General features: G+C 51.3%; 4 protein-coding genes across 9 annotated transcripts in view; 3 read left to right on the top strand and 1 right to left on the bottom strand.

Annotated features, from left to right (window-relative positions):
- Positions 1 to 6,342: 6,342 nt before the first annotated feature.
- Positions 6,343 to 52,134, bottom strand: SLC9A1 (solute carrier family 9 member A1). Of its 2 annotated transcripts, none has more exons than XM_019547971.1 (13): positions 52,038 to 52,134; positions 51,370 to 51,878; positions 20,127 to 20,587; positions 16,416 to 16,666; positions 14,729 to 14,946; positions 13,753 to 13,955; positions 12,956 to 13,045; positions 12,492 to 12,562; positions 11,633 to 11,806; positions 11,385 to 11,499; positions 10,523 to 10,624; positions 10,063 to 10,135; positions 6,343 to 8,930 (listed from the first exon to the last, which is right to left on the bottom strand). In XM_019547971.1, exons 2-13 carry the CDS (start codon positions 51,737 to 51,739, stop codon positions 8,608 to 8,610), a joined length of 2,451 nt encoding a protein of 816 aa, XP_019403516.1. In that variant the 5' UTR covers positions 51,740 to 51,878; positions 52,038 to 52,134; the 3' UTR covers positions 6,343 to 8,607. The 2 variants fall into 2 exon arrangements, with proteins under 2 accessions (XP_019403516.1, XP_019403515.1); XM_019547970.1 differs by having other exon boundaries at positions 51,962 to 52,051.
- Positions 52,135 to 58,503: 6,369 nt separating this feature from the next.
- WDTC1 (WD and tetratricopeptide repeats 1) lies at positions 58,504 to 87,211 on the top strand. Its single transcript, XM_019547969.1, has 16 exons — positions 58,504 to 58,670; positions 65,702 to 65,849; positions 68,622 to 68,705; positions 70,678 to 70,724; positions 71,613 to 71,724; positions 72,304 to 72,491; positions 73,345 to 73,527; positions 73,860 to 73,954; positions 75,533 to 75,648; positions 76,910 to 76,985; positions 78,776 to 78,872; positions 80,002 to 80,175; positions 81,214 to 81,449; positions 82,068 to 82,236; positions 82,952 to 83,144; positions 83,951 to 87,211. Exons 2-16 carry the CDS (start codon positions 65,742 to 65,744, stop codon positions 84,146 to 84,148), a joined length of 2,076 nt encoding a protein of 691 aa, XP_019403514.1. The 5' UTR covers positions 58,504 to 58,670; positions 65,702 to 65,741; the 3' UTR covers positions 84,149 to 87,211.
- A 7,728-nt stretch (positions 87,212 to 94,939) lies between these two features.
- TMEM222 (transmembrane protein 222) lies at positions 94,940 to 105,403 on the top strand. Of its 5 annotated transcripts, none has more exons than XM_019547963.1 (7): positions 94,940 to 95,078; positions 98,179 to 98,263; positions 98,743 to 98,824; positions 99,004 to 99,035; positions 99,793 to 99,889; positions 100,771 to 100,901; positions 101,803 to 105,403. In XM_019547963.1, the coding sequence occupies exons 1-7, from the start codon at positions 95,021 to 95,023 to the stop codon at positions 101,981 to 101,983; spliced, it is 666 nt and encodes a 221-aa protein (XP_019403508.1). In that variant the 5' UTR covers positions 94,940 to 95,020; the 3' UTR covers positions 101,984 to 105,403. The 5 variants fall into 5 exon arrangements, with proteins under 5 accessions (XP_019403508.1, XP_019403511.1, XP_019403510.1 ...); XM_019547966.1 differs by having other exon boundaries at positions 101,798 to 101,980; XM_019547965.1 differs by lacking the exon at positions 98,743 to 98,824.
- A 3,368-nt stretch (positions 105,404 to 108,771) lies between these two features.
- Positions 108,772 to 109,599, top strand: part of LOC109318539 (trophoblast glycoprotein-like) — a 6,625-nt gene continuing 5,797 nt past the window's right edge. Inside the window, exon 1 of the mRNA XM_019547863.1 lies at positions 108,772 to 108,838. Within this exon, the coding sequence (XP_019403408.1) occupies positions 108,772 to 108,838 (67 nt within the window). The remainder of the gene's footprint in view (positions 108,839 to 109,599) is intronic.

Raw genomic sequence — 109,599 nt, 5'->3', positions numbered from 1 at the left:
AGCTCAGAGTCAGCAACAGAACCCAGGAGCCCTGACTCGGCTCTCCAGCCTTCCCCGCCAAGGCCAGCAACCGGCCAGCGGAGCCTGGGCTCGTCTCAGCCCCTCCACCGGGCCATGCTCAGCCCAGCACCACTTTGCAATCCTCCTCCCTGGATGCCGCGCTCCTGGCTCCAAGTCACCAGAAGGCTGCTCCTCTCGTGGGAGGAATGGCACGGCTAGACCCTGTGGCCTCCAGCGTGGAGCGCGGTGGAGCCCCTCGTGCCAGAGCTGGGGTCCCCAGTCGGGCAGGGGCCGTGGAAGAAGCCTGCACCCTGGAGCACTGGTCTCAGGCTGCTCCAGCTCCTCGCGTGTGTCACGGATTTCCTCCACGTGTCTGAGAGCCACGGACAGGCGCGCGTGCTTGTCCCGATGAGCGTGGCGCACGGCTAAGGGAGCCTATGCGCCCACGCGAGTGTGCATGTAACACAGTGGGTCTGCGTGCGTGCTCGAGTGTCCCTGTGTACGCACAACTGCACGTGCATCCACACGTGTGCATGCATGTGCACGCACACACAACTGTGCACGTGCACGCAAGCACACGCATGCACACAGACGCGCATGCATCCACACAACTGCGCGTGCACATGTGCGCGCGTGTATACGCAAGGTACACATGCAGCTGGGCATGCACGCGCACACCTGCGTGCGTGTCCACAAGTATGTGGAGTGTAGGCTGTGCCGGAGAGGTCCACGAGCCCAGGCCCTCTCCTCTTTAAGTCAGCGGGAAACCTCGGGCGGGACGAGCCGGCCCCGCACGGCTGCGCCGGGACGTGCCAGCCCGGGCCGCGTCCCCGCAGCCACCCAGGGCCGCACTGCGCCCGGCCGAGGGAGCAGCCCCAGCCGTCTGCACGCTCCCCTGTGTGCCTCCCCATGGCAACTGATCCAGGCCCCGGGAAACACGCAGGCTGCCTGGAAAGTCACACCCCTCCGCCTGCCGGCTGTTTGCCGTGAGGTTGGTGCCAAGACGGTGCGGTGACATAAGACACTTGCGTCACTCGCTGCCCTTCCTCTCCCCGCTCCCCTGCGCTCGGGCCGGCGGCCTCAGGGTCGGCCTTGGAGCAGGGTGAACAGCCCGGCTGGGACCTGGCGCCCGGTCAGCAAGACGTCCCGCGCCGAGGCTCCCCGGTCACGCAAGGACACGGCCCCCCCGCGCTCAGGGAGCAGCCGCAAGCAGGGTCCCCGCTCAGAGCCCACCCAAGCACCCCAGAGCTGTGCCAGCCCCCAGGGCCCGATTCCTGGCTTCCCCCAGCTAAGCCGGCCGCCGTGTGCCCCTCGGACAGGCCTGCCTGACAGTGCTGCCACGCACGGTCACGAGCGTCACACACGTGTGTTTCCCGTCACCTACACCCTGCAGCCCTACCATGCATCCTCCAGGTGGGGAAACTGAGGCACGGCAAAAAGGCACTGCAAGGTCGCCGAGGAAGTCAGTGGCAGAGCTGGGAACGGACCCCAAGGCCTCCAGGCGCCTGCTCCAACCCTACCTGGCGGCCCTCGCTATCTGGCCTCTCCTGCAGACTTGCCCGCAGCGCGCCTCCTCTGCCAGGCAGGTGGAGGGCGCACCTCTGCCCTCTCACAGGGGCACGATTCCCACTCCCTTTCGCAGCGTCCATCTCGCGCTGGAGCCCCCAGCTTCCTTCCCGTACACCGCTGCCCAGGTCGAATCCGTATCCCCCGGCCCCCACAGAGCATTCGGCGCAGGACCCCGAACGGGAGACTTGAGACACCGGGTCCTACTTTCACCTCTCCGTGCCTCAGGTTCCCTTCCAGGCCTGCATCAGCCTTGCCCATTCAGACCGCCGTTGCTTCATGGCAAGCACGAACGCACCCTGCGCTCGCGCAGCGCCCAGCCCAGAGGGACCCCGCTTGCGGCCGGCATCGACCAAGTAATCGAACGACCTCTTTGCCGCAGACTTTCTTTGGCCCTTCCCTGCTCAGCAATGGATTTTCCATCCCCTGACGTTTGGCAGCTCTGCCTTTCTGGGAGAGAAGCGCTAGTCAAACAAGCTTGTCCGCTTAGCTGGACGGCGTTCAACGACGCGTGTTAGCCAGGAAGCCAGACTCCAGGATCAGACGGTCCCCCTGGCCCTGAAACAATCCCCGAGCAGGGCGGGCAGGTTGGCCCTTGCTTGCTGCTGTCTTCCAGCTCCTTACAGCCCAGCACTGGCTTGGAAACCCCCGATGCACCCGGCTCTTTGAAATCCAAAGCAGCCTCCCAGACGCGCTGCCTCCTCCCGGGGTTTGGGAACCTCTGCAATCCCGGGCGCCGGGGGCCAACCTCGCCTGGCCAGCCTGCGCCAGGCTACCACCCAGGCCAGGCCGTAGGCGGGCAGAGCCGACGGCACCGAGCTCCCAGAACCGGGCAGACCGCGGTGCGGACGGCAACGGGTCCCTCATTTGTATTGCACTGACCCGTCGTTACTGGCTCCGTTAGGACGGGCTCTGGCCGCCGGCAGCGCGGACGCTTTGCTTCACCGAGCGCTCGGGCCCGCGTGCAAGGCGTGCAAGCCGGCCCAGCTAGTTCAAGTCCACCCGGCGCCCCGTGGCAGCACCCCCGCGCTTCCCCGCACGGCGACGGCTGCACACGACAGGCAAAGCCGGCCACGAAAGGGCTCCCAGATGCCCAGCCTGGGCCTGTCCGCGGGCCCTGGGACGTAGGCGCGGGCAGCACGCTGGGTTTCCTGAGCAAGGGGGATGGTGCCCCAACTCCGCTCGGCAGAGGGGCGAGGAACGCGGGCAGCCTTTGACAAGCCCCACGTTTCTGCCCCAGGCAGGAGGATGCTTCTGGAGCTTAGCGTCACATGCTGCCGGTTTCCCACCCTGCGCCAGCGCCGCTCCTCTCTCCTGCCCCTGCACGGGCCACCTGCCCGCTCTCGCAAGCACCTGCCGGCCGTGCTGGCTACCCGCGAGCGCCGTCGCCCCGAGCCTCCCCCGGCGGCCCTGCCCCAGATCCCGGTGGCACCCGGCCCGGCGCTTTGCTTCAGAGCCTGGCTACGGGTAGCAAGCCGCCCGAGCCCTGGCTGCACGTTGCAAGCCCCGCGGCCGGGCAGCGCTTGGCCCTTTAAAGTGCAAGGGGTGGAAAGAGTTTAGAAGTGCCAGGGAGTAATCTCAGCCAAGTGGGTGCAGAGCAAACAGCCCGGGCGAGGGCCCGTGTGTGAGTTTCCACCGCGCCAGGCCTGCGAGGAGCATTTCCATGGAGATTAAACCCGAGCCCCAGCACAGCACAAACAAACCCGCTCACCTTGACCCGCGGTGGCAGGACCTGCTGGTACGGGCACCGGGAGGCCGGGGATCCTTTGGCGCCGAGACAGACCGTGCCCCGGAGATGCAGACAGGAGGGCTGGCACGTACGGCACAGCAGCCGCCCCGCTGCGGGGCGCACAGCGTCCCCATGGTCCGCTCGCCCCGGCGGCCGGGGTGCGGGTGCAGGTGCAGGGCATGTGCATAGCTGGCACGTCCTCGTCTCCGGCTCGGTGCTCCTGCCGGTGACACCGGGGCAGTCATGCTGGGATCAGATACGGAGCCCTTCTAGGAATCAGCCCGCAGGCCATTTGTCTCTCCTCTGTGCTCGTTTCCAAACAGGGGCAATAGAGGCAGGAGGCAGATGGGCTGGAAGTCGGGGCGGGGGGTTGTGCCGGCACGTCCCAGGGGAGCTAGGGGCACATGGCCCCAGAGCATCCCATGTCTGCGTCTCCTGAAGCAGGGGTCATGACCCCAAATGGGGAGTCAGCATCTGAGGAGCGGGGTCACAAGCCCCAGGGAAATTCTGCAGTAGGCTGGGCCAAGGCGGGTGGCTCACCGGAGGCACAGATCAGGAAACCCCGATGGAGGTGCTCGGGAGTTTCGGATGAGGGGGTGACCCTACGTAGCCCCCTAGACATACCTGGGAGCATCTTGGATGAGACGCGCCTCGGAGCAGGCTCTTGGGAAGGTCTCCCTTGTCTGTGCGTACAGCCCCGTGCACTTTGAGGCGCCCATCTGGCACCCGGAGCCGTTCCAGTTCCCTGCAGTGGAGGCCGGTGGTGTGTGCGCAGACAGATGCACGCTGGGTTGATGAGACTGGAAGGGGCGCGGGGGCTCCGGGGGCCAGGAGCTGATGGTTTATTGCAAGGAGCCATTCTGCCCCACGAGTGCCCCCCGGGGGGGCAACAAACGTGACACTTGGGGGTAACAAACAGGGACGGGGATAAAGATCCCTGGAACACACCTGCCAGGAAAGCCCTCGCACCCAGCCACGTGGCCCGAGGCTGCAGCCTGTCGGGGTCAGTCCCCACCCGAGACCTCCTCCGCCCCGGGCTCCGATGCCAGCCGCCGCACACGGGGAAGCAGCCTCGTACAGCTAGCTAGCTTCATAAACACGCACCCCATGCCAAACGCGCCCGTGGCTCCGGCTCGGTTGTTGGAGCGTTTGTGCCTGCAGCTCCGCCGAGCTCGGGCAGGACACTGTTGGAGCCAGGGAGCCAAGCAGGGACACGGGACCTCCCTCCTTGGTTGGGGGCCACGGGCTACAATGCTCCCCACCCCAACCCCCCTGGCAGAGACCATGTAGACGAAGCCGACTGCTCCCATGCGCCTGCGCGCAGGCCAGGGCTGGGTGATGGTGCACGGGGGGAACGATTGCAGGAGCACGCTGCCACTGCTTGCCCGTTCTCTCCCTGCCTCCCGTAGCATCTCTTTAAGAGCCATTTGCTCCCTGATCCGTGACTGCTGCACACGTGCTCCTCTGCCAGGGACGGCGCATGGGGGGGCTGGGAAGGGCCTTGGCACTTGACGGTAAGGAAGAGCGAGTGTCCACGGACCGATGCCCAGGGCAGCCGACACTTCTGCGCAGCTCAGCCCCGCGGGAGGGTAACGACATGCACTGCCGCTCTGCGGGCAGCCGCCAGAACCGTGCCCCTTTGCAAAGGCCTCGTGCAAGAGTCCTCAGCACGCTCCTCTCTTCATCGCAGTCCCTGGCAAGCACCGAGCTGGGGGCAGGACTCCTGATGCAAGGGTGGGGGGAGCCCCATCGTTTCACCCTGGGACTCAGTTTTCCCCTCCTGTAGCAGAGAGAGAAGTAGGACCGACCTGAGATGCCCCTGAGGCTTTGACCAATGAGCTCCCAAGCGGGCAGGGCTGGGGGAGGTACCTACCCCCACGATAGCTCCAGAAGAGACTTGCAACTGCCCCAGACCATTGCTCCGAGCTCTCTGGTACCAGCCCCTGCTTTATTATAAAGCATATATAGACCCATGGGCCCGAGGCCAGGCATCAATGCAGGGGCAACCAATGTCAGCAACCCTGGTGCCAGAGGAGGGCAAACGGATCAGTGCGGTGCCGTGGAGAGGATGTGGGATCCAGACCGAGCCCTGGGTGCTGTGTCTGGCTTTGCCCCTACCTCCTGCATGGGCTCTGAAGGGGCCAGGAAGCGCTGGCGCCCGACGGGGCTGAGCCCCCAGCAGATGCTGCGGGCCAGCAGATCTGGGTGAGGCCAGGGGGGTCCTTGAGGGACATGGGAGAGTCACACCACAGGCTCCTCCGCTCCAGGGAAGCCTGGCGGCGACACGGCTAAGCCAGACGCTGACCCGGGACGCAGCAGTCCTGGCTCTTCTGCAGCCTGGCCGAGCCTTTGGGCAAGTACGTGAAATTCCCTCCTGTGCGCAAAACCCAAGACCTCTCTTCCCGCCTCGCCACCGCTGCCGTCTCCCGCCCTCCCCTGGCTAGTCGGCCCGGGGTCAGAGACCACCTGCCACGTGGGGACCCTGCCCTTGCTCGAGCGCTTTCGGGGCTGCTGACACAAATCGTTCAGGGCCCAATCTGCCCGGTCTTCCCTGCAACTGCCGTCACCTCTTTCTGCCCACAGACCCAGCTCAGGCAGCCAGGACTGACCTAGGGCTGCCCCAGGACGCGCGGAGGACAATACTTTTCACCCAGACTGTGAGCAGCAGAGCTGGGCAGGGGCTTCAGCCGCTCAGGCGCGAGTCCCACGTTGGCTGTCACGAAGGCAGGGCTTGGGAAACGGCAGTACCTGGACCCTGACTAGCTTGGGGCTGGCCCTGCAGAGCTCGGCTGCCTGCGAGGAGGGAGAGACCGGCGCGCCTGGTTCTCGGCTGCCCGGCTGCATCAGCGCTGCGGGGGTGGTGAAGGACGCGCTCCCCGTTCCCAGCTGCAGACACCAGGCCCAGCCACCTTCCCATGGACCAGGGGGACGAAGCGGCCTGCCGTGGCCTGGCTGACAGCCCCAGTGCTCCATCCGGTAGGTGACAGAGAGCAGCTCGTGCCCCAGTCGGGGGTGGAGGGGGGGGTCCAAGGCCAACGAAAACTGGCTAAAAATTAACATTAATTTATTAGAATATTCATGAAAAAAGATTCTCTTTACATGTGTTTTTTATACAAGAGAGAATTTTCATTGCTTGATTATTCCTCCCGGAAACAGAGCGTCATACGCAGGCACACGCACACACGGACAGCCAGGGGACCGCAGGCTCTCGGCCTCTGCTCGCGCCGGCAGCTGCAAAGAGCCCTGGGGTGAACAGAGATATTGCACGATTTGAGTCGGGGGCCGGCTGCCCCCGGCCCCTCTGCCCTGTCCCTGTGGACGGCTTGGGCTGCGACGGGCATGTGGGAGGGTGGCTATTCAGAGGGCAGGGTGGATTCGCACACAGAGCGGGCCCGGGTCCGGGCCCGGGCCCGGGCAGAGGCACCAGGCGGGCCGACAACGTCACAGGCACGCACAGAGCGCTTGCGAAAGGCAGAGAGGCTCAGACAACGCTAGTCACGCAAGCAGACACTGCATGGCAGAAAGGCACAGCATGGGGCAGGGTGGGGGGCACTCTTCAGCGGAGGCCACAGGGGCAGGGAGGGTCCCTGACCCACGGGAGCAGCTGGCTAGGCGACGCACACCCTGTAGATCACAACAGCCTCGTGCCTGCACAGCCCTCCCCTCCACCCCCAGGCCTCCCCCATCCCGCACGCAGGCACCCTGCGGAGCAGCCCCATGCAGGGCAGCCCATGGGACCCCTCCTAGCCCAGAGGACCTGGAGCCCGTCTTTGATTAAAAAGGGAGGGGGTGGGGGGCAGGAGGAGCAAAGCTTGGCAGCCCAAGAGAACAGCAAGTGCCGGAGATCCAGGCACCCCGTGCAAGAAGAGCGGGCCTCGGGTGAGCCCAAGGCGGGGGGTAGGACGGAGTCTAGCAGGGGTGGGGAGCAGGGCCAAGGGCAGGAGGCAGCACTGGAGGTCTGAGTGTGATCAGGATGCCCAGAGGGGAAGGCTGGACAGCACAGTCACCACTGCAGCGAGAGCCTAAGGCCCCGATTCTGCTCCTCCTGAACTCAAACCTACCTGTTTTGGAGTTAAAGGCCATTAAAGCTTAGCATTGAGGACTGTGTAGTGCAGGACAAGGCGGGGGCAGTGCCACAGCAGGCAGGGTGCCAGGCTGGCCACCCCCAAGGCTCCCCCATGCCCACAAAGCCCCCGTTCAAGGAAAGATATGAAGTATGCAGTATAAAGACAAAGCCAGAAGCAGTCCCAGCCTCTGCAATCTCCTCCCTGTGATATACCGTGACCCTCACAGCTGTCTTTGGTTAAGAAATGTTCGTGGATTTACCTGGTATGTGGAGATCCATCTGTGGGTGGGTGATTAAAAGAAGGTAGGGAGCATGAGTCCAGAAAAATCCCCGCCCTGCCGTGACCATGCTGGGACAGGGCCCCAACGTGGCCCGCAGGGGCTGGGGTCCTGCAGCAGGCTCCCTGCTCACGCGCCTATCCCTACAGGGTCTGAGCAAGGACAAAGTGCACAGAGACCTCCAAAAGCCACAAGAGAAGCAGAGCACCACCCCCCGGCTATGGCTATACTGCACCCAATCCATCCCCAACCCCAGCAAGAGCCCCACACGCTGCGTTTGCTCCAACACTGAACAAGGAGACACTTAAAAACCTGGCTGTCTGGGCGGGAGCTGGGAGGACCCCAACAGCACAGCATGACGACGCAGAGCTGAGCCAGGCCAGGGTGGAGGGATGTCCGGGTGCTGCTGAGGCTGCTGGAGGGTGGCAGCCTGGCGAACCTTGTTGCGGGGTTTCAGTCCCTGTGCTGGGGGCAGCGCCAGCCTCGGTGGCCAGACAGAGAGCAGGGATGCTGTAGCTTGTGGCGGGGAAGAGCAAAGCTTGGCGGAGGAGAAGCTGCACTGTGCTGGGAGCAGAGGGCGCTGCGAGGGACCAGGCCAGAGCCCGTCTTCCTGTCCGCCAGCGCCGTGAGGGGGTGCCCCAAGCACACGCGCTGCCACCGCAGGTCCTGAGTTGGCGAGGGCCGGGGCTGCAGCTGAGGCAGGGTGAACAGACACGGAGCTGCCCTCGGGCAGGAGGTGCCTGCAGACTACGCAGGCTCCTGCAGCGCAGGACGCAGCCCAGGGAAGCTGTAGAACCAGGCTACAATGGAGGGGCCCCCTCCCACGGGGGTCTCCTCTTCCTCCTTGTCCACAGTGCCCCCCTCCAGCCTGAAACCCAGCACCCAGGGGCAGGGGAACCCGGGGAAAGAGACAATCCACACGTATGCAACGGCACCCCTCCAGGCCGGAGCCGGCTGCATGCCCACTGCTACTGCCCCTTGGGGATGAAGGGCTCCCCTTCCTCCGGCTCCGGCCGAGGCCCCGGGTCGCTCAGGCACCGCAGCATCCGCTGGTTGCTGGGGCTGTCGCTGGTCCCTGGGGTGAAGACATCGTCCGTGCCCGGGGAGGACGGCTCCTTGACCCGCATCACAAGCCCCTCCTCATCCTCCTCGGGTGATGGCGGCAGGCGGCTCATGCCCTTCATCTCCTCGTTCACCAGGTCGACTGACTCCGGGGACTGGGGCGATGCAGGGTCGATGGTGATGATGGGGAGGTTCTCCGAGTCCGGCTTGGGCTCGTAGGCCAGTGGGTCTGCAGGGACAGGCACAGACAGCTGCCTCAGCACAGCGTGGAGCTGCGCCCAGGGGCTCTGCTCACAGAGTGCCCTGGGGAGCTGGGGGGGTTTCCACCCACACATGAACAGGGAAGTGACCTGAAGGGTGATGACGGGGTCTAGTGGCTACAGGGGGAAATTATGGAAAAGGGCAGTCAGGAGTCTTGGGTTCTCCTCCCAGCTCTAGAAGACAATATACCCCTGCCCAGTGCTTCTCAACCCTTTATAGGCTCAAGGTTCCCCTTGCCGGACTCCAGGCCCCCCCTCGGAAAACGCCAGCTCTCTACTGGCACTCATTTTTTGACTATGGAAAAGAGACTGGAGCAGTTCTTCTGTTGCAAAGATCACAGGGAGCCCACGACAGGGCAGTGTGTCAGTGACCCTCGGGATTCCTGCTTGAAATGACTGGGATGATCTTGTGAATCACGTGTTGGTGTCTGCACACCTGACATCACCCTGCGACACCCTTGAAAGGATCCTGTGGCAGGCGCAGGAGAGGCACTTGGTGCTCAGATTTTCATGCTCACAACTTCACACCCATGCCAGGACAATTTGCTTGCAGGAAAAACTTCTCCACAGTAAGGGTGGCCAAAATTTGGAATGGGCTTCCAAGGGAAGTGGTGCTCTCGGGGGTCTTTAAGAAAAGGCTGGATAGGCATCTGGCTGGGGTCATCTGACCCCAGCGCTCTTTCCTGCCCTTGGGGGCAGCCTGAGCTGCAGCAGCAGGGGCAGCTACAGCCTGGGGGGCTGGATTTCTGAGGAGCTGGACAAGAAAAATCAGCAAGGGCTTGAGCCAAGGTGGCAGATTCGATCTCTAGCTGGATTAGATGGTCTCTTGAGGCCCCTTCCAGCCTTTCTCCTCTATGAAGTGGCCCTACATATCTGTGGGCGGGGGTGGAGGAGACAACCCCCCTCCCAGCCAGGCCCAGCTCAGCCCAGGCAGCTGGTGCAGGCAGGCAGCAGCACCTGGCTGTGTTGTGTGGAGGTGCTGCCCCCTGGTGGCCACATGTGGCACCCCACAGCTCCCAGTAGTGCCTTGGTATGCCACCACCAAGGGATGAGGATACTCCAAAAGATGCCCGTTTCCCACGCCACCTGGCCCGCACGTACCTGAGCCAATGCGAGCCCTGGACATAGTGGGCGAGTCGACCTTGTGAGCCGGGACCGTCAGGTAATTGTTCATCTGGAAGAAGAAAGGAGGCAGTGCTGGGGCGTGAGCTCTAGTGGGCTGAGGCCCAGGGGATGGGGCAATGTCCCACGGGTGCCTGGAAGGGGTCAGGGGAATCAAGGATGCTCCTCAGAGAGGCTTCTGTGGGTGGCAGCTTGCTGAGGGCTTCCCCGGGGTGTGGCAGACAACCATCCCAAACCTACCTGTCCTCTGAAAGGAGAGCCTGCCTCCCTTGTCAGGCAGCACCAGAATACCCAGAGCATCAGGACCCACTGCTGCTGGCTCCAGCTTGTCAGATCCCCTTCAGTGGGCATGAGCCTCAGCACAAAATGTGCCCTGCTGCCCCCACCAGCCCCTGTCCCCGCTGCCAGTGCCTGTCCATCTCTCTCCATGCCCACGCACCTTCTTCTCCAGCTGCCGGACTTTCTGCCTTCGCAGCAGCATCTGGTTCCAGGCTTCCTCATAGGGGTCGGCCACCAGTGTGTGCCGGTTGTAGGATCGCAGCTGTGAAGAGCCCAGGACAGCAGACAGGGTAAGAAGGTGAAGCAGAGCCACAATCTGCCAGGTCCCACACACAGAGCTCCAGGGAAGGGGGTGAGGGTGAAAGGCCCAAGCAGGGACAGTGCCAGCTGCTGGGACACGGCCGCATGTTCAGGGGACAGCCAGGAGGGGCCCTCAGGAGTTTGTGGCTGAGCTCAGAGAACAAGCCCCGTGTGTCACCAGGTGTGTGCCTGGCTCCCTAGGGTTTCCTGGCAGCCCACCTTTGTATCTGGCTTCTGTAGCAAAGCCCCTCTCAGCAGCCCCCTTCTCCACCCAAGGCCATCCTCCTCAGCAGGAGGATGACTGCTCCCAGAGGCCTCCACAGAGACCAGGTCTGTGCTGTCCTATGCAGCCCCTGCCCCCCAGAGCTTACAGTGCAGCAAAGGAAGGCTGTTCTCCCTCATAGCGCAGACATGGGTGACCTGGAGAGACCGAGAGACTAGCCCAAAGAGATACAGGGAGCCCACAGCACAGCTGGGAACAGACTCCGAGCCTCACTCCAGCCGTGGCACAGTCTCGCTCTTGTCTCTGTGCCAGTGTGGCCATTAGCCCAGCTGCCAGACCCGTGGGCTGCTTAGAACTGGCTGGGGCAGGCTGAAGAGCAGAGCTGGGAATAATGGAGGCAGCAGGCACTGGGAACATGAAAGTGGGGCAGGGAGCAGACACATGTCCCAGGCTTCCTCCTGAGCCATGAGCAGGGGCCAGGGGAGGTCAGAGTCCTCACCCTCTGCCTGGTTTTCTGCAGGTTGTTACGCAGGATCTTCCTGATCTCCTCCTCCTTGTCCTTGGACAGGGCCGGGAGGATACGCTCCACAGGCAAGGTCTTGGGATGGATGTTTCTGCAAGAGAAAGAGGCAGCAAGCCTGAGCGCCAGGCACCACGGTAGTGAGGGGAGAGGCTTAGGCCGTGGTGCCAGGAGTCATCTCTGTAAGACCCCTGCCTGCAGGCCATGCTGGGCAGGGCAGTACTCACTGCATGGAGACTGTGGAGACCGCTGAGGGGATCTTGCCTATGCCCCCGCTTTCCACCAGCTCGATGGCCTGCTTCATCTCCATCTTATGGTAGAAGGCAATGAGCTGGGGCTCCTTGGAGCGCTCGCCCGCGATCAGGCACTTCTTCACGTACTTCTTGTTGAAGCGATTCAGCCTTCCCAGGGGGTCAGAGGAGCAAGGGACACATCAGGTGGGGGCAGCACAGCCCCTGTTCCACAGGAGGAGCGCACCACCCATGAGCTCCCTCGGCTTCTCCTACAGCCAAGGGCCCAACAGATGGATCTCTTGGCACCTCTGAGTGTCAAGGACCCCAGACCCCGACCCCCAGATCCTCAGTGCAGCACTCGCAGACACAAAGGACGGTTGCAAGGAGCCAACTAATGGCTTCTTTCTCCTGTGGGTCCTTCCAGGCCTGAACACGGGGCAGAGGGGAGAGAATCCTGGCTCAGTTCAGGGACAGATAATACCCTGATCCCATTCAACCCAGCTCCCAGGGCTCGACCAACCCTTCCTCACATGCTTGGGGAACATGGTGATTCTCCAGCACAAGAAGCCAGAACCTGGAGCCAGAGCGGGGTAACGATAGGGGAAGACATTTGGCTGGTGGAGAGGAAAATGCCCTCACACATCTGGAGCAGCAGAGTCCCCTGCATAATGCTCCTTCGCCCCTGACACTGGGGCTCTGCAGGTACTTACTGATGAATGGGGCAGGGGGAAGCTGTGAGGTGTTGTATGTGCACATGGGACATGGCATTTAAAATCCCTTCCTTCTTCTCCCTTAGATTTGCCATCAGAGACCAGTGGAGACTCTGCCAGCATGAACAATGAATGGTACTCACTTGTCTTTCCAGTGGTGATGGCCATAGTGACCACAGATATCCTCAATCCCAGTCAGGAGGTGGTCCAGAAACTGGAAAGAAGGCAAAGCACATGACCACCTCTTTAGCCTGACACTAGCAGGCCTCGGCCACATGCTTCCCCTCTCCCCACCAAACTACTCCCAACATGGAGTTTGCATGGGGCTGCATGGGCCTCGATGCCAGTCTGGTGACACTGGGTGCAGCTCTGGGCGGGGCCTCTGGGTGGCAGCACAGACCTGTACCAGGTGGCGGCAGGTCCTGGTTAGAGAACTGACAAAGAGGAGCCAGGCTGGGGCAGTGCTTCACCCGTGGCCCTTACCTTGGAGACCAACCCACAGGCCTCCCGTCCTGAGACCCTGCCTGGTTGCAGTGCAAGGGGAAGCAGAAAGAGGTCTGAGGTTGGGCAACTTGAGGGAGAGGTGCCGTGTGTGGGGAGCGGTTACCTGGGTGTGGATCTCCTCATTGATGGAGCGTTTTGTCTCCTGCTTCTTCTTCACGGCCAGCAGGTCCACCAGCGGGCGGATGGTCATGCCCTGCAAAAGAGGGCCGGGTCACACCTCGCTCAGAGCCTTTGCTCACCTCTGAGGCCAGGAAGGAGAGTGGGCCCGGCATCCTCTGGGGCTGGCCTCATCTTGAGGCTGGAGCAAACCTTGCCGTCCCAGAGTCAGCCAGCCCGGTCCACGTTCCCATACAGGACAACGAGGAGCAGGTGCCTCGGGGATGTCATGAAGACTCCCTAGTTTTCCTGCCACACCTATGGCCTAGGAGAGTTCCAGCTGGGTCCCAGCACTGTGAGAAGCCCATTGCCCCCTGTGCCACAGGAGTCCAAGGACTGTCCCCTCAGCCTATCTGGGGACATCTTCTTTCCAGACACATTAAAGCAACGCCAGCTGGTAGCTGGAGCTGCTCTGGACCTCCCTGATCAGAGCCAGCAGAGCTGCGGAGCTCTTTGTCACTAGCAACCCCAGAGAGAGGTGTCACTCTCCCCCTTGGAAGGGCAGGCCAGCTGGGACAGGGTCCTCCGACTGCCACGCCAGTGTACTCCCCACAGGACCAGCCTTGTAAACACCCCACATACTCTCCCACCCCCCAAACGAGCTTGTTAACAACGGCCGTGCCCCTACCCAACTCTCGCTCAGTTGGCTGCAGTCAGGAGCTGCAGGAAGCAGACCCACATCCCTCACCTTGACACCCGGGCACCTGGTGACAGGCCCAGGGGGAAAGGTGGAGTGCTGCCTACCTGCACGAAGACAGTGAAGAAGATGACGGTGATGATGGCTGTGAGGAACATGTCCCTCATGTTGAAGTGCGAATAATCCAGGAGGTAGCAGAGCGAGAAGGCGATGGCCCCTCTCAGGCCCCCGTAGGCGATGATGAACTGGTCCTTGGGGGTCAGCTTCACAATGCGGAACTTGTTAATGAACCAGGTGAGGCCCAAGACACCTGCAGAGAGGTTGGGGGGAGAGGGCAGGGTGGCTCCAGGTTATACAGGCCTGGCCTTAGTGAGACACACCCTGAGGCCCCAGGGATGAGGGCAGCTCCTTCTAGACACCCAGCCACACTGCTCCATCAGTCCCCAGCAGCACTGGCTCCTTCCACGGGGACTGCACCCACGGAGGAGTAGAATGAAGAGACTTCCAGGGGCAAAGCAGATGGTTAACGCTAGGCGCCGTGGGCTCCTCCATCCCCGCCCACCATTGAATTCTGCCTCCCCACACAACTTACAGCCCCCTCTCACCTCCACGACCCCAGCCCCAGGCCTCCCTCACAACACAGAGGGCTGATCACAGAGCAGAGCCTACAGGGAAACTTCTTGTTGGTCTAGCACTGGACTCTGTCCCTACCAGAAGGCTACATGCAGGCTCCTGAGAAGCCAGCCAGGGAGGTCCCAAGGATACAGGCCCCAAAAGCATGGGTCAGTTCTCCCTAGCCTGTTGAGAAGACACTGGCCGCACACAAGCGGAGCTGTTTCTCACAGCCAGGCCCCAGATCCAAGGGAGCTGCAAAAAGTCTCTGTGTTCTGGGGCCGAACTGGAGATACCTGTCCCTGCCCATACTGTCTCTAAAACCAGCACTTCACCTGGAGCTCCCAAACCCACTCAGGTCCAGGCAGGCTGGACCCAGGCTTTCTGGGTGTGAATGCATCTCAGACCATCCAGAAGCCAAGACCAGGGCTGCTCCCAGCCCCTTGTTCAACCAAGGCCCCAGACCCTCACCTAACACCCTGGCAATGAGGCAGAAGAGCAGAGTGCTGATGACAAAGGTCCAGTTCCAGTAGTGCTTGCCGGCCACAGTGGAGACGCCGAGGAAGATGAAGATGAGCGTCTCGCTGACACTGCTCCACATCTTCAAGAAGTACTTGATGGTGGTATGGGACTTGTGGGAGATATTGGCCTCTACATACGGGCGCATGACCACGCCGGCAGCAATGAGCCTGCAGGGGAAGGCAAGGAACAGCTCTCGGGGGCAGCCAGGGGAACTGGTATCTGGCAGGACTGGAAAACACTAGCCCCCTGTCCTGGAGCTTCCCCAACTCCAGCTGTACCTCAGAGCTTTATCACAGCTCCCAGTCATTTCTTAAACTGGTTAAAGAAGAGGCAAGGCACCAGCAAGGCACCAGGGAGTGGAAATCCTGCAGCAAAATTCGGGGAGAACCATTTTAATTTGGCCACCTGCTCCAGGGCCCCTGTCTAGCTCTCATGGGCAGGAGGCAACATGTTCTCTGGAGCATCAGGTCGGGGAATCCCTCTGTACCACATGTGGATTCTGTCCAAGGTGCGGAGCTCTGTGCAGCTCCAACTGCAGCCTCTGTTTTTACTGCCTGGGGTTTGCTGTCCCCCCTGCTCTTCCTCTCCCTGGGGACCACAATTCCCCAGGGAGGCTAGTGCCAGGCTACAATCCATCCTGGACTTTAGCATACGACTGCATCAGCAATGTGCCACGAGATCGCTTAGAGCGCATGTGCCTCTGCAGTCAGTGCCAAGATGCGCATGCTTCCCCTGCAGCACCCGGCGGGTTCTCACCCTATACTCAAAGGGATGCACTCCCTCATGCTCCCTACCGGGTAAGAGCAGACACGCGGGAGCTACTGTAAAGAATGATGGGGGCTGCATCCTCCCATGCCTGGGGGCACTAACACAGACAGCAGCTCTGAGCATGCCTTGGGTGTGGTGCCTCCGCTAGCAGACTGGCATGGGAGTCCCCTAAGAGAGGAGCAGAGCTGAGCACTGAGTTTGCTCTCAGCCAACTTCAGTCCCTGCAGCAGGGAAAATCCCGTCAGGGCTCCAGAGGGCAGGGTGGGCTAGCAGGGCAGTGCTCCTAGGTAGGCTGTGGGATCCACAGCCTCTTGTGCACCTAGAAACTCCAGGGCAAACCCCTCGTGTCCACCTGTTTATTTGCTTACAGCTGTCAGGCACCTCCTGAAGGGTTACAGTTTGTACCAGAAGGCTCCAGCCTCTGGCCAGGTTCTAGGAAAGGGCACGTCTAAGCTCAAAGAGTCAGGACAGGATGCTGGGGACAGACAGGTAGCTGGAGGCGTCCAGCTCCCCGGCTGAGGAACAGGCAGGTGGGCTACAACCTGGGTACGTGCTGAGAGACCCCTGGCCTGGAAGACAGTGCTTAGATTTTGGCTTAGACTCCAGATGCTTAAGAACAGCTTGAGGGATTCAGCAGCAAGGCCCCCTGGCAGCGATCATGTGAATGGCCAGCAAGGGACGTGCCAGCAGGCACCACTATGGCCGACAGCAGGGTTTCTTGCATCTCTCTCTGAAGTCAGAGGCTACAAACTGGCCTAGCTGGATAGCAGGTCAGCCCCATCTTGGATGTGGCCCTAGCACAGCTTCATGCCCTAACCAAGCCAGGGCAGCATGCCCATGCCAGGGGTTGGTACTGGGTGCTACTCACGCCATGATGCCAGAGAGGTGGAAGAGCTCAGCCGACAGGTAAGCCATGTAGCTGTAGAGGAAGACGAAGAGGGGCTCGATGACCCGGATATGGGAGGTGAAGCGGGAGGTGAAGGCTGCAACGATCCCGTAGATGATGCCAATGAAGACACCACCCAGGGACACCACGAAGAAGCTGATGAAGCCCAGGAGGATGTCGATGATGGTCACCTGTTCGTTGTTAGCAAACTCCTCAAAGAGATGATAGAGCACCTGGAGGGGTGAGGAGAGAGACAGGGCTGAGGGGTCATTTCAGTGAGGCAGCTGCACTCCCATACCACATGAGGAAAGCAGGATCTTGCCTGAGAAGCCTTTGTAAGACCCACATCAAAGGACCTGAGCCTTTGTATCCAACATGCCACAGGCCATATCCATGCCCCCGGCTCCCTGCCCAAGGGTGCACACCCTGTGGGGATTGCAGCCTAGAGCATTTGCTTAATCAAACCTCATGCAAAAATGTTAGCAGCTGCTCTGTGGGACAAGACATCACCCTTCAGGACAGAGTTGGGGAGGGGCAAGGGGCCAGCCCTTGGGGGCACACTCCCATCTGGTTTTCTGGTGCTCTGCTTGACCTCAGCACCCTGTGAGCCGGGGGACTGTGCACAGCTGGAAATCTAAATGGGATTCTGGTCAGGGCTTCCCTGTGCTTGGGGCTGTACAGGCCCAGTGAGGCACGGCTTCTGATCCCAGGAGCTTACAATCTAGGTAGACAAGATAGAGGAATGCTGGGGGGACTTGCCAAGTGCCAGCTGGAGGTACACATGGACTGGAGAACTGGGAGCAGCCCTGGGTCGCACAGCTGACCTGAGACCAGATGCCATCTCATAGCTAAAAAGGCAGCTCCACAGCTGGAACTGCAGCACGGCAGTGGCTGCTTCCAGCCGGAGCACCAGCCAGCCAGCTAGGTGCCAAGGGACGTTTTCAAATGGTGGCTGAGACCCCAGGTGCAGGATCCCAATGCTTGGCTAAAGCCTCTTCATGAGAGGCAGCTCTTGCGAGCCACAGGCTTGGTTTTATGCACGTTTGGGATCTTACCAACATGAGAGAAGGCAGCCAGGTATTCCCGCAGGCTGGCAGGGTGGGGAGTCCAGGGCAGAGTAGAGCACATGTCACTTTTCACTTCCCCACCAGGTCCTGGCTGCTCTTTGTGGAGTGCAAACAGCTGACAGGACATTTGGTAATAACTGGGGAAGCCACAAGGCACAAGAAAACTGGGGTTTAAAGGCTGTAGAGAGGGACTAGAAAGGAGTCATCATCCCGCAGAAACCCCACGGCCAGAGTCACATGCGAGGATGTGGGAAGCTGCTGCCCGGCTCCGCAGGGCTGCGCTATTTCTGCCCTGCCAGGAGCTCTTCATGGCCACATTCCCTGTGCCTCGCCTGGTGGAAAAGTCTGTTACCCCAAGTATCACATTAAACTCCAGTCTCCTTTTCTGTTAGGGGCTCAGCTACTGCAGCACCCTGAGCCAGGACACAGCTTCAGCATGACTTGAACTCGGGCCCTGGTCAGAACCGGTGGATGGTGCAATAAGCCAAGTAATGGGAGCAGCAGAATGAGTCCCTGCAGAGGGCCCACCTGCCTTGCAGAGATGGGGTGAGCGAGCCATGATCCTATCCTGCACATGCTCCAAGAGAAACCCGCTGGGCCCCAGGACCCAGGGAAGGGCTGGACATGTACGTGCAGCACATGTCCAGGTGTAGGCAGAGCGTCAGAGTGGTCACCTAGGGCATGGCATAACGAAGGGCTGAAGCTGGAGGCTGAATATGACAATCCAGGCTCTGGTATGAGGCCTCATGCCAGCTCATCGCAGAGGCCTCCCAGAGAGGATGTGGTGGGGTGATTTCCTTCTGGTGCAGAGCTCTCTTGCTTGGGCTCTCATAAGCCCTGTGTGAAGCGGTGCTCGCAGCATCTTCATGGGCTGACTGACTGCCTCAAGCCCAGACCACAGCTCGGCAACACAACGCTTCCTCCAGATAAGCAGAGGGCTTGTCATCTTCCTCAGCGTGTGATCCGTCTCCAAGAGGAACACGTTGCATGGGCAGTGCTTGCCAGGCTTTCTACTGTGTAGAGAGCTAACAGGTCACTGCAGTTTATTCTTAGCAGCTCTACGTGGGACTGCCCCGTGCAGCACTGCAGCAGCACAGCTTTGGTCCCGGGAGGGGGAGACCCACGGGATGTGTCTACAAGGCTATGGGATGCTTGAGGACAGTGGACCTGAGAGATCCCTGCAGCCAAGATCTCCTGGCCCTGGGATCTAGCGACAGCAGGAGGGACCTGTTTGGAGAGACTTGCAGGGACCCTGGATCAGCTGCCTGCCTTCTGCTGCAGGCGCCTGTATCAGTCCATTATTATACCTGGACCTGGTGATGGGACTGTCATGCCTCCAAGACCAATACCAAGTCCTAGGCAAGGCCTGCAAACTTCTGGGCATTCCCAAACCTACACATTCCCTTTGGTCTGTATCTGATCAAATTTCTCCACACCCTTCCCAAAACAATCAGCGCTCAGCCCCCTGCCACGGCCAACATGCCTGCTGGTGAGCCCTGTATACCAGGAATCACTACTGCTGCTCCAAGCCAGACACAGGACATTCAAGAGCACTGAACTCAGTTCAGAAATGGACCCTGCACCAGCTGGGCAGATCATCCAAGCCCCTGGCGAGCTCTGCCCTGGAGGGTTGGTACTGGGGTGTGGGTTGCCGGATCCAGGCAGCAGCACCAAGCAAAGTAATTGCTCCCATTTCCTTCCCATGTCCTTGTGGGAGGCTTTAGCTAGGCTGGCAGTTCTGCCCTCCATCTGACAGCTCAGCATTTCTATACAGCTCCTACAAGAAATCCCCCAGCCTGCTGGTGGTGGGGACACTCAGAGGTGCTCTACAGCATGTATGTCTGCTCTGGTGTTTAAATTGATATAAAGAGCTGGTGTACCCAGATAGCAGAGATCTTAGCAATAGAGAGGGGGAGAAATGAGAGATCCCTGTCCCGGGTGGCATGTGCCAGGCCCTGCCGAGACCCAGGGAAGGGGAGGAACTGCATGCAAAGAAACACAGCGCTCCAGAGGGTTGGACTCCAGCCGGAGAGTGCCGGGAGGTGGAGCGGAGCCTGCTGCTTTGGTGCCAAGTGACACCCAGCAAGGCTCTGCTTCCTGTTGGGCTCCGCTCCCTCCTATCTGGCTGCAACAGCGGAGGGAGATCAGCGAGGTCCCTCCTTGCAGGGCAGGGCTCTGACCGACACAGCAAGCTGTCTTGCCCTGCATGCTTGCCTCACCTGGAGGGTATCAGTGCTCCAGGAGAGCGAACACTGCATGAGTATTACTGCTGTTGGCACCTCACATCTCAGCCCTGACTGCAGCCGTGCCCTACCAGTGGAGACCTGAGTTTAGTGGCTATGGACAGAGGCTCTTTGCCTAAGTGCTTCCCCCTCTGTGTGACAAAGAGGAGACGGCTTTCTCTCCCACCCCTTAGCAAAAAGACCTATGAAGCTCTGGAGGAGTCCATGGGGCTTGAGGTAATACAACACTTCTGCCCCAGGGCTGGAAAGGAGAGTCAGGGTCAGCAGAGGATCCACCCCACGTTGCAGAGACTTTACAGCCTCCCAGCTTGCTCCCACCAGCCCGGCACCATCGGGGCTCCACGGGTCTCAGGACCTTGCCCACGCGTGAGCACTTTACTTACAACGGTGACAGCATCGTTGAGCAGGGACTCCCCAAACACCAGGATGTGCAGGAGCTCGTTGATGTGGATCTCCTCAAAGACAGCGAGCACCGCGACGGGATCCACGGCCGAGATGATGCTGCCGAAGAGCAGGTTGGCTAGCAGGCCAATGTGATTGAGGCCGGTGCCGCCGATTTGGCACACCGCGTACATCAGCCCGCCGAGGAAGAAGGCGTTCCACAGCGTCCCCACCACAGCGAAGATGAGGATGGTGCCCAGGTTCTCCATGAACTGGCGCAGGGGCAGGAAGTAGCCGGCATCCAAAATGATGGGTGGGAGGAGAAAGAGGAAGAAGATTTCGGAGTTCAGGATGGGGGGGCTCTCCCCTACACCTTTGATGAGCCCCCCAACCAGGAGGCCCACCACAATGAGCAGGCAGCTTTCCGGCACGATGTTGGACACAGAGGGAATGACGTGGAAACCTGGGGAGAAGAGCACATGGCATCCATGTCACAGCAGGCAGCCCTTCCTCTCCCTGGGGTGTCAGCAACCACCAGCTGCAAGATGTGCGTTTGGTGTGTTAAGGAAAGATCACCTCGCAGCAAAGGCACCGGACGGGGATTTGGGGAGCTGGGGGCCATCCCTGGCACTGCTGCTCTCTCTGGGCAAACCTCCCCAAACCTTCTCTGTGCCTCAGTTTCCCCTTGCTGTGAAACGAGCAACGGGACTAACATGACCTGGCACAGAAAGTGCAGAGAAACATGGCCAGAAGGGGCAGGATCAGCCCTATCCAAGCCAACCCCATACACATCCATCATCTAACCTCTTCGTAAAACTACCGTCAACCCTGACACAACACAAGATGTGACGCCAGAACCTGCCGCAGGTCACTGCCTCGGAGCAGGGGAACCGCGGCAGCCAATGTAAAGGTCTTTAATATACGCTCAAGAGATCCCCGGCCACGCCTCTGCTACAGAGGAAGGCAAACCCTCCACAGTCTGTATCAGCCTGACCGCGGGGGAAATTCCTTCCTGCCCCCAGCGCAGCATCGGTCTGACCCTGAGCAAAGGGGCAAGACCCTCTGGCTTTGAGTCCCAGCAGGAGCACTGGCACAGCCCAGGTCCTCCATGCTTGCTCCTAGGCTAGGAAACAGCAGAAGCTGGGAATTTCTACAGGCAGGAGCTACTTTGCAGCCACGGCAAGACAAGGCCACCCCAGCATGGGGTTAAACCCCAGTCCAGTGCAAGAACAGCCCCAGTGGCTGGCTGCAGCCACTCCGCTAATGAGAGCAATCGAGCCTGTACCCGCGTGTGCAACCGTCTTCCTCTTGCGGTGCTGGGCACCGCCCATGCTACACAGGGACAAAAGGAACTAGGCCAAGTGCTAGCAACACCTGCTTATTAACCTCCCCGGATGCCAGTCTCCCAGCACCTCTAGCGCTCACGCTTATAGCAGCCCTTGGCACTAGGGAGCACAGCAAAAAAAGCAGCCATCCCCTGCATCCCCTCTGGTAGGGGGAAAGCAGCTGAACCTGTATTCAAACAGGGGGACCTGTATTAGTCCCTCCTGTGCCTGACAGGAGGGGCTGGGGCACAGAAGTGGGTCTGCGTCCCCAACGCCCACCTTCTCCAGCCACCCCCGCTCCCCCCCCATTCCCTCCAGCACTGTGGGGGTCTGGAGACAGGATTAGACCGGCGCTCCAGTTAAAAGACATTTTACCGTGCTATCATGTCAGCCACTTTCCCTCGATGCTGACAGAAGGATTTCAAATCTGTAATTCCCTGGATAATACCCAGGACTTCTCTTTTTGTCACAGTGAGGCAGCTTTGCTGCCCTCCCGTTGCCTGGCACAGGAGCTGATTTTAAATGAGAGATCGCAGAGCTGCGTTAGCATCTTGGCCACTTTGTTCTCAACTCCCTTCCGAGCTTGCGGAGGCACCATCTGCTCCCAGCAATGTGGCAAAGAAAGAAAACCTTCCTAGCGAGGGAAGGTGTCTAAATGTTCAGTCTCTGTGGAGCCTCGGAAGCAAATGGACTTTTTGCTCCAAGTCTGTACAGCACCGTGCGCGGCAGAGCTCCCAGCCGGGGGCTCCTGGCTGCTACTGCAATCACAGAAACAGAAAAGACAGGCCCTTGAGTTCAACGCCCTGCTCAAGGCAGGACCAGCCCCAGCTAAACCATCCCAGCCAAATGTCTTTCATTTCTCATATCCCAGAGCCGCTCAGCTGCTTTTCCCAGGGGAGGGCTCCTTCCCAGCCTACCCACTGGAGAGCCAGCCACCGTGGAGCACCAGGGACACTGGTGGGAGTGGGGGCCGAGGTGGCCCAGCAGAGGGGCAGTCATATGGGCTAGGCACTGACTTCAAGGCAGGTGAGCTTGCACGCAGGGGTGTTGGGTATGGAGGAGAGCGCAGTCACTTTGCACACTGCCCACCCTGTGCTGGGGCCAGCCAGGGCTGGGGGCAAGCTTTCTGCCAGGTGGAGAGCTCAGGCTACTCGGCTTCTGCCAAGAGACCACCCGGTCCCAGTTTATGCCCAGATTCTGTCATGCCCTCAGGTCCCTCCAGCCCCCCGATCCAGGGACCTGGAAGGCCAGCGTTTCTGTGCCCCGTGTCTAATGCGGTCTCCCCCAGCACCACCCCTCGAGGGGCACCTTTGCCAGAACAGCTTCCAGGCGGCGGCGGTTCACCTCCGCACACCTGCCCTGCCGTTGCCAGTGGCAGCCTGGGAGGGAGGGAGGAGGAGGCCGAAGGACTCCCCCTCCCTCTCTGCATCCGCTGGGGGCACTGGAAGGAGCTGCGTGGGAACGGATCCGGCTTCTCCAGCAGACACGCTGAGCTGGAACAGATTGCAGCGCCGGGGCTGTGAGAACTGACCCGGCTTCAACCTGCAGCCGGAGGAGGGGGTGAGCTTCTGCCGGGGCTGGCTTTAGGACAGAGGCCAGCAACCCCGGTTCCTGCCCACCATGCTAGGCACGCGGCTGGAGCCCACGCAGGCCCTACTCCCATGACGGTGCCCAGGCCCTAGACGCTGATAGCGCCTGGTGCAGGACCCCAGGCAGCATCTCTCAGCTCTACCTGAGCCACCCACGGCAGCACGTCCCACTCGCTGCACAGCCCCTCAGTCGACACTGGCTAAATACACCCAAGCACAGATAAAACCCGGTGCCAGTCATCCAGCACCTCCTGCTAGGTCCCCGGGGACTTGGATAGACAGGAACATTCGTGAGCAAATGCAAATGAAACATTTACAGGCTTTTGTGAGGCCTTAAAAATAAACTCACAGGGGCTATGTCTTCATTATGCCTCTGATCCTACTGAATCTTTGCACATCTCTCCCCTCCCCTCTTCTCTCTCCAGTATTTTTAGAGCATTTGAAAGTTTATTTCTATCTGTCTACTGCTGCGATGCCATCATCACGATTTCCCATATCAGCCAGCCAGCCAGCCATGGGGAGCAAGGAGCCTCAGCCCATCTCACTGTGGCTCCAGGGGTATGGAACAGGAACGAGCAGATGCAAAACGCTGCACAGAGGCGAGTGGGTGGGAGCGGTCCCTGCAGTGCAGCAATACGGTGCGGGGACGTGTTACCAAGCTCTGAGAACAAACAGCACCTGCCATCTAATCTCAGCCCTGATGCTGACTGCCCATGGGACCATGAGGAAGTCATTTTACCTCCATGCCTCAGCTTTCCCATCCATAAAGTGGGGATAAGATTCCCCCCACTGCTTCGCCTCCGAGAGGGACTTGGTGAAGGTTGAGAGCTGATTTCAAAGGAATGTGGAAGATGAAGGTTGGTACCCGACAGCCGGGGAGCTATGTAAGCTGGTCCAACGTGCCACGATGAAGCTGGGTCAGGACACCAGAGCTCCCCAGCACCCCCTCCATATCATGTCATCCTATTACCAAGGGAATGCCCCCTTGCTGGGAGCTCCCAGCCCCGCTGGCTCTTGGTGTGTGCTGTATGTCAGAGGGGAGCGTAATGCATCCATCCCTCACTGAGAGGAAGGCACTAGCCCAGCTGCTTCATCCAGGGGACCCCCTCCTCCAAGCCCCTTTGCTCTGGACCCAGCATCTGCTCTGCTCACAGCAGCTCCTCTTGGGAACGTACAGGGCAGGGGCATCAACCACAGCTACTTTCCCATCTCTTCCATAGCTTAACCCAGAGGGGATTTGCCTGGTGTCTGCTATGCTCCCTTCTTTCTGCACCTTGTGCCCTTCTCTTCCTGCCAGGGGTGGTTGTCACATTGCTCTTCAAACACCTTGGGGAACAGGGTGACAAAACAGTGGGCACAGTGGCTTGAAGAGCATGTTGTGCATATGTGGTCCAGGGAAAGTATTCAGATTGCAGGCGGGGGCTGACGCCCTTCCTTCATGGTAAGCATTGTACAGATCCGGGACAACAAAACAGTCCAAGCCCCAAAGCCCTTCCAATCTACCAGCCTCTTCTGCACGGACGCAAGTGCCACAGGAGCCCATTGCTGCTACCTGTTAAATGCCAAAGCCTCTTGTCCCAAGCAGTGCTTCATTACCATCTGCAGCAAAAGGCTCGAGGCTGATGTTTGGAAGGTCCCTTACTAAAAGCCCCAGCTGGGAAGGATGTGCATGTAAGCATGTAAGGATGTGCATACCACGTGACTCGTGCTGGATGCACGGGGAAGAATAAACAGCCTTCCTGTGCTAACGAGCTAGGAGCAGGAACAGAGGGAGCCAGCTCGCACAGAAATGCTCCAGCCTAATTTCAGCTGCTGATGGAACGCTGCGGAGAAGTCCCTGGGGCCGGCGACGTTTGCAAGCAGCCACCGTGAATGCCATAAAAACTATTACATACAAGAAAGCTTAAGTCAACAAGGATGCCGAAAATCAGCCAAACAAAGCAAGGAAATCCAGACGTTAAAAGTTTCTATGAATACACTGCCCCTGTCCGCGTCAGGCATCCTGCATGCGCAGACAAAGCAGCTGTCTATGGAAGACAGAGGCAGAGAAACTATTACCCACACACAACAGGACCAGGCTTAGGAGAAGCCAGAAGCTGGCTTTCTTAAATAGGCTTCTCCATCTCAGCTTCAGGGGAATTAAATGCACCGTCAGCTTTTAAAGGCAAGGAGAAAGTTACAGCACCTCAAACTAAAGAAGCTTTTAACAATTCAGGATTGTACCAAGGATGCATCTTCTCTGGAGGAAAAAAAAAGTGCTTTTGTATCCAGACTGCAGCCTCTATATAGTTTCCAAATGGAGACCAGACACGCAGAGATTTAATTTTTTTTTTTTTTTTGTTTACTAGGGTGGAGCTCAAACAGAAAACCCACCATCTGGGTTTCCCTTCACTAGCCATATCAAATTGAAAACACTAAGTTTTTTCCACTGGGATATTGCATTGAGATCATTAACTTAGGGTAGAAATAAGCAGGCTTTTTTTCTCTCTCTTTTTTTTTTTTTTTTTTACAGCACAAGTCAGCAAGCATCTGCAGATGCCCAATGTGCTCAGCGGTCTTAGCTCCAGATACCACTTAAAGACAAACAGAAGTTGCTCTGTTCGACTCTGGCAAAAGTTCCCTTTCAAGCTGTTTGTGACAGAGATCCAGATGCTACCGCTGATGGCGTGTGTAGGGCGCCGTGTCCCTGGGGAGCTCCCCGGACAGTTCTGTTGTGTGCTACCAGGGGCAGGATCAGGGCCTCGGTAAAGCACTTTGATAGCTGCAGATGAGATATTGCGTAACGATTTATTACTAAGAGAGTAACTTTGAAGAGATACAGATCTGCTTTCCTTCAGACCTGCCTGCTTTTTGTCTTCATTACAGAGAACGAGGCTAAACCAGCTGTATCCAGCGGCCGCAGATACAAATATTGACATTACACGAGTGATCGTTTCCAGCCAGCGTGCAATCAGAAAGGCATTTTGTTTCTCGGCTCTAATGACTCTAAGAACTGGGATGCAAATTTTCTTTTTTTTTTTTTCCTGAGGAAAAACACGGACCAGGTCTCTTTCAGGATGAGTCTCAGGCCTAAGACAGGGGATGTCTAAGGCGACAGGAGCAGGGAAAAAAAGCGTGTTAACACTGAAAGCTCCAGTTTCATGCTTTGTGGTCACGTTCAAAACCAGCGAGTGCGCTAATGCGCTCCTGATGAAAAACGCAGCATGGGAGGGGTGATCTTGCAACCAGAGTTAACGCTTGCAGCAGTGCAGCCAAGACACAGGCAGTCCTATTTTATAGCCTTGCCTGGGGGCAGTTTGGGGGCATTCTCCCCTGCCCCAACCCATTCATGACCTTCGGGTAGCTGGCTGTTTGGGTCACTTATTTCCCCCCACAACCACACACAGACGTAAGAACAAGATGCTGGCCACGGCCAGCTGAACCAGATGCATCGGGACTCCTGATCCGTGCTGGGGGTGCTGGTGGCGACAGCCCAGGTTATAGATAGTTGCAAAGCCTGAAAGCATCCAGCCACACTTAGGAGACAGGATGGATTAGCAATGCTGAGCAGGAAAGGGGCTGGAAAGGAAAGGGAAGCCAAGCATGAGAATGGGAGCAGGAAAGAGACTCAGAGAGGGGCCTGCATTTCCTCCCCTCCTATTCCAAACCCCTGCCTTGCAGGAGGCAGGGCAGGCTGTCTAGTGCCCATAGTTTGCAATCTCTCGTTAATACCAGTGCTCTGCTAGCTGTCTCAGAGACAGAAATTGTTCACCCAGCAGCAAAAGGGAGCCACCTCCGGGCAGAAACGTGGCAGCTGATGAAATGGGAACAGCAGTTGCACACCGGCTACGGAGAAGGGAGTCCGTGTTCTCGTCCCCCTCTTCAAGTGTGGCACAGGAATAAAAGCACACCAGCAAAACTGGGTGGTGATATATTCGGAGACTTCAGGAGGGTCTAATGCAGGGCACGGCTGCGCTGTGGAACTCAAGAGCACACGAGATCACGCGGCGGCAATGCGCATAGGGCGGTTTGGAAAGGGATCTCCTGCAGAAAGTGTTCAGAAGCTGCTCGGTCACACACGAGCACGTGGAAATGCCCCTAGGCCAGCCCTTGCATTTCAGCAGCACCATCCAGCCATGTCCCTGCCTGCAGCCAGGAAGAAATCTCCTCCTCTGCCACGGCTGTTATGGGCTTCCTCTGCCTGCCTTGGAGCCCTCTGCTACTCGCCGATGGCCAAGGCAGGACGCTGTGCTAGGAAGACCCCGCGCTAGTCCCTATGCACGTTACCATGATGCTTAAAAGCCATGCAGTTGGAGCTGCTCTGTTAACTTCTGCCTGCCAGTTTATCAGGACCAGCGAGTTCCTGCCACTCCTCAAAGGGGAGAAGCCAGGCTTCAGGTGGCTTATCGTGATTTCAAGTCCAATAAAATGAGCAGGAAAGTCAAATAACCAGGAAAAGGGGAGGAGAAAGAGAATGAGGAAGTGGCTAGCGAGAACAGAGTTTGCACAGGCAGGGAGTGCTGCCTAGCAGCCCTTGGATGGGACAGACTCATTTATAACACAGGCCACAGCTCCAGGCAAAGCAGAGATAAGGCCAGGCCTCCAAAGTCCTAGGCTGTTTCTACAACCGTTCAGCCATCTCTCCAAAGGCAACCACCAGTGGTGGGTAAGTGTCCAACAACAGGCCCTGCCATCTGCAGCCAGCCACTTCCATGACTGGGTTCTCTGAACAGCGAGTCCTGCATCAGTCTTCATGCATCTCTGATGGGTTAGCCCACATTCAAGAGAGAGAAGCTGAGGCAAAGAGAGGCAGTCTGATGCCTAAAGCAACACTTCCACCCTGCTAGAGTGAGCGGGGGGATAGAGGAAAAGCATCCAAGAGTCCCCATTGTCTGACCCGTCTACCAGCCACACTGCTTTTGCAATGATCAGATATTTTACAGCAATCACCCTTTTCAAAGAGGGCTGAAGAGCAAGGACAGGTAGATGGGATCCTCCGGCGTTACTAACTGGAGGTCCTAGACATCAGACCTGTTGCAGAATAAAACTCCCAAAGTTTCAAGTTTATTACAGCCTCTGTGGACTCCAGCATGCAAGTGGACAGCTCCAGACAGACCGCACAGCCCAAAAAAGGAACAAGCACCGCAAAGTGAAATCACGCGTCCTCCCTCGCCCTGCAAGCATCACTCCAAAGGGGGGTGTTAATGAGATGTTAGCCTGAACGTAGGCTGGAAGAACACGCACTCGGAGACTTCTTCCACCTCCAGACTCTGCAAAGCCAGCTGGTACAGACAGCAGAGGACAGGGAGCAAAAAAAAAAAGTTTGTCTGCAGCAAAACAGCAGCGAGCCGAGTAGTTCAGCTCCTGCGAACGTGGCCATGCTACCAAAGCAGGCCTGTGGCTCTGCCTCTGGGTGGGGGAGGCATCGTGGAGCTTGTCCCATCCATGCTCCAGGTACGGCACAGGGCAAAGGCACCAGATGCTGGGAAACGAAGTCATGCAGACAGGGAGCGGAGCATGCTCAGAAGAGCTGCCCTTCTGAAGGACACTGCAGATAGCTCACTCCAGCAAGGCAAAGCTGCGTGCACACCTCGGGGCTTCGTGCAACACGCACCCTATTAGCAATGCTAGCTTAACCCTTGAGGGAGCTGGGGTTAGCATGCAGAGCCCCTCCAGCCAACCAGGCATGAGGCTGCTGCTTTCCTTGGACTTTAGAAAGCACCAACATTCACCGGGGACCACTCTGCATGCTCTCACGTCTCGGGTCCCCGATGACATCCCATGCTGCTGTCATAAGGAGGTCTGGAAGGTTCTTTCTTTCCTATATGAAGGGGACAGGGAGGTGGCCACTTTGGTCATGGAGAACCACGATCCAGTCCCAGGCCCAGAGAACATCACACATGGGAGCTAGTGCAATCATCGGATAAAGAAGTTACCCTGACCCACTGCACGTACCGACACCACATGGCCTCTATTACCTGGTGAACCACGAGCCCACTCCAGCTGCCGTCCTGCACCCCCACATGATCCCCCTTTTCCTGCACCTGGTCAGCTGGAGACTCTGACAGTCCACATCCATTTCCACGCACAAGGTCACTTCCCTACTGCCAACCCCTTCCCCTCCAGCCTGATGCACTAACACATCGCTCACATGCGCTGCCGGGGCTCACCAGCCTACGCTAGATGCTACCGGCCACCCGGGCAAAGGTGCCACCTTGCACAAAGTGATGGTTGCACACTTTGGAGCTGCCGGTGGATGCCTTAGGACAGCACAGGGTCTAACTCTGGCACACAAGCATCAGAGAGGACAGAGGAAAATGCAAGTGAAGCAAAGCGCCGTCTCGCATCACACACTCCTGACTGAGCCATCTGTAGTAGTACAGGAGCGAGGAAGGCTCCTTGGCACGTGGAGGGAGGCCTGGGCCTCAGGACTCCTCCGTTCTATTCCCAGCTCCAACGCTGCTGACTCACAGTTTCCAAGAGCCAGTGACTTCACCCTTGTCATCCCCATTTAAACGTAAGCAAGAGCTCTGAGGAGGCTTCATTAGTGTTTGCAAGCGTCCAGAGACCCTGCAGAACCGCAAGAGATTACTCTTAATTGGCACCCAGCCTTTCTGTGCACTTGGGAGCCAGCACCAGGCTCCACTAATGAGATGTGGATGGTGGGGGGGGGGAGCAGGAGCAGAGCGCTCCCATCCCCAGGATGCCTGCTACCTGAATTCCTATTCCAGCCTCCCCGTTATGATGTAGAGCCCTCCCTGGTAAGGTAGAGAACTTGGAAACCCCCATTATTCATTTATATAGGAGGGGGGGTTCTTAAATCCAGAGGGAGTTTGGGGCTTCTCTTCCTGCTGACAAGGTGTAGGGAGAAGATCCCAAACCAATCTGTCCAGGCCTGGGTGAACTACAAGCCCAGAAAGCCTGCTCATGGTACTTGCAGCCCTCCTAACCCAAGCCAGGAGTTGCTAGTTGGGGCCTTACAGAGTGCATCTCTTGCCAGAGAGATGGATGATGCCTGGCCGCGCATCCCTGGTTATTGACACAGCAGCTGCCCAAAGTCCTGCTCCCCAAAACCCAGCAGGAAGGGAGGCTGCTTCCTGACTCGCAATCCCAAGCTTGCCTTTCCAGCCAGTGCTTTGCCCAACAGCAACTCTTCCTCCCTCTGGCAAAACAGCCAGCATTTCTCTTGGTTATGGCTGCCTGGGTTGGACACACGCCTGCAGTCCAACCAGTGCCTCAGTCCAGGCCTGCAAGCACTTCCCCAGAGGGAACCTAGCAATTCTCCCTGAGCTATTTCAAGCCTTCCACGTAGCCAGGGCTGCTGATGGGGTTGCAAACACCTTACTCCAGAAAGCAATGCAATGGCCTCTTCCGAGGGGCCAGCACAGCCACCTGCTTACAAGTTGCAGATCCCATAAATCAAACACGGGCTTTGCTGACAGCTACCAAGGGCCTCCAGCATTACAATCTGGTGGGATGTTACAAACTGATGTTTCAACTCACAAATCACCTCCATAGAAAGGAGGGCAGGCAGAACAATCCAGTACACTTCAACTGAAAAAAAAGAAGCAAAGATGCAACCCCGGCACCTTGACCTAGTCAAGAGTGATGTGGATGCCTTTACCTACACAGGCAGAGATTGGGTTTGGCCTGTGGGAATTAAACAGCTAGTGATTTCCACCTAAAAATAGACCAAAACCGCAGCTCAGCTCATCTGGGAAGGAGATTCAGGCAAGGCTGAAATTATATTCATCAAAGCACATAATCACCTATCCCACCCCCCAACCCCTTATTTAAAGAGGGACCAACCCAAACCTGCAACATCCTGGGAACCTACTAAGCAGGTTTCTTCCCCTATGCCTTAGCTTTCCCCCCTGCAGGCTTTGCTCCCCAGGGCAGCACGTGTGCTCGCGGGAGCCAAGCCAAGCACCAATGTTCATCATAGCTGGACCCCGGGGAGTGGGGGATGGTTGCATGAAGCCTTTTTCCACCAAAAGAATGCACATTTAAGTTGATGGGAGCATTGTGCAACTTCACGGATCAGTGCCAGTTTCAACCCATTTATTCCTGCTGCTGGGAGGGGAAGGAATCTACACAATGTTCTGAAATAATCCAATAACTTTGATTTCCAGTGGCTTTGACTTCTCTGTCTGAAACGACAGGATGCCTAGAAATTGGCTTCCAATTAAACGTTACACTTTTGAGTTCCTTTCCAAACACTTTTTGTTTTGGATCTAACAAAATATTTCACTCAGGCCCCCCTCCCGACCCCTCTTTTTTTTTTGCATTACCCTCAGCAGCCAGCAAAATGGAAAGCTATGTATTTGCACAGCTCTCCTGAGTTAGTTGAATGGCAAGATAAAAGCACTAATCAATGTCTGCAGATCCCATGTCTCCTCTGGAGGAGGAGAGAAAGGTGTGTGGGTGGCAGAGAAGGGAAAGGAAAAAAAAAAGTCTATAGGCTACATCAGTCACAAGGAAACCAGTTGTCTGAACTCCTGACGTCCTCAACTTTGACCTAGGCTGTTAAGCAGCAAATCATTGTTATTCCAGCCACGTTCAACCAGTTTAATGGACTGGGGACTGTTTAAACAATCCCATGCGTGGGCCCATTCACTCAGAAGGTAGATAAGATCTATTAGCATCCACACGCTATTCTGTATTTTCCATTCGGCTCCTGCTATCTGGAGACAGCAAATGGCTGGATCAGCTGCATTTTGGTGTAAGCAAGGCAGGGCAACGTGCAATCCAGAAGGGTAAAGAGACGGGTCTGCACTTCATGAAGAAGCTCTTCAGTCCACTGCCCCTTTGAGGCCAGTTCATCCATGGAGTTTAGACATGGACAGAGCCCTGGAGGAGAGACCTCCTCCCTAAGCTGGTCCTACTAGCTCCTGTTCACCTTGGCCTGTTTGCATGGAGGGAAGTTCCCCAGATGATGGAATCTGCCATTGCACCACCAACATCACTGCAGTTACACAGACTGAGCGTTTGGCCCATAGTGCTGAATACAGCAGAGAAAATCCATCTGGATTAACGGCAGGTGCCCATCAGTGGCCTTGCAGCGATCCAAAGTACCAAGCCTGCCTGGACTCTGCAGTGAATATTAGGGATGCCCATGGAAGGCAGCAGGACAGGATGCAACTGCATTTCACTCAGGAGTCAGGGAGATCCCTTGTTAGCTTTCCTGCCTCTACCTGCCTGCAAAAAGAATAACCCGCTCACGAATTCAAGCCTTGCTCATACAGTGACCCGCCTTCCAACAACAGAAATGCTTCTTGGTCTTTTGATGCTATCCTCTTCTATGGCAAACAAACCCACTAGTGAACTGCTGGGGAGAGAGCTTCCCCATGGTCCCAGGTCAATGGGTACCTGGTACAGCTGGCTGTTCAACTAAGCTTCACATCGCCTGGCACGAAACAACCTCAGTGCATACAGGAGCCGAACGTGCCTGAGAAAGCAGCCTGCCCAGGGCCCTTCTGCAGAAGATGATGACAATGCTGATTTTAGCTGGCTGGCCATAAATGGGGCCAACCCCCGTAGGGCTGTGATACAGTCAATCCCCTCGAGTACACCAAGCCAGTTTAGCAAACCCTGTTCCCTCAGGCAGAAGTATCATCCCTAAACCATCACACTCTACTAGTTACAAAATAGCACAGGTGTCAGGATTAATAAGTTTGATAGTTTCATCAGATGCCCTAACCTACCACATTCACCCCCTCCTTTCCCAAGTAGGAGGTCATATTCTCATTCTTTACCTAGAAGGCAGGACCGAGTTGCACCTTATCAACTAATTCAGAGATGCATGAGCTTTGGTAAGCAACAGATCACCAGATATTCTCTGCACCTACCCTGGAGATCTTCAAAATGAGACTGAACGCACACCTTGCTGGGGTTATTTGACCCCAGCAGTCTTTCCTTCCAGCCCTAAACTTCTGTGAATCTGTGATTTTGCTGTACCCAAGCACACAGCAGAGACCAGATCCACAGGCAGGAGCTATCAGCAGGACATGGACAGACACAAAATGGCTCATTTTGCAGGGTTCAGGGGGCAGGAAAAGTTTGAGGATGTTTTAATGCAAGAGCTGGAAGGGAACAGAGTGTATCTTGAAATCAGATGAGTTGCACAGTGAAATCATCTAGACAGGAAGAAAATGTCATATTGGCTGCAGTTCCTTCCCCACCACAGCAACAGGAACTACATGGGACAAGTGCCACTTCCTCGCTACCTGGGACCAGGGGCTAAACTAAGATAAGGAGAGTTTCTGTTCTACATATAATTGCTCACATAGCAGTGCGAGGAGTCACAGAAAAAGGAATACCTGTGGCAGTGAGTCAGTCTCTCTGGCACTTCAGGCAGGGTCCCTCTACCCCGCATGGAAGTGAGGAAGGCTTTGCCTTCTTCACTAGTGAAGCTCTGCTCTGATAGTTACCACCAGCCCAGCTCCAGACGGGTGTAGAGCCTGAAAAGTGCTGCTGGCATGGGAAGTACCAGGTCATCTTCCCCTTCTGGGGGCATTTCTTTAAGAGAGAGCACAGCTGCCAGACTCCAAGCACCAAGAGCCTCATCTGTTACTATATTCTCAACAGGTAGATGTAACGATGGATGATTTGAGCAGAAACATCTTAGCATAAGGGGATGGAAAATCCTGATGTGTTTACAAACAGGGCTATAATAATACAGTCACCTGCAACTGGAAGAAACTGGACTGGATGGCTACAAAGGTCCCTTCCAGTCCTACAAGGAAGGCCAGGGCTTTTCCAGCAATTGTCCTTCCCAGGGGCCCTCTGTCGCGGGTATCCATGCCACAGGGCCCTCCCCTGCCCAGACCTACTTGTAAAATATACAAGCTCAGAAGTTTGAGTCACAAGACCTATAAATGCCTGTGCATACATATTCATATGCAATGCCAGGACCTATGCTGGCACATGAAATATTGTGAAATATTGTCTATGTTCTGGCATGCATGGGACTGTGTGTTGGGTGGATAAGATGCAGCCCCACAGCTGAACAAAATGCCAGCAGCATACTACTTTCCCCCAACCCACCCACCATTAGATCAGCCTTGCTCAGAGCAAGAAAAACAGCAATCATGTGCTGTGCCCTGCTGCAGATGCTTGGGGGAGGCAGGGTGTGTTACAAGCAGTGTGGGTTCTTGCAACACCCACTCCGCAGCACTGATCAGCCTGCGCAGCTCTCACCTCTCTGCAGCGACAACTCCACCGATTGTCCTACAAGTGATTTCTGCTTGCAAGCCTATCGGCCAAGACATTTGTGTCCATGACAGTTAAGGCATAGGACTGGGGATCAGGAGATCGCAGCTCAGCTGCCAATGTTCGGTGTAACTGAGAATCTGTGAAATGTAGGGGGCACTTGCCAGTCTCCAGGGCTGAATTTGTTTGCATCTGTAAAGCCTGTCCCAGTCCACAGACCAAAAGGGTGAAAGCGTCTCGGCATTAAGCACATGTTAATGCAATCAAACGGTACTGATTACATCCATGGTGAACAATGTAGTTGAAGCACTAAGTGTGGAGAAGCGATTTATCCGGGGGCATGGAGTGTATTGGTAGCAGACAGATTCAGGAGAAAAAGGCCTCCAAGTCCTCTGCTCTGAAGATGCCAGAGGCTGATGGCATTGCAGGAAGAAGTCTGTTAATATACAGCACAGCTAGTCCTGTGCTTTCCACCCCCCTGAAGCTCACATCTAGCAACCACTAATTCAACGGGAAGCCCACACAAGGAGATTTCCTGTTTGAAAGAGAAATGCAAATACTGTTCCTCTGCCTGATTGCAGTCTCAACCACAGGTCTCTGAAAGGACCTCAGATACCCTCCGCACTTAGCAGACAATTAAACACCAGACAGCAAATCTTACTTGTGGCTTGTTCTTATAAGATTACAGATGAGTCCTGAACAGACAATAGCAGTTTTTCCCCACTTTATTACTCTCACCCAAACAGTCTGCTCATTTAGCTCAGTAACTGTCTTTGGACCAATCCAAACCCTTCCTCACTTGTCTACCCACAAAATAATGACTGAATTTGGGGTGATCTCAGTTATTCCAGCACTTCTCAGCAATGCCCAGAAATGAGAGGCGCCGAAGACAGCCGTCCTTGGTGGACTGGCTTCCTACAGCACACAAGGTGTCCAATTTGCTTGCGGGTGAGACTGCAAACAAACAATTTTTGCATCAATTCAGCTAAATCAATTTAATAGCGTTAAATTGGAATCAATCTGGAATGAGCATCAGTTAAACCCGGGCCACGCTCAGGCAGCTACACTGATCTAGGACCATGCAACCAAGAGCTATGTTTAGAACAGGCTGGTGCTGTGGGCATTATTACAGCGGTAGCTAAACTGAGGACTCCCTTCTCCCAGACAGGACAGGCCCATCTTGATTAAACCATTAAATCCTCCCTAAATTCTCCTGTTACGATTGAGTGAAGAGCATGTGTCTGTGCAGTTCAAGCTGGCCTCTTTCTTTTGCCCCCCTCACTTCTCAGAACACAGGACAGGCCTGAGTGCATCACCCTGCAGTGGGCAGATAAGGGCAAGAAAAGAGAGAAATGTTAGCAAGCCAAAACACATGACTGTCATCTGATACAGAGACAGACGTACACACGGGACAACCAGTGCTTCTGCCCCAAGCCAGAGGAACAGCCGCTCTCGGCTCCAGGAAGAGACAGCTTCGCTGACCTAGCTGGACAGCTGCGGGTTGGCATACAGCTCCCATGAGCCAGGCCTGTGAAGCTGAACTCCAGAAGCTGATACACTACCACTGTCTATGCAGCTGGCGTACTCCACACCCTGACACGTGCCAAGCAAGCCCCTGGCACTGCTGCAATGGCACCTTTGTCTCCACAGCGCTCTGCTGCAACCTCAAGTCATCCCCACGCCGAGCACTGGGTCGGTTTTGCAAAGAGAAGAAATCTCCCCACTTACTGTAAACCAGCACAAGACAATCTGCAAACTAGAGAAACAAGGAGACTTTTCTGTTCTTCTTCTAGGGCTGGAAATACTAGAGCAACAAAAAGGCAGTTGCACTGCTCTTATGTTCAAACCACTTGACGGTGGTTAGCAAATCAATCTCACTCTTTGTGCACCACATTTTCCTTCCCTTTCCACAGAGGAGAGAGAAAGAGGCTCACCCAAAGCCCCAGACTGAGTTGGTGTCAGAGCTTGTACAAGAAGCCAGCAGCTCCTGATTCCCAGTTCTGCATTTAGATCACTCTTATACCTCAATAGGGGTCCTGGGAAGGGAAGTGAGAGGAAGAAAGCGTCAAGGAGCATCCATTTGCTATTACACAGCCCAACAGTTATCATAAAACCTTCAGTTGTAACCCAATGAGATACTGTAGCCCAGTACAGAGAACACCTTTTCCATCTAATCTGGAGAGGACCAGGGCAGCTGGTGAGAAAGGACAATAGAGATGCTTCAGGAAATACACCCATCATGGACTGCCTGGTGCTCAGGAGATGCTTCTCCCATAGCTATTTTCTTGTAGCGTTGTCCGCAGTCTTCTGGATACCAGCCTAGTCCTCCTAGCTCCAGGATCTGAGGCCCCCAATTCTGAAGAGAAACTGTAATGCAATGAATCTCGCTAAAATATTATCAGGGAAATAACACAAATTCAGGTGGGGACCTCACAAAATTGAGTCCAAGCACCTTACATTTGGGTAGGATCCAGCATGCCTAGGGACCACCCCTAGCAAACATTTGTGTAACCCATTCTTCACCTCCAGCAATGGAGATCCTGCATCGTCTCTAGACAGCCTGAAGCGCTGGAACAGGCTAATTCCACAATTTGTTTCCTATTACGGACACCTTCCCCAGGACCGGAGCTGAGATCAGCTCAACGGCTTCAAACCCCAAGGCCACCCTATCTACAGTTGTTACTGGCATATCTATAATAGTGAGAGGTGCCATTCTTTTTTGCTACTATAATTATATTGGCATAAATCAGAGTCTATAGGCAGCTATGCTTGGATAAAAAAAAACCCCACTCAAGGCTAGTTCTACACCAGAACTGTCAAATCAGGACTGAGATTAGATAGGGGCCTTGAACCACAGCGCTGCGACAATGCAAGTCCGTAGTGTGAACAGTCACGTGTGCAAAGCTGTGTTCTTATCAGTGTTGCTTGTTTTGCTTGGGGGTGGATTTACTATCGCAATACAAGGCACAGCTTTGCGGGCACAGCTGTGTCCACACGATGGTTGCTTTGTGGATGCAGCATGCCAGCCGGGTTGTATTGCTAAAGCATTCCTGGCTCAAGATCTGGGGTGAGACTGGCAGGGCCTGCCTGCCTTGACATCTCAGAAAGAGCTACACTGGTATAAGCCCCTTTACGCTGATAAACTGCATCCCTAGTCAGAGACTGTATCACTTCAAGGGTATCTGAAGAGCAGGACAGCTTGTGTGTTTGGATAAAGCCTAATTAAAAAAAAAATCCCACTGGTAAAATACTGCTCAAACCTGAATAACTAAGCGTAACTCTACTGCAAATATCTTAGCCGTGACCCTCACATTTCCCCCACATTTCAGGAGCGCACACTGGATGCCACAAACAACTAGATGAAGAGGGGCCATGCAGCATATCTGCTTGTGATTGTGGAAATTTAATTTGTGCTGCTTTCCTAGACGTCACAACAATGCAGCTTTCCATCCCACTATTGGACAGAGTTGGAAGCCTGGATCCCGATGATTTCCTGGAGTTAGGACTGCAACACACAGGTCACGATGGAACAAGATGGACTAATTATTCCCCATTCGGAGGAATTATCCCATGTCCTGGCCCCCTGCCTTCTATCCCATGATGCAAGTTGTCATCCTGCCTGCTGGGCCTTTGCAAAGCCTCTGGAGTGGTTAAATGTAAGCGGTCTTAAAACCTCCCTCAGTCATGTTAATGGGCCATAAATAAACTCACTGAATGAGGCAGCCTCATGGCTCTCTTCAGGAAAGGGAGATTTCCCCACGTTAGCCAGTGCAGGAAAAAACCAGCAAAGCTTTTAGGGACGTGGTCTACCAGCGACTCACTGAGAGGGGAAGGTGATGAGTATTGCACTGGGACCACTCCTGTGGCTTCCCAAGCAACTACTAAATAGCACAGTCGGCAACGCAGGTTTCCTGGAGAGCCAAGTGCCAACCCAAGCTCAGTTATAACCCCGCATCTCTGCTGGCTGGTACTTGCCAGTCCTCGAGCTCTTTCCAGCGACAGCAACACACACACAGTGTCAGGCTGCAGCTACGTGCACGACTCCCAGGTCCCGCTCCCATCCATCTGCAGAACAGATGTCAGCCAGCGGTACCCAAACCCGCCCTCCAGAGAGCTTTCCCCAGCCGCAGCATCTTGGGATTCAGCCCGCTTGGCTTCCCAGGGTGGTGCCAGCAATGCTCCCTTCTCTCAGCGGTTCAGACATGGGAGATATTTACATTTCAAACCCCAACCGGATTTGTGACTGCAGTGGAAAAAGGGCTTCCAAATGGGAATTGAGCCACTGACACGCCTCTGTACACCATTATCTCTATGCACAAGCTTAGATACGTGCAAATGTGGGCTGGTGGGGTTTGCGCTGATGAACCCTCATCCATAATGATTAACCACCACGCACCACCCTCCTTCCCTGATCCCTCAGGACTCTCAAGGCAGAGTACTTCCAAAAACTGCAGATCCAAAGGAAGGATTTTGCTTCCGCAGACTTGCTTCTCACAGGCTGGGTGGAAACAGGGAGATTGTTCCCTCCTCCCCACTTTTAAACCGAGTTTAAGAGCTGTCTCTAGAAAATTGCATGGCAACATTTGATACTGAAAACAAAGAACAGTGGATGTTGCAAGGCTGAGTCACTCTTAACCCAGGAAGTTATTCTAGTTACGAACGACACGTTGCAGTCACTGAACTTTCCACACTAGGATCTCCAAGCATTTTACTGGGATCACAACCCCTGTGCACGTTATATTTTATGGAGGAGGAAGCTGGGGCAGGTGATGAGAGCTTTCTTGGAACCCGGCCCACAAATGTGGAGCAAACTCTCACAGGCACTAAGGACTATCATAAGCCTTGCTGTGGGTGCATTTCTGTGGCAGAAGGCAAGGTCGAACATCCAGCAATGCACTTGTGTGCAGTTTGGGTCATAAACATATTCCAAAATAAAAATCCCCACGCACTTTTCTTCCCCTAAGGAAGGGGATGACAAAGCAAGTGTGATGGATACCAGTCTCCTGCTTAATTGCTATGTAGAAGGCGCTCAGATAATATGGTGATAACTAAGCATAACCTAAGAATCTATAGAGAAGAAAAGTTCCAGAGAAAAGAAACAGTAGGCCTGTGCGAATAGGGAACTATTCGATCCAGGTTTGGATTTGGCCAATTCAGATGCCAGCGATTTGATTCAGAGCTCCAAACTAGTTTTCCGCTTCGATTCGGCCAAATCGGCTCTGAAGCTTTGGAGCCAATTCAGAGATCCGGCCATAGGGTCTAATGGGGAATCAATGAAGTATCTATAACTTTGTTGTTTTCTGTCTGATTAGAATGAAACTTTCAGGGGTGGTAGCCTCTGCTGAGAGCATGAACCCTACTGAGTTTCACAGAGATAGGTGCAGGGGTTTGGCAAACTGCACCCCAAATTCTTGAAAGCAAAACTCATGTCACATGTGTGTCAAGCCACAGAGGGGTCAAAACTGCAGGGATGGTGGACCCTGCAGAGGCCACAAAGCCTGCCAAGTTTCAAGGAGATAGGTGCAGCGGTTTGGGGGAAACTGTACCTCTAGCTATGGACAAGCAGAACTCGTGACATGGGTGACACTGTGTGTGTTAAGGCGCAGCAGAGTGAAAGCTGCAGGGATGATAGCCCCTGCTGTGGCCACAACACCTGCCAGCTGCCGAGGAGATCAGTGCAGGGCTTCTGGGGCCCTGCACCTCTAGCAGGTGACAGGCAAAACTCATGACATGGGTGCTTGTGCAACCAACTGTCTCTGTCTTGGGGCAGGTGATTGTTTGTATTGATTCTTTCCTCTCCTTAGTCTGTGGTTTTGTAGGTGTTAATCCTTGCTCATTAACTGGTTGTCTACTAGCTAGCTACTGTGTATTGAGCTGGTCCCTAAGTGAATCACGACTGATTGGTAATGCAGTAGCCTACCAGCCAGGCCTGCAGTAGTTCCATGCCCCCCCTCCTGGCATGCCCCAAGACAGACAGTTGCACAAGCACCCTTGACACAAGATTTGCTTGTCAGCAGCTAGAGGTGCAGGGCCCCAGAACCCAGAATCCCAGCACCGATCTCCTCAACAGCTGGCAGGCTTTGTGGCAGCAGCAGGGGACACCATCCCTGCAGCTTTCACCCTGCTGCGCCTTAACACACAGTGTCACCCATGTCACGAGTTTTGCTTGTCTGCAGCTTGAGGTACAGTTTTCCCTAAACCTCTGCACCTATCACCTTCAAACTTGGCAGACTTTGTGGGCTCACCAGGGACTACCATCCCTGCAGTTTTCACCCCCCCATGTGGCTTAACACGCACACATGACATGAGTTTTGCTTTCATGACTTTGAGGGGCAATTTCCCAGAAACCCCCACACCTATCATCTTGAACTTGGCATGCATCATGCTCTCAGCAGAGGCTACCATCCCTGCAAGTTTCATCTGAAGAAGCCAAAAGACAATGAAGTTATAGATAGTTCATTGATTCCCCATTATACCCTATGGCCAAATCTCCGACTCTTTTCTGAATCAATTCGGAAAGTCTAAAGCTTTGATTCGGATTCGTAGATTCAGCCTCTGAATCATCTGGGTGATATGATCACTCATTTGGGGTGAAGTGAGCACACTAGAAGGGAGGGAAAGACTGCAGCAAGACCTGGATAGGTTACAGGGGTGGGCTAGCAAAAACAGGATGCGCTTCAACACTGACAAGTGCAGGGTGCTGCATGTGGGCAGGAGTAACCAGCAGCACACTTATAAGATGTGAAACTCCCTTCTTGAGAGCATGGAGGCAGAAAGAGATCTTGGAGTCATTACTGACTCCAAGATGAACATGGGCCGACAATGCGAGGTCACGGTTGGCAGGACTAACCGCACCTTGTCGTGCATCCACAGATGCATCTCTAGCAGGGTCAAGGAGGTGATCCTCCCCCTCTACGCAACACTGGTCAGGCCACAGCTGGACTACTGCGTCCAGATCTGTGTGCCCCACTTCAGGTGGGATGTGGACAACTTGGAGAGGGTCCAGAGGAGGCCACTCGCATGATCCGGGGACAACAGGGCAGGCCCTACAATGAGAGACTGCGGGACCTGAACCTGTTCAGCCTTCACAAGAGAAGGCTGAGGGGGGACCTGGTGACCGTCTATAAACTCAGGAGGGGGGACCAGAAGGGTTTGGGAGAGACCTTGTTTCCCCAGCGCCCCCCGGCATAACAAGGAATAACGGCCACAAGTTGTTGGAGAGGAGGTTTAGATTAGACATCCACAAGAACTACTTCACGGTCAGGGCGGCTAGGAGCTGGAACCAACTTCCAAGGGAAGTGGTGCTGGCTCCTACCTTGGGGGTCTTGAAGAGGAGGCTTGATGCCTACCTAGCCAGGATCATTTGAGCACAGTTTTTTCTCCTGCCCTGGCAGGGGGCCGGACTTGAAGATCTATAAGGTCCCTCCCAACCCTACTTCTATGATTCTGTGATATCTGAACCAGAATAGTGATCCAAAACTTTGCACAGCCCTACTAAGCAGCTCTCCAAAAATAGCACGGTAAGCTAAGAGAACAGTCTACATTTGGCCAAAGTCTACTTTATAGCTAACATTTCTGGGCTCCCTCAAGGGTTGCATTTGGTCACTTCGGTGCTACGCAAGTGGGATTTGGTGATGGCCTCTACCCACCCCACCCCACCCCACTCTCTAAAATCAAAAGCAGCAGACTCAGGCTCATGGAGATCAGAATACATTGCTGGAAGCCAGGGGAGCAACGGCAAGGAGTGGAGAAAGGGAAGAAATAGATTTACACCACTGCACTTAGAGCAAAGCACGTCCTCAGCTCAGCAAACCTACCTTCTCACAGCATATTCCTGATGGGCTTTGGTTTTTATTTGAACAAATTAAGCCTCAGGGAGCAAGTGAATCAAATGTTTACAAGACGGCTGCAGTAATTCATTCCTCATTATCATTTTGCTTCTAAAGTTTCCTCCCTCAATGCCAAGCCAACAAGACATTTATGTAGCGCTCAGGCTAGATAGGCTGGGAAGACTCAGGACTTCCTGCATCACTGCAAGAATTTCAGAGGAACTATCCTATGGAGAAGTGTGACGTCTCAAAGCAGGAGAGGGTTCTGGGAGGAAGGAATAGGTTACACTGGTTTTCAAACGCTGCTCGCTGCATTTCTGTGTTACTTAAAGCAGGGCCTGTTAAAAATGCTGTATCCTCAATATGCCAGACTCGGTTTTGAGTTGTGACCCAGCGAGGATGGTATTCTCTCCCCCACTCTCTTGGTTGTATTTCTCCTCTGCTCACTTCTCCATTTGATCAGTCCTCCAGACCCTGACTCATCACATGCAGAGATACTCCCTGGTTCTCATGCTGAGGTTAACCTGCTATGGAAGTCAGTTCAAGGGCCTTTGATGATCAGAGGTCTGGCTGTCAGCAGGATCTCTGAACTGATTCACAGTTTTTTAATATCACCTGAGAACATGATGGGCATCTAGTTCACTCTCCTGAAAAAGGCAAGCCAAAGAACCTCACCCAATGACTTCTGCATCTAGCCCATAACCCGTATTTGAGCGGTGGCCCATCTAAAGATGCTCAACCAGTTTGAACTAACAAACTGCAGGTGATGGAAAAGTCACTTCAACTTTGAGAAGTGACCTGGAGGTTATCTACCTTTGCGGCAGCTCTGCTGTGGATTTAGTTAGCATGTAGGACATCATAGGTTAACAACTGCATCTTGAATTTCACCCACTTAATGTAGATCCAGTGCAGATCCCTGGGCACCAGCACTGGACCCTGGGTCTGAAGACTCAACTTAATAGAGGAGGCCGAAACTGCAACAGCTTTAGTTTTGGGGTCTCAAAGCACAGCCTTTCAGAGACCCAAAGCAATCCAAGCTTGAGGGGAAATAAGCAGGAACAAACGTGCCCTAGACAAAAGTTAAAGCCACAGAGTGACTGTATTTCACTTATAGTGGGTATCAGAGCTTAGCAAGGAGAGCTCTCCTGGTCTGCAGACACCCACCTCTTGCACACGCAAGCTCACATTCTTCCCTACTCCATAAACATCCTGCATTTCCTGTCTGAAACCTTTCACTGCCCAAGCTCTAATTAATTTAAAGGTTTCTTTGCTTCCCTGGAGATCCCCGTGGACTCTCCCCCTCTGTTCCAACGCCAGCAGTGCACAGACCAGTGAGAGAGGAAATATCATGGACAACATCTCGACATCCCCCAAGGTGTAAAAATAAAAGGCAAGAGGGAAATCATAGTGTGCAGGGGAATTATTCACAGATAAAGGAGTGAGAAAGACCAATACATCGGCTTTGGAAGCGACTGTTTAACTTAATTATAATAATAATTTGCACTTAGACAGCACCAGCCCTGTCAAAATCTCAAAACCCTTTGCTAATAGGCGTTAATTCAGCTTCATCTCTCATGCAAAATAGGCACTATCTCCACAGCACAGATGGAAAAACCAGTGCAGAGAGTCTCCTGGGGTCACAGAAAACCAAGGCATCAGGGCACCTAGGCACCAAGGGATCTCAAAGTGAACCAGGTCTGGGTGTTTCTGCCAAAGCGCCCATGGCAGCTGCTGAACTGCTAAGAAAAGGATCATTTATGAAGTCCAGCTGAGAGCTGCACTGAATCTTTCACAATCCCCCTCCCTTGGTAAGGAAGTCTTGCTAGGAAAAAAAAGTCCTGCTAGGGCACAGAATGGTTTGTGGTTTCTCACTATCTTTCTATTAAGTCAAGAGTGATTATAATGCTGCTTGTGTCTCATACACATTGTAGGACTCGCTCTGTGCACCAAAGACCTCAACACAGTTGAAGAGCAGAGAAAGAGATAAACTTCCTGCTTAAAAAAAGAAAGTTGTACCAGTATTTTCCCAGGGCTCTTGCTCCTTGCCACTAGCCATCTGCAAATTGCTTCTGCATGTTAAGGTACAGCTGTGAGGGTTAGTCCCTGGTCAGCTCTCTGCTTCCTTTCTGAGCAGCATCACTTATTGCCCTGAGAAGCCCCAGCCACCATTAAGCACTGCAAAGGCACAGTTGCAAAGAGCTCACAGCCTCCATAGACAAGACGCCAGGCCTGGAGCAAACCTGGCAGGGTACCAGTGGCAGAGCTGAAGACCATTATCCCAGATTCTGAACTCCCAGGTCTCTAGTGGCTAGGCCACTAGAGGGTTTTTTAGCTGCAAAATTGGCTAAACCAATATACAGTAGGCACCAGCTTCCCTTAGAGCCTGGCTGGACGTGCAGGACCGAGGGAGCGCAGCATGGATATAGTCAATTGAGTACAACATGCCAAGTCACAACAGCGAATGCCACGTGATTCCATTGTTTCCTTATCACTGTCCCATTGATGCACATGCCAGCCGCGACAGCTGGAGCAACCCCTTGCATTTCACCAAGGGAAATTCGTCGAGGACTAGGACTGATTGTTTAACAACCCCATGTCACAAACACGATCAGCCAGCCCAGTCTGAAAGGAGCATGCTGGTCACCGCACACTCTCCTTGGACGATTGCTTTCGGCATCCAGTAGACGGACAAGGCTGCCCTACTCCCTCCTGGCCTATGCGCTGCCAGCTCACGGGCCTCACATTGTCCCAGGTCTCCTCCTCCTCTGCCTGGAATGACTTCCCCGCCACCATCCCGTACACTATGTGATCCTGAGTCATCTCATTCATGGAGCTCTCCACTCCACCCCACTCGCTTGGCTTCCTCTACATATAGCTGTTGGAGGTTTGCAATCGCGCTCACTGCCATCATGTCCAAAACAAACCTGCTCTCTACAAACCCATCCCATATTGGTAGAGCTGCTCCAGAAACAGTGCTGCCCATCTCGGTGCTTCTTCTATTAGTCACGGGCTGAATTTTGGAAAGACTCATGTTCCATTTTCAAGAAAGCAATGCGAGTAGATAGGAGCTGAAGGGTAATGTTTTCAACCATCACTAGGGGGCTTGACTATAAAGGGGCTTTTGGTGTCTAAGGGGGCCTGGCTCCAAAGCCACCTGGAAACCTTTGAAAATCCTATCCATAATCAGAGGAACCAACAATACATGCATAGGACCAAAAGATCCCCCTGATCCTCTACTGCAGCACCCATCCTCCCAGAACTCTCCTCTGCTGTCCTCTGTCTACTTCAAATTGCTGGGACCTCCTTTCTTACTCCTTTACAGCTGAGACATTTCACAGCTTTCATAGACATTAGGGCTGGACATTCAGAATGCAGGTCCCAAGCCTTGCACACTGTAAAAGGGCCCAAGAAGCCTCAACCAAACATCCTGAATGCCAATGCAGCACGATATTATCCAGGACGCAGGGCTCTGCATGTCTGTACTGAACAGGAGAGCTTGCAAAGCAGTAATCTGCCCAGTAATCACCTCAGATCCCCTTACAGCTAATCTCACAATTATACAGATATTTATTTAAGTATTGGTTGCTGTCTGCTGCCCTGAGAGACGGTTGGCTGTAGTGGGTGATATACACCAGACAGTCCCATTTAGACGGCCCGGACCCAGACATTCAAAAAGACCAGATTCTGCAAAGAAAAACCAGCAATGACTCAGTAATTATAACAGGCTCCAACTAAAGAGAAGCGCTGTGTCAGCTGGTGAGTTAGTGTCTCACACTACAGAAAGAGAGGCAAGGCAAAGAAGGGTACCCGCTAATAGGTACGGTCTCCAAGGGACCCTTTACACAGGGGAGGTGGGGAACATAGCCTAATTCTCCCCTATCTAAGCCTTAGTGTAGGCATGAAATGCATTCATGCCTGCTGCTGTGTAGAACTGCAAGGTGACTGGGACAAAGTTGCTCCCAGGAGTAGAAGCAAGAATGCTTTAAAAATCACATCCAAAGCATCATTCAAAGCCAGACGGAAGGTGTAGGGAGAAAAGCTTTGCCATGCCGCTGAACAGCTCCCAACACAGGGCAGAACAACATCTCATGCCCCTTTAAAATTTAGCTCCAGGAATGTGCTTTCCTGACAGAGAAGCGGAGCACCCCAGCATAGTATCTTCATCTTCAGACAGGTAAAATGAGGCACACAGGTAAAACATCTTGCCCAAGGCCACCACAGCAGGCCTGTGGCCAAGATGAGAATCCTGCCTGCTGGTCCATTAGCCACCACGTGACACTCAAGTTACATCACCACAGCTACTATTACAGCAATTTGGTATTTAAGCTATTATTTGCATTTCTTACTCATTTTTTCCAATTCCACTGAAATGGAAAATAAAGTTGGCCTGAATTGCATGCATGTCTCCTAGAGCCATTTGAATCAAAAGGTCAGCTCCCTCTCTCTTGTCTGGAGCTCTGAAGTCGGAGGTGACTGTGATCCTACCAAACAATTTTTCATGGACAAAGCTAGCTAACACAGTCCCAGGGCTGCTTACAGTAAAATGAGTGAGGAGAGGCTTGAAAAGGTGAGTAAGGGCAAGGTGAATTCATTCCTTTCTTCTGAAAGGACATGTCAGAAATGATCTTAAAGTTTTACGTGAAATGCTCTCCCAGAGCATCAAGTCTGGGCCAAAACCCAAGGGCGTGATGAGTCTTGGCTTCCCATGCAGGACAGAATTGCTCTACAGATGCCTTACTAACAATATCTTCTCATAAGCTGGTGGTGACCAAGGGCTCATCTACACACTTCAATTGGCTGCTAAGAAAATGCTGTGGTAATACTCTAGATCCAAACCAGGCCTCAGTATTAACCAGTTAAGCAAGATCCATGCTGAACACATTCATGGTACATGACTAATTGCACGTTTGCTCTGTCTAGATGGACAAAGCCAAAGCGCGTAACATCTCCCCTGCACACAGCAGGTAGGACTCCAGAAAAGGTGTCAAGCTGCATCCACTCCCCACTCCCGCTATCTTTCAGGGAATGCTCTGCCTCAAAACAGCACTATTATGAAACAGGAGGAGGTAGCATTATCCTCAGCCTCCGGTGCTATGTCTTGGTAAAACAGCAATAATCCCAGTCTGATTGCGGTGATCAATCACCCAGTTCAATCACCACGTCAGGTGAGCAAGCAACTTGATCTAGTGGAGTAAGCCCGGACTGGAAGCCAGGAATTCCTGAATTGTAATCTGTCAGGTGTCCAGGTTGTAGCCGTATCGGTCTAGAGGCAAAAGGAATCAGAACTCATGGTAGAGGCAATATCTTTTATTAGACCACCTAGATCTTTGCAAAAAAATGTCTTAAATTGCAAGCTTTCAGGCACAAGCATCCTTCTTCAGGCATGGGAGAGAAGACTGTAATCTGAACTGTAATCTGTCACTGATTCCCTGTCCAGCTGTAGACAAATCACTTAACTTCTTTGCACCACTTTTTGTTTCTGTAAAACAGCAGTAATATTTTTACCCACCACCATTGTTTTAAAATGATCTCTGCACAAGCCTTTGACAATAGATTGCAATTCACTATTCCCCCAATGCCTTGGGGAGAGCAAGCAGATAAAAGGACAAAGTCTCTCCGATTCCCAGGACCTGAAATTTGTATCTGCCCAATCCTGCCACTCTAATGCCCTGTTCTGTCCAGCACCCACAGCCAGAAACTCCCCACATCTACAAAGACGGAGAATTACACAACTTGCACAATTCCAGCTGCTGGGGTGCGGGCTCCTGCCATATACTCAGACCTGGGGGCAATCTAACAAGTCCCATAATCAGGTGCCCAGAAAACAGCAAGCTTTGTTACCCAGAGTCACTGGAAAAGCAGTTGGGTACACAGTTAAACCAAAAGTGTAGAGGGCCCAGTAGGAACCCATGAGGCTAGCAGATGACACACAAGCAAGGGGAACTATCCCTGTTGCTCTGAAGCAGCGCAAAAACCCCAGAAAACAAGGCCAAGGAGGATGTACCATCACTGCTCTACTGCCAAAATTTCGGTGGGAGTAAGGTTGTGTAGGGTGCGGTATGTGCCTGGACTCCTACCACTCCACCAAATACTTCCATGCCCCCTCCAGCAAATCCACACACAGCCTTGAATAGATGCAAATCTCTTCCCCCTAAACATGTGCCCTGGACACCCAGACTCCTTGTGATGCATGACAAGTCCCAGGCTGAAAACTGCCCTCAAACCAGCTCAACCTGATGCGGCTTTCTGCAAGATGTGCTCGGCATCACAGTCCTGAACAGATGCTCTAAATCACTGACAAATGGGAAGGTTCTTGGGAGGGGGAAGCCAGCAAACTTCTCAGAAATGAGATCCTCCAGCCTCGTTCCCTGCTTCTTCCTCCTCCTTGCACACTAAACTTCCGTACAGGGCGTTTCTGTTCCCCAGGCTGGCATTTTCCCACCCAGTTTCATAACCAGCTCAAAGGATGCCTTGAGACCTAGTCAGACTTGAAACCAGTGCTGCTTGGAGAACAGCCAGAATCACCAACACTTCCTCCCTCCAACAGCTTCAGTGCAGATCTCTCCAATTTAATCAGCCCTTACTCTCTGATGTAAGGATGCCTGTAGATGCCATGCACTAACTGCATGTACAGAATCAGCTAGTACAAGTTACCTAACATCCAGGGTGGGTACCAGCTGATGGGAAACTTTTTGGCTACAGGCAGAAAAGCAATCTTGGCTCTTTCTTATGTGGCACCTTTTTTTTTTTTTTGGAGATAGGAGGGGCAGAACCCAGGAGTCCTAATTCTCAGCACCCTCCTGGAATCACTAACTCTCACACAGACGTAAAGGATGTCTTTTGGGCCTAAGCGTTAAAGCTTATTCTCCTATCATTCAAATAAAAAATGGAGAGGCTCAAGGAAGCGTATCGAAAGTTGTCTGTATCCATGTGCAGACTAGGTTAAAAGTGGCACCTTTTATTAGACTAACTAAATAGTTGGAAAAAATTGTTCTTTGCAAGCTTTTGGGCACAGGTACCCTTCTTCAGGCATAGGGAGAGACTCTGTATCCATGTGGGCATTCCCATTCATACCGGCTTGTGCAAGGATAGCACCTTTCTGTGCTAACTTTGAATTATGAGTCCAAGTCTGGAGGTCTGTTAGACTAAAATTGAGACAAGGCAGTTTCTGACAGCAGGCACAGGCAGCCTGGAGACTTCTCAGAGCAAACACTGAGCTTTCCTTTCACCTCTGAGACTGACTGCAGAGCCTGCATATGATTTCAATCAGCAAGTGAGAGCACTCCATTGGAGAGAGATTGATTCGTGGTAGATTTAAAATATTTAACAGGGAAAGCCGGGAATAAAAATCAAGGAAATGCAGATCTCTCCACCCCACAACAGGAAGAGGCAGCTGGTTCAGCCGCACTCTTGGCTTTACGACAGACCATAAACAGAGATGTCACCAATTGGAGAGTGGCCACTTTGACCACTAAGCCGAGGGCCAGAAGGTAATTGTGACATCCTAGGTGTCCAACAAAGCTAGGAGCACTTTTGCAGAACACACATTTGATATGGTATCTCATCCTAGTCTCATAAACAAACTGAGTGGCTGTGACAGATGATTACGTGGCCGGCAAATTGACTTAACGGTCGCACCCCGAGAGTGATGGTGGACAGGTCGTTATCAGCTTGGAAAGATGTGGGCAGTGAGGTCCTCCCAAGGCTCGGTCCTTGGAACCGTGCTATTCATTGTCTTCATCAGCAACTTGGATGAGGGCATGGAGAGCACTCTGTCCAAATTTGCAGATGACAAAATTATGGGGTACAGTAAATACACTAGTGGGAAGGGATTGAATCCAGGCAGACCTGGACAGATTGGAAAAGTGGGCAGAAAAGAATAGCATGCAGCTCAACAAAGACAAGCGCAAAGTGCTGCATCTAGGGAGAAGGAATCACCAATGCACCTATAGGCTAGGGGCTGACCTTCTCAGCAGCACAGTGGCAGAAAGGGATCTTGGAGTCATAGCGGACTTCAAGGTGAATATGTGACAAAGTAATCGGTAAAGCTAACTGCACTCCATCATGCATTAGGAGATGCATCATGAACAGGTCCAGGGAGATACTTCCCCTCTATGCGGCACTGGTCAGGCCACAGTTGGAGTACTGAGTCCAGTTCTGGGCGCCAAACTTCACCAGGGATGTGGATAACCTTGAGAGGGTCCAGAGGAGAGCCACTTGTATGGTTAGAGGCCTGCAGGTAAGGCCCTACAAGGAGAAACTGAGGGACCTGGAACTCTTCAGCCTTCACAAGAGAAGGCTGAGAGGTGATCTTGTGGCCATTTACAAATTCACTGGGGGGAGCAGCAAGAAATAGGAGACGCTCTGTTTACCAGGGCACCCCTTGGAATAACTAGGAACAATGGCCACAAACTGACAGAGAGCAGATTTAGGTTGGGCATCAGGAAGAACTTCTTTACAGTAAGGGTTGCCAGAATCTGCATTGGGCTTCCAAGGGAGGTGGTGCTCTCCCCTACCTTGCGAGTCTAAGAGGAAACTGGACAAGCACCTGGCTGGGGACATGTGACCCCAGCGCTCTTTCCTGCCCAGGGCAGGGGGTCAGACTGAATGATCTATTGAGGTCCCTTCTGACCCTAACAACTATGAAACTATGAAACTCAGCTGGTATTGATCCAGCCGCAGGAGGAATTCTGGAGGAAGCCAGTGGTGAAAGCTCGGCAACACCAGTGCCTCTTTGGGTTGGGCAGTGCTGCGGGGTGTCTATCTGGGTACTTAAATGGCCCTCCTGCCTGCAGCACCTCTCAGCATCTCATGATTCTTCGTGCATTTAACCTCACATCACCCCTGCCAGATAGGGAAATGTTACCCTCCTGATCCAACAGATAAGGAATTCAGGCATGGAAAAATTAAGTGACTTGACTAAGATTACAGAGAAAGCCAGTGGAGGAATAAGGAACTCACCTGACTTCTCCAAGCTTAAGCTAGTGCCTTAACTACTCCCCTTCTGGTTATGGAAAGGAACAGATCTTAATATCAGATCCGTACAGAACCAGCATCAACAAGATGGTGATAGCTGGCACTTCTGGAGCATCCTTCTTCCCAAGACCTATAAAAGCTTCCCGAACAGGGACATAGCCATACAGCAAGCAGCTTTGCATTTTAAATCACCCCATTTTACAGACTGGCAAACACTGGAAGGCTGAGAAACATGCCCAAGGTCACAGAGACAACCGGGAGGAGACTGCAGGAGCTCAGGCCCTTATATAAATGCCACCCGGCTGCCCCTACCCCAGAAGAACCGTGCCAACCTACCCAGTTTCATGAGGCAGGCCAAGAGTATCCAGAGCGAGATCTCAAAGGGGATCCGGATGCGGGTATAGTCAATGCCCAGGACGGGGAAAGCTTTCTCAGGCTTGCTGTGCCCATTGCCTGTGTGGTTACTGGAGTGCTTGCTCAGAGGGTGAATCTCCTCTGAGATGCCAGGAGGGGCAGACGTGAAGTCCCCTGGCTCGTTGCCCCGGACCACTGCTGGGTAGTGGTGGGGTGCCTCCGAGGCCAGCATAGGGTTTGGCTGCAAGCCATGGCTGTGAAGCAAAGGCAGGAGCCCCAGCAGGGCTGCCACCATGAACACGCTGGGCAGCTTGTGGAGGGTCGGGACCCCCAGGCAGCCTGTCGCCCGCATCTTCCCTTGGTCCTTGCACAGCGCCTGGTCGGTGCCTCACCGGTAGCTGGTCCCAGAGAGCCGCATGGGGCAAGTGCTGCCAAGGGCACGGAGAGGGGCAAGAAGGGGCCAGCACCGCCCAGCCCAGCTCCAGCCTTCCCTGCAGAGAGGAGGGAGACAGAGATTAGAGACTGCCACTCCAGAGTCCCCCACTGCTGCCGGCCACTCCACAGCCCCCAGTACCGCTGGCTGCTCCAGGCGGGGGCAGTGCGAGCAGGGAGCCCTGCAAACGCAAATGCAATGCAAAACACACACAGACCCAGGAGGAAGCAGAAGCAGCAGAATCAGCCCGGGCAGGGGAGGGAGGAGCAAGCAGCTGAGGCTGCAAGACCGCCCCTAGCAGAGGCTGGGTCCTTGCAGAAGGGAGGGAGCCTGAAACAAGGAGAGGAGAGTGGCAGTGGAGGCCCAGCTGCACCTGCAGCAGCACCCACTGGCTGGGAGCACCATTACATAGGCTGCAGCTTGCAGCGTCCCCCCATGCCTCTGCCCTGATGCCTGGGGAGAGCTCCACTGCCAAAATGCAGCTGCCTCTGGGGAGCAGCCCCCTGGCAGCACGCAGGAACACAGGGTGGAGGGGGATGAGCTGTGCGTGGCAGGAGAGCAGCCCCTACTCCAGCCCCAGGGAAACAAGCCTCCCTAGTGTCAAGAGCAATAGCAGGCAAGGGTAGATTTGCACCTTGGAGACTAACCCAGTGGTTCTAAAACATGTGCCATGGCACCCTGGGGTGCCTTGAGATCCTTTTCAGGGGTCTGAAAAGGTCTGTAGAGAGAAACAGGCACACTGTTGGGTTAACCAAAGTACATAAATATCTATCTATCTATATCCTCAGATGCTGATGACGTCAGCTTCAGCTCACGAAAGCTTGTGGCTGTTCTCTCTCTCGCTAGTCTATAACATGCAAACCTCCCCTGCCTTCTACGCAGGACCCAGGGCAACGGGCACCTCAGAAATATGCAAAGAGAAGCACCACCACAAAGCACCCACGGTGGTACCTTGTTGAGTCACCTCCCAAGTAACTTGTCCCCAAAGAGAAGCAAACTCTGTCATGTATTTAAGATAAATGCAGCAAGTATGGGCCTGTGGCAGAGCCGACCAACAGGCTGTGGATGACGTGAAAACACGACAGCAAAGCCAAGAAGCACACACAGTGTGGTTTTCACTTACTTGTCATTCATCTGTACAAACAGAAAGGAGATTTATTACCAAGGACACCACCAATTTGCCAAACACCTCTGCCCCTTGAGACTGACTCAGGGCCAATCCTTAGAGGTATTTAAACACCCAGAGTTATAGACAGGCTCTCTTCTGCATCCTAGCAGGCAGATAAATCCAGCTGAAATCACTAATGCCTACTGAAATCAATGGGGTTTTGTGCCAAAGCACCACCGTCTACATGCCCTCCACATCTGGTCATTAAGTATAATTCACAAGTACATAGTAGATAAAATACAAGTAGTCACATGCTACTGAAGTTATATGGTTAGTGTTATGGTAAAGAATGTGACCGGGAATCAGCCAACATGATTCTTATTTCTGGCCCTGCACCCACTTTCTGAGCATCTCTTGAGCATCACATTTAAGGCCTGCCTCACTGAAGTCAGTGGGAGCTTTGCACCAATTAAATGGCAAAAACCACATGCCTCCACTTCTCTGTCTGTAAAATGGGCAGAATGATACTTTTCTTTCTCAGAGATGAGGTGAATTCTTGTCTGCAGGACACTGAGACATTATAAGGACATTGCAAACCCCTTGGTTAGATAAATCCCTATTGCAGCAATTCAGACCCATTGATTTAGCTGGTCTATGCCTTTTTCTTTTTAACTAGGTTGCTGCTCATCCATTTAGACAGACACTGGGAGGAAGTGAAATGTTGGGCTCTTCTAACTAGGATTAGAAGAACCATAAGGTTAGTAGCACTGCAGGTAGCAGGCATGACATAGCCTCACCCCAAACTGGAGGAATTTACTGTCTTGCAGAGAAGGGGACCAAAAAACTGTCAGCTTGACCTATGATGAGAGAGAAAATGGAAATGAATCACAAGCCTGAACAGGAACAGCCAAATGTCTCACTTCTGCTCAGTTACTGTGATGATACTGTGGACAGTCATCAGTTATGGCAATTAAGCAAGAAATCCTGAGCATTACATTTCCCAGTGGGAGAGGCTTAGTCACATGGGGCCCAATCCTGAGCTATTACAGTTAAAGGAGCAGTTCACCACCAGTTTGAACAGGAACAGGGTTGTGCCACAGGCAAGCGGAGAAAACAGACACTTATTCAAAAGGATCCACCTGGGCTGGGTCCCTTCTAGAAACAGTGCCCAGAAGCTAAAGTTGGTGCCATGGTTTTTTTGGAATAACTAGGTCACATTCTTCCACCCCCACAGCACGTCAGACTTGTCTGGATCAGTCAAGAAGCGGGTGTGAATTCTCCCCTAACTGACAATCACATATTTGCCAACCAGAACATGAGCTCCAAATTAATTGCTCGCTATTTGGTCGGTCATTTCACAAATCATCTTGACCCAGACTAGCAGTAGCTGAGAGATATCCAGTGGTATCTATCCAAAATACTGAAGCCCCCCCGCTCCAAAAGAACTGCACCTTAAAGTCTAAGCTTTCAAATTCCAGTCCTAAATCTTAGTGAAATGATGTTCCAAGGAGACCCCAGCATTTCCATCAGGGGTCATAAAATATAGCATATATCCAGGTAAGTCTGCAAAGGGGTCTGTCATTCATAAAGTATCAAGTCTACCCTATAAGGGCTGCTCTGAACAAGTTAGTCTGTAGGATACTACCCTGCCCTGATTTAAATCTATCAGCATTGTACTACTCCAGAACACAAATACACCCTTTGGGTCCTTAGCAATTATCCTGGTGCTGCTTAAAAATCATTTCTAACTCACAGGTGATGCAGATAGTCAAACTATCCACAACTCTAAGATCTACCAGAGATACCCACAGAGAACCTTAGAACAGACATCACCTTCATACCAGCAGGGAGTCTAATTAGGTTTAAGCTCATTAATCTGTAAAGGAGAAAGCATGCAGTACAACAGGACAGAGCAAGGAGACTGCTCTTCCAAAGCATCCAATCAAGCAAATCACATCAGCTATAATGCGTTCGAGCTTAGCCTGCTGTCTTTTGGAAAGTGAAATGTGCCCTGTGAATACATCACTGTCTTCCCTACCCTCTAGAAACATTTTCGGTCTGTCGTCCTGCCTCTGGTCTTTAAGCAGCCAGTGTGTTAATGGGTGCAGTCAGGTAAATTATCCTTTTCTAAAGGAAAAAACACAACCCTGCCCCCAGCACCTCTTACAAAAAATAAACCCATGCTTTCTGTGCTATGACCTAGAACTTACCATTAGTACCGCCAGTCCATTCACCTAACCCAGATCCCAAGAGCCCCTTTTTAGTCATATTCGCACAAAAGTCATGTAGAAATCAGATCCAGATCATATACTGACTCAGTGGCAAATGTGGGACATAGAGATCCTCATGCCATGGACATGTACTGGTTGTTAGATGGCTCTGCTATAAATATATATTTTTTGTACTTCTGTTAGTATATCCTGCATCTTACTTGTTTCTCTCTTCCCACTGCATTTTTAATTAATGACAAATACCCTACCTTCTTGCCTCTTCATACATTTTCTTGTAGCCTCCCTGTTTCTCTCAGCTGATGGTAACTCAGAAGCTGAGCAGAGAAAAGGTACAACCTTCCCACCCTGACTGAATGATTCTCCTCCCTGTGAAGCCCCTGCAAATAAATCTGTAATGGTGCTGCTTCTGACATTTTTGCCTATGATGCACCCCTCAAAAGACTACATATAAGTAAATAACGCTCCAGGTAATTTTCCATTTCATTCTAATTTCCATGGCCTACTGATTAAATCACATTATTGATATCCAGTTCTGCCACTGACTAGCTAGATAACCTTAGGCAAATTGCTTCACCCCCTCTTGCCCTGGGACCTGAGAGGCTGAATAAGTAAAAAACAAACAAACCCAACAACCTTCTGAGGTTGTAAACAGCAGTAACACTATTCTAGAGGTGCACAGGCTCACTTATAAACAGCATTGAGAAATAATGTATGATGAAGATATAAAACTGGCTTTACAGAATTTCTATATAGTGCAGAAGCTGCGGATGAACGAAGGAGATGAGTTCTCTCATTTAACACACTAAACACTTGATCACATATGGCCCACTTTCCTGGTAATTCAACAACAGAATCCCCAGAAAACGGTCTTATCTGGTTCATATTCTAGTTTGAGTTTTGGCACTTCCCAAGCACATCTTTATGAAATACCGTATGTGCATCCCATAACGAAGTTAACGTTCCAAATGAAAACGTCACTTTGATTTTCTTGATCTTTGGGGGCTTACACGCCCAACTCAGGATAACAAGAGCACATTCTTCAAAGCGCTCCGCGTTGAATTCTCTGGTTTTTTTAAAGAGAGAAAGAAAATAAACTGTACATTTATTGAATACAGGATTTAATCCTGTGCTGTATGCCTTTAACCATTTAATTCAAGTCTTGCAAGTCAGGTGAATTTTTAGTCCTCAAGGTAGTTCTATTCCATTCTCCCTACATGCTTCTTAAGGCTGAAAATTCAACAAACTCATTATGCGTTACTTGTATAAAAGGCTATGTGTATATTGGGGGAAAAATGTCTTGGTGACGTTACAAATTCTCCTACTAGTTTACTGAGAGACCAGGAGAGTTGCTTAAAAATCTCCGGGCATGACATTCAGAGTTGCTGGGTGCTCACAGCAGTTAATGACTTCAGCTGGCTTTACAGGTGCTCATCATCTCTGAAATGTATTCCCTGTGCCTCAGTTTCCCCATCTGGGGAACAAAATAAGATCTACGTTCAAGGGGCTACTGAAGCTTAATGAATTTGCCAAGTGTTGCGAGACCCTAATAGGGGCAGTACTACAGAAATGGAAACCACTCCCCCCCACCCAAACATCTAAGTCACTGAAAGGAAAGTAATAGATTCTGATTGTATTAAGTGTCTTAATATTATGGGACTTTCTCAAGAGGGTGGATAAGTGATATATTAATACCTGAATATTCACTGAGAAAGCTGCCAACTCTAATCTTGGCCTGCATAGGTCAAGAGCAGAAATTGTACCAAGAAAGGCTGGTTATGGTTTCTCTTTTGTCTGGCAGCTACTGGGAGAGTCATGAGGTTTACCTACAGTACCCAGGTTGCAGGCTATACAGCTCCTACTCCAGGAGCAGGAGAAGAGAGCAGGAATCTTTTCCTGCAGTGCTGCCGAGGCTAGCGACGAGGGCACGGAGTTGCAGTTGTTAAATATAGCTTAACACGATTAAACAGTGTAAGACATTTTATAACTTTTAACCAGAGTCTGAATTACACTTTGACTCCTGGGGCGGGCATGGGGGTGGTTCACATGAAGTTAGGTGGACTTGTTAATCAATGAACCAGTTTAAGTGACCTCCCCCCCCCCCGTTATGATTTTTAAAACATGCAGAGGGGCTCCCATCTCTTATGGAGGGGCTCAGCCCCCCCGAGCTCCCCAGTAATTCGGACGCTGCCTTTAACTGTAAAATACAGGACATTTTGATGTTTGATGACTTTTAAACTTTTTATTGATTCTACATTTTGCCTGCCCCCAGCAGCCAGCGGGTGGTAATGAAGCATTAGCCCTAGCCATCGTTTGCTGCGTTCTCCGAGAAGCCGGACAACATACCCTTGTTGCTTCCTAAAACAAAAGAGCGATATTTTGTCCACCCAGAACTCCAGGAAGCTGCACTGGAAGGGTGAAGTGCACGAGGACTTTTGCAAACAGTGCCACCACATGGACTTTTCTGTTTCCTTATATATATATATATATTTTCTCTTTTTAAATCCCCAGCCCTGCAGCTTCCCCAAACAGGACAAAGTTCCACGTTTGATTTCTAGGCCATTCCGACAGCCAGGAAGAGGCACGTAGTGTTTTTTGTGATGCAACTCAGCCGTATCCAATTACTTACCCAGCCTGGTCATACATGGCATATAAAAGACAGGCCTGCTGGAGGAGCTAGCACAGCAGCAGGGCATGCACGTACTTGGAGCACAAGTTCGCAGTAGCAGGTGCTACTGGGGAAAAGGAAGGGAAGCGGAGGCCCTAGCACGACAGCAGGCTGGCACGCACTCGGGGTGGAAAGGAGGCATGAAAGGGGCGAGAGAAGCCACAGCAGCTGGGGCAGGACCTGGAAAGCCCGAGGGCAGCTTTGAGGCTGGCTCCCAAGCAGAAAGGCCCTGCAACAAAGAGCTGAAGGAATGGGAGAGCAGAGGCAGGGTTATGAGGCATGGGTGAGCCTTGCTGCAGGAGGGCAGGGCGAGATGCGGCAAGCCCAGGGGGACAACAGCAAAGACCTAGAGCTTGGGCAGGCCTAGGAAGTACAGGACTGAAGCCCTAAGCCCAACATGCACCTAGGCCAGGCCCTCCTTGGAACAAACTACACCTCCCGGCAGCCCCCGCGGCGCACCCAGCCCCCGCCCCCGCGCGCCCATTGGCTTCACCCGCCCCCCAGCGGGTCACCCCTGTGGCTAGCCGCGCTGCCACTCTGAGAGGCGTACGAGGGAGGAGGGAGAGCTATTCTCGAAGCCGGCCTGCGCCGCCGGCGTGGCGCGGGCGGCGGCGCGGGGAGGGCGGTGTGGCGCAGTTGGCGTGGCGCAGGCGCAGTGCGGCGGGGGGATTGCTGAGCCCCGGACAGCTGGAGGAGATAAACAGAGGAGGGGGCGCGCAGGCAGCGGGCCGCGGCTAGGCTGGGCCCGCCGAGCGGGGCGGGGGGCGACGGCCGCGAGCCCTGGCACCCCTGCGGCCTGCATGGAGCCTCGAGGCAGCCCCGGGCTGCAGGGAGCAGGCCTGACAGGTACCTGCCCCTTCCCCCGGCCTGGCTGACCCCGCGGCAGGGCCGTGCGCCCGCGGCTGGCCCCGGGGCAAGGCCCCCCCCAACTGGCACCCCCCTGGCAGCACTGTGCCAGGCTGGGGGTGCCCATGCAGGGGGGAGGGTGCCCATGCAAGGGGGGGGCACTTGGCAGCTCTGTGCCAGGCTGGGGGGGTTCTGCTCCCCCAGGCCTGGTTGCGCCATGCCCTGGGCACCGCGCTCCCGCTCCGGCCTGCCCCTCTTCCCCCTCGTGCTGGGGGCTGTCAGCTACCCCTTCCCCCTGCAGCATCCTTTTCCTGACAGGTTTCCACACCCCCCCCCCCCGAAACAGTTTGTCCCCATTGCACTCTCTCTCTCGTTTTAAAATTTTCTTTTAACAGCTAGTGTGCTCCCTGCTCCTATCACGTTTTCACGTGCCACGAGCCGTGTCCTGGCTGGGAGCAGGCAGGCTGGACGCCTGTCTGGGGAGGTGGCGATGGGGATTTATTCCCCCCCACCCGGGGGCGAATGGTGTTTCAGGAGCGTGCGGGTTTTGGTGACCTTGGGTTTAGCCTTAAAAAGGTGCCGGCAGGGTTTGATCGCTGGGGGAATGCCATGCTCCGTGGGTTTGTGCGACGGGGTAGAGGTTTTTTTTTTGATGCCAGATTCAAACTGCAGAGAGCGAAAGTGCCAGCCGTGCTAGGAACTTCTTTCTTAGCATCCTTTAGGAGTGTAGAGGCATAACCCGCTTGTCTTGGGAAAGCAAAGGGAGATAGTCAGTGGATTGGACTGAACTGGCTATTCATATGAAAACCTCGGTGGACTTTGATGTGTCCCAAACTCCAGTCTGAATCCGTTATGTTATGACTAGTTGCCTGATTCTCCAGTGCTGGGAGCGGTTGGAGTTGACTAAGCCCTACTGTTAGGCTGCTTAGCAGGCCCAAAGCATGGAAATGGGATCATCTTGTCACCATCATGCAGAGCTTTGGGAGTGAATGACTTTTCAGGAATTTGTTGCCATCTTGTCTTTCAGGATTGGGTATTAGCCAGGCAGGGCCAAAGCCTGTTGAATTCTGCAGATTATTAACCTTTGACTGGAAAAAAATAGAGGCCATGCATTGCAAAAGTGTTGGCGATCTCCCTAGACTTTGCCTGTTCACTACCCCCACTCTGTAGTGTAAAACAGCAGCTAAGCACGGGTAGCTTAGTCCTGCACATCCTGTTTGTTGGATTCTTCTATGAGGGGGAAAAGTGCAAAAGGATGGGAGATGAGGATCCCCTGTCTCCCAATCTGCAGTATATTCAGACTTTGTGAAGTTTTGTGAGGCAGTGACAAAGGGAAAACTTGCTTTGAATGGATAGAGTTGGGCACATTCCCCATAAAAGCCACAGAGTTAGCCTCATGCTCAAGTGTGATTGAGTCTGTTTTTTGTTCTTAGCAGAGTATAAGTTGAGTCCTGCATGCAGCCAGAGGAAGTAGTGTATGGGGCCCTTAGAGCACTGGCAGTGATAGTAAAAGTTTACCCTTGATTGCTTCATACCATTGTGGCTTAATCCTCTCATCCCAAGAGATTGCAGTGCGGGGAGTTACAGATGTATTGACCTCTGGAAATCAGATAATGGATCTTCCTAGGGAAGCTGGAGGATCTTCTCTCTCTCCTGGAGCAGCATGGAAACTGAAACCTGAGTTAACAAAATAAGGGAAAAGGCTACTGGTACTTGCTTTCCAATCCGACAGTCAGATGCCATGCAAAGTGCAGGAGGGACGAGTACTTTTTTTGAGCACCTTGGGGTTTTCCTGAGAGGCCTCTGTTCCATCTGAATTCTCCCAACCTGACCATGCGGACCTTGGGTCACGGCTTGGCCTTGCGCCTGTAGACTGTCTTGGGGTACACTGACAAAGAGCTCTTATTGTAGACATGATTATAGGGCACAGAGGGGCATATCAAATGAGCAAAAATAAACCAGCTAGCCTTCAAACAGGTTCCTGCTGGGAGTGGCTTAAAACTTGCAAGGCTAAAGACTGGAGAAGCCCTGGATTGATAAGGGCACAATATCTGAATATGAATAAAAGTCATGGCCTGAGAGACTGGCTGCAAGACAAACAGCATATTGACTATTATGTTCCATAGGTGGTAATGAAAGTTGGGGCCTTTTCTGGGGACCTGGTGTTTGACATTGAATAATTTCAAGGCAATCAGTAGCCTTTTGGTCAGAGATACTTAGGAGCCCTTGTGTTGTTTTCTAGGAGACTTGTAAAGCTTTTAAGTCTGGTAAACTTCATTTTGGAGTCTGTTTCTAAATTAATTGAGACTTAGCGGTACTACACTTTAAAATTAAGATGGCCCAGTCAGCACAGTCTTTCCAGCAAAGTCGTGAACTCCTCTAATTGCTGTTTGTTGGCAAAACCCTTTAAATCCTAACCCAACTAGGGTTTTAGGGAGGTATGCCCATGTTGGGTATGGCAGAAAGAAGGCAGAGGTTGATTGCCTGTGACAACAGATAGCAGGAAACCTCAGATTAGAACTTGTGTTTTGATTTTCAGTCTTCATCTCAAACCCTTGGGCCGTTTGGGCAGTCAGACCACAGACACCTCATTTATGTTTTGATTCAAATGGGTCCTATTAAAGCTAAAAGACGGAAGAATTTGCGGGCTGCGTTCTGAACACCAGCGGTGCTGACAAACGTAGGTTCAGGAAAGCAAAGGACAGTTTTTCAGACGTCTTTCAAAGTGGTCATGCACAGAGATTTCCAAAATTCAACCAGACCAGCGATCAGAAGTCAGGATCCACGCCAGATTCTTCCTGGGTGAAGCTAAATTCCTTCCCCTCATGCTTTTCTGCTTGATTGCTTTGTCTCGGGGCATCTTGTCTTTGTTTTTCCCTGCTTAAATAGAAATACCCCAGTTCATTTGGCTAATGTAAGTAGTCTTACTGAAGTATAAAGCAGGGGGATGTTACAGCTGACTCCAGCACTGGCTTGTGCAGCTGCGGTAGTACCTTTGCTAGGAGCTGTCCCACGTGGAGAGGAGCGATTCTTATCTGGTTTTAAGAACTAATAACTAATGACAGAACCTTCTGGTCCCTGCAAACTTGTGCTGTGTCTGAACTGCCAAATGAGCTGAGAAGCTCCAAAATGCATTACTAATCCTAAAAGCTGGCCAAAATCCTAAACGCTCACAAAAATACTGAAGAACTGACTTGTCTGTGTTCCATCAGCAAACATGCCTTCCTTTAGTTCAAGATGTCCAAAATTGTGGCGGAGGAGAAGGAAAGAAAGGAAGGGTTTGTCAATGGAGCTTTCTTTTGAGAGCATGTAAATGCCTTTCTCGGGCTACTTCAAACAAATGGCAGGATTTGGAGTGTCTTGTAGCCAGATGGCAGTTTGACTGTATATTGGCCTGTGTGTGATACAAGGTCAATCTGAGATATTTATAATATTCATAACCCCCCCGCCCCCTCCCCACACACACGGTAGTATATAGAACAAAATTAAAGGGATGACTAGAGACGAAAGCATTTTCTTCAGTGGGATCTTTAAAAGAACAATGGGTCCATTATCAGTTGGGAGGTGTCTACTTGTGTGACTGCACATGTATTGTTCTAGGGCTAGGGCTCCTAAAACCAAAATGCTACTAAACTTAGAAGTCTCGTCCTGGAGAGGAAGGAGGAGGGCGAGTGGTGGGTGTATGTTTGGGATGTGGGTGAAGAGAAGTTGTAGAAGGGCAGCCTGTCAGAGGCAGTGTTTCAACAGGATTTGTCTGAAGCAACTAGTCTTGCCTAAGCTTTGAGAGAAGTGGTGATAAGGTTTGGATAGGACCCAGGAATACAAATCTTCTGGGGTATTAACCTTTTGTGTCTAAGGAACAGAAGAGGTCTGTCTAGAAGGAGTTATTTCGAGTCATTTTAATCATGGAGCGGGGTAAGTGGGGCTGCTGTCCCAGGTTTCAGCCTACCAAGGATAGAGAACTGTGGAGTTTCACGTATAATGAAGTGAAGGTAATGAAACCTCTAGCCAAAGGAGAGACTTGTGTCCCAACTGTAAAGGGATACAAGACCTTGCTTGTCTCATAATCCTTGCTGTGTGATGCAAAGAGCCATGCTATAGCTCGACGACATGATGTGAAGTAGGAGAAGCATTTTGTTTTGGAGAGATCCCGGGGCAGAGCTCACGGGTACAGCTCACCTCCGACCTGGTAATCTTTTTAACAAAAATCAGAGAAGCCTAGTCCCCTATTTCAGGTTACTAGTTGTTATCTTCATTCAGGCACTTCAGAAAAGTGACTAACTGGAAGTGGAGTTTTTAAATGCTTTCTCTGATGAAGTAGCTGATTTTATACACCAGCATATTTACCTACGGCTGGCCTTGGGCACAAGTGACAGCCTGGCGCTCTGCGCTTCTGCAGCCCCAGCAGTCCGATGTTTGCCTCCGAGTTGCTGAGTCAGCCTGATCTGCGTTGGGCATGGGAAGGGAAGCAGGAACAGACTTTCTCATTAGGTTGGTAGGTGCTTTTGTGCAAACATCTGGAGTGGAAGGAGCCAGCCTTATTGCTGGTTGCCGCCAGGCTCTAACCATTAAAGAATGTGTTTCCATAGAGGCATAAATCAATGCCAGTGATCCATTGCCTGGGTAAGCAGAGGCTAGCTCTCAAAAAACTTACAGCTTAATAATCTGGCCAAAAGCTTGGCATGAAATCATGTTGAGTTGTATGTCTTTGCAACACTGCCTTTTGACATTGAGCCCAGGAATTGGGAGCCAGTGGTTCAGCATGACAGGGGGTAATGTTGAGTTCATTTTAAGAATGGATAATCATTTTTTGGACATACATGGCAGCTCTCTGGTAACACTTTGCAGGTATAAATTGTGTGTGGGGCTAACTGGCTCAAGTGTAGGTGCCCAGAGGGGTAATTTTGTTGCATAAGATTGACTGGTGACATAAGTTGGGGAGAGAGAGAGACTCCTGACTTATGTACTGACCTTGGTGTAGTCACTGCCAAAGCTGATTGCATTCTCCTACTGTCATGGAGGGTAGGGTTTGTGTACTTCTTCCAACTTGATGAATACGAGCTGTGTACAAGAGGTGTGTTTAGCCTACTGTCGTGGTCTTTGGAGTGTGAACAAGGATGAATTTGGGCCTTTATTCTTAAATCTGAGTGGGTTTAGCCCATGTGAAAAAGGGAGCACAACGGTACCAGCTGTACCTGAGTGCAGGAGAGATGTGCTGGGCAAGGTCCTGCCTTGCGCTGCTTTCCTGTGATCCTGATCTCGTCTTCTGCTATTCAGGCCCTTGCTTTGGATATCCAGAGCTTAGCAAACTTTGTTCTTGTGATGTGTACAAAGAAGGAGTTGAAGACAATAACCCATTGTCCCTTGTAATCCGTGCTAGGAGTTTTTTCTAGGTCTCTGGAGGTGAAACACTGTGCTACTTGACCACCTTGTTTCTCTCTTCTTGATGATGTACAAGCCAGAGTGGGTTTTTGTTCTTGACTGAAAACATTAGCCTGCTTTCCATCACTGCTTAGCAATCCCTGACTTCTGTAGGTTTACATAGGAGCTTTAATGTTGCTCTTATTATTGGGAGTGGTATGGCAAGAGCAAGTTGGGCTAATCCTCATGGTTAAACAAGTCAGAGTTCCCCTTCCGTGGAAAATTTTGATCAGTTTATTCCCTTTTTTTAAAAAGTTGATGTTGTTTCTAAAGTTCCTGCAGAAAGGAACATCCAAAAAGTTGGTCTGAGGTAATTAAGATGTGTTATTTAATTGAGTCCTGGCTCCAAGGCATAAGCCAGCATTCTTGTTTTTTCTAGACTTGCTGTGAAACTGGAAGACTATTTAGAGTTCAATTGTTTGACACTGCCACAATCTCTGGGCTCTGCAGCTGCAACCTGGGACCCCCTTGGGTCTTGGGAGGGCCTGCATGGTACATCTTTCCCAGAGCCATGCACACTTGGAAAAAGCTTTGACAGCTTGGTCAACCCTTCTAACCAAAACCCAACAGTGAGTTGGGGCTGATACATTTGTGCAGTGTGCTGGTTTCCACCGATCGGCAGTTTCCAGTGAAAAGCTGTTTTGTTGGAAAACTCCTGACTGGCTCCACTCGTGAACTCTTGGAAAAAGTAGCTTCAGCAACTGGTTTTAGTGCCTTGTATAACGCAGGGTGAGTTTTAAAAATGGGATTTTTCAAAACGGGGTTTAGTTATTTGAAACAATGGCAGGAACAGTCCTTAGTGTGTTAACCTGCTTGGGAGCTGCCGTCTTGCTTATTCTTCATCAGCCGGACCTCCTGCTAGAAATGGTCTTGAGACGCAAGAAAATTTCACAACTCGAGTGCAGAGGGGGAGGACTTGAAAACTTCAGAGCTCTTGGGCAACTTCTGATTTTTTAAACGAACGTGGTTAATTTTCAGGGGGTTGACTTAGCTTAACAACTGGAAAATTTTAATTGCTCTTTGTGTTCAAAAAGTCACCATTTCCCATTGCTCTGCTCAGCTGTCAGGATGGCAGTGATGTCTGATCACCAAACTGGCTTTTATCACATCTAAGGAACACTTGCACTCTTCTAGTCCATCTCTCCTCTCACCCCCCACCCCCCCCAACTAATTTTCCTTTAACTGAGACTCTGCCCTGCACAGGAGGACAGAAAGTAGACTTGTGAAATTGGCTGAGTATCTTTATTATTCTGTCCCTTCCTTCCACCGCCCCGTTGGCTCCCAAGATTTATAAGTACGGTAGAAAGTCAGTTCTGCAAGGTTTCTGCTCCCCACAGGTACCCGTGGAAATAGAGATGGTCTGTGTAGACTCATTGCTACAGGTATATTCCTGTTGTGCTTGGTCCTTATCTGGAGATGTCCTCCTGGCATTGATCTTTTCTTAATGCCCTTCTCGGTCATGTGTCCTGCTCCTGAGTGTCTGGAAGGAGTCTTGTGTGAGGCTCGGCAGTTCCTTTTGCAGGGGGAACTTAGTCTTGCCCTTAGTTAGTAGTTAAGTCCTGGGTATAACTGACTTGGTACATTGTTTGGGTTTTTTCCTTCCCCTCTAGGTAATTAAATGCCTTTACTGAGGATCTCTGCTCTGTTGGAATGCTTGGATGCACAGCAGCTCTTCCCATAACTTCTTTCTGCCTGCCCCATTGCGAGAAGATGGCGAAAGCAAACATTACCAGAGACCTCATCCACCGGCAAATCAAGGTATGTGTTAGCCAGAAGACTTGACTGTGGTGGGAGGGTTCAAGTGTAAGAAGCAAGTTCAGTGTTCATGCTACAGGTTTTACAGGCAACCTAGTGCAGCTTAGTCTTCACACAACAGGTATCTGCCATGTGCCTTTGTGCTGTGGTTTTGTTAGCTCTCAGACTTCATTATTCCCCTCTATTTGGCACTGGTGAGGCCACATCTGGAGTCCTGTGTCCAGTTTTGGGCCCCCCAGGACAGAAGGGATGTGGACAAGTTGGAGAGAGTCCAGTGGAGGGCAGTGGAAATGTTTTGAGGACTGAAGCACATGACTTGTGAGGAGAGGCTGAGGGACCTGGGCTTATTTAGTATAGAAAAGAGAAGACTGGGGGGGGGGGGGCGTGGATTTAATAGTAGCCTTCAACTCCCTACAGGAGGGTTCCAAAGAGGATGGAGCCAGACTGTTCTTTGTGGTGGCAGATGACAGGACAAGGAGCAATGGGTTCCAGTTGCAGCAAGGAAAGTTGAGGTTAGATATCAGAGAAAACTCTTATGCAGAGGGTAGTAAAGCACTGGAACAGGTTACCCACAGAGGTGGTGGGGTCTCCATCCTTAGAAGCTTTTAAGACCTGGCTGGACAGAGCTTTGGCTGGGATGATCTAGTTGTGGATGGTCCTGCTTTGACCAAGGAGTTGGACCTCCGGAGATCCCTTCCAACCCTAATTTTCTTTGATTCATTGACATCTTTGCATTTCCTTAAGAGCTGGACAAAGTGTGGTGGAAAGGGAATGTATTCCAGTAGGGCAAAAACTGAATTGTGAAGTTTAAAACCCACAAGATTGCCAGTTTTTTAATCCAGTGTTGGAGAGAGTCTTGCTGCTTCAAAACTCCTGTCATTTGGGTTACTCTAAAGGGTTGCTAACAGGTCCCCTCAATGGTTCTGTCAGGTTTTACCCTCCATAAACCCTCCATCTCTTGTGTTCCCAAGAGATCATCTAGTCACAGCAGAGCCAGCTTGGCATGTTTTTTTCTTTTTCTTTTTTAATCTAAGGGGAAAACCTCCCGTTGTCCTGATAGCTTCACTAATGAAATGTCCATTAACTTGAAAGGAATAACAACAGCTGATACAACATACAATCATTTCCTAGTGCTTGAGGCCTTAAATTTTTTGCAACTTTGCTCATAGTATTTGTGAGAGTGGAGTGTAAGCTAGTAGCTAGAGCAAGGAAATGGGAACTGGCATTTATTCCCAGTACAGCATTTTATTCCCAATAACTCATGAGGCTAAAAGCCTGTAGCTTAACCTTTCTGTGCCTCTCTTACTCAGTGGTTAGGGCATGAGCCTGGGACTCTGAGCTGGCTTCAGTTCTTTGCTCTACATCAGGCTTCATATGCAGATCAAAAGCACTTGCTTAAGGTTACGTCTGCCCCTATGCAGAATGGGAGTGCCAGTACTTTTATCCCACAATAATAAGAGAAGCATATGTACTACAGGACCTCATATGGGGTATAGGAAGGCTTTATCTATGCTATTGATGAACTTGTGTAAAATGTCGCAAGTTGCAATGAAAATGAATTTAATTGCTTCAAATTTGGCTCTAGCAGCTGGAAAAATAGCTGTTAATGTTCAGAAACCAGCTTCTGGTCGACTGTACTGTGATATGGTACATCCTGCTCCTCTGTCCACATCCTCCTACTGGGAAGCATTTCAAATGATCTGTTGCAGTTATTTCAACAAAGACCTCTGGGTTCTGGGAGTAGGTGCCATCTCATTGTTGTACACAGCAGGAAATAGGAGTGTAGAAATCATGGCTTTCCACTGGCTAAACGCATGATGCTGAGCAGACATGGGTCCTAGCTTCTAGGTTTGTACTCCAACTACTAGATGTCCCAACCTTTCTTTGCTTCTCCCATTAGACTTCCTCCTCCATCCAGGGCATCTGCTCATGTATCTGGGAATCTCTTGAGGGGAAAACAACTATCTTACTTTTCCTGACCTTCAGAGGTACTGCCACAGCTGTCTGGCTGCTATTCTCTCTCCTGTTGTGCATCCCAGGCTTGTGGCACTGCAGCTGTATGCTTCTGCTCCATTCCTATCTATAAAAAACATGCCTTGGTTCCCAAGGAGGTGGTCCAGTTCACTGTCACAACAATTTCCTCCCTAGTTGCTGTGCTCCAAAGAAATACTGAGAGTGGCCTAGGAATACTGAAAATGGAAGAGCTGATTTTTGTTGTAATGTAATCGCCCTTCATTGCTTTGTTAGATTTACACAACCTATGACCATAGTAGGTTTTCCATCCAGCAGCCTTTAATCTAGTATTTGGAGTGAACCTCCAGCTGTGACTTGAGGCTTCTGCCTTTTAGCCTGTACTTGCCCAAGATGGAGCTTCCTTCTGCAAACTCCTTTTTTGGCTAGAAGCATAATGTGCATGCCCCTGACTTTTTTTTTTTTTTTTCCCTCTCTCTTCTTTCTTGTATTGGTTGCCAGACTTGAGCCTGGCAGTTGGGATTGTGTTGTTTAGTTCTTGTCAAAATTATGATTGATTTTCCCCCCGCCCCATATGCCCCCTTTTTACTCCTGAACTTAGGAATACAACATGAGGCCTTCTTTAGTTTGAGAGAGATGCGAGCTTAGCAGTAGAAAGGCATCCAGCCAGTACTGGGAACAGTTTGAGGCACTGGGAGGGTGTCTGAGTGTATTTTACAACTGATGTCTGTGTTAAAGGTAAGAAGGGTTCTGTGTTTGCTGAACTAAGTGCAATATGTGGGTTTGTTTTTTTTCCACATATAGGAAAAAGGTGCATTGGGCTTTGAGCGACATTACCATGTCACCGACCCCTTCATCCGACGTTTGGGCCTAGAAGGAGAGTTACAGGTAAGTGGGAAATGCCAAAAAGAAACAAACCTGCCTTCTGGGTCTACTTGAATCTATATACAGAACATTTGGAACAAACTTTTTGGGAGTAGTAGGTGTCCTGGAGGGTAGGCCTAGGATCCAGGGAGACCATGACAAACTGAAGGATTGCACCAAAAGAAATCTCATGAGGTTCAGTAAGGACAAGTGCAAAGTCCTGCACTTAAGATGGAATAAGCCCATGCACCAGTACAGGCTGGGGACCAACTGGCTAAGCAATAGCTGTGTAGAAAAGGACCTGGGGGTTACAGTGAACAGTAAGCTGAATATGAGCCAACAGTGTGACCTGGTTGTGAAGAAGGCTAATGGCATACTAGGCCACCTTAGGAGAAGCATTGCCAGCAGATTGAGGGAAGTGATTCTTCCCCTCTATTCAGCACATCTGGAGTCCTGTATCTGGTTTTGGGCCCCCCACTGCAGAAAGGATGTGGACATATTGGAGAGAGTCCAGTGGAGGGCAACAAAAATGGTTTTGGGGCTGGGGCACATGACTTGTGAGGAGAGACTGAGGGACCTGGGCTTATTTAGTTCAGAGAAGAAAGGACTGAGGGGGGATTTGATAGCAGCCTTCAACTCCCTGTGGAGGGTTGTAAAGAGGGTAGAGCTGGACTGTTCTCAGTGAGGGCAGATGACAGAACAAGCAGCAATAGGCTCAAGTTGCAGCAAGAGAGGTTGAGGTTAGATATTGGGAAAAACTTTGTCATGGGGAGGGTAGTAAAGCACTGGAACAGGTTACCTGGAGAGGTTGTGGAGTCTCTATTCTTGGAGGTTTTGAGGACCCGGATAGACAAAGCCTTGGCTGGGATGATGTAGTTGGGGCTGGTCCTACTTGGAGCAGGGGTTGGACTGGATGTAACCTCCTGAGGTGCCTTCCAACCCTCATATGTCTCTGTGTATGTAGAGACACACCAGTTTGTTCGAAGTGCACTGCTAGCTTTTCCATGTGCAGGTTCTTCTGCTAATGCAGCTATAGCACATTTTGTCTTGACCAGGGCTTGTCAGCTAATCTTCACTGTGGCTGACAGTCTCTGTAGGGAAATCCTCTTATCTCCTAGTTGACAAGAAATCAGATAGTCAAACTGCATGACATCTAGAACTGTAGCAGTGTTTCCAGAAGCAGGTGAATGAACTGTCCCATTGCAGTCTAAAGCTCCTAAAATTTGTTAAAGATCTTGAGGAATGAGTTTCCACATAGGTGGAATTTTAGTTTTCTCCATTCTCCTCTCAGCCCAATCCCCACCCCAGATTACTAGGTTAGATATCAGGAGGCACTACTTCACGGTTAGGCCAGCTAGGGTCTGGAACCAACTTCCAAGAGAAGTGGTGCAGGCTCCTACCCTGGGGGTGTTTAAGAGGAGGTTAGATGAACACCTTGCTGGGGTCATTTGACCCCAGTATTCTTTCCTGCCATGGCAGGCGGTCGGACTAGATGATCTGCTCAGGTCCCTTCCGACCCTACAAACTATGAAACTACTGATGGCACTCTCCAGCCTTTCCCTGTTAATAGGCTTTGTTGAATAGGACAAAAAAGGTATTAAGTAATGATCACCCAACAGCAAGATGCTTCTCACAGGTGTTGAAAGTGCATTTTCCTCTACTGCCCTTAGGATCTGTGCATGTGATCTCAGCTTGTCCAAGAGCTTTGGAAACGGTCACCTTTCCTTGTGCACAGCAGGATTTTACTTCCTGAGGCTGAGCTGTCATTTTGTTCAGCACTAAATGTCCTTTCTCTTCCCCCCCTCCAGCTGTTACAGTGTGTATTTCTTTCCTGGAAGTGCCTGTCTGGTGTGGGTGGGTGTCTCTGTGAAGCTGAAATTAAAAGCTGCTTGTATGAAAGCTAGTTGTGTGGGGAGCTTGCTGTGCCCTTGTCTTGGAACAGTCCTATTTGAGAAATCTGCAATTTATGTAATGTTCTCTTCCTTTCTTTGCTCAGGGTCATGGTGGATGTGTTAACTGCCTGGAGTGGAATGAAAAAGGAGAGTAAGTATGTGCTGGGCTTTGGGTATGATGCAACTAACCCAGGCTTTCTCAAAAGTAGGCTGCACATCATATAAGTAATTGCTTTCTAGTCCCAGTAAAATAAATGAGGGCTTGGGCTGAAGCTTTCGAACTGTAGCAGAATCCAGGTTTCAAGAAGAGGCTCTTATCTTGTTGTTTAGACCTGGAGGTCACTGGAAATGACCTGATTGTGAGTTTAGAAGAGAACTAGGCTTGATGACAAATGTAAGGTCCTGTCCTGGAGGGCCAGGATGCTACTAAGCTGGTGTCAGGGCCCAGTGGGTCTCTGCTGGCTGTATCCTTCTGATTTGGGACTAGAATGGCAGATTTTTCCCTGCTCTGTGCTCAAAGTACTCCTCTGGGGGGATCACATTACATGGATGCGGTATTCACTCCATCCACCTAATAACTCCCTTCTTTTCATTATCATCCATGTGTAGTTTCCCCACATAGAAAATAACCAAGCAGAAGAAAGGCATCTTGGGTAGCCCAGAGACACATTCTGCTCATTGTCCACCCAAATCCATTTAGATCACAGGAACTTCATGTACCTGAAGGAGAAATTTGGCTTCAGGGCAGCAGTTCTTGGTCTGTAGTCCTGACAGCTCAGGGATCACCACCTGATGATCTCTCATCCTGTACACCTTCTGCTGATGATGTGTTCTGCTACTTGCAGTATCCTCTCCCTCAGGTACCCATTCCCCCCTACTTAGAAAGCAACCTGCAAATCACTGAATTCATGTCTGAGAGCTGCTGCAAACATCCTGAGTCCTAGTTGTGAATGGTTTAACCTGCAGGAGGAGTGGATGAGAAGTTAAATGCAGCCAGGAGTGGAGCAGTGTGTGTAGCGCTCTCCTCTTGATTTTACAGCTTGCTGGCCTCTGGGTCTGATGACCAGCACGCCATTGTCTGGGATCCACTGCATCACAAGAAACTTCTTTCCATGCACACAGGACATACTGCAAACATCTTCTCTGTCAAGGTGAGTGAAAGCCTTTGTAGCTTGGATAGCTGCCCACCGGTCTGACTGATTTGTATCTTCCTATGAAATGGGACTTAACTGACTGAAATTTTGAAAACAGACTTGCTCTCAATTTAGTAATATTTTCTTTAATAGAAAGAAAAGCTCCATTTGCCTGGTCACTGCTGTAGGCTGAGGGCAGGCAGCAATAGCGGAACTGCATGTGCATATGGCTTATTAGAGAATGCAAAACCCTCTCTCTAGATTTTCAGTCTTGGGCTTTCTGACATGGCAAGAGTTGCTCTGCCTCTTGCAAATAAGAGTAATCTTCCACCAAAAAAGCTTTGACTACTTGTACAGATAGGCGCTCCTGTCATCTTGTGCTGTTGCGTATTATGATCTCAGCGTTGTTTCAGGAGGCGACTCTGGCTGCTGTAGCTTGTTGTAAAGGGAGCTCTGGCAGTTGCCAGCTGAGAGTAGGTCACTATGAAGGATGCTTCGTCTTGTGATTGTGTGTCCCTCCTTCTCTGTCAGAGGGAGGGCAGCGTGTGAAGAGTCCAAAGCGCTTCCTGGTCTGAATGACCAATCTGCTTTCCACAGTTTTTGCCGCATTCGGGTGATCGGATCCTCATTACGGGAGCTGCAGACTCCAAAGTGCATGTCCATGACTTGACTGTCAAGGAAACCATCCACATGTTTGGTGACCACACCAACAGGGTGAAGCGCATTGCCACGGCTCCCATGTGGCCCAATACGTTCTGGAGTGCAGCAGAGGATGGGTTGATCAGGTAAATAGCTCTTGGTCGTTTCAGGGTACATCTCTTGGTGGTGGGAAAAACGTATTTGAACAGTTGCTGATACCTGTAGCTCTCGTACATCCATGCTCCCTCCTGCTAGCTTGGCAGTTCAGTTAAATGATGAAGGAAAACACTGGATCACCCCTTAATTACTGATTCTTATTGCTGCTTTTGACCTTTATGTAATTCTTACTGGCTTCGAAACATCATAGCAATATCAGACCAGGGCTCCATCATGCTTGGTGTTATACGTAGGTCTAGTAGGAGACAATCCCTACGTGAAAGAACTTACTTTTAATCACTCTTGGCAAAAATAACAGCAGTTCAACTTTAAGTAAAGGATATTATTGCATAAATATGAAAAATGAAAGGTGAGATGCATGTCCCGTGTGATTTGTGCTCTTGAATCATCAAAGAGACTAAAATGACTAAAGATAGTGCCCTCAGAGAATCTGTTCCAGGGTTCATGCTAGATCTGATGCACATGAGATCAAGACTTGGCGTTCCTTTTGGTGCTAACTAAAATCCCCATGCGAAATAGACTTGTTAAGAATGATGATTATCCAGATGTTGAGGTGTAGTGCATTAAATCCAGTGTCCCATACCTTGGGATACAAGATGAAAATAACCATTATGTAGTAGAGGCCCTTAGGAAAAGTCCCTTTTCTCTTCCTCTTTGCACGATACAGACCTTTTATAAAAACTAGGCTACTGTCTAGCAGTAATAAGATTGTGTTGTGCAAATTCTTCTCTTGCTCTGCATGGAGAGAAGCTTCATACTGTTACTGTCATGGTTCTCTACTACTGCCATGGCTTACTTAAATCTGTCTTTTACTTTTTGTAGACAGTATGATTTGCGAGAGAACAGCAAACGCTCTGAAGTCCTGATAGACCTAACTGAATACTGTGGGCAGCTGGTGGAGGCCAAATGCCTCACTGTCAACCCCCAGGATAACAATTACCTAGCGGTGGGCGCTAGTGGGCCTTTTGTGCGGCTGTATGACATACGCATGATCCACAACCACAGGTAACAGTGACCATCACTTATAGGACCTTCTTGACAGAGAAGTGAGTAACACAAGATCTGAAAGAGGCCTTGCATAGTGGGAAGGGAGCAGCAAGAGGAGCTGGTGGTGATCCATCTCAGCTGTGCAATGGTACTAAGTCTTCTTCCCTCCCAGCATCCTTTAGACATGGCTAAGTGCAACTTCCTGGCACTCTTGAGGTTGCTTGGGACAGGTTTGTAGTTGCACAAGTGTTTAATCTATGACCATGTCCTTATGAGAAGTCTCTCTCCAGACAGGCTGAAGCCTGGCAGTTGTACATTGTAATGATAAAACTTCTCTTTTTTCTGGTCAGAAAAAGCATGAAGCAGAGTCCCTCGGCTGGAGTGCACACATTCTGTGATCGGCAGAAACCCCTCCCTGACGGTGCGGCCCAGTACTACGTAGCAGGTATTGCTGCTGCTCCAACATGCCTGTTTCAAGCTGGTGCCTAAGAGCTGTAGTCAGGGTCTAGGTTCCTAGTGTGCTGGGCAGCATGTATGCAATGCCAGCCAAGCAGTCCCTGCTTGACAGAGCAGACATCCTGTGGCATGTAGCTCCAGGTAGCACTGGCTCTTGAGTAATGAAAAGTGGAACTGGCCCTGCTTTTCTGCCTTGCACAGTCATAAAGTACAGACATGCAAATGAATGAACATGGGGAAGGACCAGATACCACCTCCTCTCTTGCCTTTTAGGCTCTAAATTCATACCTGATGTGGAAAGTTAATGACCTTTTATTACTGCTGGATGCTGAACCAGCTGTAATGAATGAGCTGCTCTTGCTCTTCTGCCACAGCTTAGTTGGCACCTTGTTGGGGCCTCCTTGGAGAATCAAGGATTGAATAAGCTGTAGACTTTAAACCGGGGGCAGGCAATTATTTTGGGTGGAGGGCCGCTTACTGAGTTTTGGCAAGCCATCGAGGGCCACGTGACAGGCAGCCTGGGGAAGATAAATATTAATTTTCTCAATTTTTTAGGGGCCCTGCAAGTTAGATAGAATGGCTTGGTGGGCCGCATCTGGCCCACGGGCCACATTTTGCCCACCCCTGCTTTAAACCCTCCTCTAGAGAGAGCCCTGCCAGGACCTTGCTTGAAATACTTGTAGCACAACACCCTTGTGCTCTCCCTATCCTGTGGAGAAGCAGGGCTTTTGTTTCTAGGGCTGTCAGCATGGTTTCCTTCATCTCTGCTCATCATTCAGTGCATTTAAAAGCACTTAATATGTGCAAGTTAGAACTCCTGTGCTCACAGACTGAATATTCCTAGGCAGACTAGAGAGAGGCTTCTCTAAAGAGCTTTTTTTCTAAAGTCCCACTGTGGGATCTCTGTCTCTTTGGCCGTTCAGTACTGCATAGTCAGGAAGTCAGTGTTAGGCTGTGCCCTAGCAAGTCTGGCAGGGACACACTGGAGTGTTGAAAATGAGGTATTCATATGGACCCTTCCACGAATTGGTTAGTTCTACAATTCTAGTGAGTGCCACGAAGCCCCAGTTCTGGTGATTTTTGTTGAAATCGTGTTCTACTGTTTTTGGGCTTGAGCTGATCTGCAAACATGAGTCTTAGAGGTCTTGTTCCTCCACACATAAGCATAGCCATGCCAAAGAGGTTTTAAAAAGACATGAAAAGACAGTTGTGCAAGTTTTAGAACAAGTTTCCCGACATGGGCCAGATCCAGTCCTCAGTGCCATGCCTTCCTGTTGGAAGGGCTTCTCACAGGGCCTGATCCTGGTAGGCAAGGGCGGCAGAGGGTGAGGCTCGATCCTGGTGAGCCTGCATGGTGAAAACATTGAACACCACTGGCTTGGAGCACTTCAGGAACTGGGAAGTCATCCTAGGCTCTGTGACGGTATAAAATGGCTTAGAATGTGACTGCATTTCATGTGCGTGCTCCTCCCAGCAGTCTCCCATAAACCATAATGGCCAGGGTGAAACAGGCTATATTGATGGTTACAAGTTAAAGTACCTTATACTGGGGCTCTCTTCTCTTCAGGACATCTTCCAGTGAAACTACCCGACTACAACAATCGCCTGAGAGTTCTAGTAGCCACATATGTCACCTTCAGTCCTGATGGCACGGAGCTGTTGGTTAACATGGGAGGGGAGCAGGTAGGTTGTGACCTGAAGTCTAGGTATGAGCTTCACCTGCAGGTTTTATTAGCTGGGGTCACTGAAGCCTGACTTAAACTCTGCAGAGCAGCGTCAGTGTGCCAGGCTGTTTGCAACCTATGTTTTATAGTGCAGTATGAATAGGGTGGTTCTCCAGACCAGATTCATTTTTTAATTCTTAGAAATGACCTTCTTTCCCTTGGAGGTAGATGGAGTGTTCAGTCTGAGTAGTATTTCATAGTGGCTTTGCAGATGAATTTTTCTCCCATCCAGAAGAGATGTAAATCTTTCCTGACCTGAGTGACCCACTTTGGCAATCTTCCCTAAAATCTACAGTGAAACACTAAACCAGTTCTGCAGTAGAGTCTGGAGGATGAGTGGTGCAAGTAGAGACTGTGGCTTTCACTGAGAGTATTTAAGTTTTCTTTTCAAGAATTGGGTGACATTCTTGGGTCCTCTGTAAAACCTATTATTAATCTCTTCCTGTTGCAAATCAACACCTGCAGAAATAGGGTTGGGTTAGATTCCAGTGAAACAAGAAAATCCTGCTGATGGTATTAACTAGTGAGGATTAAGGTGGGACTTGCCTTTTGGGCAGGGTATTCCAAATAGGGCTTTTTGCATGTTTCTCAGCACCTGTGTTTATTTTGGTCTTGGACACATGCTGTTGGGTTAGATGGATCATGGGTCTGATCTGGGTTGGCAGCTCATGTGGCAGTGCATTTTTATTTCAGGGCTTCATGGGACTGAATTCTGGGCTTCTCTGCAGGAAGAAAGTCTTGGCATTTGTTTATAGATAGTTTGCCTCACTTGTGACTCGTTTGCCTCCTTTCCCCAGTGATGAATGTTTATGATTGTCACATACCCATAGACAAGTGATTCAGTGCCTTGTTTGCATAAGCTGTTGTATTATAGAATGATTCAGATATTATCCTATTACAGCTGGAGCCTCTTTTAGTTTTGCTAACCAGTCAGTCTCCAGTTAATTCTTGCTGTATTTACTTGCCATTGATTCAGTAGAACAAGTTTCCCATGTCTTAGCACAGTTCTCTCTGAAGCTGTATTTTCTAGTCACAACGCTGGATACTGCTTTCTTTTTGTCTTTATGTGTGTTAAACATTTTACCAAACTTTGAAAATGACAGAAGGCAAAATTCTGAGCTCTATGGGAGTGTGATGCCTTGTTCATTATTATAGTTTCTGCATCAGAGTGTCCATGAACTCTTCTGCCCTCTTTTTCATGGTTTCCCATTGCCTTCTAGGTCTACTTATTTGACCTGACTTACAAGCAACGGCCATACACGTTTCTCCTGCCAAAGAAGTGCCATACTTCAGTGGGTAAGTGCGAGTCTGCAAGGGAAGGGGGAGCCAGGCATAACCAAGTTATATACTCTGACACCTTCCAGCATGAAATCTGATCTGGGCTGGACCAGAAAACTGAATTGGGGCAGGGAGTAGCCTGGCTATTTTTGCAGTGTGACTTGTACATTTGGTCCAAAAGCCATTCACAGAGCAAGTATGCAGAAGTAACTGAAATGCCAAGAGGTGGGGGTGAGGGGTGAAGGACAGCCTTAAAAACTGTGCCTAAGAATAAAGTTGGCAGGTCTGTCCTCTTCCACTACTGGAAATCCACTAGTCTTTAGCACTGTGAAGGCCTTGGGGTGGTATTCTCACTTCATGGCAATACCTTCAGTTGGGCTGGGCCTCTAAGAGTGCATTTGGACTTTCTTTTAATCCAAGGTGACAGAATGGGTCCCAAGCAAAGGTGGATTGGTGAATCAAAGAGCCCTGTTCTCTTTTCTCTTCCCTCCCCAAAAGTACCTTAATCAGCTGAGTTATAGTACCTGGAGAGTCCACAGCTTCAATGGCAGGACATGGAGGGGAGATGGTCTCAATCCTTAACTTCCTCCCACCCACTGCTGTAGTTGCAGCAAAATGACAGGAACAGATTCTGGGCAGAGCCTGCACTATTTCAGGCTGTCCGGCAGAGGGCACATGTACACTTACATTGCACCATTAGTGGGTGTCTCCACACCAAACCTTTCAGCAGCTCCAGGGAGGATGTAGAGCCCTCCCAACCCTCTCACCTGCCTGGCATGTCCTGAGTGGCTGCTTATCTGTTATATTCAGTTCACTCTTCTTTTGTTAACCATTGGTTTCTGCTCCTGTGTGCAACTGAACTACTTGGAAGCTGGCTTGGGAACAAAAAAAAAAAAAAAAGACAATTGGAAGCCAGTTCATGATATTTTCAACCCAAGTGAGTATTCTGGATAAGCTAATGAAGGAGGTGTGCAGAGAGGAGTGTGGGACTGGGAGCCGGGAGTTTTGGGTTCTAGCCCCACTTTAGACATCATCTGTCTTTTGGTCTGTCACATCCTCCCTGAGTTTGCCAACCTCTAGTAAGGACATGACAGTACTTGCCCCTCGTTTGTGTTCCAGGCACAGTTTTGTAGATATGAAAATGAGAAGCTCTGTAGAAGGGGCAAGCATTGTGGGTGCTATTGGCCTTCAAAGGTTTAATGGAGATAAGGGCTTTTTATCTTGCTTATTCAAAAGTAACGAAGAGCAAAGATCGCTTGCTTGCAATGCTGATTTAATCTCCAAATACCTTGCTTCTCCTTCTTGCTCAGCCCCTACCCTTCATCAGGTCCATGATATTTTTCTCAATTATTGTTTTCCAGGCACCTATAAAACCTAAGATGATCCTAAGGGTTATAGCTTGAAAAGCCACCCTTCTGTCTGAAACAGCAGTCTTTTAAAACATTTGTGGTCTAGTACTTAAAGGCAGATATGGTAGATTGTTTATGCCCAAGTCCAGCTTGTTGAAGGTGGCTTCCATATGAGCTTCATCTTGTCCTCTATTATGTGAGGAGACGGCTTTAAGTGCATCCAACTTTTTTCCTTTCAAGTTCTGGTGTGAGGGAACTTGTAGTGCTTACATACCTGGTATCTGAGCTATTCCTCCCTAATTTATGTGCTTAGAGGTGGAAAGACTTCTCTTTTGAAGCCTGTGGAATTGTAGCTGCTTAGCTGTGGTCTGAATCTGGACTGGGGAGATCTGTCTGGCCTGTCATCTGGTTTCCCTCTTAACTTTGGTGTGTGTGTGTGTGTTGTTTGCACCCTTTCAGAAGTGCAGAATGGCAAAACATCAACCAACGGAGTGTCAAACGGCATCCATCTCCACAGCAATGGATTCCGGCTGTCTGAGGGACGAGCCCATGTCAGGTAAGTGGATATGCTTGTCTGGGTGAGAGCTCTGTGCCCTGTCCTCTTGTTTAGATCTGAAGCTGCTGTGTTGAATGTGATTCCATTTAACTCACTCACTTAGTGACTGCTCCGGGTATTTCACTTGGGGGTTTGCTCATCTGTTAGCTGTTAGGGGTCTTCAGGAGCCTGATGGGGGAGATCCTGTTGGTAGAGATCTTCTTACTTGTTTGCTGGTAAAATTCTTTGCTGGTAAAATTGATACCTGGCCTTAAGCCTAGACACTGAACTCCTGTGCTTATCCACAGCTGGTCTCCACTCCTTGACCTGAAGAGGGTGGTTTGTGGTTGGTGAAAGATTGTCGCCGGGTCCCCTTGTCCCTCTGTTGGCAAAAGGTCTCGGTTGTAATGTGGGTCCCTATTTGCTGCATGCTTGAACTAATGCCACCAGAATAGCTGCATGCACTCCTCTGCAGCCACTGGTTGGTAATGGCATTTGATTCAGTACTGTCTTGGGGATGAATACAAAGCTCTTTCTTGTTCCCAGCTATTCGCTCTGCTTTCCTCCTTCCTACTTTGATTTTTAAGGACTACCTGGAATTGGAGAAGCAGAGGCAAACTTGACGTTTAAGACCTTCATCTGTGCCTTAAAATGCTGGTTTATCAGATGTCTTTGACGTATCAAAAATCATATGAATGAGCTTTGTGGACATCTCAAAGAGAGCTCTTGCATGCCTGAATGTAAATTTAAACCAATAGCACTATCTACACTACTCACTGCCATGAGATACTAGATCCAAAGGTGTTAGTAGAACTCAAAGGATTTAGTGGCTCCATATGGATAATTAAAGCACTCGCTGTTAAATGAGTATTAGCAATCGTCTTTGAGTTCCAAGGCATAAGCCATCTCTTAGTTCATGGGCTTATAAAGAAAGTCCCCTAAGGGCAAGTTACCCAACTTATAAGAGCTGCTTGTACCTTCCTGTGGCACATCTGGTAAAAATCAATGCCAGAAACAGGAGAATATGGACTCTGGATGTGATCTGGAGTATCAGGTTTTCAGTAGTCTGGTCTGGTTAAATATTTGCCTCTGATTTGGTTAAATCCCCCCCCCGGGAAGATCCTGACTCCACTGTTCCTTATGTCTGCAGCCCTCAGATGGAGCTGCCTCCATATCTGGAAAGGATTAAGCAGCAAGCAAATGAGGCCTTTGCCTGCCAGCAGTGGACTCAAGCCATCCAGCTGTACAGCAAAGCTGTTCAGAAGGCACCCAACAATGCCATGTTGTATGGGAACAGAGCTGCAGCCTACATGAAGCGCAAGTGGTAAGTGAACTGGACCTTTCTGCAGGAGGCTGTGGAGCTGTGCACCAAAGGGCTTGGTGCACTAAGCAGTGCTGAGGCCTAAGTTCCAGGCTCCAGAAAGAGAGGTATAACCTACATATATTATCATGATCTTGGTGCCCTCTCTTGACCATTCAGGGTGCAGAGAGGTTGTGCCTGGTGTGTGAAATCAGTAGAAGAGCCATGAAACTGAGTACTCTGCACCTGTGCACGTGTTCAAAGCCTGGTGCCAACAGTCTAGGCTCTGGCTCTTCTGCTCAAGAGGGTTAAGATATTTCTTGTGTCATTCACTTAATCTTTGCATCTGATATTTAAATCTGCAAGGAAGACAGGGTGGCTTTGCCTGGTGTTTTAAGAGTAGTTTTGTCAAGAATGTCTGACACACTCCAGAGCCCATCAGTTCTCCCTGTCAAACTCAAGGGTATATATAACAGGTTGTCACTGAGAACAGGAAGAATTGCCACATTATGGGATCAGGACTTGTAGGGAATATAAAATTGCAGTGGTTCTGTGATCCCTTGTTAGTTGTTTGTTTTTGATCCCTGGACAGTGAAACATGCTGCTACTTACTTGGCCACACAGGGGTACTCTTGAGCTACTGTCTGTGGGGAATGGAAGCTGTGTTCTGTTCTAGGGCCTTGGTCTAAAGCCCTGCTGCTTTGAGGAGGGGGCTGCTGTTGGTTAGCCAGGAGTCTGCACCTGTAATGTTTGCTCTGTAGGATGTAGCCTGGTAGCTCAAAGCATGGGGCTTCCTATATGCAATACCTTGACAGGGGAGTGAGCAGGTGGCCAGGCCTTTGGACAGGCGATGGTCCTGTACTGTGTCAGTCAATAAACTTGGTTCACTTGGTGGCTGGGATGGAAGTAGGCAAGTGGTATTGGTGCTAATGAGCAAGTGGGAAGCCTTTTCTACTTCCCCAGTCTCCCCACATGAAAATCCCCAGATAGCTCCCGGACTGGGAGTGGCTGGTGGATGCGTAGGCCTTGTCCACTTCCAGGATGTGTTCATCTTTTCTGCAGGGATGGTGATCATTATGACGCTTTAAGAGACTGCTTGAAGGCCATCTCCCTGAACCCCTGCCACCTGAAGGCCCACTTCCGTCTTGCCCGCTGCCTTTTCGAACTGAAGTACGTGGCGGAAGCACTGGAGTGTCTGGATGACTTTAAAGGGAAGTTCCCGGAACAGGCACATAGCAGCGCTTGTGATGCCCTTGACCGAGACATCAATGCAGCCCTCTTCTCTAAAAGCGATAACGGTGGGTGCCAGTGCTCAGCATGGTCCTTGTATTGTCTTTGGATGTTAATGTAACCCAAGGAAGCATGTCCCCCTGGAATTATAGCTCCCTAAAGTAAGGCTTGTTAGATGCTATCAGTTATATGCCCAGAGAATGATTTGATCTTCTAACTGAAAGTTGCCTTTGTAATTGATGCTTTCAAGGACCAGTCCTGCTATTTTTTTTTTTTTTTTTAACCGACAGCTGATCTCTGAGAGATCTGGGTCCCCAAATGTGTCATGCTCTGTCTTTTTTGCTGCAGCTGCTCCTTAAGTATGGAAAGTTCTCCTCCCTTTCTTTTTGAACTAGGCTAAGTGCTCCAGTTGTGATATCATATCTACTGTGGGAGCCATTGAGCTGAAAGGTAGCCATTTTCTTGTTTTTGGATTGCACGGGAGCTCTAGGGTTGGCCCTGCTGGAAGGGACTTGAAGTAGGTTGGTGGAACGGTGTAGAGAAAGGGCACGTGGTAAGCCCTGTTCCCTATGTAAACCACCAGGTAGAACTGGCAGCTGAGTAGTCTCTTGCATGCACAACCCTTTCTCTCCAAAGCATGATGTGTAAAGAGGGGAAATTTTTCTTTCTCTTCACTGGTGTTCCAGCTGAAGACAAGAAAGGGAGTGGCCCAATCCGGCTGCGAGCAACCGGCCGCAAAGATTCCATTTCGGAAGATGAGATGGTGCTGAGGGAGCGCAGCTACGACTATAAATACCGGTACTGTGGCCACTGCAACACCACCACGGATATCAAAGAGGCCAACTTCTTTGGCAGGTATGTTGTCATCGCACGTCTGGACAGTACGCCAGAGCTTTGCCATTGACTGGATGTGTCGTGATGCACAGCCTCTCTCTCTGCCTTCAGGGTTGCGAGAGGAAACCCAACCGCAAACCAGAAGTATTAGTGATGTGACTACCGCTGTCAGTACAACTAGAAGCCACCTCTGTGTTTCTCTAGATTCACAGGTTAAATGACACACAAGCATAGAGATTTTTTTTTTTTCTTCTGGTAACAATCTTTTCAGTGTGCCTGTTTGTATGAATTAGAAAGAGGGGGAAAGAAGGCAGAAAGCCACCTCTTTGTCTATATCTAGAAATAGCCAGTTGTGAAGCTGGAGGTGCATAGGTTTCTGATGTTCATTATTCAGTAGTGAGGTATAAGATACTGGCAGGCCCCTTAAATGATCAGTGAAACCCCAGCTGGATTTGAGAGGTCTGTCAAAAGCGAACTTTCTGAACTACAGTTTTGTATGCGCATGAGGATAAGTTGGCAAAGGGCTGGCTTTCCTACCGAGGGACAGCCAGCTCCCATCCTCATTCTGTGATCTGTAGCAAAGGGTCCTTCTATCCCATATGACTTCCATGACCGTTAGTGCTTTGGATGCGGTTTAATTGTCCAGAAAGCTGGCCCACACCTTTTTGGCAAAGCTGTGACTGCTAGCTTCTTCACCTCTGCTCTGCTCTCTGTATCTGTGTTCTCTCCACCCTAGCAATGCACAGTACATCGTCAGTGGCTCAGATGATGGCTCCTTCTTCATCTGGGAGAAAGACACTACCAACCTTGTGCGAGTGCTGCAAGGGGATGAGTCGATTGTGAACTGCCTGCAGCCTCACCCAAGCTACTGCTTCTTGGCAACCAGTGGCATCGATCCAGTCGTACGGCTTTGGAATCCCAGGCCAGAGGTAAGAGCATCTGTAAAGAGAGAAATACTCACCAGTGGGCTTGGGGACTCTGTGCCAGGTGGTAGACTGCCTCTTTGCAACCAGACTGCAAAGACTGATTTACAGGGAGCAGGGAAAACTAGCTGTGTTGGAAAGAGATTCCTGGGTTTTACCACTGGGTTGATCACTCCTCTCCTGCTTATGGAATGAGGGGATGCTTATGGAACGCTTAGAGGAACACTGGGCATCCTGAGTGAACCTGGGTAGCACAAGAGGAAAACTGTGTCTGCACAGGACAGCACTTCTGACTCTGCCCAAGCATGTGTTTGCAAATGCCATCCTGTGAGCTGTGGATGTGGCTGCAGTTAATCTCCCATCCCTATCTCAGTGAGGACTTTCACACCTGAACTGTGCTTCTGAGTCGCTGTACAGTGCAGAGCTCTCCTGCATGCCAAAGCTGAGCAGAGATGGCTAGACTCTGAATTCCTGTACAGGTGGCAGGAGCTGGGCCATCAAGCCATTACGTCCACCTCTGTCCTACATGCTGGAGAATGTCTGTTTATTCTAAATGCTGTCCTTTCGGTGTGGCTGCCTGTGTGGTTTAGGTCTACGCTGCTGGGTTGTAATGGGGTCAGACCTGCTAGGTACCAGATACAGCCTGTGGCATTAAACAGGATTTGACTTGACTCTATTTTTACATCAGGTATCCTGAGCTCCAGAGGGCAGCAGTAGGAATTATACCCGCTATCCTGGAGTATTTGTTAGCATGAGTCAAAGGTCGTCTCATGGCACAGTCTTCCTCATGCAGTCTCCTTTTTCATTTGCAGAGCGAAACCCTCAATGGCCGCGTGGTGGAAGACATGGAAGGTGCCTCCCAAGCTAACCAGAGACGAATGAATGCAGATCCCTTGGAGGTGATGTTGCTGAACATGGGCTACCGGATCACAGGACTGACTAGTAGCGGGACTGGAGGCTCAGATGATGAAGACAGCTCGGAGGGGCAAGTCCAGTGCCGGCCCAGCTAAAACAGACCTGCCTCTCCTTCCTCTAATTGCTTTGTTGAACGGGAACCCCGTTTCCTTGGTTCTGAACTTTCTCTGATGAACGGCTGCACTGTTTCACACTATGCACAGAGTAGGACAAGCTGACAGGGGCAGGAGTGGCTTTCTTGTTAAATTACCACCACCTCTCCCCGCTCCCCCCTGTCACACTACTGAGCAGCATGGCAATGCAGTCTGGGTTCGCCTGTAGTGGAATTTAGTCCCTGTAAGGATGTTTTGAGTTGTCTGTGAGCAGTGTAAGCTGGTGACCTTCTCTGACGCTGCTGTATGGCTTGGCGGAAGGGGCATCGCCTCCGTTCATGCATTTGCAGAGGGGATGTTAAACTGCTAAATAAAACGTAAACCTAGGGCAGGGATTACAGAATGATTTTACTGCAGCGATCTTGGTTTCTGATGCTTGGCTTAGCTGCTCTGCTGCCAGCTTGGCTCCTGGGCCCAGGTTCAGGGCTGGTGGTCATAGAAAGTCCATCTGGCCCACTGAACACCTCAAGGGGACTTTTCTCTGGCCACTGGCTCTAACACGATTGCTGAAAGTGACTATATTGGTTAGGGTTTGGCCACCACTTGTCTGTCTTTTGGGCATCTCCTCTAGCTGATGCATAAATGGAGACACTGAATACATGCAGTTGAATGGAGGAGGAACCTCTTTCCTAGCACAAGTATTGATGTCCTCTGTGACTTGTGACCCCATGAAGAAAGATGGTGGTAACAAAAGGAGATGGGGGCGTGAGGTTTTAAGGCTGGGATAACTGGCGTGACTGAAGCTACCAAGGGAAGGTGGCTGATAACAGCACTTCCATCTCTTCCACCCATGCTGCTGCTAGCCCTGTTTTACCTTCCCCTCTCCTAGCCCCCTCCTTACTCTACAATTGAGTGTGGCTGCCATGCACCCATCCCAGCTGGCATTTGAGCTTTTAGAGGCTGGCATTTTTAGTGCAGTTGACTGCTCTGGATTTCATCAGCTGAGGTGATTTCTCTTCCTGATGGATGTGACCTCCTTCCTGTACAAGCTGTGGAGGAAGTCCTTGCAGTGGGTCAGTGGTCCTCTCAGGAACTGCTCTTCTTTCTCCTTACTCATGCTGGCTTCAAAGCCAGGACCACAACTTTTTTTTTTTTTTTTAATGCAGCACTGTACTTCCACTCTTCCCAAGTAACTTTCAGCCTGTTTTCTCCTCTCACACTTGCCAAGCATTAAATATATCAAATAGATCTAACACAGCTGTGCTACAGCCCAAGTTAAGGAGTTTTTTTCTGACTATCAACTAAGACCAAAGAGCCTTTGGAGATCTTACTATCTTTCTGCACTGTCTTTTTTTCTTCCTCCCGAAGACTTAAACGTGCTGACGCTGGTCTCCGGGGCACAGGGTGTGTGTATGTGTGCGTGTGTATGGGCGTGCTATATTAGGGCTGTTCTTCCACACGGTGGAGTCCCTGGTCTTCCCATACCTGCGTTGGAAGGACGAGTACCCACTCTTCCTTCTCTGGCTGCTCAGTGCTGCCAGGTGTTGATGGGAGAGTTGGCTTTGTGTTAGCTGATCAAAATGACTGGCTTCCCCTCAACTTTTGTACACACCACTTTACCTGCTTTCTGTACAGCAAGGATGAGCCACAAAGGACCTAACAAGGTCCATGTCCCATTGTAATATGGTGCAGCAGACCTCTGACAAGCAGTGCTCCATCTTCCACCAGCTGTGATTTGATGGGGGGGGCGCTTCGTGGGAACATCTTGCCTCTCAAAGGTAGCCAGCGTCTGCTCTGTTTTCTGTGGATGGGGGGCCCAGGGCTAATGTGCTCCTGGATCTTTGGCAACATGCCGGACAGCTGAGCAGAGACTGGCTTCCAAGGTACTTTTACAGACCCTCAGCAGCAGATCTTTGTTTCTCAGGTCCAGCAAACTTGCACCATGTCTTTTTTTCCCCTACCCAGGCAACTTGCCTGGGTCAAGCCAGCCCTTAGCTGGTAGGGGTCCTAGCATCCTCTCCCATTCTAGCCTGTTTGGAGTTAACATCCTTGCAATGCAGTCCATGTCGCTCATGACTTAGCTGAGCCCATTCACTTGTGTCCAGGCTACTCCCCCAGCAGTGCGGCAGCAGTCCCAGGCGCTCGGTGTTCTTAACCCAGTGGCAGCAGGAAATGGTTTTCACTTGTGTGGGTTTCTTATTTTTATTTGAAGTGGCCTGTGTTTGTGTTTGGGGTTCTTTGTTTGCTGAAGGCTTCCTGGATGCATCTGTCTGTCTCCCTTCCCTCTCCCACTTTATGCTAGGCAATGCCTCTTAGGCTTTGGGTTTTTGGGGGTTTTTTTTAACTCTCAAATAGGCTGAGATTGGAGGCTTTGAACAGAACAGAACCCCTGGCTCCTTGGGAGATGTCACTTCCCTTTGAGCTTATGCTGTGACAGCTATTTTTACTCTAGCAAGACAGAGCAGCTCTCCTACCTGCCAGCTGCAGCACAAAGCTACGAGAGCAGTGGATTGCCTTTTAAAAAAAAAAAAAAAATGGCTGCTTTGTTTAAAAAGAGAAATATTAGTCAGATTGAAGAGGGGAAGTCCCTCTGGCTCTTGCCCCTCCTTCCCGTCATTTTTTGGGGGCAGGTTGTCTGCTTTCATTGCTTGTTAATGAGGAACTCCTATTTATTGGTGAAGAAAAAACATGCTGGGGAAGAGATGTAGCTTTATTTACTTACCTCTGCTGTTTTCTTCTACCCCCTCCTCTGGAGAAGCCCCTTTTTTCGCTTTTTTTTTTTTTTTGGTTAACTCTTTCTAACCCAGGATATGCAGAGATGCCTCCTTTTATTTTTGTATTGTAGCAGTGGAGATCTCCTTGAGGAAACGCTGAGATTCTTTTGGATGTTGCAAAGACCATTGCTCCTAGCTTACCAGTGTTAAAGATGATGGTGTCTCAAACTGCCCCTGCAATTGTAGAGGTAACACACAAGCCTTACTGTCCTTGTAAGAAGGAGCAGAATATTTCTGTTTCTCTGGTCCCTGGAAGAGAAAGGGTTAAGCAATTAAACAATTCTTTGTTTTAGTTCTCTTTTGTCATTTGTTCGGGGGACTGGGCAGGCCGTGCTGGAGACCAACGCAAGAGGGATTGCACATGGAGACAGGGATGGAAGTGGGGAGGTCCGAAGGCTTGTCTTGGAGGTTGACTGCTGAAAACCAAGCTCCTTGGGGTGCTGCAGCTTGAGAGACTGGGGGTAGCTGGCTATGCTGGAGAGCCTCTGGTGGCTTGTCCTGACTCGCTAAAAGGTCTGCATCTTTCTAACTGGAGGCATTAGGCAGGTTTGGGAGAGGGGTGGATCTGTATGTGGTCATTTGAGCTCATGCTAAATCCAGGGAGGAGGTTGGGGGAGGCTGTAGTATCAAGTACCAGGAAGCTGAGCGTCGCAGAATCGCCCTATTGTTTTCTCCCATGAAGGATGTGGATCTCTTCCTAGTGATCAAACAGTCCATCCTTGGCCTGTTACCTCTTCTCGCATGGCCTCTTGCATCTGAAATAAGCAGTGCAGGGCACACCTTGACTGAGGTGGTGGAGGCAGCCTTCGTGTCACTGCCTGCTGTCTTCCACAGGCCTTGTCATTTAAAAGGTTTGCATCCAGTGCGTTATATTGGGCACAGAGCTCAAAGTGGCAAATGCCTCCTTCTGCAGGAGATTCAGATTTGCTCTCCCCTCTGTCCTTCCCCTGTGACAGGCCAGATGCTCTTTTGCCAAACCACAGGCTCTAAATGACTGGAGTTGGCATTTCCCTTTTGACAGTGGGCTAAGTTACCTGGAATGCTTTGGAGCCTGACAGGACTCTGGGGGACGGCACCTAGTTACCCCTGCAGCTTTTAGCACATCGGAGCTGCTTTGCAACCACCTCCACCTCTGCAACACAGCCGAGAACGGACAGTGCAATTGCCAGCTTTGTGCACTGCCTGAAGCAAAGGCCTTTGCAGAGGTTTAGGACCTATTGATTTCCTGCTGGCTGCCCAAGCTGACGCTGCAGGCAGCTTGAAATGTCCCTGACAACCGCTTCAGCTTTGCTTGGACAAAGCAGCAATGGCTCAGCCGCCTACTGAACACCAGGGTTTCTGGTCCTTGGAGATGGAAGCAAGGCTGGTCCCCCTGAACCGGTCTCTAGTGACAGGATGCCGCAGGTTGGAAGGGCCTTGTCCATTGAACTATAAGGAGATGCAGGAATTTGTGGGGGGGACAAGGGGTCCTAGAAAGACGGTCTCTATATGCGCTGTCGCATTCTGGAGACGGATAGTTTCTTATATATGCCGTGGTTTACAGGCCACGTGTTCTCTCACTTGTTCGGTATTTCCACCCCTTCCCATGTTGCTGTGAACCAGACACCTTTCTTGCCAAATCTGGCACAAAGATCAGATCAGACATTTTCTTTAGTATTTTTTATTTCTCATCTCAAGCAGGTTCGTGAGCAAATCCCGGACTTCTGGGTCTCTTCCCACAGGAGGTAGCGGTATCCGAGTTTGCCTTTGCCTTTTATCAGGCACTTGAGTTGTTTCTAGACCTCCTGCCTAGCGTGCAAGTGGTGTCTGGTGATCTGTCTCTTAATGAAAACACTCAGCTGTCACCCTGGTCTTTATTAAGCAGGTTCTGCTGGGCTCAGGTTTTCTGCCAGCAAACCAGAAAGGACCGAACCTGTTGGAAACCTGCAGCTAGTCTCTACCTCCAGAGGGAAGCAACTAAAATGCATCTGTGGCTACATGTGAATGGGGGGCGGAAAAAACACCCCCAAAACATTCATTTAACCCCAAGCTAGGCCAGTTCATTAAATGCTGCTTTCCGTAGAGTAGGCGAGATCAAGAAGCAGGAAGCCAAGTGTTTGTGAATTGACCTGAAGAGGAAAAGCATATTTCCAAAATGGTCTCAAAGGTGTGCGTTGTCCTTGCTCTATTTCTTTAAAATTTTATTTTATCTTTTTCCTGCTATTAACCCTGCTCTGGGAGTGTCTCTTCTGAGGTGAATGTAACCTTGGCAAGAGCCTTCTGCCCTACAACAGTAACTCCTGAGCGTGCCAGGAGACGCACTCTGCCAGCTGTACTATTCTTAATATGCTCCTTGCATCAGCTTTTGCAGTGAGATGCTGAACAAAGAGGAGATGGAGTAGGGTTGTAGAGCCAGGAGATGAAAATGTGAATAACTGAAGGGTAAAACTAGGCTTTCTGCAACTCCAGGCAAGAGAGGTTTGGGTTCCAAGAGGAGTAGATTTACCCTAAAAGCTACTCGGCCCTGGGAGGAGGTAGAAGCCTTGTTGCATGGCAGATTACTAGACTGGGTAGGGAGCAAGCCTACACGGACACCAGCAGTGGATCCAAGCTGTCTCTACCTGAAAGGGATGGGAGGAAAAAGTAGTGGGAGTGCAGTATGGAGAGAACTGAACTGAAGCAGGGAAGTCGAGTGAGGAAATGTCTCTCCTGAAAGCCTCACTCCTAAATGCACCCCCCACCCCCCGCCGGCTAATCTTCACTTAACCTTCCCAATGTTGCATGAAATGAGGTTCACGGGAACCTGCGATGGTCTGGCAGAGGCAGGGCACTGCCCTTTTGTGGGCTTTCAGAGTGTCCTTGGGAGGTGGTGCCTGGGGGTGGGAAAAGTGCCAGGACCCTGCATTTCCATCACGGGAGAGCTCCTGCAGCTCAGGCCCTTGGAGAAACCATTCGCTCTTCCCCTCTCTCTCTGCTAAATTTAGAAGCTGCTGTGTGGATTAGCCAGTCATTTGCAAGTGGCAGGCGGTGAGAAGGGGGAGGTGGCATTGAAATGGCATCCATAAAGCAAAGCCCTAAACACTGAAGATGGGATGTGGGGCTGGCTTGGCTGCTTGTTTTGGGGTGTTGTGTGTCCCTGCTTGATATCGCCACTAGCAATAGAGACAGAGCGGACGTCTCTGGTTGGCGTTGAGCTGTTCATGGCTGTCAGACTGCAGCAGGCACAGGCTGCAGAAAAGAAAAACAGCTCCCCCCAGCACAAGCCTTTCAGAGGGAGGAGGAGTATTTTTCAAGTGTCCTCCATCAACCTGTGCCTAATTGACATTTCAGATCCATTTCCCTAGGCTCTTGCACATGGCATCAGCTGCCCACATGCTGCTGCCACTTTGCTTGTCAATTTGGGTTCCCTCCCTCGACACCCCCCCCTTTTTTTTCTTCTTTTTTTTCCTCCCCCCAACAAATGGCTCAGTTCTGGCAGTCCCTGTAACACTTCAGCTGTCACAACAGACAAGGCTCGGGAGAAGGCTGCGTGTTGAGCACAAGCTGGTTGTGTGCCTGCTTCTTTCAGTCTTTGGGTAAGAGCCAGCGCTAGAAAGGGACTAAGCAGAAAGGAAGGATTCACACCCTTTCGGTCTGATTGCTAACTCGGGGGGAGAGAGATGCCCCACTGGGTGGGTAAATGCAAACTGATGCTCTCCCCACCACCCCGCAGGGCTCTTCCTTTTCTAAAGGGTAGGTCTGAAAAGATGACTTCCCCCCTGTCGATTCCAGGCTCACAGGCCCCTCTCCCTGAATGACAGGAGAAGGGGTCCCTAGGCGCAAGCCACCTGCGTGCGAACGCAAATGGAAGAGGCACAATGAGCCATGGGGGGGCTAGTGATGTTTCTGCTCTCCTGCTTTTCTGGCAAGGCATAGATTGCTGCAGCAGGTATTGTGACTAGCACTCCTTGTACCATCCTTTGATACCTGGAAGATACTTTTTCCACCCCCCGCTCACAGCCTGCAGCTTGCTTTCCAGATGCAGCCTTTTCATGCCACTGACTAGGTGTCCTGGGGTAGATGGGTGCCAGTTCTCTGCCACCGTCACTAGGCAGAACCTGGTGCGAGCTGCGGCTGACTTGCCTCTCTCAAATGGAAAATTAGGGGTAGATGGACTTCTAGCAGCGGGAGAGAGCCTTGCTAGCTTGTCTAACAAAGCAAATGTGCTCTGCTAGTGTGGGCTGTCTCTTGTGCCTGCAGAAAGTGGGGTGGGGGGACATTAAAGGGGGATACAAGGGCGGAAAACAGAGTTTTTTTTGTGCCTTTTGCAGTAAAGCTCCTCTGCCCTTCAGCAGTTTGGTCCTTGTCACTGCAGGTGAGCAGGGGGCCCGAGGACTGCATGGCCGTGTAGTTACCAGCCAGGGTGGAAGCAGGTAGGATGGGGCTGTCACCTGTGCTACTCACTATATAGAAAAATACAGGACACTGGTCTCTAGCGCTGGTCTCTGCCCAGTTGCCATCAATGAAAACTTGAAAGACCAAATCGAATCTGAATTAACCTGAAATGGATGGGCTTGCTGAGGGGGGCAGTGGTCCAAGCTTGCCAGATGTAATATTAACACTTAATTCTGCTGCAGCAAATGGAGGCAGATTTGTCCCTTTAATATTGCCTGCCTTGGGTGTCTGTAAGGGAAATGGAAATGACACCCCCCCCCCCCAAGCTAGGGCATTGTTTGTGTTTTAAGAGAGTTTTTTCTGTGCTTTCTCTTTGCCTTTTCCTCTTTGAAGGCTGGGAGTGGAGCGTTCTTCTATAAACCATTTCCCGTCAAGGTTAGACTGAAGCCCGAGCAGAGCAAAAGACATCACAAGTTGAAAGCTCCTTTGCCACCGGTGCAGTGATTGATGGATGTCAGGCCAGGTCCTGCAGACCAGATGTCCATGTCGTGAAAGTCCCCTGGGGGCATCTCAGTGTCCAGCAATCAAGGAACTGGGTGGACTGCACTGAAGTTCACCCCTGCAGGTTGTTCTGGTCTAGACTAGGACTTGGGGTAGGATAGTAGCTAATGTGCATCCACGCAAACTGGTTAGAACGAAGACAAGTTGGCTTCGACACAAGCTAAACTCGCTGCTTAAAAGTTAGGTTCTAACTTGACTGGCTAGCATGTTAAAGTCTATACTATCTCCTCCTAACTAGCCTTTTAGGATGTTAGCTGAATTGCCTACTAACACTGCAGCTTTAAATCCTAATCAAGACAGACCTTTACTTAAGCCTGATGTAGCATGAGGGAAAACATGCAGTTCTGCTCTTTATCCTGTGTGTGCTCTGTGGATAGAGGGTGTTAATCCCCAGTGTGCTCAAAGTGAGCTCTTCCCCTGGGTTAAAATGGAATTAAATCAACCCTCTGCCTCTCCTCACTTTCTCCTGATGCTTTCCTAAAAGATTTCTAGAATAGCTTCAAACTGAGGAGGGGCTGCAGCTGTTCAATAATGGAGGGGCTGTGTGCACCGTGGAAGAACGGAGACAGAAGGGGGGGAAAAAATCTATATAAAAATGGGCCTTTTTGGCTGGTGAATTTGTATCTTACTGGCTATTGGGAATGCTGTTCCCAAATCTGATTAGCAATGAATGACCTTCACCCCCCACTCCTCCCCAAAGCACTCCTTTTATTAATGCAGCGCTCTGGATGCATTGCACCTACTTTGTGTTCCTTGAGGAGACTGATTCAAGCATGTGCGCGTAGGAACTGGGCCAAGACTGTTTTATTAGCAGCGTTCCACCAGCTGGCTTCACACTCCACAACACCTCAAGCACTACTCGTTATTGCTCCCCCCCTCCCCCCCGCTGCACTTGTGGGCTCATGTTCCCACTGCTAGTCGGCAGTCATGGATCTGGGTGCAACGAGGAAGCAGAATCCCTTCTAAGATGGGGGAGTAATAAAAGGGGTGCAGAGAGGCATGTGAACCTAACCCACACTGCAGATTGGCTTCCCTGCGGTTGCTGGGAAAAAGCAGCTGATTTTTGGGCAGGAAGTGACTTGGAAGAGGTCAGGCAAGTCATACCTCAGTGTCTTGCTGGGTGTGTTGTAGGGGTGGAGCTCTGGGTGGGGTGAACTAATTTTTTTCCAGCTTCCTTCTGTAGTTGAATTGAACTTCCTAATAAAGCAGCTGTTATTTTTCTAATATGATTCTGGATTCTTAAATAGCCTTACTCTAAATACAGCATCTAGCCCACACTGACCTCCCGGGACTGGCTGGAACTCAATCCACATTTATAAAATGTTCCAAGATCCTCATCTAAAATTCACTGGGGATGGGCAATTACCACCTCCCACAGTTCTTCTAGCACATATGATCTGATTCTTCTGTTCTCTTGATAAGATCTGGTTTGTTTCCAACTTCTTTCCTTCCCAAGGGGGTGCTTTCTTCCAATCCCCTCTCATCTCTGTAATTTTCATGACCAAAGTAAACCATCTGTGGCAGTTGTTCTTAACCTTTTGAGACTCGAGGCATCCCTGGAAAAATGCCGGCTTAGCTTTCACTTTTTTCCCCATAGTAAAAAAAAAAAATAAGGGAGTAATTCTTCTGTTGCAGAGAACTCAGACATCAGGGGTGAGAGTGTATTTAACACTTTGGATTCCTATTTGAAGTCTCTGGGTTTATCTTGTGAATCACATTTGCATGCCTAACAGCGAGGCACACTGCAACACTCCTGAAAGGATTTCAAGGTACCCTAGGGTGCTGCAGCCAGTGCTGGGTGAGAATCACTGTAGGCTAAAATCAAACGTGATGGGGGACATCCAAACTTGTACATAGGATGCCAATCTGGATAACAGGGAGCGTCTTAACTCCTGGGCCTATGTAGGATGCCTGGCCTAGATGAAGTTATAGGGCCCACATTCAAAGGAAAGCAAGGTGGGAAGAGACCTCACAGGATTCACAGGTCCAGCCCCCTGCTCAAGGCAGGATTGGCCCCGACTAACCCATCCTAGCCAAGTCCAACCAGCTCTTTAAAATTTCCAGGGATGGAGCTTCCAGTTTCTCTAGATGCCTGTTCCAACGCTCAGTCGCCCTTGTCAGAAAGCTCCTCCTCGGCTCTGACCTCAATTTCCCCTGCTGCAGCTTGGGGCCGTTGCTCCTAGTCCTGTGCCCCACAGCCACAAAGAAAAGCTCATCTCCATCCTCTCTATAGTCACCCTCCAGGGAGGTGAAGACCGCGATCAAATCCCTGCTCAGGCTTCTCTAGGCTAAATAACCATTGCTCTTTCAGCCTGCGCTCATCAGTCTGGCCTTCCCGCCCGTTCTTGAGCTTTACGCAACTGGGTTTGGAATTTACCTGGCTGCTTCTCAGCCTTTCAGCTAAGAGCAAGCACGACTGGGGAGCACTGGTGCTCTGTCTTCCAGGCATGGGATTTGCACGCAAGATACCTGCCTGGCTATGGGAATGTCTGAAGCCCCGGCCTAGGGGGCTGGGAGGGAGGATATGGGCTCAGGGGCAGTTTTATAGCCCCTGGGGTCTTTGAAGATACAATTATTGAGCTTTGTTCAGTGGAATTTGGAACTGAACAGGCACTTGGATAATGCGTGTGTGAGAATGGGCTGTGCGTATATATATGAATGGGCACTTGGATGTGTGTGTGTGTGTGTGTGTGTGTGCGCGCGCGTGTGAGAGAGAGAGAAAGGCACTTGGTGTGTGCGTAACACCCCTACAGACACCAGCATTTTGGAACCACCTGGTATCCCCCTGACAGATGATGCGGGACACGTATCCCACAGGCGCCGTCACATGCGCACACAGCCTTGCCCAGGGGGCTGCCCCGTCTCGCACGAACGCCTGACCCGTGCCCGAGCCACCCCGGGCAGGTGTCGGCTCCAAGCCGGGCTGCAAATACCGGCATGAAACGAAACGCCGCGTCCGCCGGGGCGCAGGACGAGGACGCGGCCACGGCCACGTGGCGGGGGAGCGCAAACTGCACATGGCGCCCGGCGCTTCCGGGTTCCCCCGGAAGTGAGGGCGGCGCGCCGGAAGTTCGAGCGGTCTCCAGGAAGTGACGTGCCACGCCCGCCCGCCCCGCCCCGGTGATGGCGGAAGCGGAGGCTCAGGGGGGCAAGATGAAGCCGTTCGGCGGCGGCGGCGCTGGGCTGGATGCGGAGCGCGGCCGCTTCCCCTACTGCGTCGTATGGACGCCCATCCCCGTGCTCACGTGAGTCAGGTCGCCCGCCCCGGGCCCAAGGGGGGAGGCGCGGTGCACCTTGTAGACCGACCGGGGCAGGCCACGGAGCGCCGGGGTGAGCTCCAGCTTGGGACACGCATACGTATATATGTACACAATTTTGTGTGTGTGTATGTGTATGTACACACACACACACATATCTGTGAGCTCTTGTTCATGAAAGCTTTTGCTGTACATACCTATATATAGATACACGCACACACTTTGGTTGGTCGGTAAGGTGCAAATCTACACTGCCTTTATCTTGGGAATACAATGTGTTGAACCCTTGAAACCAACTCGACGCACGTTACACACTGACACACGCTCTGATGAGCCTCCAAGTTGCAAGTCCGCCCTGCCTTCGACGTGGAGAACACGAGCCCTGCTCTGCATCCTGGGGCACCCTTGAAAGGCCCTCAGGGCACCCGGTGCCCCAGCCCCCGGAGGCCTGAGCTGCCCGGAGCGGACGCTGCCTCGCTCCTGTGGAAGTGCTCGGTTTAGCTTAAGCCTCTCGAGCAGCCACGAGCTACATGAAAAGAGGCTTTCTTAGCCCAGAGGCAGCGCAGTATCAGGACAGAGATGGTAACGTGGTGGATTATATCTGCTTAAATTTGTACCATAGATGGTACTCAAAAAAGAAAAAAACCTGACCAGCCTGTTTAGAAAGGGTGTAAAGCAGTTGGTTGTTTGGTTCTGCCCAACAAATGACAAGGCGAGCAATGGGAGCTGTGATACAGGCTTAATTGCCCAGTAGCTGCAGCGCTGCGTGTTTGGAGACGTGGGCTCGATGGCGGCTTCAGGTGAGCCAGACATCGCTGGCAGGGTGGGGCAGGGCGCTGCTCCCCTGGGACAGGTGTGGTGCCTGCTGATGAACTTGCTCACCAATTAAAGACTTGTTTTTGCGGGGACCTTGGGGAAATCAGCCAAGGGTACGAAGATGTTGATGCTCTTGGAGTAAAGCATTAAGCTACAGGGATCTAAGGCCACTATACCTGACAGAGCCTCCCTGCCAGTGTGTAAAGATGAAGATTTTACCTTTGATTCGTGCCTCTGGTTGATTTTATTTCAGTCCCTGTTCTGAGAGTTTTTACATAGACAAGCCCCTGCAGAGTAGCTGCTGTGTCTCTACAGAGAGTTCCGGCCAGTTATTCTCAATCCACGAGCCACCTCTGGAGCTTGGCTTGGGCTCAGGACTGGGAATAGTGGGTCTCTGGCATACGAAGAAGACAAGGAAGGTTTGTTTTCATAAGGTGCTCTTGCCTCCACTCGATCTAATGGAAGAACTTCCCAACGCAACGGGTGCTGAGCAACAAAAGACCCTGGGTCCCAAGCCATAGGCACTATTTTAGCTGTAGCTTTTCTTATGAGTAAAACCATCCACTTGCATTGACCCAAACCATGACTTCTTAGGGGTTTTGTGTGAAAAGTGATGGCCTTTGTCACCCCCAGCCAGACTGTATGTACAGCTCCAGGGACCCCCATAGCAGCATCTTATGTTTTATAATGCTTTGAAGCAACTTAAATGATTCTAGGCCACTTTCTGTAAACTGTAACCCCCTCACCTCCCTGCTGACATACAGCAAACCTCTTTGTTCAATACGGTGAAGAGTCCTACCACAACATTTTAACTAGAATTACAGCTATATATAAATAGAATTACAGCCATATATATAACATTTTTACGAGACTGGAAAAAACAATCCAAACGTGACAATCCTTAATGGTGTCCTAACAAGTCCATGTCAAATGAGGACAGCGGAGAGAGGTACTTGGAATACACATAACCCATTCCCAAATAAATCAGTATGTAAAGTGCTGCAACAAAATCATCCCAACCCTAATGAAGTTATTTTTGTTTGCCTGCTAATGGTCTCAGTGGGTGTTGACTGTGCCTGAGCTGAGATGGGGGCTAAAACACCTGCTACATCCCATTTTAGAAATGCGAATGACAGCAACTTAACTTCTCATGAAAGAGGAAAATCTTTGTTATGGTGCTGAGTTTCGTGGTGGTTTTAAAGCTGCCCACCTACTTTCCTTGTAATGTCTATTTATTTGCATAGACTTCCCATACTTCATCTCATCCCAGAGGCCCTGATCTGCCGCATGCCACACACCGAGGCTGCCTGTGTCACTGGCAGCACTCGCGGCACAGGTTGGCCACCCCTGTGGTAGTGAAATGCAAAGAGTAAATGGCATGAATGATGACAAGTAAACTAGATAGTTGTAGTTAAGTCCCAGGTGTGGGAGTTCAGATGCCCCCCCCCCCCCCATTAAACGTGATCTTACCTAGAAGGCGGAGAAGCGATGGAGAAGACTACCACATTGTTTCAGAGAGAGATGGAGAGTGGAGATTTTCTAGGGCTGGAGTGACTGACTTACCAGGGTGTAAATATTTAGCTCTAAACAGTGACTAAGGATGTGGAGGCATAACTCAGCTGTCTTTGAAGGCTGTAAATACCAGGGAGGGAGGAGCCTTTTAAGAAACAAAGGACCCATTTAGGCTAGGGAATATTCTCTTTAGTGGTGGGAGCCCCATTACCTATAACATGTAAAACAGGATTGCAGTAAAAACCAGCCTGTTATCAATAGAAAGGTGGCTTAGGTGATCAAATACATTTTATTTCCAATCTGTAAGGCTTGGTTTGTCTTCAGGATGACTGCCTTTCTAGAACCAGTTTACCCAGAACAAGGAAATGGGGTAGTTTCAGGTAAAAGTGTTAGGGCTCCTTCTTTCTTTGAGAATAATTTGACCCCTGGGACCGTTGTCCTCATAAAAACTCCAGTTAGTCATCACATTAAAAGCCTTGGCGTTGATGCAGAGAACACTTCTGCAGAACAGCCCGTCAGAAGCTCTGTGGGGGTGGATGTCTGGACGTGTTTTCTTCCTGCCTGGACATCTTCAGGGTGCCCCGTGTGCATCTGTAGGACCTTGCCTCTGTTGACAGCTGATTGCCTGTCTGCAGTGAGCTTGTCGTATACTTCTCCTTACGGCCACTCCAGCAGTCCCTTGTTGACTTGTTGCTTTTTTTTCTGTGCATGACTGGGGAGTACATATCTCACCCTGACGATTCTTTTGTTACCTCCATAGATGGCTCTTCCCAATCATTGGCCATATGGGCATCTGTACATCAGCTGGAATCATTCGGGACTTTGCAGGGCCCTACTATGTCTCAGTAAGTAGCTGCTGGTGGGTTTGGTTGATAAAAGAGGTGTTTGAAGTTGGTCTTGTTCTGAGCTGACTGAAGGGTGTGGGAGCTGCTGCTTGTTTTACCCTTCCAAAGTGTATTAAAAGCTTGAAGTAATTGCTATGTACATCTCTGAGGAGCAGGGGGCTGCTGTGTGTTCCAGCATTTCCACTGGCTATCTCCATACTGGATTCAAGGCTGCCTGGAGCTGTGACTCATGCAACCGTATTAGTCACTTTGGTGTTGACTACAGGCTGATGTAGATGAGCTGTGGAGTGGGATAAAAAGAATGGGAAAATTGGGGAAAGGAGGTTTTTAACTCCTAGTGAACCTGGAGAAGCATTAGCTTCCATTAGCAAAGGTTAAGCCAGCATGTTGAACAAAAATGCATGCACTGTGGTGGATTTTTGGTGGAAGAGGATCTAAATTAGGGCAAGTCTCATTGTGATGGAATGGATCATTTACAGCTTCTATGAATATGCGACCATCTCAGCAATTGGAAAGAGGTGTTTGCAAAAGAAGCATAGAGGGGGTATGCAGAATGTACAGGTGAGTCACCAGCACAATATAGGTGTGGCATTAATTGGAAATGCAAACTTCTACGAACAAATAAGCTCTGCTTCCAGATCAAATTAGATAGAGGAAAACGTAGGTTGTCAACTCCACTAAGCAAGCAAGGACTCTGGAAGAGCAGTATGCACTGAATGATCTGGATCTCTTCTTTGCAGGAAGACAACATGGCCTTTGGGAGGCCAGTGAAGTAAGTACTGTTTCTTGTTAAACTGAATGAATTCACATGCAAATATCCTGAATTCACTGAAACCAATATAGGAGTGTGACACAGTTCTTACTGTGGGTGATTGCCTGTTCTCATTCAAAGAAGCAGCTAATATCTCTGCTTCCCAAGGAAGAAGGTGAATTAAATCAGTTCTCTTTTAATATCATAACTTTTGCTTTTAATATGAGACTCTCTATAGATGCGTCTGTTACAACAGTAGTTTTAATAAATTAAAAGCCCCCTTTCAGATTTTGACAGTCTTAAATGCTACAAGTTATTGATATTAGAAGCTGAGTGATAAGCTCTCAGTGCTTACATCTTGCCAATGATTTCACTTTTCAGGCTGCAGATCAAAGTGTGCATGTGTGTGTGGATACGTGCATGTGCACATGGAGGGGGAGGAGGGGTCCTAGGTTCTTTGTTCTATTTATATGTACAAGTATTCTGGATGCAGTTTATATTTTAAATGTGAGAGACCTGGAGTTAATAGTGTTCATGCTGTGTGCACAGCAGTCCCCTTCTGTCTGGGGTGAGCTGGCCTGATGTGGGAGGAGCATCCTGAGACCCATTTAAGCATGTCCTTTTGGACAGAGTAGCTCCTTGGGTTCCCAGAGTCGCATTCATGAAAGAATGGCAGCCTGTCTGCTAACTTCTGCTTCACGCAGCCTTCAAGGAAAGGGAGCAGCAAGGGAATGGAAGGAACAGTGGCTACATCAGGAGTTCTCTTCTCTTCATTCAGGTACTGGAAACTGGATCCAAATAAAGTGTATTCCACGAGTCCCAATGCATGGGACACAGCTGTACATGACGCCTCAGAAGAGTACAAGCACCGAATGGTACGGCTGTGGTGGCCTGAGGTCCAGTCTATGCGCTGCACAGCAAACCATACCCTGGGATAAAAGCTGAGGTTTGCAGTGGGGCAGTGTGCACTTGCTTGCAGGCTAATTCAGGGGCTGATCTCTAGCACTGAGACTTGCCACAGCCAGTTTCCAGCTCTAATGTAGTGTATTTTTCCACTTTGACAACATGTAGCACCTTACAGGCTCAGTGCATCACAGATGAAATCACCAAGTATCACTAAACCTACCATTGAAAATCTTTTCTGGGAAATTAAAAACAGGGCTGTCCTGGATCTGAGTTTCCAGAAGGATGTGTAAAGAGCAGCATTACAGTCTTAGCCATTGGCTTCTGCTGCCTTATTTTCCAAAATGTCTAGGGGACTGACTGAGGCTGAAGGAAGAGGACAAAGCCTTGTTTAGTTCATCGGGAAGCCTTGATTTAATTAGATGCAGCAAAAAAGAATTTGCCTGTTTGTCTTCTTGTGGAAACATTTCCTTGTGATCCTCGCACAAGCCTGCCATTGTTCCTCTCCACTTGTCCATGAAGCGGCCATCTCCAGTCCCTTGAAGGCCAATCCCATTTCTTTTAGAAGGTGGTAATAACTGGGACCAGAGCAGGTGTTTGGCTCTATGTGCAACTATTGATACTTGTGTGTCTGCAGGTTCACACTTGCCTAGGGAAAGCCTTCAGGATGGAGGAGCAGTACATAACTTAGAGGGTTGGGGGAGCTGTTTAGCTCTGTTAAACTCTGACCTAGGGGCTGTAGGAGAATTTTCCCACGGTGGAGAATCTACCATCTTTCAACAGCTGAGAGAGGGGATGGCAAGAGAGGACCTGAAGCAACTGCCATTCTCATTGCATGTCTCTTCTGTTCTAGCACAACCTCTGCTGTGACAATTGCCACTCGCACGTGGCTCTGGCATTAAACCTCATGCGATATGATAACAGCTCTTCCTGGAACATGGTCAAACTTTGCTTCTTTTCCCTTTTGTATGGGAAGTATGTCAGGTGAGCTGGGGACCAAGGGGGCATCCATTTGTTGAAAGGCTTAACCTTTTGCATGCTTAAGAGAATATGAGAAGAATAGTGTAAAGCAACTCCTCCCTCCCTTCCAACACAGTCTCTTGTCTCTCTGGCCCATGGTTCAGGCCACTGCTTGTGCTGTTCATAACTCTGTGACCATGGTTGGCAGTTGGCTTAGTCCAAAGTAGTTGCAAGCTTTTGCTCTTTTGAGTCCTGGATTACAATATATAATTAATTTTGAATTTTGTTGACCTCCCAACTCTTGCCTGTTCAGTTTGCCAGCTTCTTCCTTGGCCCTTTAGCCCCAAGTCTGTTCATCAGCACTCTGCGTGGCTTCTCTCTTCCTAAATGACTCCTGTAACATGTTCCAGGAGACTGAGATCCTCTGCATCCACAGAATATGGAGAGCCAGCCATAGAAGGCAGTCTTCCCGTATGCTTCTCTCTCAACCTGTCTCAGCTGTTGTGAAAGAGTCTTGTACCAGGGGCGTTTGAGTGGGTTCTCTCCCTGTTGCCTTTGGCAAGACAGCCTGAATAAAGAGGCCAGTTATAGCAGCATTTCATTATGTCTTTGTACTGTGGATGCTTGTACACTAAGGTCTCATCCAAGATTGCCATCTCCATTTGTAAAGCCACGAAATAGTCAGGCAGAGCTAACCTGTGACCCAGATTTGAACTGACAGCAGAGAGGAGTGACTGCCCAGTTGCCTGTGCACTGCTATCAAGTCTTAACCTGATGAATAGAACATCCCTATTGCAGTGTTGGTGCCAGTGGGGTGATGAGTAGCAGAACAGAATGGTTCAGCGATCCCCATATGTTTCTCCCTTGCTGTCCCTTGCCATCTGCTCCCCTTTTTAATCATTTCTCTCTCTCTCTTGCAGCATAGGGGGATTTGTGAAGACGTGGCTTCCCTTTGTCCTCTTCTTGGGGGCAATCCTGACAGTCGCTTTAACCCTTCACTTGCGGTGATGGGTCCCGTGATCTTCCCTTCCCCTTGGTGCCCAGAGGAGGAACCGTGGCTGCTCAGTCCAGCAAGGTGGAGACACAGGACTCTGGGAATTACTTGAAAGAGCAAGTGGTCACGTCACCCCGTAGTAACGGCTCTCATCTTTGTTTCCTGGGCCTGGCTTCTTTCCCTCTGTTTTTGTTCTGTCATCAGTGTCTCCTGGTGTTTGGGGTCCTGGAGCCTCCTGCTCACCCTCTGTAGATGGGATGGTGGGAGTATGGGCTTTGATTTCAGCACAGGGCAATATTGCAAGGGCTAAACCTGCCCCTCAGTATCAGAGCACAAACAGATCCTCCTTGTAAGGTTCTCTCTGACCCAGGGCTGCTCCTCCCACAGCTGTTCCTTCTCAGCAGATGTCACCATCCAATGCTTCTTGCCTCTTGCGCTTCTCAAGCTTGGTGCAAGTTCTTAAACTCAGAGCAGAGGCAGGGAAGGATTCCCCAACTGAAGAAGCCTCCCATGGCACATTTCAAAATGGAGATGCAAGTTAGTCATGGCCCAGTGTCCTAGTGGGGTATATATTGCCGCTGTGCTTGTGGACAACCTCCCAGTACCTGCTAGTGAAACAGGCTGGTGGGGAAAAAGCGCTTCCCTTTCAGCATATTGCTATTGCAGGGCAAGCAACTCCTGGCAACTTCAGGCTGAGGGGAGCTGCATGGATGTGCACATTGGGCTGTGCAGCATCTCTGGCTTGGAGCAGTTCGTGCACTTCAATTGCATGTTGCAGAGATCGGAATCTGCTGTTGCTTTACTGGCCTAGTGCCTCAGAAAGCACAGTTCTTGGGCCCCTTCCTGTGCTTTGTCTTTCTCCAGTTGCAGCACTGTTTTCCCAAAGCTGCTTCCTTCTCTGACATCCCTCACACTTGTTCAGCCAAGCCTAGCAGGAGCCCAGATGATGTGGCAACTGCAGAAGGGTTTGGATGGGGCAGAAGCCTTGTGTGTAGGCTTTTGAAAGCATCCCTGTTCTGACGGGCAAGTACATGTGCTGTCAGCTTTCTGGTGAATGGGAAATATTGAGACTGCTCAAAGTACTTGGAAGACCCAAATTCCTTTAAAGCAGTGTACCCCTCCATTCACATTTGGGCCTTGGAATGGGAGACTGCCCCTGAGCCAGGGGTGGCAGCAGCCTTCTGACAGCCAGTCTCAGGTTATTACGCAGGACATCAGTTGGCTGCGGGGTAGTTTCATTGTCCTGCCCCAAGGAGGCAGGGGCGTCAATAGAAAAGCAATAGAGAGCAACTTGTGGGGTTTTTTTTTTTTTACCAGTGCCGGAATGTGACTGCCACTGGAGATGCCAGCTTGGCAGCTGAGACCTCTACTAATGCCTTGGAGCAGAGATGGTGTGAGTAGCTGTGGGGCAGTTGTCTGCTAGATGCTGGTCAGGGAATGGGCGTCAGTTCGAAAGTGGAAGTGGCATCTCCAGCAGGAGAGAGAACAGTCCAATGCCCTTATCTGCTCATTTTGTAAAGTCCCGTGCCGAGGGGCCCATCTAGCTGGCCAGTGGTGCTGGCTGGCTTCTACGGTATGGCAGCTTGTCTGCGGTGAACCTGGGCAAGCTCAGCTGTTGGATTGCAGGGCAGGGGTTAGCTTTTTTTTTCAAGTCTGATGCTTCTAAGAAGTGGGTTTCACCCCCAGGTACCTGTTATGGCCAAAAACCAACATGCCATGCTCACAGCCAAAACCAATGCTCTATGCTCACAGTGGCACATCTCCTTCATGGCTTCCCTTCCTTCTTGAAGTCCATACTGAACCCAGCTTTGCAAATGGAGCATGCTTTTCTCCCACTCACTGTCTCCTGCACTCTAGCTTCCATCAGAAAGGGGGACCTCTCTCTGGATTGTCACCTCCTACTTGGTCACTTCTAATCACGCTTAAACCATCTCTCTTTGGTATCCAGTTGTTTTTTCATCAGCCAAACACTTTCCTTTCCGGAGTCTTATACAAACTGCATTGTCTTTTCCCTACACCTGGAACAGAAAGAGTCTTCTCAGTATCTCCCTTGCATTCAGTCATTTCAAGCATGAGTGGAGAGCAGGCCGAAGGATGCTGATAAATAAGCTCTAGGCTGATTAGATATCAAAGGTCTTACATCAAAGAGAACCTTACAATGAGAGCATGGTGTTTTATCAAGTTACCCTGTGCCGCTTCACTTACTACCCAGCAGGCCTGCTACTTAATAGTGACATGATAGACCTGGCCAATTGAATAGGAAAGGGTCTTCGCTCTGCTTTCTCTCTGTCCCTCTTTCTCTCTCTCCCTTTCTTTTTTAAAATCTTACTTCTGGCAAGAATCCGACTGGGCAAGGCTTAAAAATTCCTGGACTTGGAGCTAAAAGCCAGCCCGCTTCTCGCAATAATAACAGCCCCCAGCACGCTTGGATCTATCGCTTACAAGTGGATTCAAAGCACTTCACCGATAAGCTGTGCAAGTGTTGCCAAAGTTGAGGTGTTTAATGCTGTCAGTGACTGAAGTCCAGAGCAAATCTACAGGCAAAACCTTGCTTGCTCTTGGGTTTTCTGAACTTGCATTAATTGCCAACCCTCCTCCCTTGTGATAGAACCAGAGGATTGTAGGAGCCAAAGTGAGAATTGCCTAACGCAGTAGGCTGTCCAGTCCCTTTGGGTTACAGCGAAAAAGCAGCGCTCTGACCGTTGGGACCACTGCTTTGGTTGAGTTCTTGTCAAATATCCAACCAGCTTGCCCTGGGCACCTGGCGGTCAGTGCCACGGCCCACTTGAGCACAGGGCACCTCAGGGGAGTGCAGAGGGAAGCCATGGCTGATTCTAGGAAGAAGATCCTATGCAGGCAGCTAAAATGTCCTGCGCAGGTGTGTGCACAGGCAGGAGGAGAGTTGAAGGTGCAGGATCTGCAGGGAGGCCATGAGTAGGAAGTCAGGGTTGTGGGGGGGCTCCATCTCTACAAGCAATATGCAGGCCATCATGCTCCAGTAGGAGCTGGGAGCTAGGCCAGGGAACGGGTGCAGGGGGTTTATCACGGTAGGCACCCGGACGTGGTTGTTAGCATATGCAGGTCCTAGACCAGCTAACGGCTTTTATGTTTACATGGCGAAGCTGAAGCTACCAAGTGTGGCTTGGCTGACGTGGAGCGATGGTCTTCTACCTGCTGCTTCCCTCACCTCGCCAATGCAGTGCATGGCACCCCTTTTGAAGCAGCCCCCATCAAGCACAGCACCCAGAAAGGGTTGCCCTCGTTCCACATACATGCCTTAAAGGCGCATCTCTCCATCCGAGTTGGCCCATGTCCCTCCCCCTTGCCCTCCTCAGCAGTTCTGCTGCAGAGCTCCATGGCTTTGCCTCTGTTCTTTGGCAGCGGCTAGCCTGGAGCGTCCTTGTCCTCGTCCGTGTCCTCTGTTCTCACATTCTCCATGGGACATTGCGTGGCTTTATACGTATCGCTTTTGCCGCTGTGATCTCGTGAACCTGAGGTGGGGAAATAAACTTGTTTCTGTCTCTGTCTCCAACCACCGGCTCCTGCCTTGTTCAGTCTTGGCTTCTGCTGTCAGCTGCCAGTGAGGAGAGAGTTTTATTCCCCATGTCCAGGTAAGGTAGAGAGTGTGTGTGTGTCTTTGCCACCCCCTCCCCCCCCGCCCCCCAAACACACACAAGCACCTGGGAGCCTGTCCTGGCTCCAATAGCGTGCTGGGGAGCTGGGTACAGCAAGGTTGAAATGAGGCATAAATGGGGGCTTGGCTGGCACAGATCCGGGTTAAAGCTCCAGGCTGCCAGGCGCTGGGGGCCATCTATGTTGTAGGTCCCTGTGACTGGGTCCCCCTGTAGTAATGGGTACCATAACACCCCTGGTGTAGTCCACACAGGTCCCTAAGCAGCATAAAATGTCCAAAGGCCTTTGTTATATTTTAGGAAGGAAGGCTGCTCCTGCAGCCGTCCGCCATCCCCCCTGCCTGCTGTTACCACCCAACAGCCCTGCATTGCTCATCGTGGAGATCAGTGGCACAGATGCATCAGCAGACCTGCCTGGCTGGGATCGAGCAAAGAGCTGAGCAGACCTCCCAGGAGGCGTATGCTGCCCTTTAGAAGATAAGCCCCCTCCTGCCTGGGCAGGTTTAGCCCACTCGGCTGGGAATAGCTCCCTTTGCATTGCTTAATTCTTCAGAGTCCCTGTTTCCCCAGGTTTGTGGGAGACTCCAGTTTCTTCTGTCCCCTGTACAGAGCCTCTGCTCCACGCTTCTGTGACCCTGGGCAAGTCCCTTAACTTCTCTGTGCCATCTGTTAAATGGCAGTGCCAGTGCCTGCCTCCCTTGCAGGATTGTGTGGGTTAGCCCCTTTATAAGCGATGGTCTGGAGCACTGCAGAGAAGAGCCGTGTTCAAAAGAAGCCTATAAATGAGTAGGCTGTTGCCTATTTGTCCCTGATGCTTGGAGGTGAATTTTAGTCACAGTTGGCCTGGGAGGGATGTCAGCCTGCAGTCGGTCCCGTGTCTAGATGATGATGGTAATGACTGGGCAGCCATAAAAGGCCAAAAACCAGCCTTCTGCAGGCATTTGCCTTTGGGCACATCCTAAATCCCCAGAGTGGTGTTGGACGGGTTTGTGGCATCATCTGAACCCCAAAGGGGACCTCATTATCTTTGCAACTGAAATACATGGCTCTGCGCCGTTGCGTGTTTCAGAATCGCGAACACGTGCGTGATCCTGGGTGGTAGACGCAACAGATGCTATTAACAGAGCCAGCCCGCCCCTCGGGTTTGTACTTGAGAAATGCATGTTCCCCCGTGAGCTTTCCTTCTGGTTCAGAGCGCAAACGAGTGTTTTTGACATTTCCAGGGAAACGGATGCTCCAAACAAAGTTTAGAGAATTTTCCATTTGGAATTTTGAAAGGTCCTTTAAGCGTTCACTCATCACGTCTGGTTTTTCCCCATGTTGTTCCCTGCCAAAAAAAATAGGAAAAGTGCTTGTTTGTTTAGTTTTTGCTGTGCCCCTCCTGGCATGGCAGGGAACAAGGCAAAAGTCATAAAAAAACAGTATAAAAAAGAAGAAAAATTTCCTACAAGGTCAAAGTGAAATTGCAAATTTCTAAAATGATAATTTTCCAGCCTATGCATTAGGATTGTTGCATGGGAGACGTTGATTCCCCCTCCAAAAAAAATCCCCCAAACTATTGTGACCCGCTGCAGCTATTAGCATAGCTACTATTGGACTAGAAGTAATGGGATTTAAAGTCCGGACCGGCTTGTTTGGACTGCGGTGCCCGAAGGACAGGTGTAACTGGCCAATTTAGTATGTGCTAAAATAGCTGCAATCCATCATTGCAGTGTCAGTCCTAGGACCGTGACTGATGCTCATGTGGTTTTGTGGACAATCCTGGTGTCTGGATACCGTGATATGGACTGTGTTATTGAGAGGGGAGGGAGAAAATGGGGGACATGGAAATGTGTGGGGCTAATGCTCTGGGTTTGATTTCTCTCACTTGAAAGTTGCCTCCATGCTGGGATGTCAGGTGGGTCCTGGTTGCACTCGGGGCTCTTCCTCTGCTCTTGACGGCTGCCTGAGATGAATTCATCAGGCTGACCATCAGCAGCAGAGGGGCTCGAGCTCCCCCCCCCAAAAGCTGCTTGATGAGGGTTTAATTTGTAAAGGGAGCAGCTACAAAAGACTCTTTGAGGAAAGGGCCAGATTCTTGGTCTCCCAAAGGTGCCTTGCTGTGGGCAGAGGGGCACAGCAGGGTCTCGGGGGATGCGAGATCACAGTTATAAAGGGTTGAGACTGTCTGTCTGTAGGTGAAGCCCTGAGGCCAATGGATCTGAACATCTCCCTCGTGCAGGTTTCCAGGTAAGAGTGACCCTAAACAATTCCTGACCTTTTGTAGATGCAGGCTCTGGAGTCCTTGCTGCCGTCGAATTACCGATGGGGAATTCAGGTTTCCTCCGTGCATCTCGAGCTTAACTGCATCAGCAGGAGTGCGGAGGTTTTGCTGCTCACCCTGGGAACCTCTCTATTGATTCAGTTCGCTTTGATCTTCCTTTTCTCCAGGAGGCTCCTGTGCTACGAGGCTGCGGCTGCTGGAGCTGCAGCCCTGGGGCCCCCTGCTCTTACTGCAGCGCTGACGGGAGTTTTTGTGCCACCAGAGTTGCATCCAGCTCTCCTGCATGCAAAAGCTTTGTCAGCAAGAGCTGCCTTCTGCCAGCCAAGCTGCGTCCACACCAGGGGCCGAGCTGTGCCGACACAGATGGGCTGGCAGGGCTTTGTAATGGAGACGGGGCTTGGCTGGCTGGCGCCAGGCGAGAAGGAAGAATGTGTTGGGAGGGGAAGGCTTTGTTTTGGTGCGGGGCTGCTGGGTGAACGGCTAGGAGGGTCCGTCAAGGAGACGTTGGCACAAGGCCGCGCTGGTGATAGCGCCAGCTCTTATCAGCCCTCCATAGGGTCTTCCTGGGGAAGCAGCCCCCCGAGACCTGAATGCCTACTGTTTCAAACCTGGCCTCGATTCTCATTTAAAAGGAAGCATCCAGACTTCCTTTATCATAAAGAGTAAAAGAAAGGCACGTGCCCGATTCCTTTGTCCTTGGCCTTTCATCGGTGACCGGGGCCAATGAGGCCTCACGTGCCTGCAGGCCATTGGGCTTGGGTATGTCTGTCTGAATCCTGCTGCCCCCTGCGCAGGCAGGGAACGAACGGGAGCAGAGGGAGATGACGTCCCCGGTGCTAGCTGATTGCTCTGTGAAGGGCGGCGTTGACTGCAGAGCCAGGTCCTGACCTGTCCCGGGCTGTGACCGTGGCCCTGGGAGACCTCTGGGCATCTCGGTCCCTACTGGGAGCAGAATACAGCTTTGACGTGGCGCACAGGCGAGCGATGGCAGCGTGCAGGGGACCGATGGCGGCTGCAATGACTCGTTCCAGCTGGAGCCCAGCGTGCGGCCAGCCTGCTGCTTCCCTGAAAGGTAACGCGCTATTCGAACAGTACCGAACGCCTGCACACCGGTGCCTTTACCAGTCGCCCTGGCGTTCGTGGAGCTGCCACAGCCTCCGGCCTGCTGCTGCCTGCGGCCCTCGCACCCAGCCTCAGCTGAAACGAGGCCCGCGTGCCTGGTGTCTCAGGCCCAACCCACGCTTGCACGTGGCTGTCCGGACGTTAACCTTCAACCCAGGGTGCGTGCCCGCAGTCCCCGTTCCCGGGCTCCAATAACCTGCAGGCTCGGGTCCCCCCCTGGCTTCCTAGCAGAGGGTTGCTGGGATTTGCTGCTGCCAAGGAGAGCCCTGACAATCCCCACGTGAATTAACATTCCTGGTGGAAAGCCAATGTCTTTCCCGGACGGGGAGGAACAAAACCGGCCCAGCAGGAGGGGCTGTGAAGGGGGGGGGGCTGTGCCTACCACTGGTCAGGAGCAGAGCTGGGAGCCTGGCTTTGAAGTGGGGTCATTTTGTCACAGCTGGATGGAGGGGGGTGCCTCTCTCATCCTGTTAGCGGGCCTCGCATCAAAGGGCTCCCCGGTGAATGATATCAAATTGCACTTAAGCATTTACACATTAAGAGCTTTTGAAATGACAGCAGCCGTGTCTGGGCCCTGGTGCCTGCCCGGCTGCAGCCTCTTGAAATGTGCAGCCACCGAAGAGCCCAGCGGTGTTCCCAGGGCGGGGAGTGGAGGGTGGTGGGGCAGGCTTCATCCCTGATGCAAAGGAAGGTAGGAGAGCTGCAAGGTCC

The sequence above is a fragment of the Crocodylus porosus genome, unplaced genomic scaffold (assembly GCF_001723895.1).
Source record: "Crocodylus porosus isolate Cpor-Errol unplaced genomic scaffold, CroPor_comp1, whole genome shotgun sequence".
Taxonomy (NCBI): domain Eukaryota; kingdom Metazoa; phylum Chordata; order Crocodylia; family Crocodylidae; genus Crocodylus; species Crocodylus porosus.
Note: the sequence above shows the minus strand (reverse complement) of the source record. Positions and strands in the feature narration are given on the sequence as shown.

What these genes read in the sequence shown, in the direction of transcription:
- TMEM222 (XM_019547963.1), top strand. Translation starts at nt 95,021, where the DNA reads ATGCGGAGCGCGGCCGCTTCCCCTACTGCGTCGTATGGACGCCCATCC. An exon ending in CAGGGCCCTACTATGTCTCA is followed by an intron (nt 98,264 to 98,742) that starts GTAAGTAGCTGC and finishes GATCATTTACAG; the next exon opens with CTTCTATGAATATGCGACCA. An exon ending in TTGTATGGGAAGTATGTCAG is followed by an intron (nt 100,902 to 101,802) that starts GTGAGCTGGGGA and finishes CTTGCAGCATAG; the next exon opens with GGGGATTTGTGAAGACGTGG.
- SLC9A1 (XM_019547971.1), bottom strand. Translation starts at nt 51,739, where the DNA reads ATGCGGGCGACAGGCTGCCTGGGGGTCCCGACCCTCCACAAGCTGCCC. An exon ending in GGCCTGCCTCATGAAACTGG is followed by an intron (nt 20,588 to 51,369) that starts GTAGGTTGGCAC and finishes TCTTCTCCCCAG; the next exon opens with GTTTCCACGTCATTCCCTCT. An exon ending in GTCTCCACAGTCTCCATGCA is followed by an intron (nt 11,500 to 11,632) that starts GTGAGTACTGCC and finishes TTTCTCTTGCAG; the next exon opens with AAACATCCATCCCAAGACCT.
- WDTC1 (XM_019547969.1), top strand. Translation starts at nt 65,742, where the DNA reads ATGCTTGGATGCACAGCAGCTCTTCCCATAACTTCTTTCTGCCTGCCC. An exon ending in CAAACATCTTCTCTGTCAAG is followed by an intron (nt 71,725 to 72,303) that starts GTGAGTGAAAGC and finishes TGCTTTCCACAG; the next exon opens with TTTTTGCCGCATTCGGGTGA. An exon ending in GCCTACATGAAGCGCAAGTG is followed by an intron (nt 80,176 to 81,213) that starts GTAAGTGAACTG and finishes TCTTTTCTGCAG; the next exon opens with GGATGGTGATCATTATGACG.